General features: G+C 39.7%; 5 protein-coding genes across 14 annotated transcripts in view; 2 read left to right on the forward strand and 3 right to left on the reverse strand.

Moving 5' to 3' along the window:
- Positions 1-8,065: 8,065 nt before the first annotated feature.
- rps6kc1 (ribosomal protein S6 kinase polypeptide 1) lies at positions 8,066-56,500 on the reverse strand. 5 transcript variants are annotated; one of them, XM_067483058.1, is made up of 16 exons: positions 56,317-56,500; positions 54,177-54,212; positions 52,972-53,092; positions 52,503-52,618; positions 52,327-52,420; positions 52,187-52,240; positions 51,636-52,058; positions 51,350-51,489; positions 51,045-51,143; positions 49,191-49,238; positions 48,516-48,648; positions 45,723-47,369; positions 44,611-44,700; positions 39,862-39,944; positions 38,117-38,212; positions 8,066-9,100 (listed from the first exon to the last, which is right to left on the reverse strand). In XM_067483058.1, the coding sequence occupies exons 1-16, from the start codon at positions 56,416-56,418 to the stop codon at positions 9,053-9,055; spliced, it is 3,330 nt and encodes a 1,109-aa protein (XP_067339159.1). In that variant the 5' UTR covers positions 56,419-56,500; the 3' UTR covers positions 8,066-9,052. The 5 variants fall into 5 exon arrangements, with proteins under 5 accessions (XP_067339159.1, XP_067339155.1, XP_067339156.1 ...); XM_067483054.1 differs by lacking the exon at positions 8,066-9,100 and adding an exon at positions 19,645-20,372; XM_067483055.1 differs by lacking the exon at positions 8,066-9,100 and adding an exon at positions 19,647-20,372 and having other exon boundaries at positions 51,350-51,474; positions 56,317-56,499.
- Positions 56,501-56,524: 24 nt separating this feature from the next.
- On the reverse strand, positions 56,525-63,051 carry moxd1l (monooxygenase, DBH-like 1, like). The gene is made up of 13 exons (XM_067483064.1): positions 62,752-63,051; positions 62,447-62,593; positions 61,624-61,776; positions 61,308-61,391; positions 60,857-61,012; positions 60,615-60,717; positions 59,533-59,705; positions 59,325-59,413; positions 59,077-59,173; positions 58,893-58,952; positions 58,236-58,354; positions 58,015-58,093; positions 56,525-57,429 (listed from the first exon to the last, which is right to left on the reverse strand). The coding sequence occupies exons 1-13, from the start codon at positions 63,019-63,021 to the stop codon at positions 57,274-57,276; spliced, it is 1,686 nt and encodes a 561-aa protein (XP_067339165.1). The 5' UTR covers positions 63,022-63,051; the 3' UTR covers positions 56,525-57,273.
- A 1,863-nt stretch (positions 63,052-64,914) lies between these two features.
- Positions 64,915-83,092, forward strand: snx9b (sorting nexin 9b). Of its 5 annotated transcripts, none has more exons than XM_067483059.1 (19): positions 64,916-65,228; positions 66,666-66,752; positions 68,334-68,408; positions 69,592-69,726; positions 70,315-70,392; positions 71,455-71,617; positions 75,679-75,814; positions 76,170-76,254; positions 76,553-76,678; positions 76,830-76,947; positions 77,045-77,175; positions 77,390-77,496; positions 77,600-77,703; positions 77,886-77,963; positions 78,160-78,236; positions 79,257-79,346; positions 81,162-81,276; positions 81,371-81,462; positions 81,629-83,092. In XM_067483059.1, exons 1-19 carry the CDS (start codon positions 65,217-65,219, stop codon positions 81,674-81,676), a joined length of 1,857 nt encoding a protein of 618 aa, XP_067339160.1. In that variant the 5' UTR covers positions 64,916-65,216; the 3' UTR covers positions 81,677-83,092. The 5 variants fall into 5 exon arrangements, with proteins under 5 accessions (XP_067339164.1, XP_067339160.1, XP_067339162.1 ...); XM_067483060.1 differs by having other exon boundaries at positions 64,919-65,228; positions 77,393-77,496; XM_067483063.1 differs by lacking the exon at positions 66,666-66,752 and having other exon boundaries at positions 64,915-65,228.
- Positions 83,093-83,922: 830 nt separating this feature from the next.
- On the reverse strand, positions 83,923-89,030 carry si:ch211-203k16.3 (angiopoietin-related protein 7). Its single transcript, XM_067483065.1, has 8 exons — positions 88,802-89,030; positions 87,952-88,167; positions 86,834-86,953; positions 86,632-86,746; positions 86,387-86,524; positions 85,970-86,186; positions 85,693-85,888; positions 83,923-85,613 (listed from the first exon to the last, which is right to left on the reverse strand). Exons 1-8 carry the CDS (start codon positions 88,955-88,957, stop codon positions 85,467-85,469), a joined length of 1,305 nt encoding a protein of 434 aa, XP_067339166.1. The 5' UTR covers positions 88,958-89,030; the 3' UTR covers positions 83,923-85,466.
- A 22,129-nt stretch (positions 89,031-111,159) lies between these two features.
- The window catches only part of LOC137102765 (potassium channel subfamily K member 2-like), a 26,425-nt gene continuing 16,544 nt past the window's right edge, over positions 111,160-121,040 (forward strand). Inside the window, exons 1-3 of one of the 2 annotated variants that reach the window (XM_067482601.1) lie at positions 111,160-111,536; positions 113,022-113,335; positions 118,337-118,454. In XM_067482601.1, the coding sequence (XP_067338702.1) occupies position 111,536; positions 113,022-113,335; positions 118,337-118,454 (433 nt within the window). In that variant the 5' untranslated portion in view covers positions 111,160-111,535. The remainder of the gene's footprint in view (positions 111,537-113,021; positions 113,336-118,336; positions 118,455-121,040) is intronic. The other variant, XM_067482600.1, reaches the window with a different exon arrangement.

Raw genomic sequence — 121,040 nt, forward strand, 5'->3', positions numbered from 1 at the left:
GTACACATCATAATAATGCTGCATGACACACACACACACACACACACATACACACACACACAAGTTCATATACATATGAACGTGTGTGTGATGTTGTATTTTTGGAGAATAAAGGGTTAAGTTCACCAGCTCTGTCTCTCCCTGACTTTGCTGGCTGGGCTGTAAGGCTACTAAGTAGCAGCTGTCCACCTGGCGAAGGAAGACCCTTCTCCTGACACACACACACTAACACAAACACTGACATACACATATATGCCCTCTTGAGAAGAAACTGCTCCACTCTGAAATGCTTGCTCACACATGCTTATCTCCAAACACGCACACACATACCCACACACAAACACACACGGACACACACAAACACACACACACATTCATTTCATGGAGGAGAGGCCCAGATGGTCAGGGAGGGGAGCAGTGCCCAGTGTCAGTGAGAGAAAGAGAGAAATGGAAAGAGAGGCAGAGAAAAGAGAGAAAGCAAGATAGGGAAAGAGTGCGATAGTTGGAAGGAGTCAGATGAGGGACGAGAGCCAGACCCTAGTTGAGGATCTGAAACAGGAAAACAACATCATACCAGTTTAACAAGCCAGAGCTGCAGACAGACTGAAAAAATGGGGCCATCACTGTTACCAAACACACACAATCTGTAATCACATGCCTCCACTGAACTGTAACGTCCACTTGGAGGTCTTAATGGCAACAATACATGATTTAAAGGTATATTTGTCAGTGTTTAAGATGAGATGCACTGATATTACTAAATTAAGGAGATGGCTACTAGCTTAGCATTTCGACTGCATGGATATGTTACTTTTCTATTTTACCAGACCAGTGTTTCGCACAAGCACACTTTCACATGTTGAGCCATGAGGAGCTGGGGATTGAACCACTGACCTTGTAATTGGGGGATGACCTACTCTACCCGGTGAGCAGTTTGTACAGACAATTCTATTACATGATTATTAAAGTAATTTTATTGAGCACAAACAGTGAATCTTCTCTACTCACATTGGCTAGTTGTTGGCCTGCAGTCTGGATTACTTTGGTCGTCTGACCTTTGGATGAAATATTCCTTTTTTCCAAAGCATGTGGTCGACATACAGTAAATATTATCCCAACTGAGGTGAATCAACATAACTCAACCAGCAATCTCATGCATATGCAGAGCACACAGGGGAGCATTTGTTAATAATATGTCAAGCGCATGTTTTGGAGCGGTGGGTCTGGCTGACGTTTTAAGTCATCAACAGAGGTCTGTGGCACAGACGGACAAGCTACTCCAGGCTGCAGACTGACAAGTGACCAAACGGGAGTAGAACGGATACAATGATGTTTTACTGTCAATTTGGTGAATGCGGAAGCACATACACTGAAGATCAATTAGGGTTTGCTCCAACTACATAAAATTACCTTTATTTGTGAAACCAGCAAAACAAGCAAACTAACAATTGTTAAATCTAGCTTAGCCTAGTCCACACATATATAGTATTTAATTTGGCAAACAGAAATACACACAGAATCAAAAGCCATCTCAGCAGTAAGTTGATTCTGGGATGTGAAACCCTTCGTCCAGATGGCAATTTTTTTCCCAGCTTTAATTCTTCTATTTTATGTCACAGTTGTGCTTTGATCGCTGCTTTCTAATAATTAATGTGGTTTTGCTGTGCACTGCTCTTGAAGTCATTGTTCCAGTCTCTGCTGTAACGACACGAGTTGGCTTTGACTCGTACACCTGATGGGAAAAGCACAACTCGCCCCCCCACCCCACCCCACCCCTCACCCCACCTCACCCTTCTTTCCTCTGTCTATTTATCTATCTCCACTTTACTTTTTCTCTATTTCTCTGTGCTTTGAATTGTCTCGAAGGGGTCCCACTGGTGCTTTCAAAACACACATACACACACACACACACACACACACACACACACACAGTGAACTGTCTAGTGTCTCTCCAGAGTGTTTAGGATACAGTAGTTGGCGTGTGTCAGTTATTCATTATTGATCAGACCCAGCTGCCATCATCTACAGATCACCAATGTCGTTGTCTTACACACACACACACACGCACATGCACACGCACACACACACACACTTGATTCTACACTTCATCTACTTCTACAAATAACTATGAATTATTTTACAATTTTCAAATAAAGGGAATATAACCCCCCCCCCCCCCCTTTTTTATATAAGCCTTATTGAGGTACCAAAGTGTAAAAAGCGTTTAATTATTATACCTACATTATTACAAACAAGATCAATATGTATCAACCACTTATTCCTCTGGGTCTAACAAACACACACTAACATGTGAATAGAGCCTTCAGTTACCCTTGTGAGAATTTCAACAGCGAAGAAACATCCGGCTGACACGTTACATCTGTAACCACCTAATGAATAGATACTGTGTTAAAGAAAATAGCAAGAGAAAAAAAAACATACAGATACTGCTAAGATACCACTGAAAAAGTTTCAAAGTTGTCAACATGGTTTTATTAGCAGTTAATAATTGATGTGCCAATGCTTTAATGCTCAGTCTTAGATGATAAATACTACAATATAGATTCTACATGGTCCATTTATTTCCAACCTAATAGCGTGCACAATGTCAAACTGTTTTAGGTTAGACCTTTTTATTATGACTTATTAAAATGTTCAAATAATGTTCCTCAAACTGGAAAAGAATATACAGCAATTTAGATTAATCAGAGATGTTTTGTTGCCATGCTTAAGATTTACTTATTAATTTCTTATATCCTTTCTGTAAAACATTTCAAAATTCCTCCTTTGGTGAAGAATGTACATGCTATGTTTCATAGTTTAAGTTTATTTTAGAGTACAACCTAATAAAAAAGTAGTTTAGAGTACTATGAAGAACAATGACACAATATAGGTTACATGATTATATTGTGTAAGCGATACATCAAGTAAAGAAGCAATGTAATGAAGGAAGTAATTACTGTCAAATCCATGTACTGTTATGTTTTTGTGCGTGTTGCTGAGAGAGAGAGAGAGAGAGAGAGAGAGAGCGAGAGAGAGAGAGAGAGAGATGCACTTGTTGGTTGAAGGTTTAGGGGGTAAGAAGAGGGGGTCTGAGGGAGGAGGGAAATTTTTCCCTCTGCAATATATCCACTCAACCATGACTGTTCTCACCCCCCACCCCTGCTTTCCTCTGACTCCCTTTCTTTTTTTCTTTTTTTTTCCAAATTCAAGTCACCGTGAAAAATGTGCTGGTCCAATATTTGCACAGACGTGGTGCTGGGACAGGCAGATAACCTATCAGTATTTGAGTTTGGCTTCCCATGCTCCAAATAGCCATCCTCCGCCTGTTTAGCTTATTGATTGGCTTGGCAAGAAACTAGGTCCCCTCAGCAGTGACCAAGGTCATACAACACATGGACTCTGTGCCATCCACCCCCCCTCAACACCATCACAACCACTACCACCCCTTTAACACCCACCACATCTCTTCCTCCTCCTCATTCCTCTCTTTCACACATATGAAGTCAACATGTACCCTGTGAGTCATGTGGATGCGTTCACTCTCCCATCATACACAAAGGGAAAGGCATCTACAATGTAATGAAGTCCGAGTGTTGGAGCTACAGAAATGAGTCGGATTAGTGCTCAGTATGAAAATGCACACAGAGCTCACAGTGATTCAAAAGTGGCTCTGTTTATGGTCAACAAAAAGCTATAATGTTTGTTTATTGTGCAAAACTATTTGCAGCCAGTTTGGTTTGAAAACTGTACTGTTTTGCTGAATTCCCACATTGCACTTGCTTGAGAACATTTTGAAAATGAATGAATTCTCAGTAACGTTCCTCACCATTGCACTGTGTGTGCGTGTGTGTGTGTGTGTGTGTGTGTGTGTGTTTGTGTGTGTGTGTAATGACTCAGGGTATGGACCAGAGGCAGCGTCCTGCACTCCTCTGTGGGAATCAATGAGATTGAATTCTGAAGGTTTTCTCAGGGGCATCAGCCCCGATTGTCAATACTGCTCTGTGTCACAAGTGCATTTTGTACACACACATACACACACACATACACTCCCACACACTTCCAGTTCACTGTCCCAAGCTGGACCTCTCCCTCACCCCTCCTCTTCTCAGCATACCCCTAACTAAATCTCCTGTTCTTCCAATCCTCAATTAAACTTGCCCCAATTTCCCCCTTTTCACATCCCTCTCTTTATCTGCATCACCCCACCCTTCCTCAATTTCCTTTTTTTTTTTTTTTTTTTAAATTTGGCCCTTGTCTTCCTTTGTCACATCTCTCCCTCCTGCCATGTACCCTGTGGGAATGTAGTGAACTGCGCTGCTAATCGGATGTATTTATGCTACAATTTGTGTATTTTGTATTTAAAATTTGATAGATGGAACATGGCAATTGTTATTACCAAATGCGATTTTCAGACAATTAAGAAAACTGCACAGAGGAAAAGCACATCATGTAGTTAAAGGCTTCTTTTGAAGATTTTTCATACTGAAAGTGTTTGAGAAGTTACTTTTCATTGCACTCTTATTAGTAGTATGATCGTTTCTGCCCATGCAGACCACTTGAAGACAATTTTTCCACTCAAAGACAGATGCACCCCTATGTAGAACAACCCATCCATAAAGTGGAAGAACTCTTACTAAAGGAATTACATGAATAGAAAGTTTATTAAGCAGTTTAAAATTGCAAAGTGGATTAATTACATCTTTAAACTTCTGTATTTTTAAGGTTTTATTCAGAAAACTCTGGCCTTTCTGACTTTGGGTAAAACTAAGTTTGAACTCACCACCTGTGATGTGGAGGGTTTAGAAACTCAGATTCCAGCAGAGTGCTGCATCGGGCCCAGCAGTTCAAGCTTCTGAAGCTTCTAAAATAAACTGCAGCTGTACATAAATCATTTAAATCATTTGTCAGACAAAAGTCAGACAAAAGTAAACACAGCAATCAGCCCTCTGGGTTAGCTATGAGGAAACTACTTCAGACAAATAAACTAAACATTTTCTTTTTTAAAAGTCAGCAGGTTCCGATCAGAACTACTACATCACATGAACTGATGGAGATTCATGGACTGGCTCACTGAAAACTGATCAGACTAGATTTATTATTTATTTATTACCCAACTCTATTTGCCTCCATTTATTCTTATCGCTTGTGTTGTACTCCTGATTTGCTGTTCGGTCAAACTCAGACAGTGTAACCTGTGGCTGGTGGATGATGAGCGGGACAAGCACTGTGATTTATGACTGTTGCTGTGATGTTCAGCCGTGTTCCAGAATAACAGATACCCCCGATATTTGCAAAGGCCTTGTTCAGAGTCCCACCAGGCTCTGAGGGGAATTGGCTAATACCGCCCCCAGTTTCTAATTTGAAAGGGTTCCTTGGATACCCACTGGGTGCGAGCTAAAAGTCACACACACAAATCCACACATACAATTTATACACACAGGCATAACCACCTAATGTTGCACTTAAATGTGGCTCTGGGGAGTTAGAGTGTAATTCTCTGTGAGGAACCAAGGCCCCTGGGTCCCAGCTGTGAGTGTCTGAGTCCGATCTGGTATCCTGCCACACAGAGGGAGGCCTTGGAGCCTGAGGCTTGCCTCGAGGCTACAGCCAGACCTTAAAGGACATGAGATACAGAAAAAGAGGATGTGCTGCCTTATTTTTCCACCAAACCTGCAGATTTTAACAGAAGATATGAACATTTCTTTACCTCCTTTATTTTCTTTCACCAGTCTTGCAGAAACTTAGTGCAGCCTCCACCCTATACAGTATGTGTCCCTTGTCCTCTACACCCTCCACATACACACACTTAACGTTGTTAGCCCCTGTTGCTAAACAGCTGTCTGAGATGTGGCAGTGTGGCACACCAATGCTTCATCACTGTCATCTCCCCATCACCTGCATTCCTTCTCCTTCTACGCCTGCTCCTCTCCATCCCTCCATCCATCAGTATTTTCAGACACAGGGCTCTGACAAGGGCACATCCGTCCCCTGGCCATACATCACCTTTATAGGTGGATGGTGGTGGATGGAAATGGTCCTGTCCCAAACTCCTTCACAGGTTGGGACAAAGCCAAGTTTCTCTTGGTCCCTTTCTCATTTTCTTTGTCAGTGGGTTTCTTTGTTTAGAAACACTCATGGTTTCTAATTGTCTCTGCCTGTAATCTATGTTTTCATGTTTTCCTTAATCCACACTGTATTAAGATTCTGGGCAGCTGTAGCTCGGTTGGTAAGGCAGTCATCCACAGACCACAGGGTCAGTGGCTTGATCCCTGGTCCCGGTTACGTGTCAAAATGCCCTTGGGGAAGACACTGAACCCCAAGTTGCTCCCGGTGGGTCAGGTGAGCACCTTTAAACACCTTAAAACTGTGAAATTTTGCAATTAAAGTGTCAACAGAAATCTGGAGATTGGTTGATTTTGCTTACTCCTCCTGTGTCGAAGTATAAAGAGGAATGGTTTGCAGAGAGTAGTGGACAGTATAAGTATATCTTTCAATAAGATAGGTAGCGACTAAGCTGACTAGCATCACATTGCTCCCATTGTTTGCTATTGTAGCAGTTGGTAACCTGCTAACTGCAGCAGTTAACTAACCAGCCCTGTGAGTGTCACTACGCTGAGGACAACTCCTACTGATGTTTCTTGCACCTCCTTCGGTGTTCCCCTTTGTCCCGTCCTCTGTCTCCCTGTCTCCCTCATCTGTTTCTTCACTTTTCACACCTGGTCTCTATTCTTGGCTTTTTGTTTACTGCTTCTGTTTTCCAAAGTCTCACCCCCCCTTCCTCTTTCCCCTTTCTCCTGCTGCACCATCTATCACTCACTCCCTCCTTCTCACCTCTCCCTCTCTCTGCTACCTTCTCTGTCTGTCCTTGCTTTGTTTCTCCTCTGGCTCACCTCATCATTAAGCTCCTGCGCCTATTGCCACCATGCCCAGTGTCCACCCACATGTCTCACACCTCTCTCTTTCTCGCTTTTTTTCTCTTATCTCTGTCCTCTTTCCCTTTTCATAATTCTACAGCATTTGAATATTTTCTATTTAATTTTGCATGGCTTCTTTATAAATTGAAGTAATATCTCATGCGAACTGACTGAAATAGAAAGCAATTAAAAGTGAAGTAAAATATATATTTATATTAAGATATTAAAATTACTTAAAAATTAGTAAATTGAGCAGAATGTTATTTTCTGCTGAAATTAGCTCTCACTGTGTGCATCATATCCCTATATCCTTCTACAGCAAATAAATGCAGATATAAAACAAATCACACATGACCGATACCTTTACATACAATGACTAATATTGTACATATTTTGGATTAAACTAAATAAACATAGAACAATTCTGAGTGTGTATGTATAAATATGTTTATTTTATAATGTCATATGTTTTATTAGTCAGGTGTGGCACATTGCACTTATGGAGCTGTCATCCCAAACACAATATTCCTGTGTATTCAACATTTCACAAGGAAGCACACACACAGATCGGGCCTCACAGACTTGTGGAATTCATTTCTTCCCCCACACAATATTTTGAAATCTTTTCAAATCAAAAAAGTACCTCCAATTCTACATCAACTTACTGTCTTCTTCTTTTGAACTGGCATATGCATCTGCATATAAAACACAAACCAATGTATGAAGACTCTACACAATCACATTGGGTCAAAACTTTAAAAAATACTACGTATTTTTACATAATCAGGTAGGTCCCGAGCAAAGGACATTAACTGGACCTCAAAAAGTTAGATTAAAATGATGAACATAGTGTATGTGGATGTCTTGAGCAAACATTAATTAAAATTCGGATTGTACTGTTTAAAATTAGGTGAGAGAATATTGCTTTAAGATGTACACACTAGCAACACACATGGAAGCTCTGCAGAAATAATTGCAAAGATGTGAGTATATATGCAATATAGTATATTCACATGCTTAAGTGAACACAGGAGTATGCACAACTCTTTTCTTACACAATGAGGTGTATTTAAATACAAAACAAATAGATGAGAAATAACTAAAGAAGTCTGTGACTTAGTAGGAGACCAGACTAAAGTTATGCTGGAAACTATGTTTGAGGTTTCCTGTTTTATGATTTTAAGAGACATCTGCCAACCACATCAACATGGAATATTCTCTGTGGTTGAGCAGCATTCATGCATACAATATATCATATATCTGTATCTTGGTTAGTGCCACATACTGTATGTTGGTGTTTAGATCACCCAGCAGCCTTACCTTGACCGGACGGCTCCTCCATTGATTACTGCCTATACTTCTTTGCTCAAAAACACAATGCATCACAAAGACCAAACTGTCCGTGAAGGGCTAAAATAATTGTTTATAATAGACCCTCCACTTGCAATGACAAGAGTGCTATGATGTGTTTTATGGTGTAGACAAGGGCTCCCGCTTTGTGCTCAGGTAATTTTCTTTCCAGGCGTAAGTGGTCAAGGTCTGGCGTTTTTAAACACATGTGAGTGATGTGGTGTGGGGGAACTGTATTGTTTCAGGAGATGTGCCAATGTCCATTTGAAGAGTAGCAACACTCGTCTCCCCACTTGAGGAACAATGGAATACACTTCAGAGATGCTGCGTATGAAGTATGTTTATGAGTGTGCTCAGACAATGGGGGACGATGTTACACAACACAAGAAATGGGTTTGGCTCTGAGAGAAAAGAGGTGGGCCCGGCAGACATCCTTGACATTCACTGATAATTAAAACCCGTTGACACGGTGAGAAAAAGACTGATTCTCTGGCAATGTTTACAGTAGCATATCATTCCATAAAGAGCTGTGGCCACTTTGAGTGCAGGAGAAAGTGGGCTGGAGTCATTTGGATATGGGGAATTGTTGAGGTACAGTGAGAGGGAACACATTGTGTTGGTGTTTTGTTTGACATAAAAGCCTACTAACAACTACTGTAAACCAGGAGCTCTGCCAAGGCTCACAGGTGTCATCAGGGATCTGGCTGCATGCCACTGACAGAGGAGACCCAGAGGCCCTCAGGCTTGCCTGGAGGTGTCACCATGCTGCAAGATGTTCCAAAACATCAAGTTGACAGGTCAGCAGAGGGTGGAGGTGAGGTGGGAGGCAACATCTGTAAGTGGACAAGTGTGTAAGTGAGAAAAAAAAAGAATATATACTGCTCTCTCTCTGTCTTTGTATCAATATTTACTGTTACTTGTGACACCAACTGCTCTGTATCTAATGCTCTAAAAGGTGAAAGGAATATGGTATTTTTCACTCTAATTTGTTGGGTGATATAACGACATGGTAATGGTCCCAACATCTGGCCGTTTCATCAAAGGTGTATATTTATACTGAGAAGAAGAGGGTAAAAAATACAACATGCAGAACAAATGCCTTTGGTTAGGTCAGAGTGTCTTCTAATGACCTCATTTACTAACAACAAACCCTGCAACCAAGCAAATGGACATTGCCGCAACACACACCACAGCCAGACCTCTCCTTTATCCCTGTGTGACAGGGATAAAGGAGAGAGGAGGAGGGGGGTAATAAGGGGGGACTGGGAAATATGGAGACAAGTGAGGAAATGAAAAAAGTGCCTAAGACAAATTAAGAGCAAGAGGAGGATAAAAGAGGACAAAGGAGAGATGGAGACGGCAAGGTAAGAGAGCCTAAAGGAGCAATGCAATCAAACAACACAGTCTCCATGTGACTGCTCAACCTTGCCAAAGAAAATAGGTTACCTCTGTTTCTCCGAGTGCCCAGGGGAGGCACGAACTAGCAAGGGATGTGCCCCTGTGTCATCCTGTAAACATTTAACCACAAAAACTGCCCCGCAAAACTACCAAGAACACTCCCCAAACACTTTGCCCGTAATACAGGAGAACTCCTCATAGGTAAGGTAGGATTCGCTTTACATTTTTGCTCTGAGGAAAAACATTTAAAATATCGTATTTGCTTTAGGCTTTTATCAAGATGAAAATAAAACAAAAAATGAGTTCTTAGTCCAAATTTGTTTTTATTTATAAGGTATAAGCAATAAATATAGTATCAGTGTAATATTGTGTTTACTACATAAAACTTCACCTACCTGTAGATTGCAAACAATGTTAACATCTAACTCGAGTTCGATAATAAGAAAACTGCCTACCAGCATTTCTAAAGCTTATTTTGTCATATAATATAATGGAGGATAATGTGCTGGACTAATTTTTGGTTGAGAGCAATAACTTCCTGGAGTTGCAGGTTTCTTGGCTACTGCTCAGAGCCAATAAATTGTTTGGTGCATAACCATGTTGTCATTTTTGTATGACTTGAAAGAGATACAGGTGATTGGATTTTGTTTCTTTTGTAGTACATCTTTAAAAATTTTGGCAGCTATAGTGTCAGAAACCAAAACAAACACATAAACAAACACAAACTAGTCTCTTAAGGCTTTCGAATTAAGCAAATTAATTAAAATACATTTTGAATAAATCCAGTTTTTGTCTAAGGACTAAAACAGACTCATAATCAGGTGTCAAATTTACTGACAGCATAGCATAGAAACAAAAAGCATTTTCAGCTAAGCAAAGGTTCCCTTCTTTTTTTTTGACAGAGAACAGAAGTGCATCCAGCCGTCCCTCCATCCCTCTCTCCTTCCATCCATCTGAGCGTCACTAAAGCCCATCTTAATCTCCCTTTTCCACAATCACGGAACAAAGAGCAGAGTGCTGGCAGACCCTTGTTTTTCTAACTAATGTCGATTACATATTTGATAAACATGCATTTGCATTAGCATTAGCTGAGGTCAGGATTAGCAGCGTTCATCCTCAAACTGTTCTGTCTCTATGCTTTGCCTGTTTGTTGATCTTTTTTTCTGGCTTTTTTTTCCTGTTGTTTGTGGCCATCTCAAATCCTAAAGGACACAACTCTACACAAGCGACAGCACAAATATTTGAAAGGGTGATTAAAAATCGTTTGGGAAAACAGATTATTGACTGTTTCTTTTTTTTAATCAATCTGTAAACACAAACAGGATGCTTTAAGAAGTCAAAAGGGTCAGAAACAGTTAATATTTTATCTAGCATTCAAGAATTCACCTTACTTTTAAAGTCTCATGAATAACATTCGTCATTAGTTTAGGTTTTTTATCTCAGATTTTCTTGATCCCTCGGTTTAAGGGGACCGTTATCCCTTGATATGTAACATTTTTGCAGCAGAATATTTCAACAAGTGTAGAGACACAAGAAAGCTCTGTAAGTATTTCATAAATGCCATTCTTAGGTCTTTTCCTCATCTCTGTACAAGAGCAATAAAAAGGAAGAATTAGCTCCAGACAGCTGGGGCTCATGGAAAGTTTCAAGTGCCTCTGTTGACCGCACACAAAGACACTGATCTGCTTAGCAGGCTTAAAACTCCCTCACTCTGTCTGTCTCTTTCTTATGTCAGTCTTTTCCATAAAACCCTTCTCATACCCCCCATACACACACACACACAGGCAGAGATGCCTCAAACACTGTGGGTCAGATCACTAGTCCTGAATGAGGATCTTAAAGACCTCTCCCAACCACCTATTAAACAGCTTAGAGGCATATAATTGTCAAACAGATGCTTCTCTCCAAAATGGGTTTTTAAAAGCCACATTGTTCCTCTCCGCCACCAAAGGTTGAGTAATCCTGGGGCTTAAGCAGCCGAGAAATGGTCCATTTTATTCAGTTTTTCTCAAGCTAATAAGATCCTTCCCTTTATGAATACTCCTGCTTTAATTGTTGGACATTAATGCTAATCGAGCTTTTGTTTTTCTTTGTAACTGCTCTACCCGACTTGCAAGTATTTGTTTCACATTTCCCCTTTGCTCTACTTAATATTTTTCCTTCAGCACAAGATTCCTTTGGAACATGGTTCAAAAAGGAGGGCCCTTACAATCGGTGGCAATTATAGAAAACTTTTTGCAATAACATGAAGAGAGCAAACTGATGCTGCAGTGATGAAATGAAGAGCAACAGTGGTATTCAGAGTTGAGCCTGATTACATTTGTGGAAGATAATATCTGACAAGAATCAATGAAGAAGTCCTGTGGCCGCTGCTAATCAGATTTTATTAGCTCACTCATGGTTTACAAATGCAAAAAGAACAAAACAAAATTAGGCAGCGACTTTCTCTGACTGTCTGCTTGTTTTAATTGGAGAGATGACAAAACAAATGCTCTGGAAGTCTTGATATCTGGAAGATAATTTAAGGGCAGGAGTACAAACCAAGTGAGGAGAGGAAAAAAGACTCCTTAATTAAAATGTTTTGGCCTCCTTCGTCTCTGACCAGACAATTACCATATTAGAGCCCTATTAACCTTATCAATGCAGGCAGAACAACCCAGAAGATTCTTCCACTAATAAAGCAGGAATGTGAGATGGATCCAAACGAAGACATTTGCTTGATTAAATGACACAGATGAAACCACGAGCTCTGTTTTTCAGACTGTTCGTTAGTGGAGTCATTCATCTTTGTGCAAAATTCGACAATGCTAAGTTTTGTGAGGCTTTACTATACATAAAATTATTAATATGTGAGAATATATTTTCCAGTTTTATTCATGCCATTTGGTGCCGTAGCTATAGTGTTTCTATTCCTCTCGTCTTAGTAAGGATCAAAGCGGTCTGTTTGTTCTAGAAGACTTGACAACGACTTCCACAGAAATACTTTTTTTCTTATATTTCCATAAAGACAAGTGCACCTCCAACACTGTTATTTCTGTCACCGAGAACTTAAACCAAATAAAACGATCTGAGAGATTAGAATTGTTCAATTAGCTTTCATTGAAACCAAGTGATTGGTGGAAATGAAATCCCGGCTCTCCTGCTAGATCTCCGGGTCTAGGGGTCGAGGATTTATAGAGAACGTGATTGGTTGCTCGTCTCTCCGAGAGTCATCCAATTGCTGGTCCATATGGACCCTTCTGACCCCTCCAGCCTCCTCATCCTCCCAACTCCATGGCTCCATTTAGCAAACAGAAGCTGCTAAAGGACTGCTAAGTTGTACTTCAGCGGTCCTCCAGTCCAATCACTCATTTACCTGAAGTGATTTTATCACTCTCCAGAGATAATCATGGAGAGTCCGACACAAAGTGCTGGGTTATTGAACTGACAATGAACAATTAACAAAGTTACAAACCTTGTCCGTGTTCTGGCTGTGTGTTAGAAGTATCTTAATAAGGTATTACTGGGGTTGGTTTGGGGCATAAAATGTGCTTTATTTGGATGTTATGATGTAAATAAACAGTGCTGAGTTAAAACTAGACATTAGTCTCTAAGTAATGGACGGCGGATATCCTCTCCAGATGGATTTCTCTCTGTCAAGTAGCTCTAAAAGGTTTTGGGATTTGTGGAGTGGGTATGGCCACTGGTTTTTGCATTTTGGGTCCTGCACTCGCAGTGGTTGGTCTGAGGGGAGATTTTAAGAGGGGAATTATCTGGAATGGAGAGGGTAGAATGGAGGCGATTTGTGTGTATCTTTGTGTGCGAGTGTGTATGAGAATGAGAATGAGAAACCATGCTTCAGTGGTACCTTTGGTCAGTGTTCAAAAAAAAAAAAAAACTCATAGAGGGGCCTGAATGCATGGGCTGTTTTTGAGAAGGCTGACTGCATCAGCTTTGCTCAGATCTCCCCTAATCCTTCCCACTTGAACCTTAGTCCACTACAATCTACATGCCAACAGATTAACACAATACGCAAAGATAATTCAGCTGGCTCAGGACTGACAGTGATCTCACAAATCTCTGAACGGCCAAGGGAAGATACCTCCCCAAACCCAGATTAAGTCCATAGATCTGAAGCCTTAGACCCTCTTAGGGCATATATTAGCATTACTGCTGGATGCTTGATTTATTTATTTATCTGATTTTAAAAAACAGATAATACTGCCTGGTCAGCTTGAGTATCACAAAATCTGCCTTGGGAAGGATGGAGGGATGAGACCATATCCCAGATTGACAGAGCAAGAGTGGGAGGTGGAGAGAGAAAGAGGCAAAGCACTCTGTAATCCATATTATATGCTGCACAGAGTGGGGGAATTATTTAAGAAGGTCTTTGTTGTATTCTTTTTTGAAGTGTCATTTGGGGGTGGGATGAGGGGGGAATCTGTGGCAGATTATCAGATTTCAATTAAGTAACTGAAGACTGAAGATTGGAGAATTATGATTTTTTTTTCAAAGCATTTAGGATTGAGAGATTTAGATAGGAAGGAGAGAGAAACAACTGATTGTTTTATGCAAAGATGCATTATGAAGTTCAGCTAGAATGCTGCAAGGATTCGCAAGATCAGGTCAAAAGCCACAGCAAAAGAACAGAAAGAACTGATAATCTCAGAAGAGACAAAGATGGTTGATGAGAGGTAGAAAATCAGTGGAGTGAACTAAAACAAACACGGAAACTGGAAAACCTGGAAATCAGTGATCAACATAGTGATCACTGTATCCTTGATCTAAGTTGCCATATTAGGTCCATGTATGACACTCTTCCGAGTCTAGACATACAGATCTCCACCATCTGTATGTCTTAGGAGAAACCTGCCATCTCTGTCGCTCTCAGAACCTGAGCTTGAAAGACATCATCTCTGGTTCAGAAGATAGCAGTGATCTAGGTTTGGAACAGCTGGTATCACAACCACCTTAGCAGAGGTCTTGGTGAGGCACACAAAAGCATCCAGAAGGAGTAGTCAGCTGGATGTGAGTGGAACCCGCTCCCAGAGGAGATCACCACAACCTTTTTATGGCCGTATATAATTCTACCTGAAATGCGATTGTGACGTAGCTAATGGTCTAATGGCAGGGGAGAATGGAAGCTGCCTTCAAGAGTAAGAAGGGGAAATATAAAGAGCTGGCAACTGGGTGCATGGAAGTGGGTTTGAGGACAATCCTTTTTCTGGTGGAAGTAGGTTGCGGAGGTTTCTTACTAGTCCAACACTTAATAAGGCCCTAGAATCCCTCTCAAAACTCAAGAAAGAGCTTAAGGAGTTGGCAGAGGAGACAGAGTATAGGATTAGAAGGAAGAATAAGACATAGGGTAAACATGGCTCCTAGGGCCAGCTGATGAGGTGCACCGGGATGTCCCTGCCACTGATGTACTGGGACTAAAGGAGTACAACATCAGTGAAAGGTGGGTCCCAGCTGATGACCCTGCAGCTGGTCCTGCAGCAGGCAGCTGTGCCCATTAGAAACACCTGGGGATTCACCTGATTTAAGCCACACACGTGCACTGGAATCCTTAAATTCTCCTGACTTAGTCCAGATGGGATGAAAGCAGATGTCTGATTGCTGATTGCTTCTGACATTGTTCAGAATTTCTATAGGAAACAGGCTTTAGTTTAATTCTGTGCTGTTTCCAAAATTATACTTTAGTACATTTATGTCCATCTTTTATTCTTTTATTTGACTTGTTTACCTTCAACCTAGTTTAGAGCAAATGTGTGTAGGTTTGTAATGGACAAGATTCCAACACATAAGAATAACATTATGAGAGACCAATATGTAGGTTTGTTTTTCAGAGACCAAACCCCAGGAAAAATCTGCACAAAATAAGATATTTATCTGTTTAACCAAGTTCTTTTACTTTTGTCTGTATTTCATAGAAAAGGGATTGTGGATTTATCATGAATCTTACAATGTATTATCTTCAAACAAGGCTAATGTAAATTCAGAACTTCTGATTCTGTCACAGTTGTCATGTGAATGAGAATAACATTGACATTGTTTGGAATTGTCGTTTCACACATGTGACACACAGCGGGAGATCCTCTGAACACTGTCAGTACTGTTGCCACTGTCACTGCTGATGATTTCAGTGATGGGTCAGTGTGTACACCATGGTACGCCATGATAGAAAAATTATGCTGTGGGAAACAGTGTTTTGGTTACAACGCATCGAAGTTGTGCATCAAAAAAAAAGTTTAAAAAAAAAGAGAGACACTGGGCCAGTCACCTGAGAGACACTCGTTTTAAATCCTTTCAACAATTTGAGGCCGAGCAGTGCGATCTATCCATGCACCGGCTCAAGCACATAATCTGGACATTGTACTAGAGGGCTTTTAGAATAAAGTCTGGCTAATCTCCAAACTCTCTTACGCCGACATTTGCGTTCTCTCAAACATCACCTTCAGGTAAAGTCTGGAGAAGATGAGGATTCCAGTGCATGTGTGAATGCGGCTAAAGCTGGATATGTGAAAACTTTGTCTCTGTGCAGTGTTTTGACATTTGTTTCTTAAATGCGTTTCAACTTTTGGAATTGTTATTGATACCATTACAGTAGCCTCTTAAGTTAATACAGGTTAGAAACACCTTTCCAACACCTTAATCCTCAAGCACTTGCTGTCTGTTTCCTTACAAAAAGATTCAATAGTCAAGATTCAAACTACTTTATTAATCCCAGAGGGAAATTCCTGCAGGGAAATTACAGCTGCTCTCTGCTACAAAAAAAACCACAACCAGAAAAATGATAATCTAAAGATGAACAAACTGAGGTTTACAAGAAACAATTGATATTCACAAGTTGTAGGAGAGTTAAAAGTCCCAATAAAGTGTGGTTATAATAAACATGACAGGAAAACATAGTCCACCTAGTGCACTGGCACGGAATGTAAATGAAGAGGTGCAGAATTGTTCAGCGTTACATAGTTACAAGCCTACCAGAACAGAGTACTGTATTAGGACAGATGTGAAGATATGTCTACGTGTCCTGTAGAGAAATGCCTTTAGAGAAAGTATTATTTGGTGCATATTGACACATAAACACCTGAAATTGCCTAAATGCATAGCAAAATACATAGAATCCAATTTGTACATGCCTCAATTTGCATCTCCACTCCCTGAACTCATAACTATTTTTTCTTTTCTTGAGAGAGGTACAAAGTTGCCAAACTTCTTCCCCATTGTGTATTTCCCAGTGCGGTGCTGGGATAGTTTGGAGAGCTTACTGTGTTCCCGCGGCGACAGACTGCGGCCCCTCTCTGCCGCGCTCAAGGGCCCTTGAGGCGGCCATTATCTGGACGCCTGCCTCGCCGAGGCATATGGGTAATTACTGAGCTAATAGAGTGATGGAGGGAGAGGCAGAGGCAGGAGCCTAGGCCAATTAGATGATGCATTAGTGCTCTGTCTTTTGTAAGCACCTAATGTGTGGGGAAAGGATGGGGTAGATAGAGAAAACGTGTCATTTCTGAAGGGTCAGGATCCTTGAGCAAATGCAAACAGTCTCTCTCCCTCTCTCTCGCCCATACACACACACACACACACTTAAGAGACTCAGTAGCTACACACACATTCAACCAGGCATATGCACACAAACATACATAGACACTGAGACCGCATTTGCACAATTGTGCTTCGAATGTACCAAAGTACCAAACCACACACACATATGCACACACTGATTACTGCGCTTTGTTTTGCTCTTTTCTCTAAGTGTCTGAAGAGTGTGAAGTTGTAATTATTCCACACTCTGGCTCTACCTCATGCCTGCATGTGCACATACACACATAAACACACGCATGCACAGACCAAATGCAGATGAGTCCAAATAAACGAGGGGACCCTGCCCAGTCTATTGAGGTCTGCTATGAGAATCCACTCCATCAATTACATTAAAGAGGCTGCCTAATGACGGCCACAGCTGTAATCACGCTCAGCTGAAGCATTTTACACCCCGCTTCTTTGTTTTCACCTATTATCATCCATCCCACAAAGGAGAGAAATTCTATCTCAAGCATCACCACAGTGTTTTGAGTTAAGAATGTGCTTTTTGTCTGATTGTGAATCAGTGTTTTGGCAGTTGCAGCTGGAGTCATTGAAGTTGGCAGCAGAAATTTGTCACTTTATTGCAGAGTTTTCTTCTTTCGGTTTTTCACTCTCACAGGTTGCACTGTAAAAAAGATGACTGATCACACATCGTAAAGAAAAAAAGAACAAAAAAAAAGAATTTCAGAAATTTAGTGTCTAAATCATTCTCGGACGGTACATGCTCAAACTTAAATGCCTAATTTGGAAGATTTACACCATAATTATCAGAGTAAATTGTGACCTCAACCTCTCCAACTTTTGTAAACAGCAAGGACGGAGTCAGTTATTACAAGTGTCGGTCTGTCCCATCACCACAAACATGCTCTCTTCCATCAAATGCAGAGAGCTCCACGTTATTAACTTAATTATTATTCCACTGTATAATTAGTATCAAAACAGTATCATCAAAGGTTGAGAACAGCCAGGACTTCATTGCTGGACCAAAGCATATGATTAGCATTCAGAATTCAACTTCATTGTTACAGCCGTAGCAATAACTCCAAGGACCTTTGCTTTCCCCTCCATGTTGCCTGACCGAGGTGGCCGGCCACTTCAAAATCAACCCCAAAATTACAGACATACAGAATTTGTGTGTTTTAGTGTGATGCTGAATATTGCACGAAGCATTGTTATTCATTCAATCTCAACAGATGAAACTGTAATAGCCATGTATTATTATTCCCTATCAGAAATAGCAGCTCTCATTATCAAACAAAAGACTCTATTACTGATATCATTATCAAAAGGGGAAATGGAGGAGGGGGTCTATAGCTTTCAGCGTTTAAATTACTTTGTTTCACAGCCCCTTTGGGGATTTTACTGTTGTCATGATTGGCATGTACTTTTTTTTTTTAAACAGGTCAGCTTCACATCTTTGACCTTGTTGGTGCTGAGTGACAATGTGTGAAGTTAGTGGCCAATTATTGTCAATGGTGAATCCACAGCTCGTTTTTCTATGAGTTTTTTTGTTTTATGGTGGCTTTGGAAACACCTTAATTGCATGTAATTCAAGCCTATCTTTGATGAAGAGAAGGTGGTGAGCTTTTTTTTGTGTGTGTGTATTTGGGGGGGTAAACTGTGTGTGCATTTTTGCAGATGCATTGTTCTTTTCTGCAGGCAGGAGTATCTGGTGGGGGGTGGGGGGTGGGGGGTCATGGTGGTTCAAAGACATTCCCAGACTGAATCACCTTGAGGAGCTTGCTTCAGGCGGTCTGAGCACTGCTGACTCACAAATGAAAGCAATTCATGGACAGGAGCTGGCGTGAAAATCTGTTTTAAAGACCCTTGAAAAGATACCACTTAATGCAGCCCGAGCCACCAATGCAAGTCTTATTCATGCAAAGTTTGATCGCAGTTCATGTGCGGAGAACAGATTGCTGATTTAACTCTTTAAGTCGACTACATTTGCCACAGGCCTAACTTATATTAAGATATTTTTGCAACGGAATTTCAGATTTCTGACTTTTCTTGCAGGCTTCTTTTCTTTTCAGCAACAAGAACAACAGAGTTAAATCTTCATATCTGCAAAGTCAATGTGAACAGAAACAAAAAACGTCCAACTTGTGCTCCTGGATCTCAGCACTTGAGTTTAATGGCAGACGTGATGTCTAACACTAAACAATAATCTTAAGACCAGAATCTTAAAATCAATTAAAGTCACCAATATGATTTTCCCTTTGGTACAGCATCACCAGTGGCCCCATATACAAAATATAATGCTAAATAATGTTTAATTATACGTTCTCCATTAATACTGACCTTCATGTTTTATTACCATTCGTTTGATGTGATTTAAATATATAATCCTGAAGATTTTAGTAAAATCGGAAACCACTTTTGATCAATGTATTTACCTTGGGCTGTTTTTAATTGATAGTGGCAGCAGTGGCAATTCCTACCACCGAATTCTGGGGGATTCACAGGAAATTATGTAAGCCAGTGCAATTGCGTCTCACTGAAAAGGGATACCACTATATGAAATTTAGAACTTGAATGGCTTTATGATGAAAATGATTTATTTTAGTTTAAGTTAGTAATAGTTAGTAGTGTGACCATAAAAGTTTCTCAGTCACAAAAAACTGTTCGCAAAGATAACGTTTAACGTGCAGTGTATTCAGAGGGAGCATTAGGAACACAACATTTGAACAAATCCCCTCATCTGAGGACTATAAATGTGGGTTAGAAAGATTTACATACTTTACAAAATCCTAACACACTGTGTAAATACTGCTCAGCAAACAAGACGGTGGCTTTACTCTCCTCTCCATCCCCCTGATTGCTAGTGATACAACTGAGTAACGGACTCTGGAACAGCCAAGCCGAAAACAAAACACATGCTAATGCATGACCTGGCTCTCGACTCTCACCTCCTGTGATAGAGAACCATAGTTCTCAAGTACAGCCATACAGCCAACCTGGTCCTTTCTCTATCAATGGGAGGCCCTCCTCTCCCAACATTCAGACACATAACCATCCTTCCATCCTCCAGACAGAGAGCCCTCTCCTCTCCTCCTGTGCCACACCGCTCCTCACATAGTGGCCCCTGCCCTGGGTAAGACCAGTCCCCATCTCTTCTGGGCTGAAGGACCCTTCAGACGTCTACTGAGAAAGAGCAGAGGGGTGGGAAAAAGAAGAAGATGAGATGGGCAGAGAACAGAAAAGACCGGAGAGAGGGGAGAAAATGCAAAAAAGAAAAAAGAAAAGACAGAGAGATGTGAAAAGAGAAAGTCTGAAGGAGGTAGAGGAGATGCATATTGCATCGGGGCCCTGAAGGTTATGGCTATAGTTCATGTATTAATGTGTGAAGCGCTAGTATTCTCTATCATGCTAATCCCACTGTGTTTCTTTGTTGTGTTGGCTGGTGTCTGCTAGTGTCACACACACTCATCTCTCCTCTCCTCCTTTGCTTTCTTCTCTTTATGCGCTGCCTTTTTGGAGTGGACGATCAGAGAGAGTAATAGGGGGTAAACAGTGCTGTTGTCTGGAAGGATCACATTTGAATAACTAATACATTGTTAGCATTAGCTTACATTAATTATTCAGCCCTGCAAAGGTATGAACCATTTTCCAAATAAGCCTCAGTTGTTTTTTTTGTTTTTTTGTTACTGTTTACAGAAGGAATGCTTTCAGGAATCAGGACACATGAAAGACAAAAGAAAAAAGGAAACTGTTAAAAGCACCTCAGCCTGCTATAATCAGCTCATTTGACCCTGAGGCTTAACAGTGCCACATCCGTTGTTTTGCATTTTTTAATGCAACAATCAAGGAGGAACATTTCAGTGGTGTGGACAGTTTTTCAGGGTTCTCCTGATTACTTTATCACTTTGAAATCTTGGATGCGAAGAGAAATTGTGAGAGCGAACAGAGCCAGAATTTCCTGGAGGTAGCATAGCTCTCAAGTCTCAGAGGGTATGGATGGAGAAAAGGGGGGTGGGGGCCTCTCCTCCTGTGTGTTTATCCACAGTAATCAGGAGTCTGTGGAGCAGGAGCGGAGGCTTGGCAGTGGGGGGACCCTGCCACATTAGAGAGGAATGAATAGCAATGTGCCAAGCCTGGCACACCAGCACTTCAGACACAGCATCCTTTCTGATTTGGTCAAAAACTTTAGGAGGGAGAGAGAGAGAAGTTGAGACTGTTGATCTGGAGCAAACTGGACCAGTGTTTCAGTTTAGTTTAGTTTTTTATTCTTTTCTCCACTCATGAACTTTTGCAGCAAAGCAATGGGGAGGAACAAAAGAAGCCGTTCTGGGTTGACAAAGAGGAGAATAGATGGTATGCGAACGACAAGCCGCCATCTGCTCTGGAGAACGACCAAAATCTTGACACACTTCAGCAATCCCACAATCCCCTGCTCCAGGAGCGTTCCAGGCGCCCCATTCATACTCTCCCCTCCGCTCCCAGAGTCTGTGTGATTTCCCCCTTTTCTCTCCTCCTCAATTAAGTCATTAATTCCTTTCTTCGCCCCCCTCTTAATGACCGCAGAGGCACAAACAAGCCCTGGTTGCTTCCTATTGAGGCCTCGTGATTGGGCATAATTGCTGCAAGGGCCTAAGTATAGGGAATCGGGAACAAGGGAGGAGGGAGGCATTGTTTTTTGACGGCAATGAAGAGGAAAGCAGAGACGAAGAAGCACATTAGGTAGAACCCTTCCTCTCTTGACCTGTGCCACATTAGTATCAGTGAACATTTGTTCGTCATCAACGAAGGGACAATGAAATTAAAATGACCAGGTCAGAAGAAAAAAATTAAGCAAAATGGAAAATGTTGGCATCACAGTAAACACATGGGACTGCATACATTTCCATCTTAAACAGCACCTCTTTTGTCCAGATCCTAATTATTATCACACAGCATGTCTTCATCATGCAAGTTTCAAGACTGCCATGTGTTGAGTGCTTCAGGGGGGAAAGGTGCTTTCACTGGTAGCGGAGGAAACCGAGGACAAAATCCAACAAAGTAACTGCAAAGTACACAAAAATTAAAAGAGCTGCTTTTATTGGAGGTTGCACTTTCCGCAAGGTGTATATAGTAATTGTCTAATATGTGTAACAACTTTGTGTAAGCTGGCGAGCCCTACTTTACTCCAGCTCTCCTGTTAAAGTGAGATTCAGAATGGTTGTGACTGGTGCTGGCTCACTGCATAATATCTAATGGCTTCAAGCGAGCAGTGTCCACCAAGGATGCCCTCCAAGGGAGAGGGAGTCCAACATTCCACCCTAAAATCAACCGTCTTGTTTGGCTGATTGTGCATTATGTGACCATCTGCAAAAAATGTGTGTGTGTGTGTGTGTTGTTGGGGCTTGGTTTAGGGGGTGGTGCTGGAGTAGCTGAGGGATGTGCAGGGAATTAGACAGTTTTAATAACACATTTTGGGGATAAATGCATTTTTGAAATACTCACAGATTGCTCCATTTATAGATGTGAAGTAGAAACAGAGAAAGAGAAACAGAGGGAGAGGGGAGCAGATAGAGTAAATCTCCAGATTAGAGATTAGTCATAGTAACAGATTTAAAGGGGTGCCTGGTCCTTGTCCAGCCTGCTCAGGCATCTATCTGGCTTCTGCTGGCTAGGCCTGCCATGGCCCTTCTAAGTAGATCACTCAACCCTTACTGAGGATGTCATGTTTCCACTATTATCTCCTATGGTCTCTCTTTCATTCTCTCTATTTTTCTGTCGCTCAGCCCTCCGAACCGGAGACAAAAGGTTTTGCCTGAATCAGTTCTAGACAGAGGATGGGTTGGACGGGGAGCATTTTGTCCACCCTTCCTGGCTAGGACACTAGGCTTTTTGGGCTCTTTAGCACAAATTCCCCCTTGAAATAAAACTCCAAAAGCCCACTTGCTAATGTCCAGATCAGAGGAGCAGTTAAGCACCGCTGCTGACGGCTCAGTTTGCTAGATTCAGGAGGGGTGGGGGGTGTAAAAAGGCGGGGTAGGGGTATTTACTCCTTTTAATGTGAAATGATGAGAGTGGGTGTTTGCATGATGCAATGAGTGATGTTCCCCTTGGCCTAATGATTATCTTTGACGTTTTTAGGCCCTTTAAGCAGTTCTTATTGGGGCCTAATTCCTGTTTTAACATGGGTGTAAGTAATCTGCTGTAATCGCCACATTCACCCAAACACACTCACATATGTATGCGCAGAAATGCAGTGGGTCAATTACACACACTTGTGGTGTAAATCCCATTGAGGCCAAGCTGCAGGAAGCTGTGAAGGCAAGAGGTTAAATATTATCTATGGGAACTTTTTTCGCCTCAATTATTTAACCCCTTTACATTTTTTAATCGGTTTTGGAACATGTTTAAACAGACATTTTAGGCATCTGTTTACTTCCCAAATCTCTTGAGCATATGAGCTCATTGGCAACAGCTGGATACAACAGCAAGTGCACTGATCAAGTATGTAATAAAACATAAATATTAATAAAAACACTATATTTTAAAATTAGTTGTATCAGAAAACAATGTGCACAATATGTCGAGCTTCAAATTGATTCTGAAAGACTACAAACTAAATACAAAAAAAAAAAAAAAAAGAAAGTGCAGTGACTGCAGTGACAGTTTTAACACGGTCTTGAACAAAGACTGAACAGCTACATCTTGCTTTGCATTATTCTTCTCTAAGCTGCTTACAGCCCAGTTGTGGTCTGATACAGAGATGAAATCTTGGAGAGGCGTGTCTCTGGACCCAGGAAGCGGTGGCCACTGATTGGACAATAGAGCTCTTGGATGGAGGACGTGCTCTGTGTGTATCACACACACCCCAAAAGACGGCGGGACACAATGAGAAATCACAGCTCTTTCACTTTCCGTCCATCTGCCTGCCATGGAGCGTGCTTAGTGTGTGCCACTTGGCTTAATTCTGTCCCATCAGCCACCACAAAAGCCCCCCGATCCAATCACAGGGATCAGACCTGGGCCAAGACCATGAAACGGGGAGCCAAGGAACAGACCAGAATCAACAGCCCATTCTCTCAAGATCACACACACAGACACACACATAGGGGAAAAAAGGGGCAGGAGAAGACATAGAAAACAATGTGGAGGAGAAGATGGCACGATAAATGTAGACAGAGAAGTGAAGGATAGTTCCACTCACTTCTTTTTCAAAGTTGAACTACACTAGCTCCAACTCTTCCTCCAGGGATGGATGAAGGGATGACAAAAGTCAAACAAAAATGAGAGCGGAAAAGTGACCATATGTTACAGCTGGTTTGCCATTTTTCAGAAAAATAGGCCAGGAGATCAGGATAGAAAGATGAGGGCAGAAAAATACTTTTCTCAAATATCGCACATTCTCTCTCTCTCTCTTCTCTTGCCTCTGTCGCTCTCTCACTCGCTGACTGTTAATTGTGTGAGAGCAGGTCATCAGTAGCAGTGCATTAGAATAATGGAAATAGATGGCAGAGACCTACGGATGGCAACACATGCCATCTTCCCTATTTGCATGGCTGTGTGCTCCGGGACAATTATGTCATTATCACACACCTGTGTGTGTGTGTGTGTGTGTGTGTGTGCCGGGTGACAGGTGGGCAAACGAAGCTACTAATTGCCAAGGAAATCTGAACTCACTCTCTTTCAGTTTCTCTGTTTAAAAATCTCTAAAATAGTGTGCACACTGTGTGTCCTTAAATTAAAAAAAAAAAATCTTTGCATTATTAACTACTTTTGTTCCTGTTTTCACTTCACATGGTTCGATTTGTAACATGATTACATTTGAATTAACTTAAAAGAACACTGTCATATCTTGAATTATAACAGCACTGATAAGCCAGGCTTTTCCAGGATAAACTAAGCTAATCAAATGTTGACTGTAGCTTCAAATAATACTAACATGAAATCATCTTAGTCATTAGCAAGAAAGCAAAGAAGCATTTCTGAAAATGCGTTTTCTGTTTCTCTAACTTAAAACCATTGAATTCAATTCCTGATTTCATGAAAAAACTGTAGCGATTTCATCCCTCAATATACTGCTTTCACAACTCACTCACAACTTACACAACCCATACGCGAGGGGAATTCCCATCTTTGACTCTTTGAACCTTCACCTTGTGACACTGTCTTGCTATATGGGGATCCAGACATGCCTTTCACCATTTCCAGTCTCCTAGTTAGAAAAAAACTGTGGCAACACAAAAGAAGAAAAGTTAAAACTCATCATTGACTGCATCTTCCCTCCTCCTTCCTGTTCGTCTCCCACCCCTGAAATAATTGAGGCCTTTCAAACGCGGTGGGACCTCATCAGTGACCCGAGACTTAAGAAAACACAGCAAAAAGCAGAGAGGGAAAAAACTTTGACCCAGACTACTGACCGCTACCTCCGCCATACACGGCTGACACTTCCTGTACTCATCAAGACAGGGAAGAGGAGGCCACCTGCTAACTATGCACTGTCACCGCTTTCATGGCAGATGCGCTGTGTTTTGTGTATTGTGCGTGTGTGTCTCTGCTCTTTTCCTACTTAGATTTGATCCCACTAAAATAGATAATAACCTATTGAAATCACCACCAGCCAGGCACTTTTCAATACAATTTCAAAACAGCCAGAAACATACAAAGTACATGTTTTGATGGTGGCACCCAGATCCCAGCATCGTCTGAATTTAAAAAAAAAAAAAAAAAGTACTGACATGACAAATCTGAGCAGTTATGAACATGGACAACAAGAGGCCATTAAATCCATCAGCAGAGTCTTCAGGCTGTTTCGTAGCGTCAGAGATGTTGGACAACATGCATTTATCTCACTAGCAGCAGGCATTGTGGAGAAAAGGTGCGAGGTCTTTTTTTTTCTGTGAAACCTCTTAGCGTCCCATAATCAGGAGTGATAATGTGTCTCATTCTATGCTAATGTGTGTGTTTTACAGCAATCAGGCGACAGGTGATGATAGCACGCACTGAGAGATGTTCTGCTGTGTGCTTGTGCGGCGGGTGTGTGTACGAGCGTGCAAGTGTGGACGCAAGGCACCATTAGTGACTTCCCAGGTCCTCTTCAGGAATACAATGGGCGGTGAAATTGCTTTAATGGAAAAAGGCTAATGTGAGATGCATACACACACATGTACACACACATGAACACACCGCCTTAGCAAATCACTCAAGCTGGTGAGAGGTAGAAAAAGGGAGGATATTATCACTTACACTTGAAAAAATAGAGATGGAGGAGAGAGAATAGACAGTGAGGAGAGAGTTGCTGCTACTCTTCTTCCACTTACTTCATGCTTCCACCCACTAGAGTCAGTAGTTTTTCAAAACAGAGGCACGTACTCACCGGCCTCTTTATTAGGTACACCTGTTCAACTGCTTGTTAACACAACTATCTAATCAGCCAATCATATGGCAGCAACTTACTGCATTAGGTATGCAGACATGGTCAAGACAATTTGCTAAAGTTCCAATCGAGGATCAGAACTGAGAAGAAAGGTGATTTGGATGACTTTGAGTGTGGCAGGATCGGTAGGCTGGTCTGAGAATTTCAGAAACTGCTCCTCTACTGGAATTTCATGGACAATCATCTCAAGGCTTATTGTTGATGACCATGTACATCCCTTTATGAGCACAGTGTACCCGTCTTTTAATGGCTACTTCAAGCAGGATAAGTACAATGATAGGACAATGAGTTCAGTCTACTCAAAAGGCCTCCACAATCACCAGATGTCAGTCCTTTCGGGTGTAGTGTAACAGGAGATTTCCATCATGGATGTGCAGCTAACAAAGCTGTAAATGCACAATGATATCGTGTCAATATGGAGCGAAATCTCTAAGGAATAAAGGAATTTCAGCACCTTGTTTAATCTATGCCATGAAGTATCACAGTGTACCTACCATGGCTATTGAGTATAGATTCTCAAGTTATGTTTTGTTTTTGTGTGGTCTGTGCAGTTGGGGATGGAAAGAGAGAGGAAATGGCCCCTCATACAATAAGCCAATTAAGAGTAGGGATCAATATTTTCTTTAAAATAAAATGGTCAAAATGCTGAGCAGAGCTGAAGATATCCCAGCTTTTTAGACTCTCCCTGTGGTTAACATCGCAAACTCCATGTCACCAGATTGTAACACACACCCTCCACTAAAAATATCTCCAAGCTCAAAGGTAGCTTAGCCTGGTTCCAGACCTCTGAATCACCACCCACATCTACAGTTTGTTTAGTCATTCAAATAGGCCTGATGTTGTGCCCACTGAAAGCACTTTCTATGGCTGGAAGCAATGACGAACAATTACAGCTTTGTAGGCGGTACTAAGAATGGGGGCAGCTGTAGCTCAGTTGGTAAGGCAGTCGACCACAGGGTCAGTGGTTTGATCCCCAGTCCCGGTTATATGTTCAAGTGTCTCTGGGCAAGACACTGAACCCCTGACAGCCCATTCCCATCCCCAGCTATGCAGTGCTGGTCTAAGTTGGGTAGAAATTGGGGAGGGTTGCTTCAGGAAGGGCATCCGGTGTAAAAAACTGCCAAATCAACATGCAGACAATGATCCGTTGTGGCGACCCTGAACTCACGGGATAAGCCGAAAGGAAAAAAAAAAAAAAACAACAACAAAAGAGGCGGTACTAAGAATAGAATAGGTGTGACATCTTCCTACATAACTAGCCAACAATCCATCCAGTGGGTGTATGGAGGAGATTTAGATTTTTACTAGTTGTATTATCCAATCATCCATTCGGTCCGTGTTTGTAGGATTGGAAGCCAGTTTGGCCAATGGACATGTGGATAACACGAGGAAGCTGACAGAGGCTTAATTCCATTATGTTCTCAGTGAGCAGCTTTCATAGGAAAGATTTGGATGCATTCACATATGATTCCTAGTTCTCCTTAGTACATATATGAGCTAAAATCAAATGAAATCTGAACAGATAAAATAAAGAAAAACGGCTGTGTTTCATTAAGACCAAACCTCATACCACAAAAACACTGTCTTCCTATTTGCTGTTGGCCTTATCAACTAGATCCAGGTCCTCCACTGACACATACTGTGGCTCCCTAGATATTAATGAATTAGATTTGTCTTTAGGAAACTCTGCCTAACTGCAAGCATGCAACATCTACTGCAACTTCAGTGTCAGTTTGATTTGTGCCCCTCATGAACTCAAATTATGGGTTTGCCCCTTTAAATTGTTAAAGGAGGCTGTTGATGCTTATTTTATCTCTGCTGTTTTCCTGCTATTGCCTCATACTCCCAATGCTTCAGATGAGTAAGATGAACTTTCATGAACTAAAACGTGGGCCAGTTTTAAACGATAAACTCACACTCTGTTAAAAGGCGACCTGCTCAATAAGAGCCTGCAAAAACACAACTTCCTGGCTGCCAGGGCCTCACAGTCAAAAACCAGTGAATGTTCAATCAGTTAAAGACAACTGAAGTGCATTAACATAACTTTGACAAGCGACTCACGCTCTCTTTTCTTTGAGAGACAGACCCACACACACACAGAGTCCTGCACTGCTCAGTAAGACAAGGCACGTCTCTCCTTTGCTTCTAAATGCTCTCATTTGTGCCCTGCTCAAGGCCAGCAGCATCTGTTTGACTGCAGGCCATGCCATAAGGTGCCAGGACTCCAAGGATCCTCAGCGCTCCCTCAAGAACACTGCTCTACACCCCGTTAACCCCACCCTTCACTCCCTTTCACCCCCTTCACACCCCACCCCCATGCCCACTCTCTTTCCCCGCCACCTTTTAGATACTGTGACATCATAAAGTCCACCTAACTCGGCCTCAGATCATCAATGCCTCTCTCCTACTCTCTCCACTAAAGAGCTTCTTCACCTCCCCTGGCACATCCTGCCCTCCCTCCTTCCCTAATCTCATCTGACCCCCACCACCCTTCTTTTCTCCACCTCCCTGACATGCCTCCGTCCTCTTCCTGCTTCCTTTAATACCCCTCTGTCAGAATGTGTAAGATGTCATCTGACCTCACTAATCTGTTGTCTCATCCCCCACAACCATCGCCTCTCTCCCTCTGAACCTTCTCCTCTGCCATCTCCCTGAGGGTGAGTGAGATGTCGTCTGACTGGAGACTGTAACTTAGGCTGTGTCTGTGTGTCTCTGTGTGTGGTAACAGAATGTAGTTTATTGCCAGGAAGACTTGCGCCTCGGAGTAACAGACAGATTAGCAGGTACAGTAGATTTTAGCTCCCAGCTCGGAATTCAAGCTGCATTCCCAGGAACGTCTCCTCCTTAACAGGCATCACATTCCCCTCCAGGTTGCCTGCGGCAACCCCACAACCCCTAGACAACGAGAGAAGAAAGTGATATGATGGCACCCTCTCTCCCTTTTTTTTCCTTATCTGTCTTTTCTTAGTGGGATAATTAAATGTCCCTGAGCTGCAGCAATAAGATGTTTTGCATGTGTGTGACACCAACAGGCTCTGAGACTGTATGGAGAGAAAGAGATGAAAAGAGAGAAAGAGAATAAAGGCAGAGGAGGAGACACCAGGGAAAGTGAGAGGGGAGGGTGGTCTTATGACAGAGGGGGTCTGCAGCTAACAAGCGGTGTGGAGCCACAGAAGGTGTGTGTAGCCAAGCGTGAGGAAACAGTTGAGACAGCACAGGCCCACTGAGATGACCGTGGAGCTAATGCTATGTTAGTGAGCCGCTAACGGCATGCCTGGGCCCTGGCAAGCCGCCCTTCCACACAGATCACAGAGGCCCACGGTGCAACGAAAGGAGACACTTCAGGTCTGGGGGGGAGGTATTAGTAGTGACACGTCTTTTGGGCACCGGTTGGGACTCCTTTACCATCTGAGCCTCTCATATCATGACTCACATGCAGGCACCTGGGTTAAATAAAGAGACCCCTAAATCCAATGTGGCGGGAAGGTGAGGAAGAACAACGCTCAGAGCAGGAAAAATAACCAGCACTTCGAATCGAGGATGCTTCATGCAGCAAGACATCTTGGGTAATTTGACATGAATGGAGTTGAGACACCTCTAAGAGTTAGTGGGCATTTAGGGTTTACTTTTTCTAGCTCTTTCCCTTAAGCCTGTTTCCTGTCTTGATTTAAATTTGCTGCTAAAATGCACAAATATGAGAGCATACAGTCATTTCAATCACATATCAAATATGACCAACGAGACAATATAAACTTGAAAACTGTGAAAAAAAGATAATTATATTGTTGATACATAGTGGAGAGATATAAAAACTTTTGTTCTAAATGTCCTGTAAATCAGTAACCTTTTTTGACTTTACTTGCAGTTTCTGAATACGCAAATTCATTAGACGGAACTACGTGGAACTATGTAATTATCTACATAACCATGATGCCTTCATTTTTTTCCTTCGATTGTGTTCTTGTCTTATTCAGTTGTTGGTTCTAGTACAAGCAAATTAGTTTCCCTAATTTTATCAAAATGATCAAGACATACGACGAATCGTTTTATAATCACATAATAATTTGAAGAAAACAAACCCAGAGGGATTACTAAAGCACATCCGGGAAAATTGTACATTATTTATCACAAGGAACTGACAATACATCATGATTATTGAAGGGTTAATGATTGCAATGTTTTTAGGGTGGCTTCATGTGACCTTAATAACTTAAAATGCTTCATGTAACGTCCCAGTAACCACGTTGTGATCTGGAGGCAGAAAAAAGGAACATCACAATGTTGCCATAAGGGTAAGGAAGGCCCACCACAACAGCCCATGTCATTGTACCGTTTATATAATCATTAAACTCTTTACAAATGTCTTCAATAAACTATGTCTAAGTTTAATTAGCTGTTGTTTTTTATTGTTGTTTTCTTCAGTATAGTGTAGGAGCTGACGTAAATGACAAAGCTGCTTTCGACTTTCGGTTTAGATCAAGGCATGAGACAGACCAGGGCACAGGGGCAGTGACCTCCCCTTGTAGTAGTATCACAGCACCTAATTAAAGCCAGATCCAGAGATTTTATTAATTACACCTTTAGATCTAATTAAGTAAGTTCCTACAGTAGAAGGCAGTTGCTGTAGAAAAGGCATGTTGATATTTCCGGTCAATTTCCTACATACAAATATTGGCAGATTTTATACTACAATTTTGAAAAAGTTGATGTTGTAAAACTAAACACCAGTTTAGTTGATTGATGTTGTTTGGTAATGATCTTGTGGATCCCTAACACTAAGCACCAGCTGCTACACAGCAAAACTGCATTTAAGCAATGGGCAGAAAGTGTTTGGCCAAAACAAAATGATTAGAATTTATCTTTTTTAAGTAAAGTAAAATTTCCAACTGCTACCAATGAAACCAAAGGTACATCGGTTTAAACATGTTGACTGCCTATGGAAATATTTATTCATATAACTGAAAACAGAAAGCCTCCAACACTTGCTCCAAATACAACTCATGCTGATAACGAAATTGCCACTTGAACATAAATAAATCCTTCACTGAAATTTCCGCACACCTTAACCTGCTTTACAGTGCAGCTCATCTGTACCATGTGGTGCTTTTAATGCCATTCACTGTGTATCTTGTGTGTGAGTGTGTGTGTGGTTATGGGGGGAGGGGTTCAGTAATGAGGAAGCATTGTGTCTCTTCATGACATCATGGCTCTGACAGAAGCTGGAGAAGATGCCCGAGGTCTCAGTGCGGAACTCTTTTGCTTGGCGCCAAGTGTGTGTGTGCGGGAGTGAGTGTCCTTCCGTGGGCTATAGGAGTCCTCCTGGGCTTTGGGAACGAAAGTCAAACCATCAAAGACAAAAACAAAACCTGACCACCAGCAATATGAAGCAAGAGGGCAGGCCATTTGGCTGCTGCCTGCTCGCTGGTGCCTCTGTGTAAAAGCGATGGCTGTGAGAGCTGAGGGGAGACAGAGGTGGGAAAAGACCACAGAGAGAGTAAGAGAGAGAGCGAGGTCCAGGAAGTTGCACAAAAGGTTCAAGGGTCAATTCAGCCTGCAGGCCTGGGTGACACTTTCAGTTCTCTGAACAAGAGTATTGTATTGCATCACAGGAGTCCTTGGTGTGTCCTCTTAATTTCGCCTCTGACCAGACGGATGCTTCCCTGTGGCTTTGTGCACATGCACACATACACACACGTGATACACATGCACCTTGGCTCTTTGTGTGAGGAGCCAAACAGACAGTGGTGGCAAAAGTGCGAGAGTTAGTGCAAAATGGTAAATCATTCCATCAAATTTCAACCAAAATTAAACGAAAGCATCACCAGCCAACATCAGAAGTAGGTGACATTGTTATTAAATGTAGTCTAAACTGCTCAGAAATATAGTTTTTATTTTTTACCTGCGGAGCTAGTCAGTTTGAGAATTTAAAACACTATAAGGGTGGGAAATTGTGTTCTTCTAAGCCACATTAAACAAAGGAAAAATATCTATCTCATATGCCATGAAGCATTAGTGGAAGAACCTATTTGTGTAGCAGTGTAAAATGTGCTTGGAGGGAGTCTGCAGCCATTGTGAACATTCTGAAAGCACATCTCACATCTACAGTGAGTAAGATTGACAGGTTTCTTCTCGGAGCTGAAGCGAACCTCTTGCCCTGCATGTGTGTGTGTAATGAGAAACAGGTCTATGACGACCACTAATCAGCCCAGACTCTTGACCCTGTGGCAGCACGGCTGAGGCACAGGAATACACCCTGACACCACTAACAACTGCTCTGACCTGTGTGTGTGTGTGTGTGTGTGTGTTTCTAGATGAGCATGTGTCATTTCAGGTAATAGAGACACTTAACAGGAATTAAACACATTTGGTTTTGTCATACTTTTCCTTATGATGGGAAGGACTTTGATTCAAAAACAATATTATATAAGGTTTCAAAAGAGTCACTCCACATGGCTGGCTTCTAGCCAACTAACTTCTGAGAGACTCTCAAGAAATAATACTTTTTGTTAACTACTACCTCAAAATAGTGCTAGTTGATGGTTTATGGTGCCTTAGGTCTTTATGAAATACTAAGCTGTCTTGTGGCTCTAGGTTCATGTTAACTAGAGAGATGAGAGTGGTATCATTCTCCTCATCTAGCTCCCAGCAAGAAATCAAGTTAACATAGTTCATATTATCTGAAACTATTGCTTTATAGGCGCCAACATTGTGAGTCTGAAAATACACCTCTATGATGCAACTTCATGGAACTCAGTCATTAACATTGACTTTCCATTACTACCTCATCATGATAAAAGTGGCTTCAGTGTACCTGGTTCACAAAAGAAAGTTAAAAAAACATGTTTTCACTTTGTTGTTTTGGGTTATTACAACTACAATATGCAACACTTGGGATTCGAGCTAGTAGTGGCATAAAACTCTAAATCCACTCTGCTCTGCCAAGCCCTCCCTGCTCCTGCCACTACAATGCCTAGTCCTGGAGGTATTGGTCTTATTAAAGTACAATAAATCAGAAGCTACAAAAACTATGAGTCCAGCTCATAGTGATGTTCTCTGATCGATTAAACTTGTCTCAGAAAGTTTACAAGGGAAACTCTACGCTGCTGCGAATGCTTTTCCATGAGCGTAAGTCATTGATATCACCTGAACACATTTAGATAGGATCTGGAGCTTATGCTAATGTGCAAACAATAACGAATACTTTCCAGCTGGAAAGTTGCAGTGACATACTGCTGAAACTCTACGTTACCAAACAGCAGAAAAACTGCACAGCAATAAGGCCAAAGTGTTTCAACAAGTGCTGGCTATCTGCAATACTGTTTGCATGTCTGTGTGCCGACTCCTTACAGTCATGGCTGACACTCGGCAGGAGTGACAGTAGCTTTCTAGGAGTGTCATCAGTCCAGGTAACAGAGAGGCCGTAGCCTTAGAATAACACATTCCCAGCTTCTCATACATAATCAGTGTGTCTACAAAGAAGAAATCACTACTGTTCATGTATTCATCCAGATATGTTTATTGTTTTGTAGAGTGCACTGACAGACCAGAATGTACACATACATCACAGACAAGAGTGAGCATTCATTAGAAACCAGAAAGAAAAATCTAATCTCACTGTTATGTTTAAGTCTAATAAAAATGGTTAATAAGCAAAATATGGATGTAATTTACATTTTACATTAGTTGGTGTGTATTACGCCACTGTGCCATGCAAGTGAAGTAAAACTGTGCAGCTACTGTAGACTGATCATCTGTGTTGTTAGAGAAATGCATTAACATACATTTGATATATATGCACCAATAGTGCTTGTATGAAAGAGATAACAGATGTCCTATAATGTAACAATTACTATGTTTAATGTATGAGTCATTAAAAAAACAACAACTAAGATCTTTGCTGCACGTTAGTGGATGTGATGCTCAAAATTAAATCACAATCAAATGAAGATTTGACAGATGAGGCAGTTAGTGATAAGTTGGACATATTTGAGGCTTTGACACGTTGTGTACTGTCCACCCAACACAACATCCTAAAAGTTTTTTTTTTTAAACAAGACTCATTATTTATTGTTTGATAAATTCTTCATAGAATAAATATTACATAAAATAATATTTTTTACATGCACACAATGCAATGTTGTGTAATTTTCATAAAAAACAACTACAATGTAAAAGAGCTGGTTTGGTTCCAGGTGTGCGGAACATGTGGTTCAAGCTTCATCATTTATATTTTAACTCACCACATAGAGTGTATGACTTTGTTTCACTGTGGCAGAGCTGGGCAGCACGGTGGAAGAGTGTTAAGCACTCTTGCTTCACAGCCAGAAGGTCCTGGGTTTAATTCCCGGACATGGCCTTTCTATGTGGAATTTGCATGTTCTCTTGGGTGCTCTGGTTTCCCCTACTGATAAAAACGTGTGTTAGGGGCCAGCTCAGGTTGGCCCATAGTGGCGGTTGGCTCGGTCGCAGGGCCTCAGGACTAACCCACCGTCTGACGCAATTTCATTGTACACCTTGTATGTACAAGAAAGCACTTTACCTTTACTGGTTTTGCTCGCATTGATAACCTAATAAATAATTAATTCTTGATATAAATTAGTTCTTCACTCAACAACAAAACACAGCTCCTCACTCACTATATTTCAGTTCATTCACCATTGCATAGTGTCCATCTCTGTAGGTGTAAGTGGGCTGGATGGCAGTCAAAGTTTGATATTCTAGGAAATGAGGCATCATAACTTTTTCTCAGTCAAAGGAAAAACACATCCCCAGCATCAAATAAAAAGCACAAACTGTATATTTAATGTCAATGGCCCCATGAATAATGACATGAGTGTAAAAAAAATGTAGGTGTATTGCACGTGGGTGTTTAAAAAAAGGTGACATAAGTTTGTGTCAGTTTGATAACATACAGTACTTTGGGAAAACATGAGAAAGCTGAAATGTCGCCTGTTAATCGTGTCATTTTTGCTTAAAGTTATTGTATCAGGAGTGTAAAAGCAACAATATTGTAGTGGATCATCACTCAACACAAGCACGTACTGTTTAAATTATTGCACCTCACATGTTAAGTGTTCCCTGCATCAACACACACTACACCCTTTATGAGATGAAGAAATAAGCAGTGTAGAAGGTAGGTAATAATGCTGTTTGGCAAACTGTAAAGAAATGATTTTATATTGGCCATTCACAAAATGTGAGATGTGTGCAGAAATGCATCTTACAGATTTACTGTATTTCTGTGTATCCAGTCAGAAAGAGAGTTTATTCCTGTTGCCCGGTATGCAACTCTGGTTTCCTCAGCTCTAAAATGCACAGCATCTATTTGGGCCAGTTCACTCTGGCAAAGAAAGGGTGGGATTTGATATCATCCACGCCTCCCACTCCCGCCCCGAGTCTCTCCATTGGGTTGTACTGGAGCAACTTCACAGGGGACAAGACAAAGACCAAAACAGACACACACAAAATATTCATTATACATTTTCACATGAGCATTCCCAGTCAGACTGAGCTGAGGCAAAATGTTTACAGTACAGAAGCTGCTCAATGAGGATTTGACACATCACAAAAAATACAAAAGGTTCACAACCTTTGCAGTTAATGAGTCTACTAACTAACGAAAAAGGACCATCAGAGTCAGGTCTAATACAATATAATACAGACCAAGTATGGCAAGACAGCAAAGTGCCCATAGAGTCCATTCCTTCAAAGGACAACTGCACTCGATTCATAGGAGATGTGGACTCATTAGGCAGAGATAAATCCAGGCTAACCTTATTAATACACATCCAAAGATGACCCATTTCTGGGATTTGTAATTAGGTTTAAGAAGTCAGCTCATTGCAAGCTATGCAATTAATATTATGTCCACCACATGTCATACAATTTCTGTCATAATTTGTCACCAAAAAACTAAATGCCTAGTCTTTCAAAGCAGTTACAGTAAAATGTAGTTTTGAAGTATACTTGGTGATGAATTGTGCTACACTGCTGTTTAGTGTTTACTTTTGTTGTGCAGGGTTTTCTGTTACAAAAAAAAAAAAAAAACAGCCAAAAAACTAAACAAAAAGGGCAACAACAAACAACCAGGTGTTGCATGAACAATATGCAGCTTGTATCACTATTCCGGAAAGTAAAACCTTTGCAAATAAAGTTTGTCTTTGGAGTCTCCATACCTCCACCTTAAATTTTGAACATGCACAGTTCACCAGCTGGAAGGAAAGTGCCAAATCAGAGCATACAGTGCTACGTTTGTTAAAAAATAGAAAGGTCACCAGTCTCGGAATGAAGAAATATGTCATCCAGTGGAGTGGTGTGTCTGACTGCACCAGCTATGCACCAACGAACGAGTGAATCCTGGATGCAGGCTGACAAATTAATCTTTTCTACTCACATTTGGTTAAGTGTTTGCTTTAGTATCTGTATGGTGACTGTGGAAAACACAACTGATTAGGAAAAGACAGAAATTATCCTCTAATGCATCAATTTTTATAATTGAGTAATATCATATCGTTCTGAAATTGACTATCCTATAACAAGAAATAGAGCATTTTTTTTTATTAGCTTACTTTAAGTAATACTACTTTTCTTAATTGTGGTAATGCTGCCTTTAGTAGAATATTTAAGTACTACTCCAGCCACAGGTGTTTTGACAAAAGTAAGTCAAAGCAGCAAAAACCAAATGGGCCTAAAAACATGAAAAAAAATATGTTTTCAGTAAACTGTGGACACTGTCAACCTGCTGCTTCAACTTATCATATAGTATTGGGTCATAGTATTCATTGAGAAGTTGCAGACTTACTGTAAAGTTATCTTAGTTTGTGAGCCAACATCATAAATATTGCATTTTTAACCAAAACAAACAGGTGTGTTAATACATATAATAAAACTAACTTATAGCAGTGGAATTATCAGCTTATGTCCCGTGGAATTGCTGCTACCACCAGCACTGTAAACATGTAAAATGTTGACTGCCTCCAGCTGATTTGCTCTGCTGAAACCATTTGAGTTTTATTGTCTATGGCCTTCCTACTACATGGGTAGTCATGTTTATTACTCCTTGTTGCTGCCACTGCATGTTTTCCACGCCACTGTCAATAATCTCTTCAAAGTTTTTGCGTAGTCTGAAATACCCCCAGATTGTAGAGTTGGCCAACATTACCCATTATAGTTAACACTGGTAACTAGTCTCTGAACTGTATTTCTACAGCGCTGCAGTCTAAGAAGGTGCATGAATGAAAGACTGAACTGACATACATACACATGCAAACCAGAGCACACAAAGAAGTAACAAAATATTCAAAATATTTTTTTTTACATTTTCATTGATTTTAGACATATTTTCACATAATTTGGTTAGAATCCGTGGTTTAAACTGATATAGCCATAAGTCTGACTCTTTTCTCAACGCTTCTCTTGATTTTTCAATCTCTATCGCCTAATCTTTACAGCCATCTATTGTATGAATTACATGTTTTTATACTATACAGGCAAAAGGACAGCATGTCCGACTCACCTGTTCTAGCAGAGATCTGGCCTCCTCTGAAACATATTCAGGGATGTTGAGAGCTGTATGGCGACCAATTCCAGCTGGATGGCACCGGAGAAGAGACTGTATAGAGGGAAGGAGTGGTGGAAAGGAGAGAGATAGATAACGATCAATTTAAAACAAAGAAAAACTGACATACTGAGAACTGAGGGGACAGATAAACTGACACATGCAGAGCCTCAGTGTGAAAGCATGGGCACTGGACAAATATGAGAAGACCCAAGAGCCAGAGGACCTGAAATAACACTGATCATTTTACTACTGCTGCTCTTTCTTAGAACTGCTATCTGCATCGGACTAACTGAAAGGCAAAGAAAGAACGACATGAAAAAAACATGTTTTTTTGGTTGGCTCTTTTGTTTACACAGCTTAATGGAAGGGACAACAGGTAATCGGCAATTAATATAAAGCCATTTGTTTTTCTGAGGAAACCTTGACCTGGTCAAAGTGACAAATCCAGTTAACATGAAACTGCTACACTCACAGGAAAATTGTAAAAGTGAAATTAATCAAAGAAATAAGTAAAAGGGAACATCAGACCTGCAAGGGCTTTTTTAACCACTGAATATAGTCCTCTTGTTAAAATAATTGACAATAATAACCGTAATCACTGTATGTGGCCACAGCACATCTTCCAGTGCATCCACACCTACAAATTGAATGTGCTGGAGCAGAATATGTGCAGCAAGATGAAACTGCACACTGTTTGTGTTGAGGAGACCCTGTGTGTTTTTCACATCAGTTAGGTCGGGTGCCTCTCTCTCTCCTCTGATACGTGCTGCAGGACTTCTGGCTGGGTTCCTAGCTGCAGTCAAGACTGCTCCAGGCAAGATCTTATCCTGCAAGGATCAAGAGACACTATGTGTGCCTGTGTGTGTGTATTCTTGCCAGGACTGTACCCAGACATAATCATCAAAGGAGACATCTGTGCAACTGAGTTTTTTTTTTCCAGGTAAGTGGGTTTGTATTGTTCAACATAATAATACCAACCTAAAACCTCAACTCATGTTTAGGCCATTGAATGGAACAACTGATGCCGGATGTGAAAATATGCCCATTGGCAATCACTTAGAATTCATTTAAATTTAAATAGTCATTGAAAATTTAAAATCTGCACCTGCACTGGGCGTCTATGTTCTTCAAGACAGCATCAAGGTATGATTAGCTTGTGTTTATGTACATGTATAGGAGATGATTTTATATCTATTGTCTTATAACAAGTGACTCAGAGATGGCCCCCTCCTCCCAAGTGTGACTTGAAAGAAGGCCCCTCAGATAGCCATGATCTTAGACCAGCTCAAGCACCTTGAGAGCTGCCCCACTCTTCACCTTCCAGGTCAATCCGAGGTCCATGTGTTCAGAGCCCAGTGCTGCTCCAGGAGCCAGGAAAGAGGTCTGAGGAGAGTTGACCCCCTGGCCCAGCAGATGGAGCTCAGGCTGGGGGAGAAAGTCACACCGACACCCCTGGCACTCCCCGAGAACCAGAGTAAGAGACGGCAGCCAAGACGCATCTCACACACATAGGCACACACACAAAAAACAACAAACTCCACCTACTCAAACACATACAGACACGCGCACAGAATCACACACAACCTGGCACAACCATAAAGAGTGTGAGAGAGTTGAAAGCCAAGACACCTACAGACATCTCACAACACCTTAGCAACAAAGATGAATTTTTTTTTTTTTTTTTACACTTTTTGACTCACCGTGCCAGTCAGAAGCTCAAACAGGATGGCGCCCAAACTCCACCAATCACATGCTACTGTCTCCTCACTGATTCCTCCTACCTCTGAAACAGGGGCAAAATAGAAGAGACACAGAATAAATCAATAAAGAAGCAGAGGAAGAGCTTACATGGAAGAACCCAAGCAGGAATACTCAACTAGTGAAAGATGTGAAATAAGAATACAATCAAATGTGTATAAATATATAAATTACTTATTGATCTTAAGCTTACAAGCTTTTTTGTGTCTTGCTTTTAAACTGAATGACACCTTGAATTACTTGCAAAAACAAAGACACTGTCACACATACACACAAACAAGTGTCTGTCTCATAAAAGGTTGATTTGCATAATAAAAAAGCAGTTAAATTGAGGAAACCGTCTGTGCTGCAACTTCACACCATCTGCATGACCTGACCTCAAACACACACATACAACGAGCGCGCAGACGCACACACACTGTTACCAAGAAATGTAAAAGCAGAAACACATGAGAACAAATAGTGCACCATTTGTGTTGAGATTTCTTTAACCTTGCACTTATTTTAACTGCCTGGAAAGTATCTGTACCATAGGCCAGTGCTGCACCAACGATTACTTTAATTACTAATTAAAATGCTCATTACTTTGTCTTAAACTTAGATCTTAGATTTACAGTAGATCACAATAAGACAAGAAAAGTAAAATACAGCAGCCAATCAGCAGACTTAAGCAGTGATCATTAAGCGGTTAGCAGGTATGACTTGATTATCTAAATATACTTCCGTGAGCTCAACATTTGGCTGTGACAGCAGGCTCAATGGAAGGTGCTGGGACTCACAGTGTACAATTAAAAGTGACACAGTAACCACTGATACTTCTTTGATAAAGTCAAAAGTTTATGTGTCACTGAATATGTATGTGTCAGTGCTAAGTCCACTGGGTACCAGATGGCCTCTTGTGCTGCTCAGCTTCCTTCTGCTCTGCTCTCTCCAGGGGGAGGGGCCCTAATCACCCAGAGGCCCAGGACCCAGGGTCATGGCTGTGTGTGCCCAGAGACCAGGCTCCTTAGCTGCGGGAGCATATGAGACAAAAAACCCTCATCTCCTGGAGGCTCCTGGAAACTCCAGGGGGCCGTGCCGCTCTCTTGCAGCCAAGGTTAGAGAGGGCTGTGATACGTTTCGTATACACGCCATATATACACACAAAAACATACAACAAACTGAGCAACCAGTCTCCAGGGCTCCCCAGGACTAATGTTTTGACAGCCAAGGAGAGAAGATCGTCATTGAACAGACTAGTGATACCTGCGTAGTTAGGAGCTGGAGGGGGGATTCTGGACACACACACACACACACGCATCTCAGAGCAAGGTCGATGTCATCACAATGGATTAATGTCTAAGGAGCTGCAGGGAGAGTACAGTGGAGCTGGCTACACTTACCGCTCTGTCAGAGCGAGGCAGGGAGAAAGGGAGATAGAGAAAAGGAAGATGGGAAGAGAGAATTAACCGCATCCACAGGCCATGGGTCATTCAATGCCCACTGTTACAACACCCTGCATAGCATGTAAGTTTTCAAATTTGACCATACACCCACTAACCTGCCATTTTAAAAACTCTGAAATTAACTAAGAGAATTCTAAGAAAATAAAAAGGATACTGAGGGGTTGAGATACAGCAGTACAACAATACACTGCATTCACCTCATGGCCTCTTCTTCCTTTTCCCCTCAACAATGCAGTTCCCTCCTGCTTTGTATCTTAATCACCTTCATCTCCTCCCTCCTGGGAGCTTTAAGGAACTTTCTCTCTTCTCCTCTTAGACCAACTTCCCTAAAAACTTAACTGATAGTCATTGTTGAAAGAGGAAGTGAAGTGCATGCAGGTAGGAAGTAAGAAGAGATAGCTGCATGCTGTTCCAAGACTGTAAGTCTGTCTTGTGTGAGCTCTGTTAACCCAACGGAATTATACATATTTGAAACAATCCTAATGCAAACATATGACTCATTTTAACAGCGAGTAAAAATATTCAAATGATAAAGGAGAAGTACACCCAGGATACCATTTCTTCCTTGAAAAGCCTTTCAAAACAATGAGATGACACCTGAGTGTCAAAAGGGGAAGTAGACATTATCTTCCATTAAATCATGTTATGACTGAACAGGTAAAAGTAAAGGAAAACAAACAGGCTAGTAACATACCTCAGTAACATACTTGTTACCTCAGAGGGGAAGAATGTTGAATTTCCCTTTTCTTAGACATCGAAGACAATTGGTTTTGACCTTGCTTCCCTCTCAACAGAACAATAAACAATTTCCATTTCTGCTAAGCTTAGGTTGAGACACAGTGTCGATCAACAGCTTGTTTTTTTCCCTTTTTTTTAAAAATTAGAGAACAAAACATTAGCCATCTGATGTTTATCAGTAACGACAGAATGGTGAGAAAGTAAATAAGCAGAAGTGCAGAATAAACAGAATAATACGCTGCCACTCTATTTTCCGAGTCCACTCCCGTGTTTTTTTGGGGGTGTGAATGTGTGCGTTTTTAAAAACATGTTTCTCTCCTTCTTGCACAGACACTGACAAACGTACACATACGGTCACAGCAGGCCCCCTGCTAGCTTTCTGGCAAACAGTCATAAATCTGTCATCAGGAATGAAGCCGTAGCTTGAGCTGACCCCGTCTGGAGCAATACATAACAAGGGCAGGAGAGACACACACACTCACTAACCTCTGCTTAGTGTGTGTATTCACAAGTACATCTACACATAAATGTAAGGGCCTGCTATGGAATAAATACAAGCTGGCAAAATAAGTGACACCCATTACTTTGTTATGTTTGAATATGGAGTTGAAGAGCAAGAAAAAGACGGACAAACAGAGAAAATGAAAAAGAGAGAAAGTGTTGGATGAGGACAGTCAATTTGTGAAAGTGCCTCTCTTTTCGCTGAACAACAGCATAACACTCCCCCTATTGGTTGCTAATATGTATTACACTATTTGCTGATCCCATTCGGAGGAGCAGTTTAACCAACAGGACATTTAACACCTGTGCTGAGGTCAGATCAGTTGAAGATCAGATTATCTTTTTTTATCTCCAGCATTATTGTTATTCACATTCTTATACATTGCTTACAATTATGTTTCTCCTTCATTTGCTCCCCCCCCGCTTAGTTATCCTTCCATGTCTCACAGATTCTTTGAACTAAGCCAAAATATCCAACCATCTTATTCAATTAAGCAATGTAATAATTAATTACTGAAAATAGTTAGGACAATGAGTTGAATGTCTCGTTACAAGTGAAAGAAGTACATTTAAAAAAGGCTTGCATCTTCATAAAAAGGAAGATCATCTGTTTCATATTCACCTTTGAAATACATAATTATTTGATGATTCCTTGCAAACTGATTTAACAGTGGTTTGATAATACACTACAAGTTATAGTCAAACTATTTATTACCAGTTTTAAATGATACGCACGTTTCAGGTTACTTACCAATTACAAGCATTTAACACAGTAAAAACTTTCAATGCTTAAACATAAACATAATTAAATAATTAAATAATAATTTAAGTTGTGAACTTGTCTCAGCTAAGCATTTAGATTTTAAGCTACATTATACATAGAGCTTCTTGTGCTGAGCTTTATACTGCTGTGTCTTTAGGTCATCTACTGCTGTCCACTAGAACATATGCTTCTATTTCCATTAGTAGGCTTTTAAACAAGCTGTTTGCTAAGAGAATAAAAATGCACACTTTCGATATTAGATAGGACATTTGTTGCTTTCAGATTTATTACAATGCTGTCATACTGTATGTTCTACAGACAAGGAGGATTTCATTCTGAATTGACCTTTCTGGATTGAGACAGAGGATGAATTTGAGAGAAGATAAAGTGCCCGAAAGAGTGAATGAGTTCAAGGGTCATTATATGCGTCTCCAAGTGGAGGTGCTTTCAGGAAACAGTTAACTACTTGGCACATTTTAAAAAATAACAGTCAAAAAGAAAAAGTCATTAATTATGTTACACATTTGCCAATATATCCAACATCATAAGTGTCGAGCCTAAGCAACATATTGGAAAACAAATAATTCACCCATAGATGTCAAATGCATGTGCATGCAGCCACACACAGACACACAGGCCACACACAGAAGCCCTAAGAAGTGCTAAGTAGGGACATGGTGCTGTAGTTTAGCAGCAGTTTGTTTTAGGCAGCTTTTAAACAGCATGCCAGGGCTGCCACAAGCCTGCTGGGGGCAACACATGGAGTTACACTACTCCTGCCTCACTGCTGCACAACAGCACACTCTACAGGAATGCTTTAGAACTACAACACGTTGAGGCTTTTATTACAATAGCGATTTAACAGACTCTCCAGGTACTAACCAATATGCATATTAATGGGAGTGTAAAATAAATTAGCCTAAATGCATTCCGGATGTATAATTTAAGTATGGGTCTCTAAGCTCAAAAAGCAACAGAGCAGAATTTAACCCTAGCCCTAACCCTAGGAATTTGGTCTGTGTTGACTGAGACCTTTTATTCATGTCTGGCTATGAATGAGGGTTTTGTGACCATGGGAAAGTGGCCTACTTATGGCCCTGCATGCCTGCATAGAATTAACCTGACACAAACCTCCTCAACTGACAGACATATGAAGTGAAGATTTTAATTATTAACTATAGAATGTGTTAATATGAGAAAACCAAAGAAATTAAGATGTGTTAAGATGTTTCTGTAAATCTCACCTGGTGCACAGTACATATTGGTAATGGCGTCTTTGTCACAGCACTCCTCCACGTCACTCCAGCAACAAAAGTAGGTAATCTGAACATGACCTAAAGCCAGAGGAAGAGGTAGAAAGCGTTCAGCTTAAAATCAAAGTGTAAAACATTCTTCTCATTCTCTGTCACTTGTCGACTTCACACAGTCAAGTGTCAACCTGACAATCTACTTTACAAACTGTTTACTCACCTTTAGAACACTTCCTTCATCCGCTCCTTTCAGCCTCTCTATATACCTCCGTGAGCTTTTCAAGCACACAGCTCCAACGATTACTCCTGTTTAGCGGCTACCCGTTAACGCTATCATTAGAACTAATGGTGTCATTAGGTAGCCGTGGCCATTAGCCTGGGCTAGCCAGACTGATGCACCACACTACGCCGTTGATGGGCCCTTTAGAACAATAATTACCACCAGGGAGACGAAAACAGCCACTCAGCTAATTAGACGCTTGTTGATAACGAGGTAGAGAGAGATGATTGCAGGATGACAAAAGAAGAAGTTGAGGGGGAATCTGTGACCTCCTGGTAAAACAACACTTTCCCTTCTGGAAGAGCTTTAATCTTGGTAAATAGATTACATCATGGTTGACTGACAGAGATCGTCCATGATTATAAGTAGCAATTACTATTGACTCTAAGAAAAGAATAAGCAAAGATCCTGACATCAATTGTTAAAAATGTTTTGTTTTTTGTCTAAACTAAAAAAGAAAAAGGTTTTTCACATAACATAGCAGCTTCAAAACAATGTGACTTTATGTTTACTGTTACAGAAATTAGCAAATGTTGCAGTTTTTGCTGGATTTAAGCTTAATAATCACTATTTTCAATTTTTTTCCAAAAGTAACATAGATGTCCTGCTATATCCACCATTCAGTGACAGTTAGGATTTGATGTCATGTTCACAATCAGCTAACAGCTCCCAAACTCTGTGTAACACCAGGCGAAAACACTCACACCAAACGTCTAGTGCAAGCTTTAGGAAAGCTTTGACAAGATTGTGAAACTGATCTAATTTCTGGGGTTTTACAACAATTCTTTGTGCACAGTACCGTGTCATAAAAAAAAAAGTGTCATACCTTGGTGGTCCAGCAGGATATTGTTGGGGTTAAGGTCTCGGCAGATTATGCCCTCTTGGTGCAGGAAATCCAGAGCTGTCACAATCTCTACAGCCCAGCATCGTACAAACTCCTCCGGGATACGAGCTTGGGATGCAGCCAATGACAGTTCGTCAAGCTCTGCAAACAGCCTTGATACTTTTTTATCAAATTCACTGGCACCTTTATTACTAATAATTCCTAATGATTTCCCATCAACACAAAATAAACTCTCAACCGCCTCAGGGGCCTCAGCACCATTTGTAGCTAGGATAAAATCTGTGCTGCTGCCATTGGGGTCTAGAACCAAGTCCGTATTCATTCTTGTACAGGCTTCTAGTTTTTCATTATGGGAGTCCGTGTCTTGAATATCTGCTTCAAGGATGTCATTATTTTCAGGGTGACCAACTATTTTGTCAGAGGCGTCTTGTCCAAATGCCAGGCTGCTGTCATCCCACAGTGAGTTGAAGGGAGACGATGCAGCACTGATGTCACAGGTTGCAGAGGCTGTACACAAAGAGGAAAGCTCCTGATCTAGAGGCTCCTCTTCCTCAGAGTGGCTATGAAGCTGTAAAACATCAGGCTGGATCAACTTTTGAGGAGAACCTGTAGTTTCAAGCCCAGGACAAACTCTTGTAGTATTTATTTCCTCTTGTAAAGACTCTACAGCCCTTGTCATTACAGGCAGGTTAACCAAAAGGTCTGGTGGGCGACCCTCATCCTCCACTACTGCCTCTTTAAAGGAAATGACTGGTACTGAGTCAATGGAGCCTTTATCACTACATTCTATTCCCCAAATCTCTGAGCTGTGGCCCCTGACCTCCTGAGCCAGCTCTGGAAGATCCTCTGTAACATCTGAGCCCAGGTCAGATGTTGAAAAGAGGGGGGCCTGTTGTTGAGGGGGACGCTGCTCTCCAAAGTCGAGGCAGGTCATCTCGCTTGCACTGTCTTTGCTGTCAATACGGAAAAATTCCATTGGCGTATGCTTGGATTGATCCAGAGACAAAGTCCCCACAGGGGATGGTAAAAGACTAAAGACCTCGCTCTTGTCCCGTGTCTCACCATAGTATTGCTCATTGTCATGAGTGAGGCCACTTTTGTCAGATGACTCAGTGAAAAAGCCAAGTTCCTTAGAACTGATGGGCGAAGAGAGGCTGTCATTGCTCATTAGTGAGCGGCTATGTGAAGAAGTGGTGGTCAGCGTAACAGGCACTTCAAGTGACAGCATTTCCTGCTCGCTCTTCTCTTCTTCCCCCTCCAGCACATCTGGTTCTACTTTCTCTTGCTCATACTCATTGCAAAGTGTTAAATAACTGTTTGTGCACTCTTCCTCAGAGGTGGCCCCAGAGTCTGACTGGGCCCCAATTGGTACATTAAGTCTAGGAGGGAGAACAATTTTAAGAGGAGTCACTATAACATTTGTTCCCTTATTCTGCAGCCTTGTGACAGAATCAGAACTTGTAACAGGTCCCGCTGCAGAACTGGCTGAACCTACATCCACCTGTGGAACAGTATGCTGCAAGGAGTGTACAGCTACTGTATGGCTCTTCTGTATAAATGGAATGTCAAAGCTCTCTTCTGGGCTGGAATTATGCAGGTACTTTCCAATGTAGGACCACAGCTTTCCACCTGAAGAAAAAATAAACAGGGCATTAAAGATTAAACCAGGAGGGTTTATTTAATACTGAGTTAAAAAGACAGAATTCTTTTGGAACTCATCAACCAGGCTGGAATACTACCCGGATGTGATCATGTGTTATTACATTTGATACAAACTTTAACAGTTAGCTAAGCTTTATTTAATTAGGAAATCTAATTGAAGTCAATATTCCTTTTGTATGTTTGCACACGAGAACAAAGCTGAAAACAATACGTATGTTAATGAAAAAAAAGAAAAAAGAAAAACAATTTCTTACCATTTCAAATGTAGACTTAGGTTTGATTATCCAGGGTGAATATAAAAAACAACAGCAACTGAAACCAATTTTGCTAAATGTGGTTTGAAGAATGTGTGTTTTAGCTTCCCAGTGTAATGACAGTGTATTGACTTATGTCTTTTTTACACAGACACACACATACATATATAGATACACACAGCTGTAGTGTGAGCAATTCAGAGCCAGCATCTGTTGTGTGTGATGAGAATGAATAGGGAGTTCACTGTGATGATAATGATAGTGGGGCCGCTCAGTGGCATAGAAAGTAAAATCATCCACATGTTGTTTTGTCCAATGTCACTGAGGTCGCTGCTTCCCTCTGCCTAGCTGTCTACTCTTATTCTACCCCTCAGGTGTTAACAGCAGACTAAAGGAGCATAAGGAGCAACCCATGGACTCACAGAGCTGGGATGTAAAACTATGCCTTTGCTGGCACTTGATTAGTTTTATTAGATCATGTTCAAACAGCCCTGTGTGATATTCAATATTGTCCACTAATATTAATGCAGGGTGGTTATGGAGAAAGCCAGATTGAATAGGTTACAGGGCATTAAAAAAATATGGTTGCATGTCATTGTACACACTCACCCACACACACAGGGAGTGGGATATAGGGAAGCCCAGGTGTTGGCATAGCTAATGAAGCATGTCGCCACCTGGTATTCAGAATAATGACCTGTGACACACACTCATCTCTATCAAACATCTGCCTGGAACAAGGACAGATAAAGGAGTGAGAGACAAGAGAATGAGGGACAAGGTAAAGGGGGTAAAAGACAGTTGGGGGTATAAAAGCAGAATTAGGAAATTAATAAACGTGAGTTTGAGATGTGTGTACCTTCAGCATACTGCAGCAAAAGAAAAACTGTGTCTTCAGAGACAATGAATTTTTTAAGATGCACCATATGGGGGACAGAGTGAGGCACAATGGTCCTCTTGGTACGTCCACAGTCACTGCTCCTCCTCAGACCCTGCAACGAGACAGAGATGAATAATTAAAGTAAAATGAAGCACAAACAAGTGGATTTAAGGACAAGAGGAGAAAAGTAAAATTAACCCAAATAAGGAGGGCATGGGCAGGAGGAAGAGGAAGGTGATTGTTTAGGCTGTGAGAAGAGTAAGGTGTAAAAAAAAAATGAGGAAGGGATTAAGGCAAAGGAGAAACATCCCATTAACGAACTGCCAGCTATGCCCCATGGCTACCCAAAGTCACTGGATTCATCAAGCCACATACAGCGCGTGACTTTAAAACAGCCACACTAAATCTATCAGCGCTACAAGAAAAGTTCACATTGGCTTAGAAGTGTGTGTGCAGGTATGGGTGTATGTGCTTGCATGCTTGTGTAGTCATCTGTGCCTGTGCTGTGCGTTGGCATCTGGCACACGTCTCACACCTGAGAGCAGAGGAGCTGACAGGGACAGGCCCATTAGAATCAATTACACTGGTCACACACAGGTTTCTGGCACACTTCGCACTTACAGTCAGGAGGGCGCACACACACATCACACTTACTTTGAGGATGAACATCTCTTGTGTTCTCTTGTCCATGACCAAAAGGACCTGTTGTGGGAGAGTGCTATTAATTGCCATGTACAAAACAGACAGTCCAAGATGATTTAGTGGTTATGTCCTTCGGAGCAGCGTTTCTCAATGAGTGGGTCAGGCCACATACTAGGGTTACTACAAGATAAATGTAGGTCCAGTCCCTAAATTATACTAGAAAATTTGGAATTAACATGTCTAATCCTCCTAGGTTTAACAGTCTCTGCAATATAGGTCTGTGGTGTATTAACAAATAAAAAAATAAAGGATAAAAATGTTATACTAGCTGTAATAACAAAAAACCTGAATTAGTTAACTTTTCAATTGAGAGAAAATAATTGTTTGATAATTTAATCATTAAGTAATTAATCACTTGTCAATTATAAATGTCAAACACTCTTCAGCTTATCAATATTTTAATGACTGTGAATTTTTGACTGATCACATTTTTCATAATTTTATAGATGTAATAGAAAAAGATAACTGAGATATTAATCATTATTAACTTTTTAATCATTATATTTAATCTAGGTGTAATATTTTAAAGCCTCACATAAGAGAAGTCTCTAAAACAAACCACTCGTCACTCATATTCATGTCTAAACATGATTTCTTTCTTGCGCTAAATTTTTGTCACCACAGAGCTATGCAATGTGTCATAAAAGACACAATAATGTCTAACAGTGCCATCTGTAAATGGCCACCTTTCTCCCATCTGTACCCAAAGCTTGTAGCATCTCTCAATTCCTTTCCTCTATTTGTCTCCCTGTTTCTTCCTAATATCTTTAGTGCTTCGTACCATCAGACCTTCTTTTCTCTGTGACATCTCCATTTCTCTCACAGTCTCAGGGGAGAGCTTGAGCATATGTGTGTGACCTGGTGTGTATTTGTGCGTATGTTTTGTGGGTGCATTCTCTCCATGTGACCCTGGCTGGGACCAAACAGGTGCAGGCTAAATGGATATGAATGGAGCTGTGAGTAAACAGAGTGGCAGTGCTAGCCAGGGCGCTAATATAATTAAGACACAAACATCAGGGAAAGGGGGAGGTGGAGAGGAGGGGTGTGTGCGTGTGTGTCTGTGTGTTTGGGGGGGGGCAGTAGGGTGAGGAACTCTCTCCATCTGTCCCCTCTGTCCCCATTAACAATGAAAGGAGGAAGGCAGAGGAGGAGAGTAAAGCTGTGCCATTTCATTTCCTCTAACTCAAATCTTTTCGCTGTGTGTCAGATTTGGTTCTGACATATCGTGGACTTTGGTGTACACCTCTACAGAGTAACACATGTTGGTATTGTGTCAACATTTTCCTTGGGGTTTTGCGTGTGTATTTGTGTGTAGGATGAGCATCATTGATTCAATGTTGTGTGTCGCTATCTGAGCTGCTTGCCAAGTCATTTCATGGCTGAGTGGAGAAGTTGCTTTCCCGGCAGCTGGTTGAGAGGACCGGCAACCTAAACTGACCTTGTGGTAGTCACAAGTGATGCTAAACATACACACACTCAGCCCTTATCATACCATCCAGTAAATCTTTTACTTTTATTGCTTCTGATAAAAGACATTCAAAGAGGGAAAGGACACGGAGAGCTTTGGAGATGGATGCCATCTATATTTGGGGCTATAATTAAATAAATGTATGTGTTGTAGGTTGGGTTTCATTTTCACCTATTCTCTTCTTTTGTATTTAATGTTTAAAAAGGAAATTCTGACATAAAGTGTTAAATGAATAAATAAATAGATAGTCTTACTCCCTTACACACTTATAAATAAATGTGAAAAAAACGGAATGTGTTTATGAATGAAAAAGAAAAATTACAAAAAGACAAACTGACCTTATCTATAACTCCCAACACCCTGTAAGCTTTCAGATCCTCAGATGGACTCTGCTGGCCTCCTTTGGTGGCGGTAGAGCAGCACTGTGCCCCTAAAGCCTGACAAAAGATTAACATTTTTGTGTTTTGATTCTGTGCAATGTTAAAATCTGTTGTAGTCAAAAAAGTTGTAGTCTATAATTATCACAACTCAAACAGTGGCTATTACAAACAAAACATAAAAAAAGGGGCTGCATGGACATTGAGCACATATGCATGAGCTGACATAGGGAGTCTAGGGCCAGTGGCACTTTCCTCTTACTTACCACTGTCTGCGTTGACCCTTGACCCATGTTGCCTTTCAGATGCTGACTGGATATTTGTTCTGCACGCATCAGATATTCTGCAGTTTTCTTCTTCACTGCCTCTCGCCTTGTGGGACTGGCCTCACCTGAAATAGGTGTGACTGAGATCAATAAGTTTTAAATGTTTAAAGACTGTGTACTGACATTTATCTATTGACAAAATAAAATGTTATAGTTATGGTCAGCGTCAGCTGGTTCTCTTACTCTGACCTGAGTAAAAAGTTATCCAGCTCATGACCAAACTGACCTTGCACTCCTTGGAGCAGCAGGTCCACACCGTTGCGATAGTAGGAAAAAGCTGCCTGGTAGTCTTGCTCGTTCTCCTTCTGCACAGCCAAACAAATAAGCTCACTGGCTTTGTCCAGGTAATCAGACTTTACGTCCTTTGGGGGGCCACCAATGGCTTTTTTCACGCTGCCAGAAAAGAGTGTTGCTCGACTTGGCCAGTTGACCTCTGGGTTTGGGGCGGAGGAAGCAGGGACTGGGGCAGGAGATGTGGTACGGCGTTCATGGAGAGAGGGCAAACGGGGGCTGCAACTACTGCTAATGTTGGTGGCTCCCCCCTGTGGGTGGTTTGGGGACGTGCGGCCTGAGGCCATGCCATCATCTAGCTCAGCTAAGGAGTCGGTATCCACTGCCAGGGAGGTCAAGTCACTGTCACTGGATGGGCCTGGGGAGGCAAAAACACTAAGGTACATAGATACAGATACATACATATATAGACATGGAACACCTCCCCCCTGCCCCACAAAGTAATCTTGAATGTAGGTGTTATTTTCATAAATAAACATACTCTACCTCCATACTCGGATGTGATAGTCAAATCATCTGCACCACTGAGATCTCTTTGAACTGAAAAAAAAATTACCAAACATCTCAGCAAGTCTTGATTTACAAACCAAGAGGAAGATTAAAGGGAATATTGCGTTTAATCCTACCATCAGAGCTGCAGTCTGATAAACTGTCAACCAGGAATTCAGAAATGGGCTCAGCTGGTCCAATGAGCTCTGAGCCGTCATGAACCTCCCCTCCCTGAAGAAATATGACACACAGTTTCATATTCAATCTGTAAATCTCTCTGTGTAAGTGTGTGTGTGTGTACGTGTATTTTTACCTTGAAAAAATCTTGGATGTGCTGACTACTATACAAAGCCGGAATATTAGCAGAGAACTGTAGCAGATCCTCAGAGCACTGTCTTCTTTGCTCAATCACTGAGTCATCAAAACGACCTATATATAAATAAATGAAGATAAATGGAGAGAGGCACACACACACAGATTGATTCTGCCTATACCCAAGTGATCGATCAGATCAAGTAAAAGTGGTGCTTGCTAAGTAACAGCACTAAGCTGTCTTAAGGTGGCAGCGTTCTCTAGTAGAAAAGATGTAGTTGCTGAATTGCCTCATAAAAAGACAGTCCCAATTACAGTTTTTCTTTGGTCACTCTAGACAAAATCATAAAATTATAAGGTACCAAGGAAGAGAATAGGAAGGAACAGAAGAAAATAAAAAAGGAAAAAGGACAAACTTTAAGTCTTTATAGTTTTATTAGGGTAATGGAATCAGTGGGTCAGGTGCTTACCAAAGACTTTGGCCTTGGCAAAGGGAGGAAACAGCTCTGACTGGCTACATACATTTTTGTGCAGCTGCCAGAGATTTTGATGAAGCTTTCGGAAATCACTGTATCTCTTCCACACTGTTATCTAAAAAAGACACAGAAGGGAGCTTGATGAAAATAGGAAGGTGGATGAGTTAAGGGAGGACTTTTGGACTCAATAGTCCGTGTTTAAACATTTATGAAGCCTCACTAAATGGATCACATTACTTCTGTGTACTAAACACTGTTGGATCTAAAAGAAATACTCACTTAACTGATTTTTAAATATCGTAACCAGTCAAAAATTCATTACATCTTGTTTAAGACAACAAACATGTAAACTATTTAACAATAGCACACGGTAGCCAAAAACTATAATGAAATAAATGCCAGTTACTGCTAACTGGGCCTATGCCAACACATGGATCCATTTAACTCGTAACAAGATAAAGTCCTCTTTGCCATCTTATTTAATGAAACTTCAAATACAAGACACAACATTTAAAAACAAACCTGAATCGAGTTCTTCTTTTCTACTTCTTTATTCTATGTTAAGATGCAAGTCCAGTTTCCTAAAATCTATTGCTGGGCAGCTGGTGTGAGACACACTGGGCTGAGAACCACTCCCAAACAGGAGCACTACTCAGTAAAGGAGATATGAGTTTCCAGGCAAAACTCTTCCTCTCTGTCTCTTAGAAACACATGCAGTAATTGACATCATGCCCACTGCATTAGTGCTGGTTCCACACCAGAATGCATTCCTCAGTGCAAGACCGTATGTACCGTTATGTGATTTTACTGCATGTTCACGATATGTTGCGAGAAGGTGGAACAGTTAAAGGATCGGTTAAACTTTTTAAAACACAAAACGGTTGTCTTGAGTGAAAAAACATATGCTTTTAATCATCACAGTGATGAGTAACACTGACCTATGATGTAACAGGCATTCCTTAAACGTGTGTAATTTTACCATAGGTGTACTTGTGTCAAATATATTATATAAATATACTATAAGTGAATATGTTCAGATATATCAAACTATTATACTTATAGGGTTCAACCAACTCAGCCTGAGGAACTTTCCTGCTAAAATAATCCATCACACTGCTGTCTTTCAAGAAAATCCACTGCCTGCCAAAGCTCTGCAAACTCACAAAGTCACCATATAAAATATTGGTTTGAGCTCTTACCTCTTGGACGTCCTCTGGGCTCTTCCTGGAGATTATCTGTATGGAAGAAGAACACAAGTGCTCAAGGTTTTAGAAATCCCATGTCATTCCTATTCAAGATATTTGAGTTGGTTTTACTGCAGAGATATTCTTGTGAGGCTGCCACAAGCATGAGCAGGGACACAGCTCTGAGCGTGACAATGAGTGCATTATGAAGGGAGTGACGGAAGTTTTGAGTGTTACAACGAGACATCACCAGCATTAGTAGTAAAACTGATGGCAGAAACAGACCCCGCATTGCTGTAGGCAATGTGCCCCATTTGGCTGTAAAACTTTGATGAAATGAAATTAATGAAATGTTTCTCATAATTTTATGATCAGGGTCATACAGACAGGTTACCATAAATAAATAAATAAATAAATATAAAGTGTGTAAGTGAGGTGTTGGGCCAACATGTGCTATCAAAAAAGCTTTACTGCACCTTGTGCACTGATTCTTTAGGTTTTTGGATCTCTATTGGTGGGATGGAACATCACTCTTTCAAAGGATGTTCTCTTATTTGGTGTTTTGAGGGTGGTGCTGTCTAACACATCAGTCTAAAAATGTTTTAGTTGTTTATTTGGGTTGAGATCTAATGACTGCGAAGACCACATAATATAAGTCAGAATTTCATACATGAGCTTGGTTGACCAAAAATACAACACAAGGGGGCACAAGCCAGTGTCTTCATGTGCTTGTCCCAAGTATGGATAAATGAAGAGGGTTGTGTCAGGAAGGGCATCCTACACAAAACACATGTGAAATTACACATGTGAATCATGAGTTCCACACCGAATCTGACTTCCATACTGGAACAGTCGGGCCCCGGGTTAAGACCGGCACCCTATAGGTCAACAGCACCGGTGGCTACTGTTGGTTGAAGAAGAAGAGAAGGTAGGTGCGTTCGTAGGCAGACAGAGAAGAGGAAATGTGTAGGACTGACAGTAGGGACTATGAATGTTGGGACAGGGAAGGCTAGAGAGGTGGTTGACATGATGCAGAGAAGGAAAGTGGATATACTGTGTGTCCAGGAGACCAGATGAAAAGGTAGCAAGGGTCGAAGCGTAGAAGCAGGGTCTAAGTTGTTTTACCATGGGTCGGATAAGATGAGAAATGGAGTAGGAGTTATCCTGAAATGGGGGTTTGAAAGGAATGTTCTGGAGGTGAAAAGAGTATCAGACAGGTGGATGACTCTGAAGCTGGAAATTGAAGGCGTGACGTCACGTTCATTGTTGTTAGTGGTTATGCCCGACAGGCAGGATGTGAGTGAACACTTTTTTCCAGAAGAGGCAGAAAAATAGGGTGACATAAGAGCGGAGGGAGAAGCACTCTGGTGGACTACAACCTGTGTTGATGTTGTAATCTGAAAGAGATCAGTGACTGCAAAGTATTGATCGGGGAGAGCGTAGCCACACAACACAGGGTGGTGTTGTGTAAGGCACATGATTCTCTGTGGCGTCCCCTGAAAGGGAACAGCCGAAAGGAAAAGAAAAGAAGCAGTTTTGTTGTCGAAAGCTCCAAGTGAATTTTGTCTAGGTTGTCCCTCCTAGCATGAATTCTTTACAGTACAGCGGCACTTTCTGGCAAAGTGACTGAGAGGTCCAACTACAGATCCCATCCTGTAAGTGGTTTTATTATTTCTCCTTAATGACTTCACTTATATAGCTAAGTTATTCCAGCATCGCTCCTAGAAACTTGCCTCAAAAGCAGCCAAGGGCAATAGCAGGTTTCCTGTTAATAACAGAGACGAAAAGCTCATTTTTAGGCGCAAATGCTTGACACCATCTCCTAAACCACAATATTTTACGTAATGTTACATGTAGTTTACACTAACGTAACTACTGCAAATGGAGTTTGCCATTCGTCAGCAGTTGGATCGGTTTCAAGCACTAAGGCTAACACTGACAAAATAGCAACTTAACAACCCACAACCACGCCTGAATGTTTCGGTTTGGTACATTTGTGGCCTTTAAAACCGCGGTTACCCTTGGCAGCTGAACACAAGCAGCATAAGTATCGTCATTTGTGTTTGCGTTAGCAGAGCTCAAGCTCAGCAGCTAGCTAGCTAACAACAACTAGCATTAGGCTAGCTGTCAGTTTCCTTGCTCTCCTTTTACTTACCCTTGCGGTGACTTTGTACACTGTATAGCCTTTCCGGTGCTTTTTAGGGTCTGTGACAGTATAAAACCGAGCAAGTTCTCCTGTGTCTCGCTGCGATATCATTCTGATAGTGACAACATTGCCAAGGATAGCAGCTAGCTAGCCGTACACATGACAGCAGCACAGTGACAAGAACGCAAATAAGTCAGAGCTCCCCCTTGAGGACGCCTGTGAAACTACCGGCCGTACATGTCACTTTCATCTGCATCAAATTGTGTCCGTGGCAGCTTGTATGTTGTTTCTTTAATGTAATATTAGGTGATTGGTTCTTTTACATAACTAATATATGCAAGAGTCAGTGATAATGGATCAATATTTAATATATCATCCATACACTTATTGCATAATCAATAGGCTACATAAGAAACATATGCTATAATGTAATACAGAGGTAGGTGATAGAATTTGCACAGTACTTTTATCTAATGGAGCAAATTAAATACCATATAATGTCTGTATTAAAACAAAAATCATGTATTATAATCAATGTATTATTGTCAAATAGCAGTGCAGCATTGCCAAGAATGCTCTAGTTCATTTAGAGGAAAAACAATTATAGTAGAAGTAGCTTTCTTCATAAAAAGTATTAGGGTATAAAAGCTTATTGTATTGCCAAACTCAATGTATTGTATTATTATATTGTGAAATTAAACTACCTTATAACTGTATAGAATTACGCAGATGAGGTGAAGCATTTTTGCTTTTAAGAAAACATAGTTTAAACAAAGTCAGTAATATAAATCTCAGTATGATAATACGGCACCTGAGCCTTGATTAGCAGTTAATTCCAAAAAGAAAAGATATGAAACGAAAGGATCAAATACAAGTAGAAAATGGCATACAGCTTTCTGTTTTTATCAGCTGTGTCTTTTTTTATCAAGATTGCAGAAGAATGGATCTGCTACATGCAGCACCATGTTACACTACTGCAATCCAGAGTAGAACAAGTATCATTCCAGCTGGGTTAACAATACATGCAGTGCAGAGTCTGTTAGACGCATTACTCTGACAAGTGACAGTTGGAGTCTTCATCATCTTCCTGACAATGCAATTTTTGAATAATCTGAATTTGGCCTGTGAAAAAGAAAATATTATATAAACATCTTTTTAAATGGTACTGCAAAAAGAAATGTTTCAATAAACACCAACAGTGTAGCTTTTTCGTCAGTAACTTCAGCTTAAATGCCTGTAAATGTCACATACACATACAGGATGATGAATAAAGGCTTTAAGTTTTTTACTTTGACAAATCCACAATCATAAATGGCGAGGAAATTCTTCAAACTTGCCAACTGTATATGTGACACAAAACTAAATAAATTGCACAATCAGAGTTGTACATAAAGAAATATGTGTGATAAGTAAAACTCTTAGTGGAAAACCGATGAATACTAAAATAAATTATACATCTGTATCATTAAAAGCAAATTTACATAAACAAAATTAGAAAAACAAATCTGAACAAGAGGGATAAAATACTACCTTATAACCGATAACAAAAATGACTGAAATGATTTGTGTATATTTTATAGTTGAATAACAATATGTCTAAAACTGAAAGAGAAAGTGCCAAACAAACACTTTATCATTTAGAAATTACAAAGTAATAGGGGATTTTTTTCTAGATTAAGACTGAAGGCAATTTATTCTGTGACTTACATTGTTATCAGAGACCATCTGACTTTGTGGTAGCATCTTTAGAGAACTCTCATACTGAGCAATTTCACTTTCAGACATTCTGTCAGAAATGAAAATAGAGGTAGTTGGCAAAGAACATACCAAAATATACATCATCAAAAATAAATATATAATGTATGTAACCTGCAAGCTGTTTGTAAATTAAACACAGCAGAAATGTGAACGATTGCATCAGGTCTTACTGGTAGTTTGTGCCTGATAGAGATGTTGTATTTGGATGGCTAAGGCATGCAGAGACACTGATTGCAGGATAGTAGAACATGAAGGCCAGGCACATCTCATCAGTGGTTGCTAACCCCATCTGAAGGAGTCAGTAAGTCATGCAATTATTTATACAGTTTCAAAATATCCTTTAAGCACCAAAATTAATAGTACTCAATATGCATTTACAATAATGTGTGTTTGTGATGTTGATAAATTAATGTTTACATCACTGCAGCTGGCAAATGTTTTATTGGGCTTAAAAAGTTGTAAATGATAAATTAGACATTGTTTTAATATAATTTATAACAATGCAACAGAGTTTGTTGATTGGTTATATTATGTATACCTGATCTGCATCTGCAAAGTAATTTGTCAAATTTCCAAAAAGTCGTGGAGTAAAAAGTATAATATTTCTCTCGTATTGTAATGGGGTAGCAGTGGCAGAAAATGTAAGTACTGTAGTAGAGTACCCCAAAAATATTTTTTTCATAAATTGTTATTATACTATTTTATTTACAAGAATAAACATAATAATTTATGCAGCACTATATAATTAGATTGTACTAATTGATACAGGGGGTCATGTAAAGTTATACTCATATATAAATGTGTGTGTGTGTAATGACATTAGCTACCTTAGTTACTTTAGTGCGATTCGCAGTGCTGTAGGTGCACTCTACTGCAATTTCATCACCCTGTGGTAAGAGACATTTTGATTTACTCATTTGAGTAAATGTGGCATGATAAATTATACAGCACTGTCAACACAGTGGGTTTGAACAACCCAAGCATATAACATGTGAACAGGGAGTCAATTACCTGCTTGATGGTCTTGATGTTTCCCAAACTAACAATTTGCTGTAGCTCAAAGTTGTAGTTTTCTTCCAAGCCCAAAAAGTCAATCTGCTCTCCATTTCTACATAGACAAAAGGTTATAAAATGGCAGTTAAAGAAGAAGAATGGCATCAAACCTGTGCCCACAATTATGATTTTTCACATAATGCCAAATTATGTAAAACCCCCTTTTTCGACTGATATAGAGAAAACCTCCAGACTTTCTTTCTTACCGGTAGTGGCCAACTCTGACTTTCCTCCCAGTTAAGTGTGTGTGCATTAATACAGCAAACAACTGAAGATCGGGCATAGGATTCACAAGCTAGGAATGGAAAGTAACTATGTTCAGGAACATATTCAGAAACAACAAATAAAATACCTCTTTACTTGACCCTAAGAACCCCTCCTGCTGGCTAAAACCTCTAATAAAACACTCCATACCTGAGAAAGGACAGTCGTATTACACACCCCATAGGTGTGGAACTGAAGGGCGTTTGGAGGTATGTTATACTCCATATTGCCAACTCCAAGCAAACCGGCAGTTAAGATGCCCACGTCATGCTGTCGGAGTTGGGTTGTATAATAAAGTCTTAGCCCTGAGCTGTCTGTCTTGCCTAAACAGAGAGATAGATTTAAAAATGTTGCACTGTGGTCATGTGATAAAGAATAGTAAGTATGTCCCACTACTTACAGTGTTTAACACAGCGTCAGTGTAATTGTATAGTAGTTATTGTCCAGGCAGCATTAAAAGTAAAAGTTGCATTTAAAATCAGTTGTGTGGATCATATTATGTGGAATTTTGACAACTTTACAAAAAAAGGTCAATTTCCTGGTTGTGAAAAGGATTAATCAGTCTGTGGGAACAGGTTGGTATGTTTCTAAAGAGGACTTCTAACAATTTTACACATAACGTTTACAGTAAGTCAAGTCCCCGAAAATCACCACAGCAATGTCATGTCGATGATTTAGTTTGGGCTTGATCATGGAGGTTTGAGTGCAAAAAATAAGTGAGCGTAGAGTGCAGGGAATTAACTATAAAAGATGCTTTTGTTTAGGACCTAAAATTTTTGGCACCCATAGTGGCTTCAGTTTAGTTTTGGATAATTTGCCCAGTGTGAGTCGCTGAATCTCATGTACGTGCCGGAGTAGTCAAACTGTACTGATGACAATCAATTAGGGCTGCAATTACTAATTCGCTATTTCTTAATATGTAGTTATTATTTGTATAATCAATACATGGTTTATTTAATGACATTTCATAGAATACTGAAAAATATCAATTGCATTTTCCCAGACCCTAATGCAACTGTTCAATTGTATTCCCCCTCCCCGAGTCAGTAGTTAAAAACCCAAAAAGATTCCGTTTCTAATCACATTAAACTGAGAAAAACATCACATCCTCGCGTGATCCGTTCAACTCTAACCTTGAATGAACACCATGATCAGCATATTGAATCCCTCATAGAATGAATAAATTGTTATAGTAGTTCTTAATGAAAGACAAAGTGAACAGGTATCCTTACCTGCCTGAAGGTTTGGATTATTGTAATGGATTTCCAGCCTATAGAAAGTAATATTGTCCACTCCTCCAAATGGAATACCTGCATGTTCTGGAAGCTCAAAGACCTGAAGTTTCATAGACACATTGGGGAACAGGTGACATGAGCATATCCCTTTCACCAATATACAAAAGAATACAATCTTGGAGTGTAAATATAGTATATTATAACAGTATAAAGGCTATGGACACTTGATAGTCCCTCACCCCTCCTCCCACTCCCCAAGCAGCCACGACCCCGAAGCAGGCATCCCCTATGTCGCCCTGGTAGCACGGCTTGTCATACGAGTGCTTCACAAAGGATGGGCAGCGGTACAGGAGCATGTGATGAACAATGTCGTAGTTCTGAATCACTGGTTCAACCTGACAGAGATTTGGTACAGAAGGTTTAAAGAACAATAATTCAAAGGACAGGAACAAGAAAGACAGGTTTTTTTTTCTTCTGAAAAACAATGCTCCTATTAATGCAGTTTTATTTTACATTTTTTACTTCAGGAACTACTTTCACATTTGATGATGTCTACTCTCTCACATTTACAAATTATTTAATGACATTTATAGTACCTGTCTGGTTTTAACATGTTTTAATATCCTTGTAGTTATACATAATAATACTAATATCAGATGTATGAATGTAATATGAGCAAGATATGATTACCTGATATACATGAACTTTTGTGTTTAAGTTTGAAAAGTTCATGACCTTGCAGTGATAGTATGTTTGAATGGTAGGGATAGTGATCTGCAAAACATAAAGATGAACAAAACACAGTTTGTTTACATCTTAGTTTGGACATTCAAACATACTGTATCAGAATAGTTTTTTAAAACATTTCCATTAATCCATCCTAAAAAAAAAAAAACAGTTCCCTTGTTAGATACTACTCATTAAGAGAGGAAATTGGTTAAAGTAAAAAAAAAGAAAAACACATTTTCAATATATTAGCATCTATAGTCAATTATTCCTACTGTACATTGTTCACTGTGGCACTAATATAGTTGCTGTTGGGAAGGGAGGTCCTGGGCATATAGTTTAAAAGGTTGACCTCCTTGGTACCTCTGCGAGCACTGTGATAAGTGATCTCATCTGTCGTTCCATATGCGTAGATCAGCTTAATGGGCTGAGCCTGTGAAGGGATCAATAGTAAGCAACAACATTCATGAGATTTCCAAGTGGAAATGGCACCTACTACATTACCAAACTGTCTAGCATTTCATGTACTTCATAGAAAGCATTATAAGCCTCTTGTGTGGCTTGTTGTTGCCGGAGCATTTGTATCTGAAAACACCCAATGAAAGACAGTAGGGGAACATTCAAGTGAACCTAACAAAAGAATTCTGAAAACAGACTTTACTGGGTTTCAAGAAAGGCATTTGGGCTTTAACTAGAGAATTAGAAGAACAATACAAAGCACTAGGGTTACAAATAACAATCCATGCTAAATCTTACTTACTTAAAAATGCCTAAGTGAGTGTGCATCTCCCTAGTTCTTACACAATAGGGTCCATTAGTTTGTTTGATAGTTGGCTTTAATGTTATGTAGTTTCCAGCAGTATTGCATCAACTAGTGATATTTTTCTGACATTTAAAAGTGTGAATATTTTCACATGATTTCCATATTAATCATTAATCACTTATAATGCTTTTGTGTAGAATTTCCAAACATCAAAATTATTATTCAAACTGCATAAAGTTCTCAGACTAGTACTTGTAGCTTCTTAATTAAAGGAAGAAACGTCTGTCTTCTTTGTATCCAAATGCAATAAAGTATGTACAGAATAATAAAAACGTCCTACAGTGATTTGGATGTCTTGGTCATCACACGTCTGAATAGGCCTCTGAAAGGTCATGATGGTTTGACCTTCACTTTCATTTAGAGACAGGAGAGTGTAGCTTTGCTGCTTATCCACTAAAGGCATGAAGCTCCCTGTGGCGTAATAGTCCTGATGCATTTAAAACAAAACAATATTTTCAGCAGCAGAAAGCTAATACTGTTACATTTGTCGTGTACATGTAACACAGTGTTATACACTTTATGATACACTTTATGTTTGTTGCAATGGTGGAAACTTAAAACTAATTTTCTTATGTAATAACTTACTTTGAAGTAGCTTCCTTCCGGCCTAAGCCCCCCTATTACAATGTCTGACCCATTCATTCCTCCGTTCGGACTCAAGCCAAAGCCCACCCAGCCTGTTGTGTTGACTGCCAGTACGAATGTTATTTTTCCTTGCAGATTGTCAAACCCCCACTTCAAGCAGACCAGGTTTTCCGTGTCCAGGTTCACCATGAAGGGCATGGCAAGGTCTGATGCCCCAACTCCTTTTCTCCAGGCCAGGAACAGGGTGAGGACAGAGAGCAGAGAGTGCATGCTGTCTCTTTGAAGCTGGAAATCTTCAAAATGAACTCACTGTCTTCGCGGCGGGCTAACACCCTCCTACCCTACTCCGACACACCTGCACTGCCCCATGAGGCCAGGTGATACAGGCAAAAAGTGCTCAGTCATTTATCATTTGCTATTGTGGATCAACACATATTGTACAGCACTCTGTGAGCTTATTCACATTAGGAATTGCTTTGCCACATTACGCAAAACATTTAATTTCAAAGATTTCTTTAAATCGTTTTCTCATTATTAAACCCACAAATTTATCGATTTTCATGTCAAAGAAGTGACTATGCTTCAAGACTTTTTATATAATGACCCAATTATAATCTTTTTCTCTCTCTTTCAACAGACTGTGGTCAGGTGGGCTGCGCACTTCACCTACAATATACATTAAACTGCCCACAAAAACTCCTCCCTTATTGATGTCAACCGGTTCTACCAGTTCTATTCAATTGTCAAATGAAACCACTGCTGGACACAGTGCAGGATGTACCAGAAGAAAAAGAATGACCTGTACAATCTAATGCAATCAAGTTTTTAAGTTAAAACTGTCAGAAAGATGATCATTATACAATGTGTCACAGTGGGTGCTGGAGTCAGTTCTAATGTTTTGTCCACCCTATTCAAAATGAATGATATAATAATGTAATGCACTTCAGCAGGACTAAGCCTTAATATCTTTGTATTATATGTTTAACAGACAATACTGGGCTTTTTGCCCCCTCATTCATTTTAAACAGGGTGGCCTAAACTTTAGAAGTGACACAACCACCCATTATGATCTCAATAATAAAGAGGTAGTGGAATTATAGTATCTGCTTTCATACAGTTTCAACTCAAGAAGTACGAATTATTTTAAAAAAGGAAAATTAGAAATCTCAGCAGAACTTTTTAAATGGATCTCATTAGGGTTTATATTTCCTCTGTCACGTTCTAATATTGATATCAATCATGTGATCTCAGCCCCTCAAAAAACATCTTATAAGATCAATTTATGAGTGTATAAAATTTATACTATTAATATTTACAGTCCACTTACTTCGGCATCTCTGGTGTTTTACATTTGAACCACTTTTAGCCTTTACATTTCCACTGATATGTGAGCAAATGCCGGATGTTGAAACAAACATACAACTCTGACATTTAAATTGCAGTAACTTACGATTAATGTAAACTAACGCCGGTTCTTCAGATTAAGCTAAAATTTCAGTTTGTTGTATCGGTTATCTCGAATGACACTATAGCTCAAAGAGTACTATAGTTTAACATTGACCGACACCTATGTACGTTTCTGGCCACAATGATAATTAAGCTGTATCCTACCTTTCCTTAAAAAGTGACTACACATTGAGCCCTGCAGAGGGCGACTTAAGTATAAGAGATGAGTTCAGGGTCACTCCCTTGGAGCTGCTGTGCTGTGCCAGCTGTGAGCCGTCAACAACATTGTACAAAAAATAAAAAATAAAATCACCACAGTAATTTCCTTATAACTATAATAACACTTTATAACCCCTGCTAATGGTTAGAAATGAAAAACATCTACAAGCCTTGTCTAGTAGGATCCTCGGAAAATATTTTAGCAATGGAAAGGAGCCTATTAATCAGCCAAAATAAAGAAACAACTCATTGGAGGATGAATTAGAAGATTTCGATTTATTAAGGAAATATTAGATGGCTTTGATGGTTTTCTGGGCGTATTTATAATGTAATATAGAATTTTTATAATTATGTTTAGGCTGTTTTTATTATGTAAAGTTTTTTTGTCATTTATTACTAAATCTTTGGTTAATATTTTGTATGTATCCATTCACGTTGTTCATTGTCCTCATATCATTCCGTCATGTCTTCGAGGGCCATATCGGACTGAAACTACCTTTCCGGTTTCTGTCCGTGGTGCAGGTCACTCCCTCCCTCCTTCTGTCAGCAGCTCATTACGTGGTTCAAACTTAAGAGTCGCACCGAACTAGTCCCGTTCCCACCGTCTTTCTCGGGCTTTTTCAGGATTAACCGTGGGAAAACGTTGTTTGTAAAGTGCTAAAGCCTGCGGTGCGGCGGCTCTTCACCGTTGTTTGTTTTCGCCTTCAGTTGGAAAGCAGCGGGGGAAATGTTCAGCTGAGGATTGGAAATCCTGAAAACCACAGGGCCTGTTTTTGTAATGACTGATCAAAGCTTCGACAATGGCGCTAAAGGTAGGTCTGACAACGTTTCTAGGCTGTGTTATCGTCAACCCGGGTGTGTTTTTCGATCCACTCTCTCCTGACAAGTAGCTGTTTTTTTGTTGTTTTTTTAAGGAAAACGCAGGCTGTGGACTTGTTAACAGAGTTGGGTTTACCATGAACACTTCTGTCGATGAGCGAAATGTGAAAAGTCTAACACATTTTAATGCTCTGCTTAAAAGAGTTAAAGAGACGCTTACAACACGTGGGAATGCGGTCAATTTAAAATCGATGTTTTCGCTGTAATCGACATGGAAAATGTGTCTCATTAAGAAAGTGTCTTGTGACATTTTACTACCTTTCCAGTGCGGGTCATTGGTGCCTCTGTGGAATTCTGGGAAATGTAGTCATGTGCGTGGGTTTAACTTCTTACTCACAGACGTGGGTGAGTAGTGGTTGTTGTTAACTAGCATAGGTACAAAACAGTCTAATGGAAGAATTAGTATTAGAATTTCAAACACTATTTGAAACCTGTGAAAATTACTTGTGTATATAACAAGAAACAGAAATGTAGTAAATCTTTGATCACAGTTTGGTATTTTTGTTCCATATTCTTATCCATCAAATTTGATCAACTCACAGACACATTATAATCAGCTCTAAGTTGTGAGCTTCAGGTGAGCACTGTGGGAAAATCTACCTTCAGCAGACGAAAGTGAAAACAACATGTTGTTGACAAACCCACAGATTATTATTCTCCACCGTGAAACTTACAAGGCTCAGATGCTCACCTGGAAAGTTTTAAATCATGCTTGGCCCACGCAGATTTCGAAATGGAAACAATGCTTTCACTCCATAGAATAATGACTGTGCCAGCAGAGCTGAGACTGTGGCCAGGAACATTCATAAGTCGTTCTGTTTTGTAATTCCCGTTTAAAAACTTGGGGAGGGGGCAGGCAATAAAATAAATCTCTGTTCGAGGAAGAGCAAATGGCCTTAAACTTAATATATTTGGTAAATGAACAACATTAGGCTGTCACACTGTTGATTTAATACTGATTTGGTAACACATCACACAATAAATTAGTGCATGGGCCTAAAAATCAGTCATGAAGTAAACTGTGAAAAACAAAGACTTATTTAGAACACTTTTCACGCCTGCCAGATCTCGTGGTTGAATGTGTTTGCCTCTCTGGGTCCCTCGGGGAAGGGCAGATTTGTAGATGTGGGTCAGTGTCAGGGGGAAAAAAGTTGATGTGATGGTTCTGGCTATGTTTTAGGTTGGAGTCAGCATAAGTTCAGAAAAACTAGTTTGACCTGTTTTACTCCGTCCTTCATTTCACTTCACATTAATAAGACTACTGTGACGGCTTCTGTGCATTTACAGATATATGTGTCTTTTTGATTGCTGGCTTTAAAACAGTCACTATCAAACATACAGTAAACCTGTGTGTGTGTTTGTGTGTTCAGGCAAAGGTTTTATACGATTTCACTGCTGAGCCTGGAAACAACGAGTTGTCAGTGACAGAAGGCGAGACACTCACTATCACCAATCAGGTAAATCCATACCAGCGTTCGTCTGCCGTCCTTCTACTGTCAGTGGATGCTGAGTCCCAGTAGTTTCTGCGACAGTTTATTTCTGTCGCTGTACTGTCAGGACTTTTTTTCTTTTCGCATTTGATTTTCATGCCAGCCTGGTTTCAGTGAGATTTAATTGCCATTTTCTAGCTTTTTATTCAGCTTGTTAACAGTTTTATTGTTAACAAGTTTTGTTGCTTAAGACTGTGTTACTGGCACCTGTTTTGTGTATTTGATGTAAAATTTGTGTTTTAGTTGGTGCGTTATGTTATCTGATTATTAGGAATTAATCTGTGTCTAATTGTTTGGCTAAAGGTGCGAACATTTGAATTAGGTTTAAATTATTTTAATTTCTGTAGTGGTATTTCTGCCTGTTTAAGGCAGTTTTTGCCTCAGAATTAGATAGCATTATAGTTTTGCATATTGTAGCCTCTAATTTAAATCCACTGCAGATCTATCAGTCCAATACAGCTTTAGTTTACATGATACAGAAGCGGGGGCAAAAAGAGAAAACATGATGTCATAACAGCTAGTCGCAAGCAGATCAAAGTTCACACACTGTTGCCTACAGATTTTTTTTGGTCAATGCAAAGTAGCAAAGTAGCACGTAGTGTATCAGAAAAACAGAATTTAATTTTTTAAATAAACTGTGACTGACTGTGGAGAGTTTCTGCAGGTTTATCCTTATTTGAATTACTTAATGCAGTAGTAAGCACTGCTGTTGCAGCTGAGTAGAGGAATCAAAGGGAACACTATTACCTGTAACAATTAATCACTGGCTTTGCTAATCTACAAGTGTTTCTTGTGCTTAGACTAAAGTAATTACATCTGTTAAGGTTGGTTTCCACAGATGACTAATAGACTCATGCGCACAGCAACAAAACAATGTTTGCTCTCATCGTAGAAGTTGAATTCTTGTTACCAGTTCAAATGCTTAAATAAATGTCACATGTCGCACGTTGTTGACTTTCTGATGCATTTGTTTTGTTTTGTTTTTTCACAGTAACCAGGAGCCTCATTTGTAAAAATCTGATCACAAAACAAAAACCATATAAATCCGATTTATAAAACAGTTTAGGGCACCAGTGTATGCTAATGGCTTCTTATAAATACCAACATTCTGTGCACATGCACAAGCCTCACATTCCTCCCTGTGTCATCTCACAACCATCCATAAATGGTTAGTGCAAATAAGTTATTAATATGCTAATATAAGGGTGATTTTTTTGGCCAAGGGAAAGATGGAGATGTAAAGAAAAAATGACTAAGGTATAACTAATATTGATAATAGACCATTTTTACATGTAGTATTTTGTGTATTACAATACACAAAAATAAACTCATTATCTTCAGAAATATATGAACACACAAAAGTAGTAGCTCCCTTTGATTGAAGCTAAAGTCAAAATACACTCTGTGGTTTTTCATTTAGTTTTGTGTGCCTAGGATTCTTTATAAATGGGGGCCCTGGTCTTTTAGGTGCCTTTTATGCATTTATTTATGTGCTGACCTGAATCAGTCATTTATCATCACATGTTATTGGGTGTCACTGTATTTCAGAATATTGGTGGAGGCTGGATCGAAGCACAGAACTCAAGAGGGGAGTTGGGGCTGGTGCCAGAAGACTACATTGAAGTAAGATGGACACTCTCTTAGCAAACTGTGAGGATATGCTCAAAGAAACACTACATGCTGCCCTGTAGTTAAAGCAAATTTACTTCCAGGGAAATTAAGCAACAATACTTTGTTTGCACAAACAAATATTTAACAGTTAAACTTTTCAGTGCCTCTATCAGTTAGATTATGTAGACAATGTGCGACATATCTCTGCAGTGCTTACACACTATGGTGTTTTGACCTCTCTAAAATTATAATCACAACAGGATGTGCTTCTTCAGAGTTTTGCTGATTAAGGTGTGTGTGTGTGTGTGTGTGTGTGTGTGTGTGTGTGTGTGTGTGTGTGTGTGTGTGTGTGTGTGTGTGTGTGTGTGTGTGTGTGTGTGTGTGTGTGTGTGTGTGTGTGTGTGTGTGTGTGTGTGTGTGTGTGTGTGTGTGTGTGTGTGTGTGTGTGTGTGTGTGTGTGTGTGTGTGTGTGTGTGTGTGGATGGATCCAGTGACTCTGCCTTTAGCATGGACGCATGATTCATGCTACAGACATTTACAAAGAAACACAATTTGATTAAAAACAAAGTCAGTAAAGTCTGTTTAACATTTTAACCTCACTCTTAACAACACTTACTGCAATGTCTGACAGTGCAGGGTCTGTGTTTACAAGAGAGGGATTGATATGATTCGTCTGCTTAACTCCACAAAACAAGCTCATGCAGGTGTGTGTGTGTGTGTGTGTGTGTGTGTGTGTGTGTGTGTGTGTGTCTGACCTAAGGTTAACTTTGCAGCTACCCCCAGACTGTCTTCTGCATCCAAATCATGAAAAAACACTCATGACAATTGCGTTTGGAGCTTATATAATATCTAATAAAAACATCAGCGTGTTTCTCAAGCAAATTGCTTTTTTATTTCAGTGCACTCTACTTGTAACAATAGGATCTGCAAAAACAAGAATATGTTGAAATACAAAAATAGCCACCAGGCTTTTCTATTGAAACACAGCAAAAAAGATTTTGATGTGTGAATTTTACTTGGCAGTGCTATTACATTTCGGATAAACTGAAAAAAATTAAATCCAAGCAAAGGAAATGCCAAGGAGACATGATGACATTACAGCAGAAGAATGAATCTTGAAAAGCCATTAAATCATGCTGGAATATCTTGATTTGATTTTCTAACTGGAATATTTTTTGTATTTTATCCATTGTAGTTCACTAAGGCGATTCCATCCTTCCCGGCAGCAGGAACCACAGCACCTACTCCAAGTGTAGGAAATGTTGCTCATTCGGAAATTCAGTCCTTATTTGATGCCTACGCTCCTGCATCGGTACCTGCACAAAACCAGGTAAGACATCCACCTATTAAATATATGTTTTATTAAACTCTTGCTCGTATTTTATCAAATGCCTGGTTTGGGATATTCTTTGCCATATTGACACGATTAATTGCCAATATGTCCTTGGCTTTTCTGAATTTTCTGTCCTAGACCAGAGCTGGAGAAGTAAGCATAAATATATATATATATATAATAACGTACACCTGCTATGTTCCCGATTGCTTCAGTCAACAGTAATGAGTAATATGGTGATGCTGAAGGAAAAAGCAGAAGTAAGCAATGAGAGTTTTACTGATGTTCGTGCAGCATGTGTGAACCCCAAAGATGCAGAAGTGAGAGCAGCTGCAGTAGAAGATGGTCACTGTGGGCACGTCATTTGTAACTGACGCAGGCTTTTAGTTCACTGAAATACAATGAGGAAATCTTTTTGTCGTTAGGAAGTTCCAAAAAAATGAGTGAAATGCTGGATCAGTAGAAATTTAGGCACACTAAGTGGTTGATTCAAGGCAGGAAATGTGTAAATGCATCATTTTTAACTTGCACGTAAACCTTCACTACCGCGGGTTTGTGATGATGTCACCTTCTTTTCCCCTTAAGGTGGATAGTGGGGGCTTGAGTCCCCAGCCGGACACCCCAGATACCCCAGTTTCCCCCTACCTTTCGTCCCCCGATGAGGTAACCTCCACTTGGTGTGGTGGACGTGGTTAGAGGCATAAGGCAAACTCTATAATGCCCTCATCACCATTTTCTACACCAAACCCCCTCAGCTCTGATTGGTTGCTTTGGAAAATTTCCCCCTCCCCCTGCCTGCAGAAAGCATGATCTTTCTTTTTTTGCCTTGCACTACAGTACAGACATTCACAAGTCACCAATGAATTTCCACACTCTTTATCTAAATTGTCTGAATCAGCACCACAGTGAAAACATTTCAAGATCAGAGTCAAAGATCTTTATATCTTACAAATAATTGACCAATTGCACTGATAATTTAATACACGAAAACAGTCAATCAGAATCATATTTAATATAAATCCTCACGTTTGTATTGACTGTTAGAAAATATTATGTTCAGTTAAGGAGGTTACACTTGCAAAATGCTGTTAGAGTTCTTTCAGTAATGTGTGTATTTGTCAATGTCATTGCAGCAGTTTGTTCTAAAACTGTTCTAAAACTGGTTTCTTAATTTGTCATGTGCAAGTGAATGTGCATCACATGCTGTATGTAATGACACTGCACAACTTCTGTGTTCAGGCAGCAGTGTTTGGTTAGCATTAATTTAATTGCAAACTACAACAGGCACAAACAGACTATTGCATGTATAAGCCTACATGATATTATAGTGGTGGATACAGTATGCCTAACGTGCATGCATGACATGTAGTTGCATCTTTTGCCCGGAAGAAAAAATGGCAGTGTGTCTGGTCTTGACAGTGGTAGTGTTTGTGTGTGAGTGTGCACATTTATCATTATACGCATGTCATTTTTTGTTTTTATTATGTCTAATGGTTGCATGTATGAAGAGAAATGTAATTTACTGTATACCACAAGTCACACTGTCTCTGCCAAGTTTATAGATTTTCTAAACAGCCTCCCTCTTTGAGGCCAGCTCTGAATCATGTGTTTGAAAAAGCATGTTGTTTTAAGACTACTGTCAGCTTCCGATTAAACAGACTGCAAACCAGGCTGCATATCTCTGCTTCTTTCATCCCTTACATTCTCGCTTTCTGTTCCCTCCAGGCTAGTAATGGTAATGATCCTTGGTCAGTGTGGAATTCAGACCCCTCGGGGGGCTCTAACAGCAACTGGGCATCCAATCCGGAGGGGACACAGACTGGGAAGAGTGCTGCTGACCCCTGGGCGTCTGTATCACATGGGCACCCTCAGGCTTACCAGGGCCCAGGTACGAGAAGTGTTTAACTTCAGTGATGGTAGCCCTGATGTTAGAAACATTATGGCACATCACTCTGTGTTTTTAGATGGACTTAAGAAACAAGGCTACAGTTGGCTTTCTCTAGAAGGCTGATTTCCTTGAATACCATGGTTACTTAAGTGCATCTAAGTGCCACTGTGATCTGGTGACATTTAGAAACTTTATGTTTCTTACACAAGGTTGAACCTACACCACTCAATACTGCTTTTCAAATCCACATAATAAACTTGATTTAGGAAATGAAAACTGAGCAGCAAAGGGCATTTTAGGTGCTTCTGCATTCCTTTGAAGTTAGGGATTATTTTTAGTATAATTTTTTTATAAGGCGGGTTAGGTTAGGAGTTCGGTCCCCATTTTTGATCTTGACTGGATGTTTGGGGCTCTAAAGACATGCACGTTGGGTTAATTGGTGACTCTAAATTGCTGGTGGGTGTGAATGTGGGTGTAAATAGTTGTTAATCTCTCCGTATCAACTGATGTCCTGTCTAGTGTGTACCCCGCCATTTGCCCAATGACAGCAGGGATTGGTCCTAACTTAGGCTCTACTATGGATGGATGTTTAACAGGATAATTCAAGTTTATTTACATCTCTTATTTTTGTATATTAAGACCATTAACTATACAGGAACTATACAGACTGTACTTCATAATTCCTCAGTGTAGTTGAAGGCATAGGAAGCTGAAACACTAACTCTGAGGTATTATGTATCTAAAACAGTTTAACTTACTGTTTGCAGATAGTTAGTTTGTCAAACTGTGGCCGTGGGGACTGGGCAAAAACAAATAGCTCCGGTCTATAAGCTTGTTCAGGGAAACCAATATTTACTGCAGAGCTCCCTGGAGGTGTGACGTTAATTTTATCAAATGGTCAAATTTAGCAAGCTTGTGAAACACTGTTAAAGTTTGTGCCTTGTGGATTGTGTTGTACTTTTATAGTGACCCAGTGTCATGTTGGAATTGGCTTACTATTAAAAGACTTGTTTGGCTTTGTTGTGCTAGATGTTGCCACATCCCACAGAATTTGTGCATTCATTTTAGAACTTTTTTTTGTCAATGAAGATGCCATGAATGTTTGAGAAATTTAGGTCAAGCGGTCTTGGCAAACAATATAAAAATCTTCTTCCATTGAGTGTCAGATGGGTTTATGTTATCAAGAATCTGGCGAAGCAAACCCTATATTACACTGCCATATTGTTGTTGAAACTGGTTTACACACCTCACAAATATACAGTAAACCTTACTTAGAACTTAGACAAATTTAATTCAGGAAGTAAAGCAATTTGTAAATAAGATTTCACTCAGAGAATCGCTAATGTGATCTGCTCAGTCGTCTGTCCCAGTCCCTGGACACAGATGCTCCAATATGTGGACGGTACAACCAAGTCATGGTTCTGTTTTTGCCAGACTGTGGAAAATATAGCCTCACACATGACTCAGAAGCCTAAATGACTTGACCTGTTTCTTAAATTCTCTAGTTGTTTTAGTGAAAAGAAAACAGACAGATGAAATGCAGAGGTAAAAAATTAACTTCTCTTTCTTTTCTTTCTTAACAAAGGAATCTGCCCATATCCTTACCTTATTGATTACACAGGTATCCTGTGTGTTGCTGGGTGGAAGTTTGTTCTAATCTACTGCTCTCAGTGTGTGTGGGCTGGCAATAAGTACTCAGAAAAAAGGTTTTCCAGCATGTTTCCAGCAAATACTTTAGGAATTAATTTACGTTCTTAAGTGCTTGTGTGTCAGGTGATCAGTTTGTATCTTGATATTAACACTTCATGTAAATTAACTACATTGTGATGTCAAAGTGCCAGCTGGGACTGATGTATGACACTTAAAGATGAGCTGTCTGTAAATCTTTACCTAATTTTAATATAATATTTAATAACTTAATTTTGAAATGTTTTTTCTTAATGATTGTACTAACTTACCTATTGTATATGTTAGAATGTTTTTTAGCTGCTTTAGACTCAGTTCTTTATTTACTATCTACCCAACACCCTAGAGACCCTTTTTGAAGTACACAGCTTATGAGAAAATTATGCATATTCATAAGTTTTTTTTTTTTTTTTTTAATCTAAATAGTTGGCTTTGATTTCTCTCTAGCTGTGTCTGCACTTTGTTCATATTGCCTTGACACCAGAATTTCTGCTCAATGTTTTCATAACAAAGATATAAACTATGGTAGAGACAAAATGTTGGAAACCTTGAACACATTTATAAAAACAATGGTGAAGTGCAAGGTTTGCATCTCTTTGTTTCTCATTGTGCAAGGCTGGCAAGGTGGTTGTGTAAATGCTAATGCATTTCTTCACTATTCATATAATTAAATTACAGACATGCTGTGTTTTTAAATGTAAATGTGACTGCTGCATGTCCTGAAGCTAATGCATCCTTTAACTCTGGAAAAGTCTTGTTTAGAACAAACATTTAAGTTGTAGTTATCCACTCATGAAATATGAAGAAGAAACTGTAAATCAAACAATATACACTACTGGTCAAATGTTTTAGAACATTTTCCTCAGATTTTCCAGTTTTTTAATGTCATTCAAGCAGTTCAAGTCCAATGAATAGCTTGACATAGTACAAAGGTAAGAGTTAAACTGCCAGAGGTTTAAAAAAAGAAAAAAGTAAAGTACCCAAAAATGAAAAATTATGTACATTTTAGTATTATTCAGAAAGGCTTCTTCCAGGGAACAAGAAATGGGACACCAATTTAAAGCTGTTATGCAGCAATGATCAAGCCTTAAAATTTGGCTACCAATTCCTCAGGTGTCCCAACTTTTCTTAATTGCTTACAACCCCCTTTGTCCGCATTAAAAGTATCTTGTGGTGTGTTGGAACACATTGTGCTACAATGTAGTTGTGAGCGTTATTTTAATAGTATTGTACTGCACAAAGTAGAGTGTTGCTATAAAAATGGTCAGAGACAAACCATCATAAGACCTTAATACCATTTATTTATTTATTTATTTATATATTCACACGCGCGCGCGCACACACACACACACACACACCCCTAAATAAAGGTACAAAGCCACGACAAAATTAGAAGTCAAGTTTCAGAGAGTCCACAGCTGGTGTGTTAGGCAGCTCACAGACAGCAGCTTCAAGCACAGCTAGTAAGCAAGTCTCAGTTTCAGCTGTGAAGAGAATAATTTCAGTTGCAGGTTTGACAGGTCGAGTTGTTGCAAGAAAGCCATTGCTAAGATGTCAGAATGAGAAAAAAACGCTTGCCTGGGCCATGAAACACCGCCAATGGACTAGTGAAGCCCTTAAGAAAGTGTTATGGACTGATAAATCAAAATTGGAAACCTTTGGTTTATCGGGCAGGAAGTGTGATGGTATGGGGCTATTTTGCTGGATCCGGGGTCAGTGACGTGTCCAGAGTAAGGGGCACCCTGAACCAAAACGGCTACCACAGCAGCACCATGATAATGAGCCAAAACCTACGTAAGTCCAAACTATGCCAGGACAACCTTAGGAAAAAAAAGAACAAGATGTTTAGCTGGAAAACATGGAGTGGCCAGCGCAGCCTCCAGACCTAAACCCCATCGAGCGGGTTTGGGATGAACTGGACAGAGGGTTGATAGCAAAACAGCCGCCAAGTGCCACACATTTATGGGAACTTCTGCAACAGAGTTGAGAACAACTTTCTGAAGAATATTTGATTTTACCTTGTGGATAGAATGTCATGAGTGTGTTCAGCTGTTATATTTGCCAAATGAGGCTACTTTGAAGAGTCAGAATTTGAGAATACATTTTGGTTTATAAATTGATTCCATGATTTCTTTTGTAACTTCAGTTGTTTATTTGTTCTATGCTTCCACTTCAAAGTACAATGAGACATTAAACTGTATATTTTTCCACACAAAACTAGAAAAATGGGCGTGCTCTAAATGTTTTGACCAGTAGTGTACATATTATAAATATTTTTCCATTACATCTATTTTACATAACATAATCCAGTGATATATACTTACACATTGTACAGTACATGAGTTTCAAAACACTGTGCCCAAATCTGACCTCAGGGGCAGAAGATGACGAGTGGGATGACGAGTGGGATGAGATGAAATCTGGAGGTTACACAGAGTCAGAAACTGGCGATGGTGGAGCGATGCAGAGAGGAGGAGCTCATGCAACTTCAATGAAAATCTCCCTCAACAAGTAAGAGCTAAAAATTGACAATGATATGGAAATTTTAAAAATATTGTGCTTGTTAATTATTAATTAATTATTAATTAATATTAAGCTTGTTATTAAACTATTAGAATGTGCTTATCCTTTGAAAGTTATATTTTTCTTGGATCAAACTAAACAATCTTTTCTTTTTGATTTAATTCCTGCTTGCATCAGCGTTAACATTCACTTCCTGTTAAAAGCCCGAAACACAACATGAACACCTTAAGGAAATATCTGTTAATAATTGTTGTGTTTGACACAATTAGAGCAACAAACACAAACTTGTCTAACACCACAGAAAGCTGCCTCAGAAAATAACATGTAATTTCTCTTTGAGCAGGTTCCCTGGGTTCTCCAAGTCTGGTCCAGAACTATATCTCCTGTGCAAACAGACTGCTAAGGGCAAAGACAAGCTATCCATCTATGTAGGTTATCTCAAAATTTCCATATAAATAGTTTACAGAATATAATTCGATGCCTTTATTTCTTATATTGGTTGAAGGGATACAGTAATTTAATTTGCCTGACTGAACTAAATATATCATTACTCAAATCAAATAAGTTCCCAGTTGGGAGATTAGTGACCTGAAATGCTAACCATTTTATAGTATATATGGTATACAGATAATATTAAGACATGATTTGACATGGTTTTCTCTTTTTGTCAGTTTATGCTACAAAATGCAGAGTACCTTGTTTCTAAACTTTATGTGCCTTGTACAGATGGGAGAAGTTGGCCCTGTTTGGTCTTACCCAGAAACTCAGCTAGACTGTGTGGTGGCTGATCCCAAGAAAGGCTCGAAGATGTATGGCCTTAAGAGTTACATCGAGTATCAGGTCACACCTAATGTAAGCTTTCCGTAGCAGCATAGCTGCAAAAAAAAAAACTGAAAATGTGTGTCTGCTTTTTTTCTGTAGTTTGATGAAGTCATGATTTTAATCAATTGAGTCTGGTTTAAATGACTAACAGTACCTGTAACCTCATGTTAATGGTTTACAGACCACAAACCGACCAGTCAATCATAGATACAAGCACTTTGATTGGCTTTATGAGAGGCTACTGGACAAATTTGGGTCAGCCATCCCTATCCCCTCTTTACCAGACAAACAAGTTACAGGTAGGTTCCCTAATCTCTTTGATGGAAGACTTTTTTTTTAATGATCAGAATTAAGGAAATTAAGACTAAATTCTTTGTGTCCTCCCCTCTGTTCTAGGGCGTTTTGAGGAAGAGTTTATTAAGATGCGTATGGAGCGGTTGCAAGGCTGGATGACCAGGATGTGCAGGCACCCTGTTGTTTCTGACAGTGAAGTTTTCCAGCTATTCCTTACCTACAAGGATGAGAAGGTATGTTAAACATCCCCCCCACTTCTCCCTTAAGGTCTCTAATTATGTATAGTTAAAGATTACTGAAGGATTTAAAAGATTCTGCTTTTGTCATTAAGTACATCTGGTATGACCTGAAACAGTTACTTAAACTTGAACAAGATCATCTGCGATTACTGTTATGTAACTTTGGAGATTTTTGTATTACTTAATTAAAGTGAAAAATTAATTGGAGCAGGATTGGAAGATGGGAAAGAGAAAAGCAGAGAAGGATGAAACAGTGGGAGTTATGATCTTCACCACGATAGAGCCTGAAGCTCCAGACATGGATCTTGTAGAAGTGTGAGTGTAATCAAACTTTGCTCTAAACTACCAAAAAAAAAAAACAGTTTATATTCCAGTCACCTGGTTTTGTTTGCTATAACAGCATGTTCTATGTCCACAGGGAACAGAAATGTGAGCAGTTCAGCAGGTTTACCAAAGCTATGGATGATGGTGTGAAGGAAATTCTCACGGTGGGACATGAGCACTGGAAGAGATGTACAGGCCGTATGTAGACCCTCTGAAGCTACATAAATGGTTTACCCCATGCACAACACCTTTACTTTGTGCTGTAATGACTGTTTACATTAAAGAGAAATTTAATGTGTTTTGTCAACTATGAAAAACTTTATTCACATTGAGTATGTGTGTGTAACTGTGTTTATTTTTCCATTTCTTCTCCTCCACAGCTTTGCCTAAAGAGTACCAGAGGATTGGCAAAGCCTTCCAAAACCTCTCCTCTGTCTTCACAAGTAGCGGATACCAAGGTATTAGGATACAAATATGACGCCAGATCTCATTTTAAATTCTTTAAGTGCTGACACTTGCTAGTTGTGTCTTTTCACCTCTTTGATTACACCTTTTATAAGATTGCTGGCGTTATGGTAATGGCAAAAGAACATGCAGTTTACCTATAAACAAGTAAAAAAACATTTTGATAATGTAAAGCCTTCATTTCTTTAGGTGAGTCAACCCTGACAGATGCTTTGACAGCTGCGGGAAAGACCTACGAGGAGATTGCTCAGCTGGTTGCAGAGCAGGTAGGTTCTCACTCCTGTTGTAACACAATGAGCTATAACTGCTACATAATGAAGTTACACAAGTGTTTCTGCCTTCGGTAGTTTTTCCTGTGGGTATTTAGAAATCCTGTTGGCTGTTGGTAATACAGCACTTTTTTCAAAAGGGGAGCAAGGGAGTGTACTGTAGCCTCAAGGCCAATTTTCTCTCTAAGGTGTTAAAGTTGATTTTAGTTCTTTTTAGCAGCCAACAACTCACAATCCATGTGAACATTTCCTGCTTGCACTCAGTGTTTACATTCTTGTGACTTTTTAATGACCCATCTAACCCCGCTCATGAAGGCTCTGTCTGTAAAAGGAAGAAGCCATGGAAAAACAACTTTCTAGTGTTTCCTAGCTTTGCTTTGATAGTGTATCAATGTGAATTAGCTGTCAGAGTGGTGTGTTTATAAAATGAAACCTAGATTTGTTTTGTTGTGTTCTGTGTGGTGTCCCAGCAGCTTCCAGAAGAAGGATTCATCTGGTAAGCTTGTGGTGCTGTACAAACATTGTCAGCTCTCCTGTAGAATTGATAGATTTAGCCTAGCGATGCCTGTGACACAGTTTAGTGCTGGAGAATGTCATCGTCTACACCTGGATTTTTCTCAGGAGATAACAAGGCTAAAAACAATGCAGCTTATCTGTTGTGGTATCCACAGAGGTTGCACACAGCGGCCCTATAAATACCCAAGGAAATGAGAAGAATGTGTACAAATAGCTAAGATGTATTGTACCATATGATAAAAATAATTACAGAATTTTTGCTTTTGTTTGGTGTAATTCTGCCGACATTTTACTCTTTGTGCACTCACTGAATCTGTGGTCTTTAGGTGGTTGTGCTATATAAAATTAGACTACACTGAAGTATTTCCATGCGTTCTCATCAGTTTGGCCATTATTTCCTCTTCTGGATTTAACAAGTCATTCACTGTCGCAAATTTAGATCTCATTGTTTTATTAGACATTTATCATTCTTATTTTTGTCTGTGTTTACTCCTTTTCCAGCCTAAGAAGGACCTCCACTTCCTCATGGAGACGAACAATGAATATAAGGGTCTTCTTGGATGCTTCCCAGACACCATTGGAGTCCATAAGGTACATCAGGAAATTATGTAGAAAGGTTTATTTGAAATCAAATTTAAAGAGATGTGTCCTAATATTTTAGGGTGGTTTCTTCAAAAGGGGAACTGGTTCTCTGCAGCTAAGATGCGGTTACTCCTAACTGTTCAAACTTGAGTTTTACCATAAGATTTTACTAAGTGAATATTTACACATTACTGAATCCAATTAGTTTGTTGCACAAATATTAGCTTGTCAATTTTCACATTTAGAGTAAATAGGGAAAGAATATTGTAACATTTTGACATATCAAACACAATCAAAATGTTTATCAGTACAGATGTAAACTGGGAAGGTTTTTACTACTGCTAATATTCTAGCAAATTGATCAAGTAAGTTAACTGGTTAGAGTGAACAGTAAAATATGTAATGCAATATATTGATTTTAGTGACTGACAGTGTTTTACAAATTTTCTCTGCCGTTTTTGGTACATTTTTCAGATCCTATATTAAATTCTCAAATCGACTTGATTTTCCCCACATCATCTAGTCACTTGTGCACATTATATTAGCAATTCAGTTTCTCATTTAATTGATCCAATTGGGAAAGTTTTTGTCCCATTTATGCCTCTCATAAACCTACAGTTGGCAAGCATAATTTGTATTGAAAGAGCACAGTTAAAATTTTTGATAGTGGAGTAACAAGGAAATGAAAAACTAATGTTTACTTTGTGATATGCAGTGCTGTAAAACTCTTTCTGTATCTCGTCTACAGTAAAAAGATGTAAGTAGATGTGAATCCTGTCCAATCATTGGCATCTAAAAAAAATACAGCGATGTGAATCTTTGTACTGTTGGAATTGATAAATGAGGAATAGAGAAAATATGCAGCCCTCTGCATTTCATCGACATCAACACCTTAGCTTTCATCAAAAGCCATAGTTTACAAAAAAATATTTAGAGCAGTTTGTTATATTTAAAACATGACTAACCATTCTGACTATCTTGTTTGTACATGATGACTAAAGGATTTGTCCATGTGATGGAAGTGACAAATTCACTGATAGAAATATTTAATTTTGAGAGATAAGTGAAAGAATTCAAGCAAGTTTTTGTTGAGTTGAGCTGTTTGTACTTACTGCTTTGCAAATTTTAAGGCTGATTTGAGAAATGCACCAAAGAAACTATGAAAAACTAAAATTGACCGCAATCTTAACACTTTTATGCTAATCTTGTTAGGATTAGACCACATAGCAACTATTAGGTTTAGCATAATCACAGATTTCGTGTTCATATGAAACTGCTTGAATACTAAGTACTGCTCCCAAAATGTGCTATAACGTTTACAGGTAAATTTAATTTAAATTTTAATTTCTCCAAACTAAATGTTCTGGTTCAATGACAATTTGTATTTAAACAATCCTCTTTATCATAATGTTCACATTTTGACATCATGAGACCAAGACGACACCTAACAATTGACAAGTTATATTGAGACATTGACATGTTTGGTTGTGGTATACCTGCCACAATATTCTACTTAAATGCCCTACTTTCATAATATAATATCACTTTAGCATAGATTTCAACCTAAAGTCGAATATCACTGACTTGAGTAGTGTATTAGTCATTACGTATGTGCATTTATGAAGAAATAAGTCAAAACAACATTTACAAACACTGACTGTTAAGTTTAATGTATTGTTTGGCCACTAAAACTGTGTCTTTAGTAAATTACATCACGATGCGGTTCCTGTTTAATTACATAGATGGATGTTCTCTTTTGTAAATCCTACCTGTCATGTAAAAAAAAGAGTCACGTTTTTATTTGCCTAATTTAAATTCTTTCAGGCAGCCATAGATAAGGTAAAGGAGGGTGACAAGCTGGTCGCTACCAGTAAAATCACCCCTCAAGACAAAGTCACCATGGCTAAACGAGTCGGCACCATGTCCTACGCCTTACAAGGTACCACACTGTCTCACAATAAGAGACACTGAATTACTTATGTTTATCATGAAAAGCTGCATCATCTCAGTGGTTTCTGCTCTTTCTGCTTCAGCTGAGATGAACCACTTCCACAGCAACCGTATCTATGACTACAACAGGGTCATGCAGTTGTACCTGGAAGAACAAGTCAAGTTTTACGAGACGGTAAAGGCATTTTTATCGACCATCTATCACAGTAAATTGCAGTCTGTGACACCTTGACCACCTTGTTGCCTTATTGCCTGGGGAGCAGTTGTGCTTTGATACTGAACTGTTACAACCAGCCTTTAATTTTGTTTTCATGCCAGTTTTCCTTCTTCTCATTCCCCAGATTGCTGCAAAGCTGAGACAAGCACACAGTCAGTTCGCTACAATGTGAAAGCTTTCAGTCTTGCACTACAAGACAAGACGAATTACAACATTCAACGAATTGTTGCTTATACTGCAGTTTTTTTCTCTCTATATAATTTAAATTTCACTTCTGTTTCTTTTGCTCTGGCGTCATCTCCTTCACTGCTAAAGGCAGCAGTCCCAGCTCATAGTGTTACTCATGTCCACTGGCCTCGAATGTTTATGAACATCCGCAGCTGCTGAAACACGCTTTGACACTAGTGGTTTTGATAGTTATCACAGAATAAGACGCACCATTTACACACACTCTTGCCTCTGTCAAATGCTCAGTGCTTGAGACACTAGAAGTTAACATACAAGTCACAGTTTGTGGCCATGAATTCCTTTTTTGACTCATTGCATGAGTCAAACCCCAGAAGTTTGTGATACAAATCCAAGTTCTGTACATCTGGGGCAGCCAACATCTCTGTGCTCTCATTATTTTACTCTCATTATTTTAAGCAATACTTTGTTTTTGAAACCTAGTACCATGTTCATAATTGCAGAGGAACGCTGAACACATGTAGCCAAACTGTTATCTGCACAGTGATGTAGTGCAACTGACAATACAAACCAAAGCCATTTTGCAGGGAGTATGTTGCTAAATGTGGCTTTGACTGCATATCAATGCTTTACTGACTATTTCTCAGCCAATATTAAGGTTAGTTGGATTATCTTTGCCTTTATAAATACTGTTAATGTTCAAGAATTGCCTGACATTGATAATAGAAGCAGTGGGGAAAAGTTGTCAAAAGGAGAGCATGTGTCCTGTGTTTGTCCACTGCTGGCAGTGTCTAGCCCCCTTTTCATTTTTAGCCTCCTCAAAACCTAACAGGAAGCTCATCCTTTTTCCTGTCTTGTCACGTGCCTTGCCCCTTTGAGGAAAATGGAAAAAGCTTCACTTAGTTGCCCGACAGCCTATGTACTATGACGCTGCAGTTTACATTTAAGGACAAGAGATAAATGATACTCAGGTTGAGGTTCATTATTTTAGGTTATGTACATTTAAGCCAAAAATCAATGAATCGGTATCACTTCCAGTTCTGGAGTTTTTTCTCTGGTTTTTAAACAGATTAAAGGTTTGTTGAGAAGGTGTAACTGCAATGTTTCTTTAACAAGCTGTACTATTAACAAGAGTCTGGGACAAAACCATTGATTATGTCATGAATACAGTTTTTTGGTTTTTTTCACCAACCAGTTTTCAGTCACTAATCTTGTTCACTCTTCTCTTATCACTTGATATATTAAAATATATACATAAATATAAATATATATATATATTCTATCAGACCTATCAGGTGCTTCTTTTCATTGAGATACTATTTTATGTATAGAAGTATTTGTAATACTGTGTAACTCAGAGCAAACATCCAGTTTGATTTATTAAACAATGATTTGTACTCATTGGAAGTTTTAGTGCTTTTTGTATTTTTATTTACATTCTATAAAGAAACCTCACCTTGTTCTCTGTTGGGTTCAGTGTACAACACACCATGCACTGTCCGATTTCCTCACAGCAATGTCCTTATTTGCTCTTGCAGATTCATGGATAGGAATGAGAATGAGTCGGCAGCCTGTGTGAGGGTCAAAGAGTGTGTTTGTGCAGTTATGTAGTAGAGGAACTGAAAGGAGCCTTTCACCCTGAATTCAGCTCATGCTGCCATTAGGTGCAGCTGGATGTGTGGGCCACATACAAGAAGGAGATCCTATGCATCAGACGGTGCATGGATTCTCATATTTCTCTAATGTCTTTGGTGCTTCAATAGAGCTAGGGGCACTTGCTTCACAATTTTCAAATTCTTTGGCACAAAAAAGATTAAATTTGAAAGTTCAATTAGATTTTTAGGTTGTACGACCTGCACCCTTGCCGCCCAACACGTGCATGCTAAATTGACACAAACCTGCCAATATGCTAAAGGTCAGTGGAAACCCCTGCATGAAATAATTTGAATGTAAGAGGCTCCCGCCTACCAGATGCCTCAGATAAGCAGCAGTGTGTGCACTGAGTGATAAGCATTATCTGGGGTTTTTTTCCAACTGCGCCTCACATATTTTTTGCAGCTTTTCGGCAAAAAGGAATGGCTTAAAAAAATAGAAGTGTTCTGTCTTTGTGAATTAGTTTTCCTCTGTTACACGTTGTGTAGAGTTTATTGTACAGCACATATACACAGTCCAACAGCACATCTTTTCTGTCTGAGCATAAATATTGACATTAGCATTTAATGAATCAACCGGTTGAGATATGTTTATCTAATGTAATGCCATGTTCTTATGTCACAAGTGATTAACACCAATAATATATTTATTATTCAAAGTAAAAATTACATAAAGTTCATAGTTGGCTGAACTTCAAAAGAAATAAAGAAATATAAATGGGGCTATGCCTCCTCTCAGTGACTCAAGCCCCTTTCTCACTGTGAACAAAAAAATGTGGAATCTGGGTTTTTATTTTGGCTGGTTTTCAACTAGTGTATCACACTAAATGTACAAAATAAATATTAGAAAAAAAAGTTACAAATATTTACAACTGAGTGACACATGACCCTACCCATAAAGGACTCCAAAGTTTGCGTTTAAAGTTTAAGAATAAGTAGTTTTCCATTTCCACAGGTTGACATGCAAGTTTGGTCACTAAAAAAACGAACACATATAGTGATGTGCAAAAGATACTATCCCCTCCTTTGTGAAACCACATTAATTATCTTATTGTAACAGGTTTTAGTGTTGGGGAAATACAACCTCAGACAAATAAAAACAACTTGTTTTCCCCCAGCCATTATTTATTTATCAAAAATGAAGGCAAAAGGCAAGAAAACATGGGCAATGCTAAGTATCGTCTTACTGCATCCATAGGATTTTAGAGGGGAAGTTGCTTCACGGTGCTGCCAATTATCAGCCCTTGACTAACTGATTGTGGACAGGTTTGCAGACCTCAATAAAAGCAGAAATTTTGTCAGTCTGCTGCTTTGGAGCATTCAGCTGTGTATTACCACAATGCCAAAATAGAAAGGCATAAGCAATGGTCTTAGAGAAGCAATGGTTGCTGCACATCAGAGTGCAGCAACAGAGTTATAAAAGTATTTTCCAAATAATGTATAGTTCAACGTTCTACAGTGAGGAAGATTATTCACAGCTGGAAGGCATTCAAGACCGTTAACCCAAGATCAGACTGTGCAATGCTCAGTAAAATACAAAACAAAAAAATACCCAAGAGTCTACATCTCACACTCTACAGGCCTCACTGATGTTAAATGTTAAAGTCAATGAAGCCCAGTTAGACAAGTACGCTCTGTTTGGAAGTGTTGCCAGGAGAAAGCCTCTTCTGACTAAAAAAAAAAAAAAAAGCACAACTGAGGTTTGCAAAACTGCATCTTGAAAAAAACACTTGTGGAAGACCAAAGTGGAGTTGTTTGGCCCTAATGCCCAGAACCATGTTGCGCAAAAACCAAACACGGCATTTCCTTAAGATCCTAAGAGAGCTGTTCATAAGCGAACCACAATGAACTGAAGAAATGTTCAGAAATTGCCAGAATTCCGCAACAATGATGTGAGAGACCGATGTTGTTCATCTGAGGTTGTATTGGCCTAATCTCGGACCTGCCACAATCAGATGATTTTAGGCACACACAAACAAACATAGAATTAAAAGAGGGGTAAGAACTTTTGCACATGACTTTTTCTGGACTTTATCCTCACTGTGATGTCCCAATAAAATGCTCATATCATTGGCAATGCTGCTACGCTTTCTGCAACCTAACCGTTGTCATGGTAAAGGTGGCTCAGGGTGACAAATGGGTTCGAAAGCTGCGTGGTCGGATCATCATGCTCACTTTGCGTAGGGAGTAATAGTCAGAGTCTCTCCAGGAGTACCAAACAATCCCATCAGGACCTAACGGGCCCCGACCTTTAGGGGTGTAGTGGCCTCCCTGCAGATCAAGTTGTAAGGAGTTGTAAACACTTTTGTGACATAAAGAACAACATCAGGGTCAAAGTGTGGACGCTTACCCTGTAGTAGACACCATTAAGGTTGGCATAGAAGCATTGGTTGTACCACCATCCACTGTGGGAGATCTCAGCACAGATGTTGCCACTGTCTGGTGTACTGAAGCCCTGTTTGTCATGGTACCAGCCGAAAGAGTCCTGCAGCGTGCCACTGAAGCCTGACACGTGGAGACGGTACTGATGCTCCTCATCTTCCACACTGTAATAGAAAAACAAAACACATTAGAACAGTAACTATGCAAGAGATATTTAGAGTTTGCCAAATGCTTGCGATAGTGACCTGAAACTCTGGTACAGGGCATGTTTGTGCTTGTGGCTCCAGTCCTCCAGGTCGATTCGGAGGCTGTAGTCTCCCTGGGTGCTCAGGTCATGTATGTGGTCGTTGCCGAGCCAGAACTCTGTGTGCAGGTCACCAAACCCATCCCTGTAGTCCCTCCAGTTGCGGTCAAAGCTCACTGAGCCATCAACTCGCCTCTGAAGCACAGTCCAGCCGCCACCTACGGCAAGAAGAAGGGGAGAAAAACGTGCGATGTGTAATGCTGTATGTTTCTGTGCATTTATTTGCTCAAGAGCATCAAAATATTGTAACCAATCCTGCCAAAAAAGAGATTGAAACTATGAAATATAGTGGCAACTAAGCAAACATTTGACCCCTGCATAGTGTATCTGTATGTTCTCAATGTTGAATTCAATTCACCATCTGTGTCCATATCACAGTAGACCTCCACAGGCATGCCTATCAGTGATGGCACTACAGTGTAGAGACCTGATCTCCTCACTCCGTTGTAGTAGATGGAGGCACAGTCTATAGGGCAGCTTCTCACATGCTGAACCCCTGAAAGAAGAAAACGTGACACAGGAGTGTGAAGGTGTGACTCAACTAACAGAGTTTGGCACCCTCTGCTGGCAGATCATAAAGTGTGTGTTTCTGACCGTGTGTACCTGGGTGCGGGCTTTCCTGGGCACTCAAGAGAGGGTTGGGACGGACAATGTTGGCCAAACAGCCAGGGCTCATTTTTACTTTATTCACCAAAAGTGTCAGATTATGGAGTTGGTTCTAAATAGAAAGACAAACTGTCAAACTAAGAAAGCATTCAGTGCACATACAGTAGGCTCGCAAAGTTTAAGAAAGTGGAAGAAACACCTGGAGGTCCAAGATCAGGGTTCCCTGTAGATGCAGCAGGGAGGTGGCTTCAGCATAGTGCTCCTCCAACTCATGGAAACGCTGCTCCAAAGAGATGTTCAAATGGGTTCTCTCCTCACTCTGACACCCACACAAATATAAAAACACAGACAACTGAAACAAAAAAAGGAAAGTTGCAGAGATACTGTAACAGTGTTTTCAAGCATCCTTAAATTATGGCATCACTGTATTTTGTGTTTCAGCGATGCAGTGGACACCATTATGAGAAGTGACTAATAGACAGAATATACAAAATACTGATGTAAAATATGTGACATACAGCACAGTGCTTGAACTATCATAAATATGTTAAAATATTTATAAAAGGGTGTAAAACATATAGCATATTTTCTTCTTGGTCAACATCAAGACAAACTGCTTTAAAAGTTTTATCGTCTGTCACGGATGACGGTGATGTCACAACAGATGTTGTAACTCAGACTTACAACATCTGTTGGTGTCCTCAGGACAAAAAGTCACCCCTTGTAAGACTTAAAGACAAACCACTTCAGGGCGTTGTCCATTTCTTGCCTGGACATGGATAGTATTCATAGTGGCCACTAACCCATTTTCTCTCACAACACACATAACAAATGAGGCCTTTCTACCACTGGCCAATGACCCGTCTAGCTGGGTATCTCTGTCGGTAAGGGTTCTCTGCCTGAGACGCATGAGGAAACATGTGGAAGTGTTGGAGCCTAATCCTGTTAGTGACTAAGGTCAAGGACGTGCTGGGGGAAGCCAGCTTGATTACCAGGCACCACATTACACTGCAGAACTGTACACAATGTGTTTCCTCACTTGAAAAATATATCACATGCAATTTTTTTTTCATTAAAATGAGTTTTCACCCAATTGCAAAAACTTTAACAGCTGGTGAAAGTATACAAACAGAAAACAAGTCCTTTCTGTCGAAAGAAGAGTAAAAGAACATTTCAATTCAAACCATGTTCAAGACATATCTTGATAAAATATTTATATGTAGTCTGAACTGAAAAGTTAAATCTAAACAGTTATCTAAACAGAGGATTGTTGCAAATTGTTGAACCTGGTCTAATTAGTCAAAATAGAAATCTCACCTGCAGCTCAAGGGCTTTGATATGGTGGCGGTGGTTCCTCAGCTCTTCCTGCAGCCCAGAGATGGTCTCCTTTAGCGCCACAACCTGCTCTTTCCTCTCCTCGTTCTCCTGCAGCCAATAGGAAACCTCGTCTGTGCAGCGAAACATATCCGGGCATCTCTGCTCATCCAGCTGAGGCAGTGTGGCCACCAGCCTACACATCCCATCCTCCATCAACTGTCAGGAGAAGATTTGATCAAGAGAAACCTCCAGCTGCACGGAGGTTAAATACTTAATCCAAACAGCATAAAATAACTATTTTGACAATCACTGTAGTATTACTTTTTGCTCACAGCTTACTTACTTACTAAAATCCCATCCAAACAATTCTGCACCTGAGATGATATATTTGTGCATGAGTCATTGCTAAAATATAACTGAAAGTTACTATAGCTGCTTTTGTGTTTAATGCATTGTTTAGTTACAATTATTTGTCTCTTTGTCCAACTTTTTATATTATTATTATTTCCAAAGATTGAAAGAAGTAAATGTACTAGTGACATTAACAAAAACTAATATTTAGAATTATTACAGTATTTTAACAAGTGTCTTTACTTTTTTAATCCTGAGAAAAATACTTTTGAACTTTGACTTGATAAAAATGTAAATGCAGGCTTTTTGTTGTAACAGAGTATAGTAAAACAGTAGTCAAATTGTATAACTAGTATTGGTACTATTACTTGATTAAACCATTAGATGATTTCTTTCTCTGCTGCTGCAGCAGTGCAATACAATTATGAAATGATTCCTTCAGAACTGTAATGTAATACTTTAATGTGTAGACTGTGTTCTGAATGCTTCTAGTAATTACCTGGTTAGTGTACTCCCCACACTGGGAACCCCCTCCATTACGCTGAGTGGTGGCATTCAGGTTGTCTGCTTTGGCCTGTGGGAGCAGCACAATGAGGATACAAAAAGCAGAACGCATGCTCCAGCCAGGAAGGTTGGTTGGGGACAGGAGAGACATGGTTGCCACCTGGTTAGTGAGTCCCTGCTTTGTCTGAGGTGGTGGGGGTGGGACTCCAGTGTGTGTAAAGTTCTGCAGGCTCTTCCTATGAAGACAATTTGAGAAAAGGTTCTGATACTTTATCATCGAGATGCTAAATGGCCTTCTGTGTGTCTTTAGCACAGACACACATCTGTTTGTTTCAGTATTACCTAATAGGACCTGAACTTACAAGTGAGATTAATTAAGAGGAAGGTGATCCCCTCAGTCTATCACATTACTGTAGGTAATTCAATAAAGCACAAACAAGCTCACACTCACCAGCTGCTCCTGTAGCAAAACTGAGATTCTGAATTCGGCTAGGGTTAGGAAGCAGGTAATATTCCTCACATTTTCTAGCTTTTCAAATCTTACTCAATACAATAAAAGCGTGCAAAGATAACATGATAGAAAGTGATATTGTCCTGTGCAGCAAACGTAACTTTTGAGTTGCTATGAATAAGCAAAACTGTGTAGTGCACCTGTGGAAAAGGTGTTGTACTCACCCCAGTTACTGACCCTCTCCTTCCCCAGTCCCGGCCCATTCCTGGCCGAGGGGCTGTCTCCATTTTCCCCCTTTTCTTCTCTGAATCTCTTCCTGTACTGTATTCTCTCTCACTCTGTGTGCCTCATGCTCATCTTCTGACTCACACTCTCTCTTTGTCTACCAGTGTAGACATCTTAGTCCCATAATCCACCTCTAAGAGGATTCACACTGACAGAGGAAAGGAGAGAGGCAGACGAATAGCGAAGCAGTAATAAAATTTATTAGTACAAGAAAGATATGAAGTAAGGAAAAAAAATCTGAAAAAAATCTATTTCTTTTATAATAAAACACATCACTGTGCCTTCTTGGCTGATAAGTTCAAATACTGCTGCAAAATTTACTGAATTCTGCTTCCTTTGTTTTTGGATTTGTTTTGGATTTGTTTTTGGACTTTGTGAGGGTTACCTGGTTATGCTGTAGATGATATAGATATGATAGAATGTGAGCACAATTTCCTGGAAAAGAGTTAAAACCTTTACATATAAAAAGGAACTACAATAATTTTAACAAGGTGTATGGAGTCAGTGTATTGATAGAGATTTTAACTCTCATATATTGCATGCATCACATATATGCACAATAATCCTGCATAAAGCTAGTACTAATGACTGGTGTGAGTGGGAGTATGAAGGGGAATGATCCTATTACAGTAGCCCCTCTCATATTTAGATCCTCAACTATAGCCACTAAGCATGCAATGTTTGTACTGGAGATAATTAGGGAATGGCCTGTAAATCTCCTTCAATAAATGTTTTACTGACAAAACCACCTGCTGTATTTGTGCCTGAGAGGCCACATGGTGGCATCATGTAGCAACTTACCATCTGCTGGCCATGACTGAAAGAAGTGATAAAGAGCTTCCCACTGAAGTGCCTCAGAGAAGCTATACAAACAAAAAACAACACAATTACAAAACAGGAATTTGCTGCAGTTTCAAACAGAAGGCACTGAAGCCAAACACTAGCTGACTTCAACAAATTCAGAAAGGATGCTATTTATATAGCACCAACATGCATTAACAGATGACAAGTTCTTTTAATAATATTACTCTTCATTTATTTCTTTATTCAGCAGTATACATCCTCAGATCCTAACAGTCAGTACATTGTTTATCCATCAGAACAACAGCGTTGTTTAGTATTCCGTTGACACTACAGTTTGGGCAGTTGTTGAAGCCGAAACAATTTGTCATAAAGCATTTCATTAATATACTAAATGATTTGCACAGTGATCAATAGCTGCTGATGGTGTTGTTCCAAAGTGAAGAGAGAATTCACAGTGAAATAAACTTGATATTGAATGAATTAAATTGAATGTCTCTCACAGCTCACTTGTATTTCTGGTATTTAAAGCAGTTGGGCTTTGTAAATTCTTCTTCTGTCAGTGTAAAAAAAAAAAGGAACATTTATCATAATGTTACGTGGCTTTTTCATGCATGATGACTTTAAGCTAAAAGCTGAGGCTCAGTGATGACAGGTGGTGATGTTTTAACAAAGAGGTGGAAATAGATGAGATGAGGGCAGGGATGAGGTACGTATGTACAAACATGAGGCAGCGTTCATGCACAAAAAACAGAGCTGTCAATAATTTATCTCTTCCTGTAACTAGCAAAACCCCTTGTAATATCCACACGAAGTAAACTGTCTAGATTTGATTTGATTTTTTGCTTTTGATCTGATTCCTCTTGCACTATATTTTCTGAATGAATTTTTTGAAAAACCATAGCCTAAAACATGCAGACGAGCATGTGATAAACCTCTCACTGTAACATACTACTGACGAAGCTTTGCTGTTTTTTGCAGGTACTGGTGCTGCTGCTATTCATATATTAATTCATAGGCCTCGCCCCCAGTCATGCAAACACCTTTAAGCTCTGAGTTTGCAAGGAGAGAGTCTATTACCATCACTCTCGCTCCTTGCTGTGCAGAGCATATATTTGGCAAGTGCTTAGGTCAAAGCCTAGATTACAAAAATAATGCCATTACTAAATCTATTTTAAACTCACATAACAATCTATTCTGTGTGAGCAGTCTGCATGGAACTACTCAATATGATTATTTTTTTTTAAATCCAGGAGCCTAAAGAAAAACTGTAAAATACCTGACACCTAAACTAATGTCACACCTACAGTAAGAGGACTGTTGATAAGCAAAGGGGAATCGATCCCTCACATTTCTAAGTACAAGTATGATCTTTCCATTCTTTTTTAAAGGGCTTTATTGAATGGTGCTTCCTCAGGGCAGTTTAATTCCAGGAATAAAAGACTGGTTCACTCTAAAGTGACCCAGGTGAATAATACACTCAGGGTTCGGAGCTGTGGTTGAGAGGGTGACATTTCGTTAAGAGGAACAACGTGATCAGGATCCTCATTAGGAGCAGAGAGAAGGAGGTATGATTTATGAAATATACAGCACATGCATTTAACTAGCCTTTATTCAGTAACTGCTTTTAAATCAAAAATGCATTGTGAACGTCACATAGCCATAGAAATGCTTACAGATGGATGAATTGTTTTCCAGAGCCTCTAGCACTGAATATAAGAGCTTCAGCATCAATCAATGGAGTAATCAGAATCAGTCAGTATGTACGCAGCCCCTGTCTGCACCATTCTCTGAACGGATATTTATCTGGAGCACATACCATTACACTGTGCAGTTACTTCTCATAATGTGACCATATATTATACCGTACCCACTCACACACACAGATGTGTAGCTTAAAACTTTTTTTGGCATAATAAATTCAAGGAGACTTATCTGTTCTAATCATTGCTGTACTCCACAGGACTATCATGTAAAATGTATTACCTGACTGTATTGCAAGAATGTGCTAGACTGTAACAGATGACTTAATCTGCTAGACTGGTAGACTTTACCACATGAGTTGGGTGGACTGTGATACAAAGGGATTCCTGGTCTTACATTTGTTGTAGGAGACCTTAAATAAAACACCTGCTGAGCTAATTTTCTTCTGAAATTTCTCTTTGAATGATTAATGATGGAATGATTAATATCATGAACCTAAGGCCTTCTTCTTTTCTGCAACAGGCTGCCGTTTACAGTCCACTTCAGAAACATCACCTGACCTCAGGTGCCATGTGTTGGCATATCCATCAGCACAACTCCATCCTGCATCAACCCTCTTTCTTCACGTATTTGTGTTGTTTTGTGTCTCCAGAGGACACACTGCCTCTTCACAGGAAACAAACAGCATTTCACACATAACAGCCGTGCTCCTCCCTGAACTGACAAACGGTGCGTGTGCAATGCACTTCACAGTGAAAACATGTAAGTGATAAAAGATGTGTTTCACAAAAGCTGCAAGCTGGACAGGCAAGACTGGATTTACATAAACACAGCTACTTTCCAAGTCTACAGGTATGGCCATTCTCACACTGTCATGCCTTTAAAGAATACAGCTTCTTTTAAACCCACAGAGACACTGAGGGCAGTGAATTAAATCAGCACATAATGAATAATCAATGGACAGCGTAAAGAGGGATAGCAGTCCAGAAATAACAGGAGAATCAAATACAATCCCTGGTATAGGAAACAGGTCTTCACTGTTAATTGGGTGTTATTTCTAGCATTGAAATCAATATTCTTGATGATATTTTTAACCACTTTTTTTGAAAATCTTTTTTGAAACATCTGAGAGTAAACAACAACAACAACAACAACAACAAGAACCCAGACAAAAGATGATTAAATAGAGGACATAGACATCAGTGGATCCTCGTGTCAGACTCAATAATTTCATGGATATTTAAAATGGTCTGCTCTGACAGTCAAATCTCACATAAATCTCAAGAGCTTTGTGGCACATGAGAAAATTATTTAGGAAAAGAAAGATGCAGTGCAGACATCAGGTACAGAAATGTAATCATTGTTTTTGATGAATGCTGTAGCCTTTAGAATTGTTTATGGTTAGGTTGACCCTAACCCTAATTAAAAACCCTTCTATCTTAAAACGTTTCATAAATAGGAAATCGTAAGATGGTGGATGGTTCCTCCAGGGGTTTTTTCCATTTATTGTTTCTGTGACGCTCTGAGATTTTTTTGTCAGTTGCTTCTTGAACAAGAAATACGTTGTTGTGTTCCTTCCTTCATTGGAGTCCATCCAGTTGTTCTTAGCTCTTGGTGCACTGACCAATCAACATGCAAACATTACATCCCCATATCTATGGCGGAAGCTTATACAGCATCAGTGTGTCTTTCACAACCACATGTTGTTCTCTAATTCCTTAGAAATGGATCATTTGGTTATAATAAAATTAGATGAAGACTACTGATTGAATAATACTGTTTTGCCCATAGTTGCCTCAGTATCCACATCGCCAGCTGCAGAAGACAAGCACAGAACAACAAGGCAAAAGAAACATCACACACACACACAAACACACACAAATATATTTTGCTTGCAAGTGACCGTATTTACACACACCTGGATCACATCACATTTGTTCGATAAATGCAAAGGTTATCTAAGACCTCAAGCTATTGATGGTTGTACCAGCAGTGGCCAAACTGGTGAGTCACAGCACATTATTGACCTGTTGTTGGGAAATGATGAACTCAGTTGAACTTTTATTATTTTTCTAGACATAAAGGTTTATACGGTCTCTAACCAACCTGCAAACAAAATATCAGGTTCTCAGTCATCCAGGTGTGGTTATCTGGAAGTTGAGTCATGTTAGCTGGACTTCTTTCGCTTAATTGGAAAGAGCAAAAAGCAAGAAGATTAAACTACTTCACACATCCACCCGAGAGGTCACATCTAATGATCATGATAGGAGGAGTCGTGATTGTTACACCCACATGACTCTCACCTCCCCGCTGTGCACTCAATGATCCTATTCGTGTCAGGTGAGAACCAAAGGACACCCTAGGACAATATATAGTAAGTGGGTCTCATATAGCCAACTTTCCTTTAGCCTGCAGATACTTTGATTAGGAGCAAAAGATTTCCAACTAAAAAGAAAGAATTCCAGTTGACAGACTCAACTTCCAGCCAACCTGCAAACAGTAACATATACCATGTTTGACATTGTTACTCTCAGCATGTGGCTGCTCTCCAGCAGAACAAAGTGCTGACTCAATGTTTAATGAATGGAAAGTCTCTGTATGTCTCCGCTCTTTCTCTGCTAATGACGTAAAAAGCTACAGTGGCTTTCCATCAGTTTCATTATTCACACTGACTCTTTTACTGCCCACCTATGATTCTCCTGATTATGGAGATAGGACAAGATCACTCCACACAGATGAAATAGAGAAATAACAATCACCATTTAGCAGCTGTTCTGCTAATATTAGTGTCCAACCCACGGAGAAAAATGTATGATACAGCTTTAACTTCCATTTGTGTATTGCACAGCAAACTGTGTTCACAGACAGTGTTCCTGAGCCCATGGAGTGATGTCCAATAGAGAATCATACCTGTTTTAATGCAGTGGTGTCTGAATGGCCTTGTCCCTTGCCCACAGAGATTCCTCCTGATTCTCTGAATTCTTTTGATAATATATACTGTAGATATTGGGATCAAAGTTTGTGCAATTTTATGTTGAGGAATATTTTTCTGAAATAGTTTTCTTTGTTTTTAGACACAGTTTGTCACAGATTGGTGAACCTCTGCTCATCTTTACATTCCAAATGTAAAGATGGAAATGCTCCTTTTTATACCTAGTCATGTTACTGACCTGTTGCCAATTAATCTAATTAGTTTCCTGCATGGAAAGGGATCCCAAGGCTGCATTGTATGATGATGATAAGTGGCGTCACAGTCCAACTGGTATATTAACTGATGACTGCTCCAGTTTAATGTAGTTGGCCTTCTTTATTCCTTGTCTTTTCTGCTCAGAATGAATACATGTTGTCTTTAAGGGAGTGTCCCTTGTCTTCAGATGCAGAGGATTGCTGAGTCTTGTCCTTAGGAGCTGGCGCTCCTGTGCTGTGCCATGCATTTGAATTGAAGCAGCCTGTTTTGCCTGTAGAATAAATGCATTCATTAAAAATGTGGCACACGTATTACCAATGTTATTTTACACTTGCCCAAGTCTGCACATTTATAAATATTTAATTTTTTTGTCGCAAAAGATTGCATTTGTCCCCACTGTTGAGACTCAATTGAAAGTAATTTCTCTTCATACTAATCTACACTATGCGTTCAGTCTCTGACATCACATGACCTCACACACCATGTTTTATGTTTCTGTTTGGTTTCTTCACTTAACAGCATTTGGTAGGTTTTGTCCACTTTTTGTTCTTGAGCAAAGCTGAGCTGTGGCATGGACTAACAGTTCAACAGTTTTATGTAATAAAGTGTCAAGTAATTGCTTGTATTGTGAATGAATAGGATTAATCACATACTGAATATATTTGATCACACTTCAGTGTGCATTAGAAAAGCTGCATTAGAAAAGCTATATTAGCCGCAGTGAAGTCTGTCAGCTCCCGACAAAACATTGAACATTCTGCTAATTAGCCCAACATTATACACAGGTAAGGCCTTGTATGTGCCACATGATAGATTATATGACCTGAAAGATGTTTAAAGCCTTTCATATACTGTAGAGGAAAAATCATAGTTAAAGTGAAATGAGCATTTTAAAGTACATCTCCTCCCTACACTAGAAGCAGATAGTATGCACATGTTTTCATACTATTCAACACTTTTCACACAGGTGCAATGGCCAACCAGCTGAAGCTAATGCAGCAACAAGGTCACAGCCCTTCACTGGCCTCCCACTGCCAGTTGAATTCAGTGTGTTGATAATTGGTTACAAAAACAATCAGAGTCACGGTGTTTTTCTCTGCCACCTAGACATCCTAAATCTAAAGCACTGCAATGTACCACACCTGGTTATCTGAGTTTTTCAACTAATAATCACTGACACTTACAGGTTTCCCCTCTACATGGACCTTACAATAAAAGAAAAACAAAATAGCTTGTTCTTATGTGTACCTATGCATAGCACGAATGCAGTAACAATTTATAAAAATGTATTTTAACGTGTGTAACATGTGCTTTTTTGATAACGGCAGACATCAATAAATTCATTGTTATATGCTGCCTTACTACCTTACACCTCTGTAACATAATTGATGATTTTGATGATGATGATGATGATGATAATGATGTGAATGCCATCTGAACCAACTGATGATTCATTGATTAAGCGATCCTATAATCAATAACAACAGGCAGTGTGATGTCTTTGAAATGGTATGGAAATTAAATGTGATAGAAATGTAGTATATTGTGCATCTGGTGATTTAAAGGCTTGTATTGTGTGGTATTGATGCTAGATTAGTTAATTTAACAAAATCTTAGTTTGTGTAAAGAAGAAGTGGTGGGTACCAGTGTCATCTAGTGATAACACATTATTGCAATATTGCTGTATGAGTCATTTCAACAGTTATCAGTTAACCATACTGTAGATGTGGGTTAGTAGGTCCCTATTCCACCTGTCTTCCAGTTCAGCAGGCCTTTAACATGCACTTGACCTTTGTTGTTATGGCGACAATATTAGAGATGGAGAGTACCAGTACAAAGGGCACAAAAACAACTTGGCTGTATTCGGTACAAATCTTGGTTTGGGCTTAAATGACCACATACTAAAGTAAGATGGCTGTGATAACAACTGATATTAAATGAAGTGATAACAACTGAATCTGTCGCTGTAATGATTGTAAGATGATTCATAGCTACACTCGGGCTGAAAATTGAATTAACAAATGCAACATGTGCCATGAGTTTGTAAATGCAATACTGAGCTGCAAATTCAATTTTGTCTGAGATGACCCTGTAACCATAGCAACAACGAGAGATGGGCATATGTGTAGCGGAAAAAGTCTTGTTCCTTCTTGGATAAAAGTGAAAAACAAATAGAGGAATGAAAAACAGAGGAAGAAAGAATCAATAGTTGAATTTGGCTGCTGAAACTGCACAGAAACTCGGCCCTGCTGCCGCTGTTCAGCTTTCCTGACTGACAGCGAGTGATGAAATTTCCATTATCCTTGAGACTGTACGATATGTCAAAGCACCATTCCATCCTGCCACTCTGGCCTATTTAACTTATAGCTTTCTCTGCCCACTTCGCATGCTCATCATAGTGGCATTATTTCCCTTAATTTGCATAGTGATAGTGACACGTGGCATGTGAGTGTGTGTGTGTTTGTTCACATATTCGGCATCCTATAATTAGAGGAATTACAAGAGTCTGCTGCCTATTCTGGGACTATTAAACAGTTTTGCTGGGCATTCCCTATTCATAGCAACAAGAGGCTAAGTACCATGCTTAAAAACTGCAAATTCTACAAATGAGTCACCCTTTATTCTAGAAGCTAATGTAAAATGTAATCTTTTCAGCCAAATTCAAATAATAAGCTCATCTCCCTTGTGGTTTAAAGTCTGTGCAATAAATACCCACTTTAATTAAAATAAAAGAAAGGCAGTACATACAGCTCCAAACAACTCTAACAGTGCTTTGCTCTCTAACACATAACAAATGCTGTATTTGTTTTATTTTTTTGAGGTGACTTAGGTTCTATGGAAACCTAATGTTATTTTCTGAGCAGGCAGTTTTAGAAAGTGTCATTTGCTGTGGGAGAACTGTCTGCTATGGGAAGCTATGAGTCTAGCTGAAATCCTAAATTGGCAAGTTGATGATATATTCCATGAAAATGACCGGAGACGGGTAAGAAGGCCTAGACCTCCTGCCTGGCAGCTCCAACCTCAGCATCCTTCTACCAATATATTCACAGTCTCTCCTCTGAACATGTCCAAACCACCTCAATCTGGCTTCTGACTTTATCACTGTTCAAAGGTTCTTGGGTATTTTGTAAATTCTTGTAAGATATAAACACACTGGCCACTTTATTAGGTACACCTGAACAATCTAATGCAATCTACCATGAGTTCTACCTTTACAATGGTACAATTTTACAGGTTTTAGGTTGAATCTGTCAGAAATTGATTTTTTGGTAAAATCCTAACTTGTTTCTCACAGGTGTATCATCTTAATTTTCCTTGTTAGAGAAGCTTTACCTCACACACATGCTGTACGATCAAATGTTCTGAGTTGGAACCTGGGGAATCTGCTCTTTATGCTAGTTTCTTACAGGTACATTCAGTTTCCTCCCAGGTCAGCGATATGCAGGTTAGGTTAACTGTATTGTTGCTGTGAATGCAAAGCATGGAGGTCTTTCTCTATGTGTCAGCTGGCCATACTGGGTACACACTATGTACCCACTATGGCCGTACACACCACTGAGGTTTAGAGGTTTAGGTCCTCTGGGATTTTTCTGGGCTACACCTACCCCTTATGTTGGGAAGCCGGAGATTTCAGCCTTATCACAAAATCTTTCCTCAACGAGGTGGTTGTTCACAAACACGACAGACATCATGTTTGTAGTATAATAGCCTATTGTAACTTGTACAATATAATCTTCACCATTTATATATACACTGCTGTATAAAATGCAGTTTTCGTACACATATGTAAAAATTATCTACAAATCAGAGTGTGATGCCAACTCTGGATGTGAAAACAGAGAAATGAACAGAAAAAAAGAATGTGGCCTAATGCTGAAGACAAAGCGGGAAGAGGACCTGAGAGAGAGAGCAGGTTATGTGTGGATTATTTATTGCAATATTTAACTGGATTATAACGAATGACTAATAATTTACGCTAATGCTGACAAGGTTTTAAAGCTATTGTTACCTGATTTTTGCCCCCCAACATCTTAAAAATGTATCAGGGAATGCAAACATTTTTCACAAGCTCAGTTTGTGGACCTTGGTACTTCTAAAACACTGCATGTACTCCACCTCTCAGTATCAGTTCTAGCCTCCTTAGTCACCCTCTAAAGCTAAGTGGACCATAGCTAATGGATGGATGGACAGGTACTACACGCTCCCAAATTAATCTGTGACACTTAAATTACCAGGTTGCCGTAGCCCCATTTGTGGCAGCACTCCACAAAATGTTGATTTAGTCCTCTACAAAAGCCTTAGCAGAAAATCGAATGCTCTTTTTTCCCAGTTGCATCTTCAAAGGTATTTTTGTGATCTAACAGCTTACTGTCTGTACAGAATAACCAAATGTTTTCCCCTGGAGCAAAACCTTTTGAAACTTCTCAGTCTAATATTTCCAAAGATTGCACAAGTTGCACATTCTGACCTTAACAAACATTTTATGAGATAATTGTCATCTTAAGTCTACAAAATATGTTTGGAGATAGCACGTGCTACTGGTTTATAGGTAAAAAAAAATGACTTTTAGCATTTTTGACTGAATCACATTATGATTATGGTGCATATAATCATAAAATTCACTTTATAATATAGTCACTTACTGTAAAACTTCAGTGACTTACATAAAACTTATACATGAAAGCAGAAAAGCAGCAGTCACAACTGGAGAGGCTGAGGAGACAAGGATTCACGTAATTTGTGGTTGTCAGTCAGTTTCAGAGCACATACTCATTTCACTTTCCAAATTCTACGAGGCTGTTAGACTCCATCCTCGTCTGAAAGCCCAAGACCTGCTTACTGGTATGAGACAAAGATAATGAAAATTGCATTCTTCAATTAAATCAAGGATTATATTTCAACCAGATGAGTAGGATAATTCAATTTCTTCAAATTCAGGGGTTACTTGTGGACACAGATACAGGATCCTCCAATCAGGGCAAGTCTCTCGTCTCTGCAGACTCAAACCATGTGTTTGCGTATTCAGATGACAGAAAAAAGAAATATAAGCACAGTGTCAAGTCAATCTGCTTTTAATAAAAGAAGACAGTATTTGAAAGCTCTGTTCTATGCTGCAGTGGCTCTACCAAGAACAGTGTGTGTGTTGTAGGGATGGAGATGATATAACACAAAGTGAAATGTTGCATAGTTTAGTGCTGCCTCAGCCTGTTGTTTGCACATGTGCATGTCTACTAGACTATGTGTTGTACTTCCATCCCCCTACACTTTCTTTTCAAGCGAGTCAATAATACATCATACTCGGTTCTCTTGCTTTGGTAATCTGTCTTTTCTACAGATCAGTTAATTTAATTATGGGCTGCCACATCCCAGTGCAATGGTACCAAACACAGTCCTGTTCGTGGTGGCACATTAGTGGCTGACAGATTGCAGTGCTGAGAAGGCTGGAGGGTTGTGATATTTCATTCCATCCTTTCATTTTTCAGAGAGAACTTCAATATATTTGAATGAGAATGAAATTAACGAGTTTTACACTGTACAGTTTAGGTGTTTGACAGTTCTGTTCGCGGTCAAGAACTTCAAAGTCTGTGTCCATCACCAGGGAAATAAGACCTGCTTCATTAAACAACATATACATTCCATGCTCACACATGGAGAAATGATGGAGTAGAAGGTGAGTTAGAGCAAAAGCTAAGCTTTAATGTAAGGACACAATCAATCCTCATTTATTTAATTAATTTTTAAAGCTAACATCTTTTTTCATAGCATATTATCCCAGAGGATTCCACTTTACTTCCATCGAATTCATAAATAACATGGCCTACACCTGTTTGGATAGAAATATACTGATCCCACTGGCCCTGGAGGAATGACAGCAGCCAACTGCATTAAACAACCAAACCAACAACGGTGTCAGTCCATGTCAATGTAGCACTCAGTCTCAGTCCCATTCAGTCTTTTAAGTAGGTCACAAATATATGGTTTTATGCTTTATACTTTTATGCAAAAAAACATATAAATGGGTCACTGAACCCACTGGCAAATATTACTGACACAAAAATATGTGAGATTGGCTCAAAATGAACTACACTGCACGTATTTGCTATTGAAACTATCTTACTCTATCTTTTCTTTTTAAAACTTATCTCACTGAGCAATTACACAATTTCTAATGGGTACTTGCAGTATTTTACCTCATTGTTGTTCAATCTGACAATATGACTCAGCTAATGGAGTTTAGATTCCAACAGTGTCTGGGAGAGAAACATTTGCAGTTACAGCTTAAACTATGTTTAAACCCATTCAAACATTGACTTAAACACTTGGCAAGACAGCTACATTAGTTGTGTAAGCATTAGAGCTGTAAACATGTTAAGTCTCGCTGTGAGAAAATGTCTTGTCCAACACCTCATCATGTGACACTTTAGAGTCTAAAGAAGAAACATATTTTTTCCAATTTTTGAAATACAATACCTTTTGGTGTAGACATCCGGGTTACTAGCTGCTCCTCAGGTTGAAAGCTTCACTTGAAAAGAATGAAGAGCCCGCAGCACTTACAGTATGTCTATCTTTGTCGCAGACAATTTTTGTCCAGAAAAAAATTCATTATGTTCAGTGAAGTGCAGCAGCAGGGCAGAAAATGTATCTTCAGGAAGAAAAGGTTTCCTAAAGGCCACTCTGCTCAGCACAGAATACGTGAATGATTTATTGAAGGTTTGATCCCAGCATTTTAATGTCTTAAACTGACTGTCATTACTTAGAAGATTTGTACTCATTTTCTTCACGCATCCCTGCTTTCATCTAGGAAGATTTCACCATGATTTGATGAAGAGGAAACGGTCCCTTTAAGAAAGTTCAGCAGCAAATCTAATTTTCTACATTTTGAACATGAAACCACAGGTTCTTAGGCATGTTCATTTTCCTTTAAAAATGAGCTTCACTGTAGGGAGTGCTCTCCTTGCACTATCTGCACCTACCATTTAAGGTTTAGTGGCTCGTGAAAGATTGCTGTGAGACGATATGAGCAGGGAGACAAATGGATTCACAGAAGAAGAACAGACCACATTTAATTTCCAGGGTGTAGATAACTAAATGATCCATCTGAAATGAATGATGAGCTTTGGGAAGGAAAATCCAGTGCTGCAGCCTTTCGCTCGGGTGGCAAAAAGAGTAAAGTTGTTTTTTTTTTGCACAGTTAGCTTGTACAAATGTTTCTCCATCAGAAATTTAAATCAGTGCAAACTTTGCACTAATTTATTGTCATATTTAACATTTTGACCCGGAACATCTGTACTAGCTGAATATGCATTATTATTAAGGAAGAGTCAATTAAGTTTGTATCCCTCATCATGCAATTTCAGTGTAAGGGCATGCAAACTTAACCCTAAGCATAATAATATTTTCCAATGAGCACAAATGGTCTTTTATCTTCAGAAATAACAAAAATGATCAGTTATTGGTAATGGTTATTACCAATAAAATAAATGAATGTGTCATCTGGCTTTAACTGTTATCACTGACTACCAAACCTGAGATACTGAACAGTGTCAGGGTGTTGACCACGAGAAAGAATAGATGATTGAAGGCAAAGTAGAGATAATTACTTTACATACAGGCTGTTGCAGGTTAGCAGAGTGGATTAACATCCAGTTAGCACATTTCTGTTCAATATAACATCCATCCAGAGTGCACCAGCTGTTGGGCATAGATAGGGAGGTAGTAGCAAGCACACAACACAGAAAGATGAACTGCAAACAGTCACATTTCTCTGTTGCTACTCATTGTGTGTGCACCTGTAAGCGACAGAATAAGCTGTATCTGCTGTGACCTACATGACGGGGAGCACTGTGCTCTGACACCCACACTGTACATCTACTAGCTGTGTAACACAATGCATGCTTGAAAAGGGTCTTAAAAAAGGAGCAATCAAAATGTCTGGTCTGTGCTGGAGTTGGGTATTAAAAGCTCTCTACTCTCAGTCTCAAAACTGTTTGCAACCTTTCTTTAAAGATAGGATGTGTATTTTTAAAAGGACAGTTTTTTTTAGATGCATTTAGATTGAGAAACCACACGCTTATCTGGATGGTGCAAACACTGCAAACAAAAGCCGTATATATGCCACCAATAGTGTGTTATCCAACAGATAATGAGCTGTTGGGCTGCTGTGGGCAGAAAACTCCGGAGGGGAATGTAACCACAAAGTCAATGTAATAAGAGGAAAGGAAGGACCTTGGTGGGTACTTTGCTATCAAAGCCCACCACATAATAATATCCTTGGGCGAGAGTGTGTTATGCAAGGTGCAAAACCACAGTCATACATTCAGCAGCACACTCACACTCAAAGGTTTCCCCATCGTCTATGAACAGTTATTTTGTTTTCTTAATAAATATTCAGATTTTCTTCCTACGGAAACATCTTATCTGATAGAAATCTTTCAGGACTTTTTGTGGTCTGGTAATGCGGCTTCTTAATAATTAATTAAAGTACTTTCAGGAGTGAAATTCAAACCTTTAGCAGAAACTGTTCCCATAATTTCTCCACACTCTGCAAACCCTACTGCACGTCAAGCAAACAACACCAGAGGAAAAGCTCCTCATTATGTGTGTGGTTTGATGTGGCGCTGATACCGTAATAATGTTGGATGCTGCAGGAAAATGAACAGGGGTGAAAAGAGCAAAATCATTGTTGGAAAATAACCCTGTGACCATCTATGATCACCACGAAAACTGAAGCAAATAAAAACGATGGTTCCTATTGTGGTAAGTGCCTTTTTCTTAACTTAAAAACCAAACGAATTCTAGTAACGGAACAATCAAATGTAAATGTTAGAGGCAGAGTGACATTATAATATGGTGCTACATTACCAAGATAAATATTAAGAATGACTTTAAAGCAAAGCAATATATAAATACAAAAATAAGTGAAAGATGTTTTAAATTTAAATGTATTTGTGATTGATTTGCATTTACTATCCATGCTTGTGGCTTGCAGGTGCAGTTACGTGGAGCCCAGCCCACTACAATATCAACACGGCACTGAAGAAAAGAAAAATTGAAATTCATTCCAAATGACCTTTTAGGAGTAAGGTTGATCTGGGACTAGTTGGACAGGCACAACTGCATACAAAGATAAAATGTGTAATTCATAGCCCTTGATTTTTTTCTTTGTAATAAATATTCAGCGCATGAAATTTATATCATTCTGCACTGATCATCAACCCGGCTGTTATTGCCTGTCACCAGCTTGCATAGTAAAGTCTCTGTTGGTGTGTGTGTGTGTGTGTGTGTTTTCAGTCAGTAATATGCTCGTCAGCTTCATCTCTAATCTTAATTGACCCCCTGTTTCTGAGGCGTACAGTAACAGAGTATTGCTGGACAGGTGACGCTGCTGCCTCAGTGGGTGATGACGAACACAGGGACAGGAAATGTGCTTTTTCCCATATCAAAGTTGAGACTGTGATTTTACAGCTGAAGTGGAGAATATATTAGGCTCACTGCCAGTTAAGACTTAAAATAGGAATCTACTATACAGGGAGATTTTATCCCGCTTTGTACCCTTTCCTAAAGCTTAAAAGCTGTTTAAGTTTTTCATTTTTGTCCATTATCATTAGGGTCTATTTGACCTATAATGTTGCAGTTGAACTCTCCAACTGCATTTGTGCAGGTTTTACATAAATTTGTTACATAAAAACTTACATACAGGTTAAAACACAATTAAACACATTAAATGTCTGAGTAGTTACAATGACGAGTGAGTTCCTCTTCAATAACTGTTCTGTGCCAATAGGGGCAAAACTTTCTTTTGATACTGCCCTATTAAAGGTTTATTTAAAGTGTTGTTCCATGACACTGATGAAGACTACATGGACCGATCTGAAGTACTGCTGGAGTTTTATCCACTTCAGACTGTTTACATCAGTTATGCAAGAGTCCTTTGTGTGGGAGTTTATCTGGAATTTTATATAGTTGAAGTGACCAGAAGAAAATAAAACTGCAAAATAGACAGTATAAGTAGACAGTGTGTAAAGTCTTGACTGTGCCCTTCACAAATGTTTTCTTTGAGCAAATCAACAGGTAATAAAAGGGCTTTTTATTATCTAAAGTTGAGGCTTCTTCAATCTAATGGTGAGTTTTGTGATTTAGTGCAACTGAACCAGAATCCAATTTACTCAAACAGGTGTTCTGTGAATACATGCACATTGCTCAAGTTCATCTGGCTCATTTGTTCTTGATGACTGCTTTTTTGCAGGGCTCAGTTGACTAAGAAGCACATGAAAGATATCTGTCTACTGTGAAACCAGAAATTTTTTAGCACCATCATCTATCAAGAACTTCAACAATTAGCTCTGACACTTGATGTGGGTTAAGGTATGTTAAACACACAGTCCTAATCCAAAGCAGTATCAGGGTTCTTTATGACAACAGAAAGGCTGCTGTTAATTGGACTCATGTACCCTGCATAATGGTGATTCTTGTTAAAGCTTTGCCCCATAAAACCTCAGGCTTCTCTCATTTATGGCCTCACTGAGAGACCATAACGTCAGCCTTTAGTAACCATTTATACACTTATTCAGAGGATATTATTTTATACCATTAGCAATGTGTAAAACTGATAAGCAATCAGTTTCTTCTGTATTCAGTAAAGGAGCCTTCGGGTGCTTATTCTGCTGATAGATCTCTGCAAAATGAGAAAACTGCAACCTAAGAAGAAATGATTCAGGTAGATTCAGCAGGATTTGGGGTAGAGATGAAAAACCTTTGTCAAACATTAAAACTACAGTATTTAAAATGCACGTTTGCTGGGAACAGTAAAAAAAAATCCATACACTTATTAAAATTTCAGTGTTTTGTTTGCCGATGTTACTGGTCTTGCTTCCACCACCATTGCTGTGGAAAGTGTGACCAGGAATCTTAAATATCACTCTGTATTTAAAATCATGTAGGGAATTAGGCTGAGATGCATTGAGAAACCTCCAACCATCACTTATTCATATATATATATATATATATACTTTATATATCCCTATGTTAAAAAAAAAAAAAATATATATATATATATATATATACTTTATATATCCCTACGATGAAATGAAAAAATGCCATATAATTACTTACCTTAGTTAAAAAACGCATGCAAACCAAATGCCTTGAAAAAACCAACTCACCTAAAAGAACAGTGTAGAGTACTTACAAATGTACTTATGATGTACTCATACCTCATTATGGAGTACACTGAATTATTATTTCAAACAAAGTTATTTCCAGTTAAGTGAACTGTGGGCTGTCTTTCAAATGACACACTTACGTAAGTTCAAATTTCCTACAAGTCCGAGTTGCAGTAATGTTGACAGCAGTCTGACTTACTTGCTTGCTTTAACCATTCAAACCCATTGCCTTAAAAATCTCAAGTAATGGTTGCTTGTGTAACTGTAGTGTTCCAAAACTTTCCACCTTGGTCACATCATTTTCAGTCATGGTTTGTTAATCACGCCCCTTTACGCCCCTTTCCCCAAAATAATGAATGTGCATTACTATTGTAACGGTACTACACTACACCATAATACTATGCTATTACATACTACAAACAACCCCCCCCCACCCTCCTACCCTCCCAGTCGTTCAATCTAAGAATGTTTCCTTTGTCAATAGCTGCAATTATATAGTGCTCCAATCAGTCCCACCATGGTGGAAAATGTTCTTCAAACTGTATTACATAAACAGGAAGTATATTAAACTTGCTGCAAATGTAATCTGCCCTCCCTCCTTAGCAAATGTCAGCAAAGGATTTTCCAAGTGCAGAAAAAGATCAATGGACCGGGTTTGTAAATTGCACCAGGATTCTTTGACGCCATTAACACTTACCTCCATGACCTTGTTAATAGCAGCCCAAAAGTTTGCCAGCAGACTAGACAACTTTTTGTGAATTACTGCCACCCACGGGTTAAGTAGTGTCATTGCCTCATTTGTTGCTTCTGTACTTGATTCTTTTAGGTTTGCTTCACTCAAAACCAATGAGTAAAGGGGGTTTTCAACCTGCATTTACCTCTAACTTGATGAAAACTAGTAAGTGCATATTGTTGATAAGTGAGAAAAGTTAACAAAAAAAAAATCTAAGTTAGGATTACTATTGAATTTTACAGTGTATACAAAAAATTTACAATAATATAGAAACATTTAAAGCAGACAGTCTTGAAATAATTGAATATATAAAATATTTTTAAAATAATATAGTCTTGAAATTAAGGCCAGAAAGCTTAGAAACTCTTTGCAAGCACAGACAAAAAAGTCACAGGTGAACTCTAAAATGTCTTAGTAAGCCAGTGTGTGGCATTTAGCTGCACTATCAGGAGAGCTTACAAAGGTAATAGGGTCCATTAATGCACAGTGTCATTGTTGATAAAATTACTGTCATGTAACAAAAGCCATATGCTCGACGGAAACGGAAACAGTCATCAGATAAAGATAAGAGATGCTGAGGCATGAGGTTATGCCTCACGAGGAGACTGTTAATGACATGGCAAAGGGCTGATTGCTTTTTGTCCAAAAATACCTAAATGGATGTTCTGAAAATACTGCCATTACTTCACATTAAGCTGCAAACACATAATTTTAACTTCGTCATCTGAATGGATACCAGGGATGGACAAAGTTCTGAGACAGTCTGAGTCAGACGTCATACCTCGTCTTTTCAGAACAGACCCGTCAAAAAGCTCTACTTTCATTTTGCACAGCTTCATTATGTGCACACACAACAGACTTACAAGTCAATGGAAATTTAGGTCATTTACTTGATAAATATGTTTGCAAATTACACTCTTCCCCATTGTGTGTCACTTCAATGCACAGAGCAATAAAAACAACTTGAGCTGACCAGCAATTTACAGATAAGCTTCCCGTGTCATAGAGTTGGGCTGTAATAGTTTGCCCAATGGATGCAAAGGCTTTAAAATTGATTTTTTTCCTCCTGAGACCTTAATGAGAAATATAATTGTGGTGTCTGCAAAAAAAAAAACTACTGTTCAGGACAAACCAGGAAGTCAGGACAAAAGAAAAAAGAACCACAACAGGAACATTTAATTAATTTTTAGCATCTATATCCTCTCAGCTCAGATGGTTCAACAAACACTTGGTACTTCACTGAGTGACAAAAACGAGTAAAAGAAATTTAGTGAAGTATAGACTGCAGATAAAGATACAAAACAGCCCTGAAGCAAAGTCAAACTGTCAAAATCTCATAGCAAAGACATTGCTGTAGTTGTACTGAAAAAACACAACAGCATTATTGATAAGAAACTTCTGTTTCAGTAGTACACACCTAATAAATGTTTGTATCCTCTTTGCTTGAGTGCTTAGGAATTTTACTCATCTCTGATTGACCCAACCTCTGACACTGTGGTAGACAAAGAAAATTCAGCCTCTGTGGACTGATGGCAGCTCACAACACCTTTTGTCCACAGTGTAGAAGTACAAACCCAGTCTGTAGTTCAGAATTGTTTTCTACTGCTCAGAGACATTTCCATTTTTCTTGCTCTCCATCTGGCTGTTGGCACTGGGGCTGACTGCAAGAATATTGCAATCCCATATAGGAGAAATGCACTGCTAGCAGCTTTCTAAATAACCTTAAATGGTGGATTAACACTGCAGCCGGGTTCTCTGTGCAACATTTTCTTAAATAAACGCTGCCTGCTAGAGACAGTGATCAACTGGCATCATGGGTTCGTGTAAAAAGGATCTTTCTAACTGTCTTAAATGACACATAAATAGTTTGCATGACTACCATTAAATTGTATTTTTTCCAGCTACAGCAAAATGGTTACCGTGGCAACATTGGCAAACCCAGTACTCAAACCATTTATTGAAATGGTTGACTGGCTCTATGTATAAATTGATAAGATTCTTTACTTGTACCATAGAGAATACAGTTATATGACTGAAGGTAAAGGAAATAGGAACCAAAATAAGAGATCATAAGTATGACGGAGATAATTAGCTCAAGCTTATAAACAAACACTGTGTCAACATTGTTAATGCTGACAAAGACATATGCAAAATTTGGATTGTATGTGTGTGTGTGCATGTGTGTGTGTGTGTGTGTGTGTGTGTGCCAAGTCTCTAAATCTAATTAGCAGTATTAACACATGCAAATACGATCAATAATGTGGACACATCTGCACACACACACTCCCTGTCATGAGGACACAGAAAGGAGCTGAACAGCACCTGACAATCGAATTAGGTCCCCATCAGTCTTGGTTTGCATCATAATGTATTTGTGTAGTAGTCAAAGTGTCCTTCGAGGTATGTAGCCAGGACACCCAGGAGTGTGCTTCTGTCAGTGATAAGCTGATTGCTGCATGTGAGATGGTGATTTATAAGTGCGATGTCACAGTTTAAATTATTGGTCCAGCAAGGAAACAGCTCTTTCTGTTCTTTCTCAAGTGCCATTGAGATAGACACTGAAACAAAAAGCCCAGTTAGTTGTGGAAAACCTCACCACCATTATGACAAGTCATGGAAACAGTTTCTACATTCTCCAGCAAATGAAAGACGTGCACATACAAAGTGTTTAACATTGATCGTGTTTTTTTTTTTCAGAGAGAATACTCTTTCTCTTCTAGCAGCATTTGATTGTTGGTTACAGCCGCTTTTGAACAGTCTGCCTCCCAAACGCCTGCGCAAACTCCTCTGAGCTGCAGGATTAAGGTACTGTAGGTGGAAGAGTCAACGTCACATTAATTGAAATCTTGCTCCAGTATCTTGTGAAAAAGTGCATTTGAATGAATACTCTCCACTTTGTGTAATGGCAACATATATTTATATATGTATATATATATAACATATTATTATTATTGTGTTTTAATAACGTATTTAATCACTTTTGGCAGCAATAACCTCAACCAAGCTCTTCCACAAGCTGCAGTTTAGACCCCCACAATGTTCAAGAGTAATTTCGAGTCACTTTTCTTTACAGAACAGCCATATTTTTAGGATGTCGGGTAAGAACACCTGCTTGAGGTCATTCCATATCATCATTGGGACAATGTGTTTAGATTTACTTTGATGTTTAGGGTCATTGTCCCGTCCATTTATTTTCCCCTCTACAATGGTTCAGTTACAGCAAAGCAGCACAAAATCATAATGCTCACTCCACTGTTCTTCAATTTTGGGGTGACGTTTACATGTGGTTCCTCTGTTACTCTGGGTATCTTTCGTACCTTGTTGAGCAGCATTGTCCCCTTGGAGTGATGTTGGCTTGGCGCCAATGTCATTTCGTTGATTAGACTTCAGGTTTGTTAACAGCTGACACCAGCTGATGTTTAGTGACATCTGCATCCTGCTGTTGCCTTTGTCTGTTTAATGTGTGCGTTCAATAAAGTCATGAAAGATCATGACCGTTTATTTTTTTTACCAGCTTAGAAATACTATGTTTATTGATGTTTAGTGAAGATCAGATCACATTTGATCACTGATGTATGCAGAAAACCAGGAAACAGGTTCCTCAACTTGTTGGGTATCTGTTTTATTATTTAAATCTTTCAGCAGCAGATCCATGATGAAACTTTTCTGCAGAAATATAGTAATAGTCATAGCATTCCTTCAATGTGCAATTAGCAGTTACAAAATGCACTACAAATAAAAGCACAGATTGACTTGTCTAACAAGGAAAAAAATCACCTTGGGAATGATGACTAACAATTCTAATGTGACAAGTCTGAAGTTCATTGGAATCCCACGGGAGACTAATTAGTCTGCCTCTTTTAATGTTGCCTACTTTTGTATATCTTGGTTCCGGCTTTCTGCACACTCAAAGCTCTCAAATGTGAGTACGGTTGGAGCAACTGTTTGCATCCACTGTTACTATGTGAAATTATGTAGAATGGGACGTCTCTAAAGCGCTGAGCACCAAGAAGCTCCACTCTCCTCCTTTAAAAGCGGGAGCGCACACTGTCCACAGCAGAGCAGCAAGAGTGCTGCGCCGCGCACACGGTGCCACAAGGACCTGACCCCAGCAATCCAAACCTCAATGTCTCCAAACACCAGGCTGGATTTATTGAAAGCTCTTTATTCTCTTTGTTTTTGTCTTAGCGCGTCTTTTGGTGGGAACGAGATGTCCTGGATGTATTTTCTCCGGAGACTGTAAAGTGGAGGGAAGCGCAGCTGCTTGAAACCATATGGAGAGCGGCCACGTCGCTTGGTGGGAGCACGGGAGGCAGAAAGCGACTCCGACGGGAAGGCTTTATTTTTACTTTCTTGGCGTAAAAGATTGTTCCATGAGGAAACAAAAAGAGAAGAGATGGTAGAGAAGTAAGTGCGTAAATAGGTTGAAATCCAACACCAGGATGATGAAAATATTACAAATATACTGCACGACTTGTATGAAACGTGTTTAGTTAAATATATATTTATAACTAATGATACTCATTATGTAACTTCTATCATAAATGTGTGTTATTATTTTTTTGCATTCATGTAAGGTGAGGTTTTCATCAGGAAAAGCCTTTTACAACAATTTATCAAATCACAGCTATGGACTGTTTTGAAAATGAGCCTATTTAAAGTCTTTGTAATTCACATGGTTTCAGCTTGCTCTCCATAAGTTGTTTACTGTAAAAGACTGGCTGACAGGACCTCATGGGCTGGTTATGTAATTGCATCTACTCTAGCAAGCCGTTTGGGAAACAGGATTGTAATAAAAAGCCTTTTAATTTTTAATGAGCTCCCATTCAGCCCTTGTATTGCGGCTCCTAAAAGCAACAGAAAATCATAATAATTTTAGATGCAGTCCTGGAGAAAAGCGGGTGTGTAGCCTGGTGCCTTGTGGCACCATTGCACATGTTTTATTGTGTAGTCTGCATGATTATCTTTATTGCACGGAATTCTCAGTTATAAAAGAGCCTGGACCCACGCAGAAGTTTAAAGCTCATAAGGGGGAAAAATACATGGTTTAAAATAGAATTGTAAATGTTGGAAAATTGCAGCTGATACGGAGATTTTGCACACACTGCATTAGGTCTGCGAATGAACAGTTCTCTCTACCTACTGCATATTGTAAAAGCTTGAGTGGCGCTATTCTGCTTCATAATGGAAAGATATTCAAATAAAATATCATGAGAAAAATTTACTGTACAGTAAAGACCCAGAAGGGATCACATTTAGTTCCCACGAGTCAAAAATATCTGAAATATTAATGAAAATCTGCAATTCGTTGCATTTTTAAGAGCTGGAATAATAGAGATTGTTATAAAAAAAAATATTCTGCACAGTGTTGAGGAGGAGATCTGTGTTCAATATCAATGACTGATTGACTGTAGCTGTACTGAGCCAGTTGTTTGACTTAATTATTATAATACAGTATAGAACTGAATTAATGAATTAATGGATTAATCAATTAGTCAAGTCACAGGTATATAACTGAAATCTGAAAACGTTGTTAAATAATAATTTATGTAGCGTAAATATTTAAGCGTAAATATTAAATGGTCTGTAGTTCCAGGTTCTTTTATATCATATAAATCTATAAATATCATGATGCTTTACATTTTGAACCATTAGAAAAGAAGAAGAATGAAGATTGAAGATCACATTCTGAGACATTGCGATGGGCATGTTTTACTTTCTTATATCATTGACTGTAATGGACCAGTTAATTTAAAAAAAAACACCACAAGAGTAACTGAAACTAATAGTTCAGTGCAGTTGCTAAATTGTATAAATTCTACATGCTGCTTGACACTGGCTGTTTATGTCTGAGGCAGACAGATCCACATTAAATCAGTTCCATCCTCACAGTGGCCGCACCTGACCTTCTTGACCCGAAGTCTGCTGTCCACAACTCCAAACCTCGCCTGTCCTTCTCGGCCAAACCGGTGGTTCTGAACACTGCAGAGGACGAGTGTGACACCCGGACTACTGTCATGAGGTGGAAAACTGTGTCAGCCATCTTCTTCCTGGTGGTGCTTTACCTAATCATCGGGGCAACAGTGTTCAGAGCACTGGAGCAGCCTCATGAGAGTTCCCAGAAACTGGCCATTCTTGCAGAAAAACTGGACTTTTTGGCCATGCATGCTTGCGTAAACTCCTCTGAGCTGGAGGATCTGATTAAGGTAGGTGAAAGCATCAGCATCACATTAATAATTCAAATCTCCTCTCCTTTACAGGATTTGATGTTGCTCGACAGAATGAATTGAAATAATCCACACTGCAGATTTTCTTTCCAGGAATCACACACAAACAAAGAGGAGAGTACATACAGGGCCTTTTGCCCAACAGAAATGAGGTGTGCAGTGGGTGCCTCTGATCATAGATGACATGTTAGATGTTAGAAGTGTTGGTTGGCTCCACTATTTGTAGTTTTGTGGTTCCCAAATGCCACTGCTTCACTTTCTGAAAAAGTGTTACCTCAGACATACATGGAAAGCGATGCACTTTAGAAATACACTTAGAGGATTGAAAGCATCAAACAGTAGCACCAGTCGATTCTTTAGTGGAGAAAGTGTAATGCTCTTGATGTCTTTCCTCCACCTGACTGTAAAACCGTTTCACAAAGCCGTGACATTTCGTGACTTAATGGCTGACATCAAACTTTTCACTTACACAAATGGTCACTACTAAAAGTAGAGTAGTGGAAGTACAATGACAAAAAAATCATACTGGATTTGTCAAACCAAACTGCCCATCCGCTACATGGGTTCAAACGCCTTTCAAGAAACTACTTCCCTTCTGATGATTTATTGATACACAACTTCAACACAGGTGTCCCCCCTCTCAACTTTACTTAATTATGGTATACAGACACACACACACATCCACCTCTCTAGGCTCTTGCTGATCAAAAGCAAGTCAGCAGAGGATGGAGGAGAGATGCGTTCTCAAAGGGACTAATTAAAAAATATTGGGTGATGTCAAAAAGCTGAGATGGTTCCAGTCTCTCCTGGAGGTTCGGCTTTGCATTATCCTGTGTAATCACTTCCCATGGCCATTGTTAGTTTGCATAGAGCTGAGTGCCAAAACAGTGAATTAATATGGCAGCTTTGGCCGGGAAACAAAAGGACTGACAGAGCCTGTCTTATTGTGTGATATGCTAAATTATCTTTCAGAGCCACAATGGATGCGGGTTTATTTTGAACCCTCTTGTTTGTGGTACTTAGAAATTATATGGGATAGAACTGATTAAAAATGCTAAACTATAGATTAGATCGCCTTTGTACCTTATGTTGACTGTTACATTGAACACATTTGTATCGTCTGTATGTGTGCAACCACATCAATTTTATCAGCTGCAACATGCATTGGGATTATGTCTGTAACCATCTGAAACATTGAACTACTCCCTTTTAGCTTTGTTTTGGTCTCCAGCAGCTGTTAAAATAAACATCTGACTGCTCAGCTGCTCTACTATGTTTATCAGGTTGTCACTAAGTAGGTCTTTCTGCTGTCTGAGTGCTGGCTAGGCAGTGTACAGTCATGGCAAGACTGAAGCAAAACAGGAAATGTGCTTTCAGCTATATTGTTTTTGGGTGGGGGATATACCAAAACCTGATTATACAGTAACACCCAAGCTATCTGCATCCACCACCCACCCTCCACATAATTAATTACCCAAAGACTGGGCTGTGTAGTTGAGAACCTGCTCTTTAAGCTGTTTGTGTCTTCATGTTTTTAAGCTTCTGCAGAAGCAACATGCAGTTCCCTGCAAACCTTAGAACCTTAGAATACAGCATCACAATGTGTCACACCTCAAGCTCATAATGCTCCTGATGTTGTCATGTGATCTCTGTGTTATTACATTGTGTTTTTGTATTTATCATTGTCATCTCTTACAGACCAGTATAAGTTAATGAAAGCTCTTTTAGTTTCACTAAAGATGATGGATCATAGCAGATAACTACCCTAGTGTCCTACTCTAAACTCTGTGTGTGTGTGCCTGCATATGTGTGTGTGTGCCTGCGCAGACTCGCATCCATCATAATTGCATTACAACTGTGTTTGCTGTCATGTGCTGATAAATCCCAGCTATAGGACATTAAAAACTAGCTCAGTAAAGAATCCATCTGCAATCAACTCTTAAGCAGTGCCTGCTTCTTCCCAAGGTTTCAAAGCCTCTTCTATTTGTCGCAGTAATTATTCTCTATCTCGAGAAACCTCTTGGACCAGAAAACATTTTGTCTCACTGCAGTAAACTGCACTGTGTTAACGAGGTGGTTTTAAATCCATGTTGAATAAGTTAGCCTTAGCTAAGAAGAAGTGGGACACTGAGAGGACTGATAGCTAAGAAGAAGTGGGACACTGAGAGGACTGAAGAGAGTAGACAGGAGTACAGGGAGATACAGCGTAAGGTGAAGATAGAGGTGGCAAAGGCCAAACAAAGAGCATATGAGGACTTGTATGCTAGGTTGGACACTAAAGAGGGAGAGGTGGATTTGTACAGGTTGGCCAGACAAAGAGATAGAGATAGAAAGGATGTGCAGCAGGTTAGGGTGATTAAAGATAAGGATGGAAATGTATTGACAGGTGCCAGGAGTGTGATGGGAAGATGGAAGGAGTACTTTGAAGAGTTGATGAACGAGGAAAATGAAAGGGAACGAAGAGTAGAAGAGGTGACTGGTGTGGAGCAGGAAGTAGCAAAGATTAGTAAGAGTGAAGTGAGGAGGACATTGAAGAGGATGAAGAGCGGAAAAGCAGTTGGTCCTGATGACATACCTGTGGAGGTATGGAAGTGTCTAGGAGAGGTGGCAGTAGAGTTTTTGACTAGTTTGTTTAACAAGATCTTGGAGAGTGAGAGGATGCCAGAGGACTGGAGGAAAAGTGTACTGGTACCAATTTTTAAGAACAAGGGAGATGTGCAGAGCTGTGGCAACTACAGAGGAATAAAGCTGATGAGTCACACAATGAAGTTGTGGGAAAGAGTAGTGGAAGCTCGGCTAAGGGCAGAGGTGAGCATTTGTGAGCAGCAATATGGTTTCATGCCTAGAAAGAGTACAACAGATGCAGTATTTGCTTTGAGGACGCTGATGGAGAAGTACAGAGAGGGTCATAGGGAGTTGCATTGTGTCTTCGTAGATTTAGAAAAAGCGTATGACAGGGTGCCGAGAGAGGAGCTGTGGTATTGTATGAGGACGTCTGGAGTGGCAGAGAAGTATGTTAGAGTGGTGCAGGACATGTATGAGAGCTGTAAGACAGTGGTGAGGTGTGCTGTAGGTGTGACAGAGGAGTTTAAGGTGGAGGTGGGTCTGCATCAAGGATCGGCTTTGAGCCCCTTCTTGTTTGCTCTGGTGATGGACAGACTGACAGATGAGGTTAGACAAGAATCTCCCTGGACTATGATGTTTGCAGATGACATTGTTATTTGTAGTGAGAGCAGGGAGCAGGTGGAGGAAAATCTAGAGAGGTGGAGGTCTGCTCTGGAAAACAGAGGAATGAAGCTTAGCCGCAGCAAGACAGAATACATGTGTGTCAATGAGAGGGACCCAGGTTGAATGGTGAGGTTACAGGGAGCAGAGGTGAAGAAGGTGCAGGACTTTAAGTACTTAGGGTCAACGGTTCAGAGCAACGGTGAGTGTGGAAAAGAGGTGAAGAGGCGAGTGCAGGCAGGTTGGAACGGGTGGAGAAAAGTGTCAGGTGTGTTGTGTGATAAAAGAGTATCAGCGAGAATGAAAGGAAAGGTGTTCAAGACGGTGGTGAGACCAGCAATGTTGTTCGGCTTAGAGACAGTGGCACTGAAGAAAAGACAGGAGGCAGAGCTGGAGGTAGCAGAGCTTAAGATGTTGAGGTTCTCTTTGGGAGTGACGAGGATGGACAGGATCAGGAATGAGTACATCAGAGGGACAGCTCATGTTAGATGTTTTGGAGATAAAGTCAGAGAGGCCAGATTGAGGTGGTTTGGACATGTTCAGAGGAGAAACTGTGAATATATCGGTAGAAGGATGCTGAGGTTGGAGCTGCCAGGCAGGAGGTCTAGAGGAAGACCAAAGAGGAGATTTATGGATGTAGTGAGGGAGGACATGAAGTTAGTTGGTGTGAGTGAAGAGGATGCAGAGGATAGAGTTAGATGGAGGCACATGATTCGCTTTGGCGACCCCTGAAAGGGAGCAGCCGAAAGGAAAAGAAGAAGTTGAATAAGTTAGCCCAGTATTCAGAGGGCCAGGGTTTTTGGCAAATGTAACCCCATCTCTGGTTATTTTGAACCATAAACCCAAATCCAATAAAGATCATGGTAGAGCTAATGTGGTTTTTCACTTCACTGTAGAGTAGTTTAGTTAGTTAAGTGATAATGTGGTTTGTGCTTTTAAAAGTGAATGTTCTGTTGAACACAGTATTTAAAATAATTATTTACTTTTGTTCATGTAAAAAAAAGGCACAAAATATCCTGAAACCTCTTTAAATCTGTGGGCGACAAGTTATTGCAGGAGTTTAGTGCATATAGTCAAGGGACCAGTTCATCATTGAAATGTATGAGACTGGAAAATGCAATTTTGGTGCTTAGATACAAACTATATCCGTAGTATGGATGCACTCTTGAGCCTGTGTAGCTCTGAGCTTCACATTTCTTTTCATCTATGTTTAGGTGAATTGTGGGTGTGAGAAGCTGTGGAGTGGTGTGTTTCTCTACTCTCTTGTCTGCTGCATTGAGAGTACAGCCCTGAGTGGGAAAACATGTTGCTGCTCTGTTTCCTGAGCTGCCAGCTTGTGTCTAAAGGGTCTGTCACACTCAGTTGAGATGGGTCATCCATGACAACCTAGCAAACACTGTGTGCACAAAACAGACCGCGATAGTATCACATCATATGTATAGTCAAACATTGCCGGTCAAATTGGCTTCTACAAAAAAATTATTATAGCCTCATAACTTTACAGAGAGGAAACCGCTGACTTTTCATACGACCCAAACTGAGCCTCACAGATCAGCTGCACTGCACTGTAGATAATGTGCAAAAAAGATACCTTTCTTTTGCTTTTCATAAAGATAATAGATCCACTTCATTGTTTCTCACAACTTAATTAGTTTTAAATGCTTTCTACTGTATTGTGCTTGTTGTTGTCCACCAATGACTTATAGTCCTTAGCACCTTACCCACCACACTGTCTTTGTTTATTTTCCAATTTAGCAAGTGGTTGCCGCGGTACGAGCAGGTGTGAACCCTTCAGGAAATTCATCTAATCAGATGAGCCTCTGGGATCTCAGTTCCTCCTTTTTCTTTGCTGGGACTGTAATCACCACCATAGGTAAGAAAAGCACTTTTTTCTTTTAACCCATTAATCATCCCTCATTTCATTCTGGCTGTGTCTGACAAAATGTCACACTTGCAGAATACCTGCATTGGGATGTATTCAAAATGTAAAGATATTTTGGTTGCATATGTTTAAACGCTGCAAAATTTGTGGTCAAATAAGTGGTTTGCACTGTAAGCAGTACCCATTTACTATTGATCTGCATCCAGAAAGCTGCCAGGAGCACAATGAAATTGGGCATTAAAGAGCTCTTTCAAACAGTAGCAGAATAATACTTAAAGCAGAGTATGCATCAGCTCTTTCTCCAGATAAAAGCATTGTTTCCTCGGTATTGCACTTTGACTACTGGTCATCATGTTGCAAAATTTATGGCCACGCTCATTTGTACACAAGTTTGCACAATAGTTTGCAATTGCCTCCATTTTAACAAAATCGGAGTGGGATACAATTCCTAGTGGCAAAAATGTTGTTCTAATCACCTGCTGCGTTTTGGAACCACAGTCCCGCAGATAAAAAGTAATTTAATTAATGTGGTTTAATTAAATGCATTGGGAGGCTGTTGCTCCAACCTTGGATCATAAAAGTTATGTAATCTGTCTACAAAAAATGTTCTCGGTTAAGTGTCACCAATAAGTTGTCTACAAGACACATAATCTCCTAATAATTTATCAATTTAATTAAGTCTTACAAAATAATATTATTAGCATGTTTCATGTGATCGTTAATTGCATAATCATGTGCTCGACTTTAGTGAACTGAACAAGAACTGTATCTCGAGGAGCTTGAAGTGATCAAACACCACATTTGCTCTTAGTTGCTGTCCTGTGTAATAAGAGTTGTCATCTCTCTCAGGCTGTACACATGAATACAACACTGCAACGCTAACATGCTTTCCTTTCCATCATCATTTTTACATTTTTGCATCACTCTTTTGTGTCACCTGCAGCTGTAACAGCTCACTGATCAGGGAAAAGGAACAGCTCACTCTCACAAACACACTCAGAAACACAGCTTGTATGTCAGCTCATCTGGCTCTTCCAATTGGACCTTGACAGATCAGTGTGTCTGCTCAGTGGGATGCTGGGCTCCATTTCATCCTGTCAGAGCTCATCCTACAATCAGCAAATGCGCAAGATTGTTTGATTCTGTGTTTGGAAAATTAGTGTGCATTTGTATCAGATCAAGTCGTTTGGGCAAAGTTTAATCTTGATAAACATTTTTCCTCCATCCATCCATCCATCCATCCATCCATCCATTTTCCATTTCTCAAGATTCTGCTGTTCTGCACGAAGCTGCTCCTGCTCAGCAAACACAGAAAAATCAGTTGCCTAAAGCAACAGTACAACACACACACACAAACAAGTAACCTTAACCTATCAGCTTGGCTGTTTGGTTTGGTTTGGTTGGCTGACGGGTTCCCCTTTACACCTCCAGGACGCTGTCAGACTTCATTCCCCAGGTGCAAAATGTTACAGCATTTCCATAACCTGATTTTGCCCCCTAGTTGGGAAATATGTGTCCTTTCGTGTCAGATTAAAGTAATCATGTGAAGGCAAAGTGTTAAAGCCACACTGTGATTTTCCATCTGCTGACTTGAGACTGTTGAAATTCTCTTTTTCTCTTATACTATGTAATATAGTCTTAGCTCTTTCACATGGTTGATTTGAAGGTGTCTTCTAAATGAGGGAAGTGTGTTTTCTGAGGCACAAATGAAAGGAAGCTCTGTGACTTTTATTTAAATGTGATCATTTGCTTCTTTAAAAACTTAACACAACATGAACATCTAGAAAACAGAGAGACAGAAAGGATTGTGCAGTAACAGTAGCACAGTGCTTGAACTAACAGGTGGTATCTTGCGTGTCTTACTTACTTGGTTACTGTGCTACCAACAACTAAGTTCAGAGGAGCTTTTCAGTGACCCATTAAAAAAAAAAAGCCCATTAAAGTCTAGGAAGGACGCAAGTTCTGCCTATCCACAGATTGATTTGTTCATGCAGAGATATTTAGTTGGATGCGCATCATAGAAGCAAAGTATCCTACCCCTCACTTCTCACATCTTAACGTGTAGAACTGAAAAAAACTTTTATCTGTGTCTATGAGGATAGACGGACCCTAGTAAAGAGATGGCGAGAGGGAGTCAACAAAAATGTGCTGAAAGGAGGAGATGAAATAACATAGCAGTAATAATTACTCTGAACAAAGAATGTGAACAAACTATAAAACCTGAAATGAACTTGGGAAAAAATGACTTGGGAAACTAAGTAGACACAGAGCAAAAGTGAACACTAGGAAGAAGGACTGGAGATACGAAGGAGAAACGGAGCAAACACTTACTGAATACAACAATAACAAAAACTTGAGTGACACATAGAAAAACAACTAGGGAACAGAAAAAAAACCCACGAAACCACAGACCAAGGTGCAGGTAACAGAAACCCACTTTAAACAAGTCAAGAGTCCCAAAACCATGAGACAGGTAAAACAGGAGCATGAGTAGTCAAGATAAAACAAAGACAATGATCTGACAGAGAAGCAAGGCGAGAGCTGGGGTTTAAAAAGACAGAGAACAGGTGAAAACAA

Source organism: Channa argus, chromosome 17 (assembly GCF_033026475.1).
Source record: "Channa argus isolate prfri chromosome 17, Channa argus male v1.0, whole genome shotgun sequence".
Taxonomy (NCBI): Eukaryota; Metazoa; Chordata; class Actinopteri; order Anabantiformes; family Channidae; genus Channa; species Channa argus.

Excerpts from the sequence above, each read along its gene's own strand:
- si:ch211-203k16.3 (XM_067483065.1), bottom strand. The coding sequence starts at position 88,957 with ATGTCTCTCCTGTCCCCAACCAACCTTCCTGGCTGGAGCATGCGTTCT. Across the intron at positions 86,954-87,951 it reads TCAAAGCCCTTGAGCTGCAG|AGTGAGGAGAGAACCCATTT; the intron begins GTGAGATTTCTA and ends TGTGGGTGTCAG. Across the intron at positions 86,747-86,833 it reads CCCTGATCTTGGACCTCCAG|AACCAACTCCATAATCTGAC; the intron begins GTGTTTCTTCCA and ends CTTTCTATTTAG.
- rps6kc1 (XM_067483054.1), bottom strand. The coding sequence starts at position 56,418 with ATGATATCGCAGCGAGACACAGGAGAACTTGCTCGGTTTTATACTGTC. Across the intron at positions 52,059-52,186 it reads TATCACATCCGAGTATGGAG|GCCCATCCAGTGACAGTGAC; the intron begins GTAGAGTATGTT and ends TTGCCTCCCCAG. Across the intron at positions 51,144-51,349 it reads AAGGGTCAACGCAGACAGTG|GCTTTAGGGGCACAGTGCTG; the intron begins GTAAGTAAGAGG and ends ATCTTTTGTCAG.
- moxd1l (XM_067483064.1), bottom strand. The coding sequence starts at position 63,021 with ATGCACTCTCTGCTCTCTGTCCTCACCCTGTTCCTGGCCTGGAGAAAA. Across the intron at positions 61,013-61,307 it reads CAAAAGTTCATGTATATCAG|GTTGAACCAGTGATTCAGAA; the intron begins GTAATCATATCT and ends AATCTCTGTCAG. Across the intron at positions 58,953-59,076 it reads ACATCAAGACCATCAAGCAG|GGTGATGAAATTGCAGTAGA; the intron begins GTAATTGACTCC and ends CTCTTACCACAG.
- snx9b (XM_067483059.1), top strand. Across the intron at positions 71,618-75,678 it reads TCAGGCTTACCAGGGCCCAG|GGGCAGAAGATGACGAGTGG; the intron begins GTACGAGAAGTG and ends ATCTGACCTCAG. Across the intron at positions 81,277-81,370 it reads CATGTCCTACGCCTTACAAG|CTGAGATGAACCACTTCCAC; the intron begins GTACCACACTGT and ends TTTCTGCTTCAG.